Source organism: Pan troglodytes, chromosome 2, assembly GCF_028858775.2.
Source record: "Pan troglodytes isolate AG18354 chromosome 2, NHGRI_mPanTro3-v2.0_pri, whole genome shotgun sequence".
NCBI lineage: Eukaryota > Metazoa > Chordata > Mammalia > Primates > Hominidae > Pan > Pan troglodytes.
This window is the reverse complement of record NC_086015.1, coordinates 48335072-48479250: the sequence shown is the minus strand read 5'-3', so window position 1 is coordinate 48479250 and position 144179 is coordinate 48335072. Positions and strand designations below refer to the sequence as shown.

General features: G+C 43.1%; 2 protein-coding genes and 3 long non-coding RNA genes across 19 annotated transcripts in view; 2 read left to right on the top strand and 3 right to left on the bottom strand.

Annotated features, from left to right (window-relative positions):
- The window catches only part of LOC104005537 (uncharacterized), a 5211-nt gene extending 1675 nt beyond the window's left edge, over positions 1-3536 (bottom strand). The window contains exons 1-2 of the long non-coding RNA XR_678917.5: positions 3032-3536; positions 2572-2659 (exon numbers count right to left, since the gene is read on the bottom strand). This is a non-coding gene — a long non-coding RNA (uncharacterized LOC104005537). The remainder of the gene's footprint in view (positions 1-2571; positions 2660-3031) is intronic.
- Positions 3537-3550: 14 nt separating this feature from the next.
- On the top strand, positions 3551-39620 carry ZNF445 (zinc finger protein 445). Of its 8 annotated transcripts, XM_063806731.1 has the most exons (9): positions 3551-3650; positions 16162-16313; positions 22858-22978; positions 25535-26110; positions 29761-29929; positions 30281-30375; positions 30670-30796; positions 31620-31730; positions 32504-39620. In XM_063806731.1, the coding sequence occupies exons 4-9, from the start codon at positions 25682-25684 to the stop codon at positions 34666-34668; spliced, it is 3096 nt and encodes a 1031-aa protein (XP_063662801.1). In that variant the 5' UTR covers positions 3551-3650; positions 16162-16313; positions 22858-22978; positions 25535-25681; the 3' UTR covers positions 34669-39620. The 8 variants fall into 8 exon arrangements, with proteins under 8 accessions (XP_063662801.1, XP_063662806.1, XP_063662803.1 ...); XM_063806736.1 differs by lacking the exon at positions 29761-29929; XM_063806733.1 differs by lacking the exon at positions 16162-16313 and having other exon boundaries at positions 3554-3650; positions 30281-30339.
- Positions 39621-51791: 12171 nt separating this feature from the next.
- Positions 51792-53404, bottom strand: LOC134809558 (uncharacterized). Its single transcript, XR_010155572.1, has 4 exons — positions 53168-53404; positions 52702-52771; positions 52385-52479; positions 51792-52260 (listed from the first exon to the last, which is right to left on the bottom strand). It is a non-coding gene; the product is annotated as an uncharacterized LOC134809558 (long non-coding RNA).
- A 3893-nt stretch (positions 53405-57297) lies between these two features.
- LOC134809559 (uncharacterized) lies at positions 57298-60226 on the top strand. Its single transcript, XR_010155573.1, has 2 exons — positions 57298-57396; positions 59539-60226. It is a non-coding gene; the product is annotated as an uncharacterized LOC134809559 (long non-coding RNA).
- An 11575-nt stretch (positions 60227-71801) lies between these two features.
- On the bottom strand, positions 71802-143664 carry TCAIM (T cell activation inhibitor, mitochondrial). Of its 8 annotated transcripts, none has more exons than XM_516398.7 (11): positions 143445-143664; positions 126607-126679; positions 123532-123667; positions 119887-120040; positions 113683-113935; positions 88344-88466; positions 84833-84930; positions 84496-84587; positions 80746-80978; positions 79999-80130; positions 71802-73889 (listed from the first exon to the last, which is right to left on the bottom strand). In XM_516398.7, the coding sequence occupies exons 2-11, from the start codon at positions 126633-126635 to the stop codon at positions 73649-73651; spliced, it is 1491 nt and encodes a 496-aa protein (XP_516398.3). In that variant the 5' UTR covers positions 126636-126679; positions 143445-143664; the 3' UTR covers positions 71802-73648. The 8 variants fall into 8 exon arrangements, with proteins under 8 accessions (XP_516398.3, XP_063662797.1, XP_003309799.1 ...); XM_063806727.1 differs by having other exon boundaries at positions 113683-113859; positions 143445-143662; XM_003309751.5 differs by lacking the exon at positions 143445-143664 and adding an exon at positions 142930-143316.
- Between the last annotated feature and the right edge of the window lie 515 nt (positions 143665-144179).

Sequence of the window (144179 nt, the reverse complement as noted above, 5' to 3'; positions counted from 1 at the left end):
AGTGAGCTGAGATCGTGCCACTGCACTCTAGCCTGGTGACAGAGCGAGACTCCGTCTCAAAAATAAATAAATAAACAAATAACTAATAAAGACCAAATTAGGTTTTGTTAGTGATTCTAGATTCGGGCAACATCTCATTCTATAAAATAGAACGGGTATTCTGATAAGCTGAACAGAGGAGATTGGCTTTATAAGCAGAAAAAGGCCAAAGAAAGCAAAAATAGGGAACCAAAAGCAGACTGGTTGGCATTAGTTATTTCAGATTACTTTCCTTGTAAGGATTAAAGCAGAGGGGCCTTCGTTATCATGCCAGCTAAATCTGGCCTGTTTGAGGATTTGGCTATTATCACAATAGAAACCTCCTAAGGGCCTGGGTTAGACATAGAGAAGATTGATTAGTCAACAAATGTTTATTGAGTACATACTATGTAGTCAGTGCTGTTCTAAGTACTTGAGGTATAGCAATGCATAAAAACAAAGATTCCATAGTTTTTCTTCCTCATGGCTATGGCCTGACTCAAAGATTCTTTCACCCCCTCCATTACCAATAAAGTTTAAATTCGTGTATATTCTCTCCTGGCTTCCTGATCCTCTCTCTTTCTCTACTTTTATGTTCAGATGCAAGGAATATCCTCTGCAGAAAAAGATGGAGGGTGGAGGAGGGAGTTAAGTTCAATTTTTCATTTTAAGTCCTTCATTAGTACTAAATGCATCAGTATTTCTTTGATATAAATGATAATTTTAAAATTCATTTAAAGTTGGATCACCTTCTAAAATCTCATTAAAATGTATTTTTCAATATCTTAGAATTAGAGGCAGAAGGGGGAATTCAGAGAAGATTAATTATATGATATAATATGTAATATATTTCAAATGGCCACAATTACACATAATTTAACTGCTTAAACATTTGTTTTATGTTTTTCTTATAGAAGAGTACACTATTCCAATGGATCACAGTAATCACCATCCTCAGATACATTGCTCTATTTTATTTTCATCCTAATATTTCAACCTGCCTCCTTCAAACTACAGAGAAGGGGCTGAGTTTGAGGCCAGAAAAGGAGTGAAAATCCTACCAGGCCAATTTGTTTGCCCACAACTGATTCTTAGTTTTAACATCTTATCTCTTTTCTCAAGTCACATTCCAGATCCCCATCTCAACACCCCAATTTTTTCTTCCCCATTTCAAAATAAGAAGAAAAAAATTAAGGAGGAAATTTCCCCCTTCTGTTTGAAAGGCAGAATCCTGATGCACTTTAAATTCCAAAACAAAGAAGCAAATGAACATGCAATCCTTTAGCATGTGGTTTTTACATGTAGCAAGGAATCAGGGTAAAAGGATAATTATCTACTTCCAGGTTCTCAAATGTTGGAATCATCTAGGGATTTTAAAATCTAGGCTTGTCAGTGTCTCACCCACAAAGATTTGGATTGAATTGATATGAGGTATGGACTTTTTAAAAGCTCTGAGGAGGATTCTAATCTGCAGCAAAGTTAAGAACCACTGATTTACATGCACAGTTCTTTGCTTCTCCAAGTGTGGTCCAAGAACTGCAACATGGGTACACCTGGAAGTTTGTTAAAAATATTCGTTGGTCCCTCCCCAGACCTCCTGAATTTGAATCTACAGTTTAACCAGATCCCAAGTGATTTGTATTCATATGCACATGAGAATTTGAGAATCTTACCTAGGGCTTTTACTAAGCAAACTGCCCCGATCTGAAAGAGTACAGTGCTCAGGAAGTACAGCTAGCAAGAATATGCCTCCTACCAGAAAAGTGAAGAAACCTCATGGTTATAGGCTCGAGTGCTGTGGCACTCGGAGAAATCAGGTATTAGCAGAACTTCGAGATTCAAAAAGCTGTATAGGTCTTAAAATCAGAGCTGCACTCCCAGTGGCTGCTTCCCGAACTTTGCAAGTGCTGGTGAAGCCAATCTGGTTGATCTGTTTGATCACACTAAATGTGGGTGCTATCCATGCTAACCACCTATCACGTTGAAAAACATCCAGTAAGTACATCCCAAACACAGAGAACCTGCTCAAACTCTTCTATGATGGGAAAATTTTGTTCTCAAACAAAACTTGAAAACTCTTCTCACCACTATGGGTGGTTCTGAGTCACTCAAGAACATTATATCGAGTGGAAATTAATGGACAAATTAGGCATTGACAAGCAGTTTCTATTTTCCTTTTTGTATGTGTTGGATATTTTCCAATTGCCCCTCCATATTCAGTCTCAGTCCTCAGCCCTGCTGTGACACTTGGGAGACTGAGTTTCCTGGATTGCCCTCTGGCTTCCAGTTGAGTTGGGCCAATGGGAAGCCCTGGCAGGAGATCAGAAGAAAGCTGGGTTCAGGTTATTTATTACCTCAGCTTCCTTTGTGCTGGACTATGGCTTGGATGTAGCCCTCAACTGAAAGCCACAGTTTCTCTCAGATGGCCTGCTCCTAGGGGTGAGAATAGCTTCTAAATGTTGCTAGCCATGGGATTCTGCACCACTCCGTGTTGCATTTCCTTAACCCTGTCCACTTTGTGTAAATCGCCCCTTGTGAACTCTCCCCACTTACCTTGTTTGAATGTGCCATCTGTTTCTCTATCACCTCGTCACCGTCTTCCTGGTGTTCAAGATCTATTCTCTGTTTCCATCTTTGGTGACTGGGGCATTAAAAAGGGGTGGATCAGATGAGTAAAGCAAAGCCTCAGGGCACAAATGGGCATCATCAATGCCCATCTGAAAGATCAATCGTCAACATGTTGCAGCCTGCCACTAGGAAGCACAAACCAGAGGACTACCAGGACAGCAGCTTGTAGCATGCCCTCCAATGGCAGCAGATGGCCTTATGGCTTTGGCTGTGCACCCTCAAGGTTCTCTGGCACTGGCAATAGATGACATTTGCTCCTACAGGGGGTGGGCAACCTCTCCAGGTTGCTTCACCTCCTCTTCAAGCAGCCCCTCCACCCCCTACCCCCAACCTACTCCTCCCAGATTCCACATATTATTGGGCAATGGCATCATTGTTCACTCACCAGGCGAGCCTAGTTAGAATTCACCCACAGGAGAAAACGAGTGAAGGCCGTGGGAAGCTAAAGTATGGTGCACCTCTGAGCTGGCTATGAACAAGTATTCCTGGGTATGGTGATGATGGGGATGAGCTCGTCTTGGAAAGGCAGGAGTTCTGGCACCTAGCTTCCCGTAGGATCTGGTTCCCCTCTTTGAAGTGTACCCAGGCGAAGAATGAGTGGCTTCCTTAACCCCTTCTCCTGGCCAGGACCAGTCTGCTAGATACTGCTGGCCCTATTTTCACCCCTAGCTTTGGATCCCTTTCTTCCCTGGAGGGAAAGAGGCCTTCAGGGCAGCCCCGCAGACACGACAGGAAGGATGCAAGAAAACAGGCGCGGCTGGGCATCCGAGCGTGGAAGGGAAGTGTCCAACTGAGGGAGGTGAGGGATGTTGGACAAGCCCCGCCGCCCGCCGCATTGGAGCCGGAGAGAAGCAGAGACGTTGGGCCTCCCAGTTTCCTAGAGAGGCCGCGGAGGGCCCCGGGCGCCGACGCGCGTGCGCGACTGGAGCCGCCGGGAGGTAGGCGCGGGACGGGCGGCTGCGGTGGCGGCGGGTGGACCGATTGTCGCTCGGCGGCGGGAGTCGGTGAGAGGCCTGGCGGGGCGCGGGGGTGGGGGTGGCGGCATTGCGGGCGCGGGGCTCCCCGAAGTCCGCGGCATTCTCGGGCCTGCCCGGGCGGCGGACGGGGCCCGGCCTGGAGGCTGCGCCCGTGGCGGGGGTCTGGCGGTGGATCCCGCCCCCGCCACGCTGAGGGCGTATCTAGAACCTCTTTGCCTCCCAGGCGTCCGGGGTAGAGAATCTGGAGCCCGGGTTTCTCCGGGCTTTCTCGTTTCATCCAATTCTGCATATAAAGCGTATTTATCAGAGACAATTAGATAACACGGGAAAGTAAAAGAAAAGTAAAAGTAGCCGCAATCCTGAAATCTGTCTCCAGGCCTCCTGACATTTAAAATATCTGTGCATAATTCTGCACACTGACATCCATAAATATATATTACGAAATGAGAGCGTGCTCTTGCTTTTTAAAAAACCTGTTAGTATTATTGTGAGGAAACACTATTGTGCCAAAATACACATAACATTTACCATACAATACATAAACGTTTACCATTTAACCATTTGGAAGTGTGTAATTCAGTGACATTAAGTATATCCATACTACTGCTTTTTAAAAATTATAATCTCCTGAATTTGTAGAATGCATTTGTTCTTATTTTGGCTAAAATTAGTGCTGGCATTATGACACCACTAAAACATTTTTTTTTTTTTTGCGAGGATAATTAAGAAATCGTGTTTGCAGTTTATTTTCTGTAGGAGACACATTTGCATGAAGCTCTAAATGGTGAAGTGACATTTGTGCAGAAAAATAGCAAAATCTTGTTTGTCAGGGTGGTTATCTTTCACAATGAAGTAACTAGTATATAAAATGCAGTTTTTAAACAAAGGCAGAGCTCTAACCTGCAGCGATTGTAGCACACTCTGACTTGCACAGGCCTAAGAGATCAGAGTATTGTCTCCTTCCGAATTTAAAAGTGGTGGACAGGAAAGAATGTTATTCTGTTTCAAACGGCTTGTAGTGCAAAACTAAAAACTCAGTATTAGGTTGGTTGTTTTGCAAGGAAGTGCCAGGGAGTGGTTTGAGCAGTAATTTGATTAAGCAGTTTCAGAGAGCCTCCATGTGTTGTGTGTGTGTCTGCGTGTGTGTGTGTGCATGCATGTGTGTGCATATTCAGGGACCAAAGAATTAGGCTGCTCTTTTATGTTATCTTAATGAAAGGCAGACACATTTTGGTTAGAAAAAAAAAAAGTCTTACTGTAAGCCGAAAAGATGAGAATGTTTTGAAGATAAACCTCAGTATGCACTTAAAAAGGAAACTGACAAAAAGCATGAAAAATGGCAAGTATTCCACCGGTAGGTTTTCTGTGGCTTCTGGTATCCAGGAAGAATTAGTGCATAAGCAGTCTACGATGTCAGAGAGTAAACTATAGTAAAACATAACACTGTATTTTGCAATTTTCAAGATTTTGTATTAGAAACAATGTGAAAGAGTACATTTCTGTGACTCTCAGGCGAATTGTTAGGTGTTCTGTAAGATTGAATTTATGAATTTCTTTTTTTCCTTCCTATTCTTAAATTTATTTTCTTTTTCCTTGTTTATTTTATTTATTTTATTTTTGAGACAGAGTTTCACTCTTGTTGCCCAGGCTGGAGTGCAGTGGTGCAAACTCGGCTCACTGCAGCCTCCGCCTCCCGGGTTCAAGTGATTCTCCTGCCTCAGCCTCCCAAGTAGCTGGGATTACAGGCGTGTGCCACCACGCCCAGCTAATTTTTGTATTTTAAGTAAAGACGGGGTTTCACCGTATTGGTCAGGCTGGTCTCGAACTCCCGACCTCGGGTGATCTGCCTGCCTCAGCCTCCCAAAGTGCTGGGATTACAGGCGTGAGCCACGGTGCCCGCCTCTTGTTTTATATTACTATGTAGCAGCTGTCACTGTTTAGCATACCACGAATCTGTCTCCTCATAGACGCCTCAAGGCAGTACTGGAACATACAGTAGGTTCTCAATAAATATATGACAAATTAATGAAAGAAGGAATCCAAATTGGTAGATAAAAATTGACAGTATTAAATGTCCTCGATTTTTAAGAGCCACTTACCAAGTTAATCTTTAATACCTGGCTGAGCATGGTGGCTCATGCCTGTAATCCCAGCACTTTGGGAGGCTGAGGTGGGTGGGTCACCTGAGGTCAGGAGTTCAAGACCAGCCTGGCCAACATGGTGAAACCCCATCTCTACTAAAAATACAAAAAATTAGCTGGGCATGGTGGCGGGCACCTGTAATCCCAGCTACTTGGGAGGCTGAGGCAGGAGAATCGCTTGAACCCAGGAGGCGGAGGTTGCAGTGAACGGAGGTCACGCCATCGTACTCCAGCCTGGGCAACAAGAGTGAAACTCCGTCTCAAAAAAACAAAACAAAACCTGTAATACCTAAAATGGAAATAAATCAGATAAAAATGATGATGACTGAATGACTGGAACTTCTCAATGTAAGATAAGACAAACCTTTTTTTTGAGACAGAGTTAACGCTCTTTCACCCAGGCTGGAGTGAAGTGGCATGATCTCAGCTCACTGCAACCTCTGCCCCGCCCCATCCCCTTTGAACAATTATCCCTCCTTAGCCTCCTGAGTAGCTGGGATTACAGGCATGCGCCACCACGCCCAGCTAATTTTCATATTTTTAGTCTCGAACTCCTGACCTCAGGTGATCCACCTGCCTCGGCCTTCCAAAGTACTAGGATTACAGGGGTGAGCCACCACGCCTGGCCAGCAAACTTTTTATTTGGAATAATTGTAGACTTTCAGAGTTCTCTTACACCTTTTACCTAGTTTGTCTCAAGTTGCTATCTTGGATTACCATAGTTCGTTCATCAAAATTAAAAAATTTACGTTGGTACAGTACTATTAATTAAACTGCAGACTTTTAAAAGTTTATTTAAACATTCTTTTTCTGTTGTAGGATCCAATCTAGAATTCCTCATTACATTTAGTTGTCATGTCTACTTGGTCTGCTTCAATCTGTGACAGTTACTTAGTCTTTCAAAACACTTCTGAAGAAGTGTTTTATATTTGTTTTTTTGTTTGTTCTGTTTTTTGTTTGTTTGAGACGGAATTTTGCTCTTGTTGCCCTGGCTGGAGTGCAATGGCGTGATCTCGGCTCACCGCAACCTCCGCCTCCCAGGTTCAAGTGATTCTCCTGCCTCAGCCTCTCGAGTAGCTGGGATTACAGGCATGTGCCACCAGGCCTGGCTAATTTTGTATTTTTAGTAGAGGCAGGGTTTCACCATGTTGGTCAGGCTAGTCTCAAACTCCCGACCTCAGGTGATCTGCCCACCTTGGCCTCCCAGAGTGCTAGGATTACAGGCATGAGCCACAGTGCCGGCCTTATATTTGTATTTTTATAAAGTCCCTCAATTTGGTTGCATCTCAAGTTTTCTGTCAAGTTTTACCACTGGAACCTTACTGTCTTTCTCCTAGTCATCAGTAATTATTTGGGGGAAGATAGTTTACTACTTCGCATATGAGATGCTGTTTCTCTTTGAACTTTGGTCTAAGTAGCATTCATTGATTGATCTTGCCTGCAGCAATGACTACTGTGATGTTGGGATTTGACTTTCTCTTTCCTTCATTCCTTCTAGGCATTCGTTGGATACTTACATACAATTCTCATTAATTCAAAGTATTCATTGGAATCTTTGTGAGGAAGAGTTGTGCCTTCTCCCCTGTTATTTATTTATTCAATCAGTTATATTATTGTGTGCTTTGGATACTTATTTTATTCTTTGCACTAGAATGCAGTACTGTTGTTATTTTATTGCTGAAATTATTGTAGCTCTTTGACTATTGGGAGCTGTGTCTGTTTGCCCCGATTTTTAATTTTTTTTTAGTCCTTCCTTAGTTTTTGTTTTCTGGCACCCAAAACCCTTATATTTTTCCCTCCCCAGCCTGGCATCAGTCACTTCTCCAAGGATCCCTGTTTGTTGTTGTTGTTGTTGTTTGTTTTAATTGGAGAATAGTATAGTATTTAGAAATCAAATTTTGGGCACTCCCATTATTAGTTTATTTCTTAATTGGTAAATGAATATAAATATTATTTTAAGGCTTTAAATATATACTGAAAGCATTTGTGTGTGTGTGTGTGTGTGTGTGTGTGTGTGTGTGTGTGTGTGTGTGAAGTGGAGTTTCACTCTCGTTGCCCAGGCTGGAGTGCAGTGGCATGATCTCGGCTCACTGCAACCTCCGCCTCCTGGGTTCAAGCGATTCTCCTGCCTCAGCCTCCCAAGTAGCTGGGATTACGGGCATGCAGCACCATGCCGGCTAATTTTTGTATTTTTAGTAGAGACGGGGTTTCTCCATGTTGGTCAGGCTGGTCTTGAACTCCCAACCTCAGGTGATCTCGCCTCAGCCTCCCAAAGTGCTGGGATTACAGGTGTGAGCCACTGCGCCCGGCCTGCATTTTTTCTTAAGTGGTGATTATCTTAGAAACCTGTTTGCTTAATATCAGTTTATATACCTTCTATACACTTACACTGGTAGGAAAACACAAAAATAAGAGACTAGCTCATGGGGACATTAAAAGGAAAACAAAGAAATTACATTGGCCATGAGGTGAAGAAACAATGTAACAGAAGAAAATCTCCTTGAAAAATATCAAGATCTTGGTTGGAAGTTTCCCTGTTCTTTTCAAAGCCATTTTCTTTGCGGGAATGAAACTGGGTTAAGGTATAAAGCTCTCGGGGGAGAGTCCTGAGAATAAGATCCAGCTCATGTTCCTTCCCAGTTCTGAGTGTAATTGTGATATAATCTCAGCAAGAAGATAAATGAAGCTTTTCTTCTATGCTTAAAAGCTAGTTGGGACTTGGGAGAAGCCTGTGGCATTAAGATACCTGAATTTCATTGGCGGGCTCAGCTGTCTGCTGGGGTAGCTGTATGTTCACTATGCTCTGGGTCTTTCATTCAGAGTTTGAGAGGCCCGTGAGGTCTTTATTCATGTTCATGATTGCAGAGGCTGAGCTAACCTTTCTTTGACTCAAGGACTGGAATCCTCACTATATTCACAGGCATTCGCCCTGAATTTTCTGTCAGTCTTCTCATCACCTCTTTACAAATACATTACTGCCAGGCAAGGTGGCATGCGCCTGTAATCCCAGCTACTCAGAAGGCTGAGGCAGAAGAATTGTGTGAGCCCAGGAGTTCAAGACCAGCATGGGCAATATAGTGAAACCCTTGTTCCCCCGTCCTCCTCCAAAAATCTGGAAGTTAGCTGTTGTAGGGGGGAAAAAAAAAGTCACTGACCCTTTTGGACATTTGTGCAGCAGCTGCTTCAGAACAGTCCTGCTTGGAGACTTATTTTTGGAGCTAATTTGACTGTGGGTGTCAATTTCCTGAGATTGGTCAGTGCCATTTATATTTTTCACTCGGTACATTTCTTAGAAGTGTTTCTGTCTGGCCTCAATTTCTTTCTCTTTAACTTAATTGCCAGATTTAGCTTCGTCTTTAGCAGCATTTTGGTTCTTTTCATACTTTGGTTTTCTTTCTCTTCTGTCTGTTCTGCAAGCTTGGCCATGAAAGTCTCTCTTCTTTTTCTGTTTTTCAGCTTTCTCCTGATCAGGTGTTTCTCCTTCCCTTTTGTGCTGCTGGCACGCACCGAGGCTGGAGCCTGCTCCTCTTGGTCCTGAAGCTCCCACTGCTTCTCAGTCTTCGAGTCTCCTTTTATAGGCCTTCATTTATTTACTTTATTTCTTCTTTCATTTTCCCTTTTTTTTTCCTTTGAATACTTATTCTTACTCCACTCCCCTTTTTCACAGCAAGGCTTCAGTTCTCTGCCAGAACTGTAGCAGCTTCCTCAGCATGTGTGATCCCTAATGTAGCTCTTTTCTTGCCTCTTCTTGGCCCATAGAGTAGGGCTGTAGTTTCTTTTTTATCCCTGGATGATTGCATGCCTTCTAGTGTGAGTCTTCTTTACATCTTAGTTTACTGTCATTTCTTTTGACAGTATTAGCAGCACTTGCTGAGAGCAGAGGACATTGGATAGGTATTAGTTTAGAGCAAAAGTAGAAGGTGGTGGCTCTGTTTTAATTTCATAAGTGTCACTCCTTTTACATTTGCTTCACAGTGGTGGGAGATGGAAGGGGTCAGCATTTTCAGGGGATATGACCTTCATCTGTGACTTTGTGCACAGGGTAGTGGGGCCACTTTGCAACAAGTTCTGAGACCTGTTGTCCATCTCACACTTTCTGTGGACACTCCAGTTCTTCTCTCATGAGTCTTTAGTTTGTCAGTTCAGTGGCTATTTATGGGCATATTTGGATCCTGGAGTAGATTGATGGCTGTTACTGATGGATCTTTTCCACCAATAATGTCTGGGTACTTTTACTTCTAGATAAAGAAGCTTTTAGGGACAAGAAGATACTGATGAGATTGCTCTCTAGACTGGACCAAGAGTCATATTAGAGAAATTCTGGATGCAGGTGATCTGTACAGAGTCAGCTGATCCTGTGTCTGTGGAACATTAATGGCAGCACTGCTTGTATTTCTCTTTTTCTTCAACTTTTATTTTTTTTCTTCCATTGTTGCTGGCTACTCCTTTTCTTTGTTTCTGTTTTCTTTCTGGATAGGTTTTTTTGTTTTTGTTTTGTATGTTGTGTTTTGGTAGCATTTTGCTCTTCTTGTTCTCTACCTCACTTGCCTGTTTTTTTCCCTCCTTACATCTGTTCAACTGGAGAACATCCTTTTGTAGTTGCTTGAGCTGAAGCCATGGTTTGTACTCAAGTCTCCCCTCAAGAATGTGCTGTCCCTTCTACTGTGCATCTGCCATCTTCAATCCTACGAGTTGCTACTCAATTGCTTTGCTTCTTAAGAGAATTATTGATCACTTTGCTGTTTATAAATGTAATGGGTAACAATTTAGGCAACATAGGCAAATAAGGAAGGAGAGCCCTTTCATCCCACCTCCCAGAGGAAATCATGGCTAAAAATACTTTGGTAGTGAGGCTTAGGAGCTTTTATGTGCATATGTAAACTGCTTTACTTTTCATTTGCTTTAAAACATAAATGACAGTATAACTATGCTTTCTAATAATTGCTTTTCAATTTTCTTTTCTTTTAGGAAATAGAAGACAAAAAAATATAAAGTTGCTTTTAAATGCAATTCTCTATCTTCCTACCCCCACCACCAGTAAGAGTTTTTGTGAATCCTTCCAGGCTTTTAAAATTTCTTTGAGTAGTTATAGGTACATTCACATACATGCGTATACAGTCACACACACACACGGTTGTACGTTTTTTTTTCACAATTCGTATTTAGGATGTGCTTTCAAACTTAGCACATATTTTTGTTATTGTTGGGAAAAGCAGTCATGCACAGTTTCTCTCTCCTTACTTGGCTGTGTAGGAGTGTCCTTGGACGCCAGGCATTGTGGCTCATGCCTGTAATCCCAGTGCTTTGGGAGGCCAAGTCAGGAGGCTCTCTTGAAGCCAGGAGTTTGAGACTGGCCTGGGCAACATAGTGAGACCCTATCTGTTGAAAAAAGTCAGGCAGAGTGAGGGTGGCACATGTCTGTAGTCTCAGCTCTTCAGGAGGTTGAGGTGGGAGGATCACTTGAACCCAGGAGTTTGAGGCTGCAGTGAGCTGTGATCGTGCTGCTGCACTCCAGCCTGGATGACAGAGTGAGAAAAAAGAGTGGCCTCGGGCCTGAGACATTTCCTTACAAGGGCGAAAGAGTCCTCACAACCTTTGCTGGGTTTAACATCTTGTGAGGGACTATCTTGTTTTTCTGTACTTGATGTACTCCTTTGTTTTGTTTTGTTTTTTGTTTTGTTTTGTTTTGTTTTTGTTTTTGAGATGGAGTTTTGCTTTGTCACCCAGGCTGGAGTGCAGTGGCACGATCTTGGCTCACTGCAACCTCTGCCTCCTGGGTTCAAGTGGTTCTCCTGCCTCAGCCTCCTGAGTAGCTGGGATTACAGCTGTACGTCTCCACGCCTGGCTAATTTTTGTATTTTTAATAGAGATGGGGTTTCGCCATGTTTGCCAGGCTGTTCTCAAACTCCTGACCTCAGGTAATGCGCCAGCCTTAGCCTCCCAAAGTGCTGGGATTACAGGTGCAAGCCACCATGCCAGGCCTCCTTTGTTCTGTTTCTGAGTGCATGAATCAGCAGCCGTCATTCATGTTCCTATCTTTCTTCATTTCAGACCCCACAGAGGAGGGGTTAAGGTCTTTCTACTGCAATATGAAGCATGTATACACACACCACCTGTGTAGACTGTGGAGTGGTTCTGCTGGCCACGAGGGACCAACACATTGCAAGTGGCTGGATCTTGTGAACCCTCCGTCTCCATAAGTAAACATTGTACCTCTTGAGCTTGGTGGGGGTGGTGTCTTTTCTCAGTGATCTCAAGTCATACACTGTCTCTTCCTTGGGTGACACCTAGTTGCCTTGTAACTTTGGCTACAGAGCCTTATCACCTGGCGTACAGTAAAGCAGTTATGTTGATGTATAACAATTCTAGTACATTCCTTTTAGGTGTGTGAGTATTTCATCCTATAAAATGCTTTTTTTTTTTTTTTTGAGACAGACTCTCACTATCCTCCCAAAATACTGGAATTACAGGCATGAGTCACTGCACCTGGCCAAATGCTACACTTTTATAACCTCCCAAGAGGTTCACCTTGCCTGCTGCCTAGACAGAGCTGATTCATCAAGACGGGAATTGCAATAGAGAAAGAGTAATTCACGCAGAGCCGGCTGTGTGGGAGACTGGGGTTTTATTATTACTCAAAGCAGTCTCCCCCAGCATTTGCGGAGCAAAGTTTTTAAGGATAACTTGGTGGGTTGGGGGAAGCCAGTGAGCCAGGAGTGCTGATTGGTCAGAGATGAAATCATAGCGAGTCACAGCTGTCGTCTTGTGCTGAGTCAGCTCCTCGGGGGGAGGGGGTGGGGGGGTGGGGGCGGGCCACAAGATCAGATGAGCCAGTTTATTGATCTGGGTTGTGCCAGCTAATCCATCAAGTGCAGGGGCTGCAAAATATCTCAAGCACTGATCTCAGGAGCAGTTTAGGGAGGGTCAGAATCTTGTAACCTCCAGCTGCATGACTCCTAAACCATAATTTCTAATCTTGTGGCTAATGTTAGTCCCGCAAAGGCAATCTAGTCTCCAGGCAAGAAGGAGGTCTGCTTTGGGAAAGATCTGTTACTGTCTTTATTTAAACTATAAACTGTAAGTTTCTCCCAAAGTTAGTTCAGCCTGTGCCCCGGAATGAACAAGGACAGCTTGGAGGTTAGAAGCAAGATGGAGTTAGTTAAGTTAGATCTCTTTCACTGTCTCAGTCATAATTTTGCAATGACAGTTTCAGTCCCTCCCTTTGGATTTTATAACACCTTAATAAGGTGTAGGTTATGAAGGTGGGAAAAGGCTGTTGATTGCTCTGGCTTCTTCCTGCTGACAGGGGACATAGTGGGAATGGGAGTGAACCCCAGCGTGAGAAGAGTGGAACTGCTTTGCAACTGTCTGAGTGTACTCACGCAGGCTTGGCCAGGCGTTCATGGCTTGCATGGCTAGAACATTAGTATTTTCATCTGTAATTTTACTGCAGTATTTAAGTGAAACAGCCTACTATAAGGTAAATAATGAGTTCTAGGATGAGGAGTACAATTCCCAATTTTAAAAGCAAAGATTTGAAAGTATTAGTTTGGGGACTTCTAACCCACAAAGAATTTAGAATTTTGTTTAAACTGCAGAAAAAAACCCTCAAGAACAGCTACAATATTGTACTATAGTTTTTCTTTCGAAGCATAATTTTCTCTCTCCAGTCCCCATTTTTATTAAAAACAAATCATGATAGGACTGATTTGTTTACAAAATAAACTTTAGTCTTACTGTGCTTGGCCTGATTATTTGCATAAAGTGCAGCAAGAATAATTATTTTTCACTTAGGCTTTTTAAGTTGGCTTTGATAGAACTCTGTTCCATGAAGAATCTCAGATAAGACTTTTTAAAAGCCGAGCCCAGCTGTGGATTTGTACTCTCAAATACCTATGAGTTGGGCAAATTTCTCTCCTCTTGAGGTCCCAAGATAACTTGGGGTTCCTGGGCCTGTTAGCAAGTGACATTCTTTACTTACCACGGGTTGTCAGGAAGCTTGTACAGAGACTCTGTGTGGACAAGGTATGAGGCCAGATTCCCCAACAGGCTTTAATTGGCTCTATAAGTCAACTTTGATTCTTTAAAGGAAGCATGATTTCTCCAGCTGTGTCCTGTTACAAAAGAAAACAGATTCTTATTGCACTAAAGCAATGAACTATACTGCCATAAATTGAGAATATTCACATATAGTTTCCAAATTCTGGATAAATCAGGTAGAAAGGAACAAATATGCTCCAAATTTTGTTCACAGGATTATATTTTACTTGTTAAAAGTTGCAAATAGCTCTAAAGAAACAAGTTATCTTAACTCTGAAAACAAAACGTTTAGCAATGTTTAACACATTAGCTTTCCATGAGAGTCCTAGAAGCTTGTTTTATTCTCTATTCCAATAGCACAATTTTAAAAGTTATCTGAGACTGGCACTTAGAGTCCTATATCTGATTATAAACTGCCTTTTGAAAAGGACCAAAGCAAGACAAAATACCTGTGGATGACAAAAGTGTATAGCCACTATGAAAGCTACAATTGACTAGGAATTTTGGTTACTTCTGTGGCATACAGCAATTTTACATAACAATTATAATAATGTACACTAAATTATGTCAACATTATAGAAGTTTCCCATAATTTTGGAACACATACTGATAACATATTTAAACAAATACAGTCCAAAGTAAACCAAACACCATTCATCTATTTGAAAGTGTTTATTCTAATGTTACAATCTCCAGAGTTAATCAGAATCCTGCATTTAAGAGCACCTGTTAAATTTTATACCTGATTATAAAACCATCTTTTAAAGAGGACCAAAATGAGACAATTGTCCGTGGATGACAAAAGCATTTTAGGGCAGCCACAGTTAAAGACACGATTGACAAGGAAATTTGCCACCTCCATGGCATACAGTGTGTTAACATAATTATAATTATTACTGATAACATATACTGAGTCATATTAGAATTATAAGCGTTTTACATAATTTCAGAACATATACTAATAACACACTTACACAAATGTAGACCAAAGAAAGCCAAACACCATTTCATATTTGACAATGCTTCCTGTATGATTTTTGCACCAAATAAGCCAAATGTCATTTTTGGACTTTAGAGGACCTAATGTCTAAAATATTAGGTTAGAAAGAGACACAATTTATAATTTGATTTTGGAAAGTTTGTCAAGTAGCAAAGGTTTAAAACACTGGATATCACAAAATAGAATCCCAGGTCACCATAAATCATTCTTTGGCCAAAATGATAACTCCAAAAAAGAAATTTTTTTTAAGAAGAAAAACCTTTACTCTGATAGAGGAGACTTAGCTTTCCAAAGAAGACCCAGTGAAGATAGCTTGAGGCCAACTGAATCTCTCTTCTCTCCATTTTTTCCCTGCCATTTACCCAAAGGAGAAAACAAGACCCTTTTATTATCTTTTAACATTACTTAAAAATCATCTTCAAAAGAGAAAACCAAATTTCATGTTTGCATTAATGCATCTTTAATGTTAAAGCTAGTTTGTTTGTTTGTTTTGTTTTTTGGGTTTTTTTGAGACGAAGTCTTACTCTGTAGCCCAGTCTGGAGTGGCATGGCATGATCTCGACTCACTGCAACCTCCGCCTCCCAGGTTCAAGCGATTTGCTTGCCTCAGCCTCCAGAGTAGTTGGGATTACAGGCGCGCGCCATTGCACCCGGCTAATTTTTTGTATTTTTAGTAGAGATGGGGTTTCACCATGTTGGCCAGGCTGGCCTTGAACTACCAACCTCAGGTAATCCTCCTGCCTCGGCCTCCCAAAGTGCTAGGATTACAGGTGTGAGCCACCACGCCCAGCCTAAAGCTAGTTTTTTAAATAAAAGTTTATATCTCTATCCAGTTTTAGTTAGTTTGACCATAAGGTAAGATTTTCATAAACTTTTTAGACCCCTTTACAATTTTCCATCAAACAGCAGATCAATTTTCTAAGAAAACCCTGTTATTCGGACACTTGGGCCCAGATTTTGGCCCCACATCAGTATCATTTTAATTTTTTAACCTGTGGAAAACTAAATAATTTCTTTTAAATCTTAGCCAACTTGTTTATACCCACATAATTTTTACAAGATCAACCCTTTACAAACCCTTTTGACTTTGCTTAAACCTTCAGTTTTGTTCCATTCCTCTTTTAGGTTAAGACAATCCTTAAAACCTTCTGAAATAGACAAAATTACATTCTTTAACAAAAGCCATATTCCCATGCCTTCTTATAATCTTTTACCAAAAACACATTTCCTACACACCTTGTATGTAAAACTATTTCTCCAGTGGTCTCAATTAAATGTTACAATGTTAACTCTTAGCAAATTTTATTTTTAGTGAAAAACCTGATAAGTAAGCGATTTTTTTTTTTTTTTTTTTTAGGCGGAGTCTCACTCTGTCGCCCAGCCTGGAATGCAGTGGTGTGATCTCGGCTCACTGCAACCTCCGCCTGCCGGGTTCAAGCAATTCTGCTGCCTCAGCCTCCCGAGTAGCTGGGACTACAGGCGCATGCCACCATGCTCAGCTAATTTTTAGTAAGAGACGGGGTTTCACCATGCTGGCCAGGCTGGTCTAGAACTCCTGACATCGTGATCTGCCCACCTCGGCCTCCCAAAGTGCTGGTATTACAGCCGTGAGCCACTGTGCCCAGCTTGGGGTGGAGCCTAGGATATCAGACAGAAATGATGATAAGGTCTGACTCTTTTTAGCGTAGCCAACGGGCATGGCTCTCCATATGTCCCAAGGCCTTATCTGTAATCTAATGCTCCAAAATAGGTAAATTGAACAATTCTCAGAAGTCAAAGAAACAATTTGACCTTAAAGCATTTGGCAAATCTGATAATCTTAATTTAGACCAAATGTTTCCATTTTCAAGACATTTTATTTTATCAGTCTTTAAAACTGTCTTCTAAAAGAATACTAAAGCCACATGAACAAAAAGGCATTAAAAGTTTCTATTTTTCTGACAAAATATTTGATTTAAGCGTTTACTTTCCTAAGCCAATCAGAGCTCTTTTGTATATAAACATACAACATATAGAAATACACAGAAGATTCAGCCCTTGTAAGATTTTTCATTTGCCAGTTTCTTTATTGGATTACTGGCTTCAGAATTGAGCCCTTGGAGGAACAGGGCCAGGAAAGCATGTATTTCTAGGGCCACATAAACAGCAAATAAGCAGCTGAAGGCAAAGACAGATCCCCAAAATTAAGGGTGCCTTTTTATACTGGATCCTGGATCCCCAAAAGAAGGGAAATACTACAGGAGAAGACAGTGCAGTGCTGCTGCTGCTGTTTTTTTTGTTTGTTTGTTTTTTGAGATGGAGTCTCACTGCGATGTCCAAGCTGCAGTGCAATGGTACGATGTCAGCTCACTGCAACCTCCACTTCCCAGGTTCAAGCGATTCTCCTGCCTAAGCCTCCCAAGTAGCTGCGACTACAGGCACGCACCACTACGCCTGGCTAATTTCTGCATTTTAGTAGAGACGAGGTTTCACCGTATTGGCCAGGCTGGTCTTGAACTCCTGACCTCAAGTGATCCGCCCACCTCAGCCTCCCAAAGTGCTGGGATTACAGGCATGAGCTACCATGACCAGTCGACAGTGCAGTGCTTCTACGCTGCATTTCATTGCAAGGCAACCCAAACCCAATTATCCCATTTTGTAATCAGCCCATCTCTTGTGGGAGTCTCATCTCCCAGTTCTGGGTGGGGATGTTTCCTTATCTTCCAGGTGGCCAAGAGCATGCTTTTCTGATCCAAGTGTGCAGAGTCAAGTATCCCTCCATAACTACTCTTAGCCATCCCTTAAAGTATATTTCCTACCTAGTTATTACACACCAAAGCTCTCTCATAATGCGAAGTAATTTCTGATACCCCAAAACTCAAAACCATCAGATAACACAACGCAAAACAGAACAGAGCCTTTGATTTTGAAAGGGATCTATCAGTTTTTAATTCCTGTGGTTTCATGAGGAAAACAGAGGTGGTTTGTTTGTTTGTTTCCCCCAAAACGGGGTCTGTGGTGCCTCCTCTGTTTTTCCCAACGAGTCCCAGGCTACTAGAAGTTATCTTAGGGCCTCTCATCTATGCATTAAGAGTGGCAAGACAGGCTGGGCTCAGTGGCTCACACCTGTAATCCCAGCACTTTGGGAGGCTGAGTCAGGCAGATCACCTGAGATCAGGAGTTCAAGACCAACCTAGCAACATGGTGAAACCCCATCTCTACTAAAAATACAAAAATTAGCTGGGTGTGGTGGCAGATGCCTGTAATTCCAGCTACTTGGGAGGCTGAGGCAGAAGAATCTCTTGAGCCTGGGAGGCAAAGGTTGCAGTGAACTGAGACCGTGCCATTGTACACCAGCCTGGGAAACAGATTGAGACTCTGTCTCACACACACACAAAAAAAAAAAAAAAAAAAAGAAAAAAATAATTCAGTCGACTGAGAAGAAAAAATCTTTTTCCAGAAAAACAAGTTCCAAGAAGAAGAAAAAAAAGGCCTTTTAAATATACCTACAGCTTGTTTATCCACTTTTAATTAAGCTTTTAACCATAGCACTCTTAAAAAAAATTCTTTAAAATTTTTTTATTACCCAACTTTAGCCATACTAAGTGGCCAATATTTTTGGCTTTTGAATTTTACCACAGGTAACTTCCCACATGAAATTAATCAGTTTTCACTAAGGTTGTAACTTAGCCATGGACACACAGGTGTCTCAAAGAGATGGTAAGCAGTTTCTTTTCTTTTTTTTTTTTCTTTTTTTTTCAAGATTTAGAATCTCCCCCAGGGTAGTTTAGAGAAAGGAAAATTCAAGATAGGAAATCAGAAACTATCCATGGGTGGGTGGGGAACCTCAATAAATGGCAAAGTTACATAAATAAAAAACCAGACAGGAATCATTCTGGAAGCCAAGAATAGAATCCAGGCTGCCATTGTCGAAAAGCAAAGCCTTAGCTACTGAGTTAGAGCAATGAGCGGTTTCTACTGTTCTTCCCAGAAGGAGGCTGGAGAAGCCAATTTCAAGCTTGCAAAGGCTTTTAACTACTCAAGATAATTTTTAGGGCTACCTATGACATGAGCCTCAAAATTCCTGTCCTCTGGATGGCGGAAACCAAGAGAAAGTATCCCTACATTGTCACAAGGTTAAACTCTTGAGGACAGAAAACAAGACAAAGAAATTTCATACAGTATTGGTTTCGGAGACCCGTAGTAAAGTAACTGTCCAGCCTGCTAGGCTGGCTTGAAAAGTGGACTTATAGGGGTCCTAAACCCACGTTCTATCTGTGATAGTCCTTTCTCCATTACAGAACACAGACAAATTTTTAGCACAAAAGTACACCAGGTTTGCTACCGCCAAAGACTAGTTTCTATTAAACCCTTGCAGAGAGACAAATAGTGACATTTACCATTTACCCAGAGAGAGAGAGAGAGAGACCAGAAACTTGGCTGGTAAGCATTTCTTACCCTTTTTTGCCGGTATACCAGGTTTCTGGGCTCCCTTTCTCTGCATCTTCCAGAAGAATGGAGCAGGTTCTGATGACCCTGCTCACTGCACCATAGCTGTGGGGTTCAAGCCACTTTACAAGAGAAAGTCACTCTTTCCTGTTTTATGAAACCATAGGCAATATTCTTAATTTGCCCAACAGGCTGCATGGGGAACCGAATTAACATTTTCTATCCCAGCAAAACACACATAACAAAACAAACATTAGTCACCTTGTTCAGCACCCAAAGTCAACCTGACGAAGCTCAAACTTTTTCCCATTGGTCCCTGTTGTCTTTGATCCATACCAGGTGGGAAAGGACAACCTATGAATGGTAATTCACAATGGGGTCTCTGGGCAAGGGGAAGAGCAGATAGTCACCCCAAGAGACAGACCTGTTGAGCGTTGAGTCTTCTTTAGAGCTCATCGAATGTCACCAGACAAATAAGGAAGGTTCTTTGAGTTAGGCCTGCTGGACTTCCATCAGCAACCCTCTGAGATCCCTTCCACATAAACACATGCAAAGATGAGACAGACAGAAAGCCTTCTAAATCAGATCCCTAACCAAGCTATCCTCCTATTCTCGGTCTGAGAAACCTCCTTGAAATCTTCTTGATTGAGTAGAAGTCTTCCAAACCAGGACTCTTCCTAGTGGTTAGAAGGAGCACTTCAGGAGCCGAACAGACACCCAGCAGTGGTGCTACAGACACAGACACCCCATGGTGGAGCTACAAACAGACACCCCGTAATGGGGCTACAGACCCCACACCATAGGGGTACAGAAGCTGCTGGGAGAAGGAAGGAGGCATTGGCAGCATCTAGGATACTCACCAATGCAGACACTCTGCAGTGGGGCTACAGACAGACACCCTGTGGTAGGGCTACAGTTAAGGGATCCCCCCAGGACTATTTCTCCATTGCTATTAAATCTGTGCACATGGGGTCAGCAGTGCCCCGCCAGTAGAGAGAGTACCAGAATCAGCCCCCAGTTCCAAAAGAACTAGGTGGCTGCTTGGGCTGGCTTCTGGATCCATCGCTGGAGTTGGGCCACTGAACCACGGGCAGGTAGCTACAAGGGCAGTCCTGGACAAGCCCCCAAATTTGTAACCGCCCAAGGAGTAAACTTTGCCTGCTGCTTAGACAGAGCTGATTCATCAAGACGGGAATTGCAATAGAGAAAGTAATTCACACAGTACTGGCTGTGCGGGAGACCAGAGTTTTATTACTCAAATCAGTCTCCCCAAGCATTCAGGGAGCAGAGTTTTTAAGGATAACTTGGTGGATGGGGGGAAGCCAGTGAGCCAGGAGTGCTGATTGGTCAGAGATGAAATCATAGGGAGTTGCAGCTGTCTTCTTGTGCTAAGTCAGTTCCTGGGTTGGGGGCCACAAGATCAGATGAGCCAGTTTATTGATCTGGGTTGTGCCAGCTAATCCATCAAGTGCAGGGTCTGCAAAATATCTCAGGCATTGATCTTAGGAGCAGTTAGGGAGGGTCAGAATCTTGTAGCTTCCAGCTACATGACTCCTAAACCATAATTTCTAATCTTATGGCTAATGTTAGTCCTACAAAGGCAATCTAGTCCCCAGGCAAGAAGGAGATCTGCTTTGGGAAAGGGTTGTTACTCTCTATGTTTAAACTATTAGTTTCTCCCAAAGTTAGTTCCACCCGTACCCAGGAATGAACAAAGACAGCTTGGAGGCTAGAAGCAAGATGGAGTCAGTTAAGTTAGATCTCTTTCACTGTCTAAGTCATAATTTTGCAAAGGCGGTTTCACTTTTCTTTAGGCCTGTTGTTGGGCAAGTAGGTTGTTTTCAATGTTATGTTACAGAGTGCTCTAGTGTACACTCATGTAAATGTCTATATACCGTGCATCTATTTTTCCAGGGTAGATTCTTACTTTATTTCATTTTTCGATAGAAACGGAGTCTTGCTGTGTTGCCCAAGCTGGTCTTGAATTCCTGGGCTCAAGTGATCCTCCCATATTGGCCTCCTAAAGTGCTAGAATTACAGGTGTGAGCCACCACACCTAGCTCTCACAGTAGATTCTTAGAAGGAAAGTTCCTGGGGCATGAAGAATGTGCCTTTTTATTGTAAATCTTTAACTAGAATTCATTTTTTTGGTGTGTGGTTTTATTTGTTATTTAAATTTGGCTAGCCAGTTGTCCCAATGCAATTCATTGAATAGTCTAATCTTTCCCACTGATTTCTAATGCTGCCTCTATCATAGACCAAATATATATGTATGCATAAGCCCATGTCAGGATTCTGTATGTACTGTTTCTTCTATCTACTATTTGCGTATTCCTTCAGTAATACTCAGTGTTTTCATTAATGTAGCTTTGTAGTAAGCCTTAATATCAGGTAGAACAAATATTTTCACCTCTAAAAAGTTATCTTGGCTATTCTTGGCCTTTTAGTCATTTGCTTGAATTTTAGAATATGCTTATCAAGCCCTAAGAAGAGATGGTGGAATTTGGTTGGGATTTTATTAACCACACATTACCTTAGGAAGAATTGGCATCATGAAAAGATTTGTCTTTCCATACTTAAGATTTATTCAGGTCTATTATGTCTTTTGTTTATCTTTTAAGATCCTGTACATTTTTTATTAGCTTTATTTCTGGGTGTTTTATTTTGTTGTTGTGTTGATTAATTTTCTGATTGTGTTGCTCAATTTATTTGGCAGAGCAGCTCACAAAACTCAGGGAAACACATTTATCAATTTATTATAAAGGATATTTTAAAGGATACAATAAACAACTAGATGAAGAGATACATAGGGGGAGGTCTGGCAGTGTTCTGGGTGCAGGAGCTTTTGTTCCTTTGGAGATGGAATGTGCCACTATCCTGGCACATAGATGAGTTCTTGTTCACTTTCCTGCAAGCCTCCGCAAGTGCAGTTGTCCATAGCTCTCTGTACCCCATCCTCTTGGACCTTTTATGGAGACTTCATTGGATAAGCATGATTGAAGCATGGACAACCATGTAAAACGTGACTGGACAAAAAGAGTTTGATCTCATATTAATAGACTGAGTGGGGACATTCAGGCTGTCAGTTCAAATTCTTCTTGGCCTCTCTGCAGCATTTCTACTTACTGAGTATGAGGCAGGACTCCTGAAATGGGTATCTTATGACCTACAATCCGATACAATAGGTCAGAGAATTTACGGCCAGCAGAAAGACAGAAAAGGGGGAAGATGACTGTATATTTTTAGTTTCTGTGGCCTGCCTTGGGGAGAAAAAGGAGCAGGTGAAAGGAGGGGAAGAAAAGGTCAGAGAGAGGTGTTCTATTTTCTGAGCCCTGCTTCTGAGGCCTAAAACGCACCAATATTATAACAAAAGGCTGTCTTACCTTTATCACTCTGAAGTTCCAAAGCTGCTTTGGGAATCAAGGACAAAGGCCAAATAATTTAACAAAAGATATGCTTATTATTTTAGTCACTTGGGAAATAAGGGCTATGGGAGTTAGGAGCCATGAACCATGGATAAAAACCAATGTGTATATATATATCATAATATCACAGGTATCAGGCGTAAGAACTATTTGCCTCATCCTAGATCCTAAAGGTTTTCTCCTATGTTCTTTTTTTTGAGGTGGAGTCTCGCTCTTTCGCAAGGCTGGAGTGCAATGGCATGATCTCGGCTCACTGCAGCCTCCGCCTCCTGGGTTCAGGTGATTCTTCTGCCTCAGCCTCCCGAGTAGCTGGGACTACAGGTGCGTGCCACCATGCCCAGCTAAGTTTTGTATTTTTAGTGGAGATGGGGTTTCATCATGTTGACCAGGATGGTCTCGATCTCTTGACCTCGTGATCCGCCTGCCTTGGCCTCCCAAAGTGCTGGAATTACAGGTGTGAACCACTGCGCCCAGCCTCCTGGATTGTTTTCTAAAAGTTGTATAGTTTTATGGCTTACGTTTAAGTCTGATCCTTTTTTTTTTTTTTTTTTTTTTGAGACGGAGTCTTATTCTGTCGCCCAGGCTGGAGTGCAGTAGTGTGATCTTGGCTCACTGTAACCTCTACCACCCAGCTTCAAGCAATTCTCCTGCCTCAGCCTCCTGAGTAGCTGGGATTACAGGCGCATGCCATCACGCCCAGCTAATTTTTTTTGTATTTTTTGTATTTTTAGTAGAGATGGCGTTTCACTGTGTTGGTCAGGCTGGTCCCAAACTTCTGACCTCCTGATCCACACGCCTAGGCCTCCCAAAGTGCTAGGATTACAGGTGTAAGCCACCACACCCGGCCAAGTCTGATCTATTTTGAATTCAAGTGTACAGGAGGTGAGGTTTTGGTCAGTTTTCCTTATTTTGCTTTTAGATGTCCAATTGCTCCAGCAACATTTGGTGAGAAGACTACCCTTCCTCTTTTGAACTGCTTTTGCATCTTTATCAAAAATCGATTGGAGATCAGGCTTAGTGGCTCATGCCTGTAATCCCAGCTACTTAGGAGGCCGATGTGGGAGGATTGATCACTTGAGGCCAGGAGTTTGAGGTAACATAGGCCTCATCTCTAAAAATAATTTTTAAATTATCTGAGTGTGGTGTCACATGCCTGTAGTCTCACCTCCTCTGGAGGCTGAAGCAAGAGGATCGCTTGAGCCCAGGAGTTTGAGTCTGCAGTCAGCCATGATCACACCACTGCACTCCAGCCTGGGCAGCAGAAAGAGACCCTGTCTTTAAAAAAAAGAAAAAAAAAAAATCAGTTGGGTGTATCACAGGTGTGGACTCCTCTACATAGTGATGTGATTCGTATAGCACAAGCTCCTTCCCCAGTTATGAAGAAACAAACATTCCTTCAGAGCCCGAAATATACTCCAGATAGTCCCTTTTTTGAGATGGAGTCTCGTTCTGTTACCCAGGCTGGAGTGTAGAGTGCAGTGCCACGATCTTGTCTCACTGCAAACCTCTGCTTCCCAGGCTCAAGCAATTCTTGTGCCTCAGCCTCCCGAGTAGCTGGGATTATAGGCACATGCCACCATGCCCAGCTAATTTTTTGTATTTTTTGTAGACCTGGAGTTTTGCCATGTTGGCCAGGCTGTTCTCAAACTCCTGACCTCAAGCAGTCCGCCCACTTCGGCCTCCCAAAGTACTACCTCCTGAAAGCGACTTGAACCCTTGGATACCACATTTTATGATGAATTATAAAAAGAAATACAAGAGTTGAGTGGGAAGCTGGATTAGTAGTTTTCAAATTATAATTTGTAACCCATTGTTGGGTCATAAAATCAACTAGGGGATTGGATTCTCAGGATTTTTTTGTTTTTGTTTTTGAATTGCTCATTTGAGATATTTTAAAATATTATAATAGCAAAATCACATTTGATATTTAAAAAGTCAGTTGGGCATTCTTGTGTGGTTCTGTTTCTGGTTTTTCTATTTTATTCCATTGACCTATGTGTCTCTTCCTCCACCAGTACTACACAGAATTGATTAATGTAGCTATAAGTCTTGAAATCAGGTAGACTGTTTTCAGACTGATCCCTCCCAATTTATTCTTCCTTGTCATAATTGTTTTTTGGTTTTGTTTGTTTGTTTGCTTGCTTGCTTGCTTGTTTTGAGACAGACTCTTGCTCTGTTGCCCAGGCTGGAGTGCAGTGGCACGATCTTGGTTCACTGCAACCTCTGCCTCCCGGGTTCAAGTGATTGTTGTGCCTCAGCTTCCCGAGTAGCTGGGATTACAGGCACGCACCACCATGCCTGGCTCATTTTTTGTACTTTTAGTAGAGACGGGGTTTCGCCATGTTGCCCAGGCTGGTCTCGAACTCCTGAGCTCAGGCAGTCCTCCCACCTCCGCTTTCCAAAGTGCTAGGATTACAGGTGTGAGCCACCATGCCTGACCTGTCATAATTTTAGCTATTCTAATTCCATTGCCTTTCCACATAAATTTATCTATGTCTACAAAAAATCTTGTTGAGATTTTGGTAGGATTTGCATTAGACCTGTAGATCAATTTGGAGAGAATTTACATCTTTACTGTGTCACATCTTCCAGTACATGCATATGGTATGTCTGTTCATTTATTTAGATCTTCTCTGACTTTTTTCATCATCCCTTTGTGTTTTTTACAAAGTTTTAATGTATAAGTTCAGTATATGTTTTATTGTGGGGTATTTTCTTAGCTTACTCCAATAGGGGACAGCCTAGCTCTGGTCTGCTTGATACTGGCATATACCTCTGTGCAAACGCTCTTCTTATATATACAAAGATGATCCCAACCAGCAGAATCCAACTGCACCATGTATAATGGACATTATTCTCTCATCCCCTCCTGCACAGAAATGCTGGTAATTTCAGTCACTTGCTGATGACTTCTGATGTCCCAGCAAATGTTGGCATTGTTGACTGCTGAGAAGATACTTCTGAGGACCCACGTCTAAGGTGGACTTGGCTCGCACTCTTCTGGTTAGTCCCTGAACAGGAGTGATGCCTCCAGGCAGGTGGCATGCTGCCTATCCAGCTCAGTCCCAGTCTTCGAGGGAGCGAGGGCGGCTTCAGACAGTAAAGAAGGAAGAAGAGGATGAAAGCTATACTCCAGTGCAGGCTGCCAGGCCACAGACTCTCAACCGCCCTGGCCAGGAGCTGTTCCGCCAGCTCTTCAGACAGCTTCGCTACCATGAGTCTTCAGGGCCCCTAGAAACTCTGAGCCGGCTCCGGGAACTCTGTCGCTGGTGGCTGAGGCCTGACGTTCTCTCCAAGGCACAGATCCTAGAGCTGCTGGTGCTGGAACAGTTCCTGAGCATCCTGCCTGGGGAGCTCCGGGTTTGGGTGCAGCTTCATAACCCTGAGAGTGGCGAGGAGGCTGTGGCCTTGCTGGAGGAGCTGCAGCGGGACCTTGATGGGACATCCTGGAGGGTGAGTGTGAGCAAGTGTGTGGTGCCCAGGGAACTCTGCCTGCTAGTGAGCCAGCTTGTCTGGGGATGGGGGTGGCCCTCTAAACTGTCAATATAGAGGAGTGCAGGGGAAGCCTTCCTTTCTTCCCATGGTACCTGAGCAGCTGAGAACGGGACCCTGAGCCATGGACCCTTTAGCAGGTATCCTTTCCTACCTTCCCAGAGGAATATCAGCTCCAGATAGGGTCAGCAAGTCTCCATAAATAACAGTAACTTCTGGGCACAGTGGCTCACACATGTAATCCCAGCACTTTAGGAGGCTGAGGTGGGAGGATTGCTTGAGGCCAGGAGTTCAAGCCAGCCTGGACAACATAGGGGGACCCCCCCACACTGTCTCTATACATAATTTAAAAATTAGGCCAGGCAGAGTGGCTCACACCTGTAATCTAAGCACTTTAGAGTCCAAGGTGGGCGGATTGCTTGAGTGCAGGAATTCGTGACCAGCCTGGGCAACATGGCAAAACCCTGTTTGTACAAAAATTAGCTGAACGTGGTAGCATGTGACTGTAGTCCCAGCTACTTGGGGGACTGAGGTGGGAGGATCACTTGAACCCAGGTAGGTCAAGGCTGCAGTGAGCCGTGATTGCACCACTGCACTCCAGCCTGGGTGACACAGCAAGACCCTATCTCTAAACAAAAAAGCCCAGTAACTAGTCTTTGGACACAGTGGCTTACAGTATACAAAGTCCATCTCCACATATTATCTAATTTGACTTGAGACTAACCATAGCCCTGTAAAGTGGTGGGTGTTGGGACAGCATTTAGGGTTAGGGCTCTTGGCTTCTCAGTGGGAGAGTACATGTTAAAACTCAGAAGAGCGCTCTGCAGGCACCATGTAGCTTCCTTCTCAGTAAGCTTTTTTTTTTTCTTTTCTTTTTTTTTTTGAGGCGTACCCCACCACTCCCAGCTAATTTTGTTTGTATTTTTAGTAGAGATGAGGTTTTACCATTTTGGCCAGGCTGGTCTCAAACTCCTGACCTCAGGTGATCCATCCGCCTTGGCCTCCCAAAATGCTGGGATTACAGGTATGAACCACTATGCCCAGCCCTTCTCACTAAGCTTTTGAGGACCTTTTCTATGTGTGTGAGATGGGAGGCAGGGAAGATGGTCATGAGTGCTGAGGGGCAGTGCTGGGCTGAGAAATAGGAAGACCTCGATTTTAGACTTCATTCCACAACCTCAACATCTGTGGCCACATAGTTGTACCTTTCAGAGCCTCTGTTCATTGAGAAGAAAATGCAGAAATGGTTTAATCGTGAGAATTTGTTCGGTAAATATTCAAGTGCTTATCATGTGCCTGGCCCTGGCAGAGTTGGCAGTCCCAGGCCTGGCAGGAGAGCGGCATCTGGTCAGTTCAAGTGCGTTCGTTCTTCCTGCCCTTCTCCTGCACACAGGGGAGCTGATGCTTCCTGTATTGTTACAGTTTTTTTAAAAAGCATTTATCACTTTTTTAAGGCTTCTTTAAAATTTTATTTATATAAAAATACATGATTCTGGCCAGGCGTGGTGGCTCACTCCTGTAGTGCTAGCACTTTGGGAGGCCAAGGCGGGCGGATCACTTGAGGTCAGGAGTTCGAGACTAGCCTGGCCAACATGGTGAAACTCCATTTCTACTAAAAGGGCAGAAATTAGCCGGGTGTGGTGGTGTGCACCTGTAGACCCAGCTACTCAGGAGGCTGAGGCAGGAGAATTGCTTGAACCTGGAAGGTGGAGGCTGCAGTGAGCTGAGATTGCACCAGTACAGTCTAGACTGGGCAACAGAACAAGACGCTGTCTAAAAAAAATTAAAAAAAAAAAAACAACATATATATAGACATACACTTTCATACATATACATATATATATGATTCTGCACACATAATTCATGTATAAATGAAAGTTGTGGCTTGGCGCGGTGGCTCACGCCTGTAATCCCAGCATTTTGGGAGGCCGAGGTGGCAGATCACAAGGTCAAGAGATCGAGACCATCCAGGCCAACATGATGAAAACCCATCTCTACTAAAAATACAAAAATTAGCTGGGCGTGGTGGTGTTCGCCTGTAGTCTCAGCTACTTGGGAGGCTGAGGCAGGAGAATTGCTTGAACCCAGGAGGTGGAGGTTGCAGTGAGCCGAGATCACGCCACTGCACACCAGCCTGGTGAAAGAGCAAAACTATGTCCGAAAAAAAAAAAAAAAAGATTTCTGAAACAAATTTGACATACTTGTCCCTAAAACTTTATTATAAAAATTAAATCAAGTAAGACATCAGGACATGGTCTACCAGCAGTAAATGGTAATAAATAGACACAGGGTATAACTATTAGAAAATATTTTTGCACAACATGGGGTACTATTTTTAAAAATTTAAAAGAGCATTTGTTAGTTTTACCAAAACAATGAAATGTTCAAAAGGACCTGATAATAATTTATAAAAGGAAATGAGGTACACAGTAGTTACAAAATCATGGCTTGGTTATATTCAGCTCATTTACAGCTAGATGTAATTTTAAAAATCCATGAAAACATTGCCACATGAGCAGAAAGGGCCTACCTGGTTGAAAGCTACTTAAAAGACAGTGGGGGCTGGGAGAAGCCCCCCAAATTTGCAAAATGAAGAGAAATGCTTTAAGATATATGTAAAGTCACAGAATCGTTCTACGGTTCAGCAAAATTATCACAGTGTGAAAAACCAGGGCCCGAGAAAGTTTGTCCTTAAACTTGTTTTGCTGTGCTTCCATATTCTTTTTTTTTTTTTTTAATTCTTCCTTTATTAGAAGAATAAAAAATGGGAGATAAATTATTGTGGTCAGTTCATCATCTTTAGTGTGTATCTCTGTATCAGATGATTAATGGCCTCAGGCTGAGATTTGTCCGTATTGGTATAGAGACTGTCTCGGCCACAGGACCAGAAAATCTCAAATTGTAGTTTCCTGTACTCATCTCTATATGAGGGACAGCCTTGCCTCAGAGACCAGAGTTATTTGAAGTCTTAGGGCAAATGCTTCCTCTTTGTTGGTCTCTACTTAGATGGACACTGCCATTTTTTACACTGGAGACTTTCTTCTATGGTTCCATGGCTGACTCTAATGATTAGCATTGCCCCTCTATCAGTGTTATTATTAAAAACAAGTTTACAATTTGGGAGCTAGCCTGCCTCTTTGAGTTCACTTTGTACATCAGTGCCTAGAGCAGCACTTGACAGTAGATATTACTTGACTGTATCTCCACTGTGAACCATTATGAGTTTAATTCTCAGGAACTAGTTCTTTCTCTCTCATTTCTAAGTTATAGGCCTGGGGTGGGAGCTGAGGGGTAGTGGGAAGGTGGCACTGTGTCATCTGAGGCCTGACAAGAGTGCTGTACTGAGTTACCATGTGCTTCCTTGTGTTGAGCTGGAGTCTGTCTCTACCTGGACTCTCCCATGACTCTCATTAGAGCCCAAGGAGGCTGAGGTGGTTGGAGGTACCTCCCTGGGCGTTCTTCTTGCCCTTTCCTCCTGCCTGGAAGTAATAAAGGACCTGGCTTACCTATCCCTCGGCCTTTGTCCTTTAGAGATTGGTCATGTGGTCTCTTCTCTGAGTTTGCTTTCTGATTCCCAGAAAGATCCTCTCACAACATTTTCTTCTTGCCAGGACCCGGGCCCTGCCCAGAGCCCAGATGTGCATTGGATGGGTACAGGAGCCCTGCGATCTGCACAGATATGGTCCCTTGCTTCACCTCTCAGGAGCAGCTCTGCTCTGGGGGACCACCTGGAGCCTCCCTATGAAATAGAAGCACGTGACTTCCTGGCTGGGCAATCCGGTACTTGCTGCCTGGCCTTAAGACCCCAGCCTTATGCCACACTTCTTGCATTTCCTGTAGTGTTGTCTTTCCACATCTCTCCTCTCATGAGAATCTCCTTCTGTCCTGGCCCTTAGCTCTCTGTCCTCTCCATCCATTCTATAACCTATATGTGGCTTGCTCCTCCCCCATTACACCCCCCATCCCACTACCCCTTTCCTGGCCCCAGTAGACTGAGGACATGTGAGATGGGTATTTAACAACATTCTGTACCTGCTCATGGGTCCAGGAGTCCTCTACTGGGGGGAAGAGTGGGCTTCTCACTGGGCTGTCCAGAGCTGAGCCGCTCTCTCATGGCTTTTTCTCCTTCAGATACTCCTGCTGCCCAGATGCCTGCCCTTTTCCCGAGAGAGGGGTGCCCGGGAGACCAGGTAACACCAACCAGGTCCCTGACAGCCCAGCTCCAGGTGAGCCACAGAACATTTGGTCCTTCCTGATGTCCCCACGTCGCTGCCTAATGGGATAGTGCAGCTTCCCCATCCTGGGTTTCTCTGTCTAGTAATCTCACATCCAAAGACCCGTGTTCCAGAGACCAGATTATCCCCCTCAAGCCCAGAGGTCTTCTGCTGGGTGATGGTCTTCCCTTTCACCTTTGCCAGGTCCATCCTGCACTCACACAGAGCCAGTTTATTCCCCTTCTCTCCCTTTCCACCTCAAAGCTGGGAGCTGTGGACCAGCTCTAGGGCACAGTGTTTTTTCAGGAGACCATGACTTTCAAGGATGTGGAGGTGACCTTCTCCCAGGACGAGTGGGGGTGGCTGGACTCTGCTCAGAGGAACCTGTACAGGGATGTGATGCTGGAGAATTATAGGAACATGGCTTCCCTGGGTAAGTAATCGATATCCTCATGCTTCTATCCGTCTTTATTTCTGCCTTCTTGGGTTGTTCTGTGCTGCATAGAAAGGTACCTGACCTGGTTTTAGATCCTGGCTCTGTAACTGCTGACCAGATCACTTAATCTAGCATCTTGGTAGCCTCTTTTGAAAAATGGGGAGAATAATGCCTGCCATTCTGGATTATTGTAAAGATTAAAGGTGGCTGGGTGTGGTAGCTCACACCTGTAATCCCACCACTTCGGGAGGCCCAGGTGGGAAGATTGCTTGAGCTCAGGAGTTTGAGACCAGTCTGGGCAACATAGTGAAACCCCATCTCTACAAAAAATACAAAAATACAAGCATGTGGTACGCACGCCTGTAATCCCAGCTACTTGGGAAGCCGAGGCTGGAGAATTGCTTTAGCCCAGGAGGATGAGGCTGCAGTGAGCCAAGATCGCGCCACTGCACTCCAGCTTGGGTAACAGAGTGAGACCCTGTTTCAAAACAGACAAATAAAAACAACGGATTAAAGGTAATATGTTTTAAGTTCCTAGTCTGTTTAGACATTCAAAAAATGTTGGCTGATGTAACCAATTAAGTAGACGTGTGGTTCTCACCTCTGGAAAATTCTGGTAATCCTTTTGTGGGCAACTTCTATCAGTCTCTCTTATCTCTGCTCAGGGCTATTTGAAATGACTGGGCCTCCTTCGCTAGCTTCTGCTGCCTGCCTTCCTGGTCTTTCCCACCTTCCCACCAGGACTTCAGGCCCAGAGGTCCTGAAGAGTAGTTCTGTATCATCCATCTCCTTTCTCATGCCATTCTCTTCTCTTCTGCAGTGGGACCATTCACCAAACCTGCTCTGATCTCCTGGTTGGAAGCAAGGGAGCCATGGGGCCTGAACATCCAGGCAGCTCAGCCTAAGGGGAATCCAGTTGCTGCCCCTACAGGTGAGTTCCAGAGAACCTGCCAGGTCCTGCTCCTCCTGCTTTTACTTTTCTCTTTCTTAAGGTCAGTTACATCACTGGGAATTTACTCCATTGTTTGCTGGAAGGAAGATCTTTAACAGTGTTGGTAAGGGTGCTTGGGCCACTGGGTCTCTTCCATCCTGGCTGGCCTCCGAGAGGTCATTCATTTCCGGCCATGTCTATTCTCCTGTCCCCTTCTCACAGCAGCCCTCTCAATAATAGTTCTTGCCTGCTGGAGGGCTTCACTGTTCCTGTCTTTCACTCACTGATGCTCCTCCTCACTCCTGGCCTGCACTTCTGCTGAACTCCTGTACTCACCCCTTTCTGCTCTTAGGAGCCCTCATCCCACTCCTGTTCTTTCTTTTCTTGGTCCTTCTTTTTGTAATAGGCTGATCTCCAGCCCTTTCAGCCAAGTGCTCCTTGGAGCCCCACCCCTTGGCTTTTGGGTACCTTTCTATAATGCCATGATTTTTCTCCCACTCTGGCTGTTTAACACTTTCTTCTTAATCCTTTTTATTTCCCTGCTGGATGTGACGTCTGCATATCTCTAGCTGCCCTGCCCATCTTGCTTTTCTCCTCCCTTCCCTGTAATCTGGGATAATCTTCCATGTTTTGCCTTATGTTTGACTATTTTATAAAGGTATTGGCCGTCAGGCAAAAGCCTCACCACCCAGACATTTTATTGCCCTTTGGTGCTTTCTGCAGTTCCAAGTATGGGAAAAGAGTACATTCTCTTGTGTTATATTTTTTGTCAGGAGATGACCTCCAGAGTAAAACAAACAAATTCATCTTAAATCAGGAACCTTTGGAAGAAGCAGAAACCTTAGCTGTGTCATCAGGATGTCCTGCGACAAGTGTTTCTGAGGGAATTGGGCTCAGAGAATCTTTTCAACAGAAGAGCAGGCAGAAGGATCAATGTGAAAATCCCATACAAGTAAGAGTTAAGAAAGAAGAGACCAATTTCAGTCACAGGACAGGAAAAGACTCTGAAGTATCAGGAAGTAATAGTCTTGACTTAAAACATGTTACATATTTGAGAGTTTCTGGAAGAAAGGAATCCCTTAAACATGGCTGTGGCAAACACTTCAGAATGAGTTCACACCACTATGACTACAAGAAATATGGGAAGGGGCTCAGACACATGATTGGGGGCTTCAGCCTACATCAGAGAATTCATAGTGGACTGAAAGGGAACAAAAAGGACGTGTGTGGAAAAGACTTCAGCCTTAGCTCTCATCACCAACGTGGGCAGAGTCTTCACACAGTGGGGGTGTCATTTAAGTGCAGTGACTGTGGAAGGACTTTCAGTCATAGCTCCCATCTTGCGTATCATCAGAGACTTCACACTCAAGAGAAAGCATTTAAATGTAGGGTGTGTGGGAAAGCCTTCCGGTGGAGTTCCAACTGCGCGCGGCATGAGAAAATTCACACTGGAGTGAAGCCTTATAAATGCGATTTATGTGAGAAAGCTTTCCGACGACTGTCAGCCTACCGTCTGCACCGAGAAACCCATGCTAAGAAGAAATTTCTTGAATTGAATCAGTATAGGGCAGCTCTCACCTACAGCTCAGGGTTTGATCATCATTTGGGAGACCAAAGTGGGGAGAAACTCTTTGACTGCAGCCAGTGCAGGAAATCCTTCCACTGTAAGTCATATGTTCTTGAACATCAAAGGATTCACACCCAGGAGAAGCCCTATAAATGTACCAAATGTAGGAAAACCTTTAGATGGAGATCAAACTTTACTCGTCATATGAGGTTGCATGAGGAGGAAAAATTCTACAAACAAGATGAATGTCGTGAAGGCTTCAGGCAATCTCCTGACTGCAGTCAGCCCCAGGGTGCTCCTGCTGTGGAGAAAACATTTCTGTGTCAGCAGTGTGGGAAAACTTTTACTAGAAAGAAAACTCTCGTTGACCACCAGAGAATTCACACAGGTGAGAAACCTTACCAGTGTAGCGATTGTGGGAAGGACTTTGCCTATAGGTCAGCCTTTATTGTTCATAAGAAGAAGCATGCCATGAAAAGAAAACCTGAGGGCGGGCCATCTTTTAGTCAGGACACAGTGTTCCAGGTTCCTCAGAGCAGTCACTCCAAAGAGGAGCCCTACAAATGCAGCCAGTGTGGCAAGGCCTTCCGCAATCACTCATTCCTCCTCATCCATCAGAGAGTTCACACTGGAGAGAAGCCATATAAGTGCAGGGAGTGTGGGAAAGCCTTCAGATGGAGTTCCAATCTCTACCGACATCAGAGGATTCACTCTCTTCAAAAACAGTATGATTGCCATGAAAGTGAAAAGACTCCAAATGTGGAGCCAAAAATCCTCACTGGTGAGAAACGTTTTTGGTGTCAAGAATGTGGGAAAACCTTTACACGTAAAAGAACCCTTTTAGATCATAAGGGAATACACAGTGGAGAGAAGCGCTATAAATGTAATCTATGTGGGAAATCTTATGATAGAAACTATCGCCTTGTTAACCATCAGAGGATCCACTCTACAGAGAGACCTTTCAAATGTCAGTGGTGTGGGAAAGAGTTCATTGGGAGACATACCCTTTCCAGTCACCAGAGGAAACACACCAGAGCAGCACAGGCTGAACGTAGCCCGCCTGCACGGTCTTCCTCTCAGGACACAAAGTTGAGATTACAGAAGCTAAAACCAAGTGAAGAGATGCCCCTCGAAGACTGCAAAGAAGCTTGCAGCCAGAGCTCCAGGCTCACTGGACTCCAGGACATAAGCATTGGGAAAAAGTGCCACAAATGCAGCATATGTGGGAAAACTTTTAACAAGAGTTCACAACTCATTAGCCACAAGAGATTTCATACTCGAGAGAGGCCCTTCAAATGCAGCAAGTGTGGAAAGACCTTCAGGTGGTCTTCGAACCTGGCTCGGCATATGAAAAACCATATTAGAGATTAGCCTGGGACCTGACAGTGACAGTGGGGGTGGGTTCTCAGTCCCCTGCTAGAGAACCCTTAATTATAGGCATTGTGGAGTAACTTTGATAAAGGGCCCAGCCCTTTCTGTTTTGGAAGCTAGTGACAGAATCCCAAGGATTTGAAAGCTCGGGGAGTCCCCAGCCTGCCTGCTAGGATGTGACGCTGGGGAAGTGCAGCACCATGTTCTTTGGAGCCCTTCTGGAGACTCCGGCCCCTAGGAGTGGCCTCTGCACCATAGCCTGCGGCTCCCCTATTCAGGTCTCCTTCCACAACTCTGAAGAGAGAGACCACTGCCCTTTGTGGTTGGACAGAATATCTGTGGCATCATGGGCTATGGCTGCTGGAAAGGGGCCAGTGGGATCCTAGATTTATCTTCAAGTTTGGCCTGTGGCCATGCCTATTCTGTTGACTTTAAAAGCAGCAGCATCAAGAACTCCTAGCCTTCCCAAATGCCCCCTGGGGAGTTCTGGCTGGGGCTTCAGCCTTCCTGGCTGGCTTTTGGATATCTGCTAGGGGGTTAGAGTGGTCTCAGCGGCAGGTGGAGGAGAGCAGGATGCTGGGCTCAAGCGCTTGGTGTGTGGATCTCTACCAGTACCCTGTTGCCATCCCCATCCCACAGGCCTGCATAGGCAGCAGCGGTCCATCTGTTTAACAGAAATGCGCTGAGCACTCCCATACACCAGGCGCTGGTGTGTTTGCCAGAGACCCAGCAGGGACCAGAACAGATGAAAATCCTGCCATCTTGGATCTTTACAGATGACAAACAAATGGGATACGCAGTATTCTGGATGGTGATGTGTGTAGTGGACAAAGTGAATCAGAGAAGAGTCAGAGGGAGTGCTGGATTGGGAGATCAATCGTGATTTTAGATAGTCTGGTCAGGGAGGGCCTCAACTGAGAAGGTGAAATGTGAGCAAAGACCTGAAGGAAGCCAGGGAGGTAGCAGGTAGCTCTCTAGGGAGAGTTGCAGGCAGAGGAGATTGGGTCTTGACTGGTGTCCTCAGGAAGGAAGCCCCTGGGATGGAGTGCAGGGAGCCAGCTGGAAGGGAAGGAGAGGGGCCAGGGAGGCCACAGGCCCGGCCATATGAGCATCATGGGTCATTACGGGGGCTTGAGCTGGCTCAGAGGGAGGCAGGGAGCTTTTGGACAATTTTGAGTTGAGGAGTGATGTGGTTTGAATCTGAATTATATTTTATAAGGGTTAACCACAGATCCAAGGACTCAGTAAAATGGGACGGGTGAAAGCCTTCTCATGCAGTTACCCTTGCTGCCAGTTCCCATAAATCAGACTCCTCCCCACTCCATTTCTGAATTTTCTATAGGATCCTCGGCCTCAGCAGATATAAACGCTTACCATTGTTGTGTTCATGTCTCTAGCCCCTGCACACTGCAGGCCCCTCTCAGCTTCACATACACCTCTCCATGTATGAGATCTGGTGCTAGCAATCAGATTCAACCCGAAGGAACATGTGCATGTGCCTGCTGCTCTCAGGAGAAAAGGCGGCCTGTTCTGGGAGGAGCTCCCTCACTGGCCCACCCACTTGTGTTGAAGCAAAAAGCAAGAATCAATTACTTAAAGGCAAAGGAGTGATATTGCTAAAGCATGTGAGTAATCATTGCTTCTGATTATTGAGGAGGTCAGATTATAAATGAAAGGATAAAATGTTTTAATAGTAGAGCAGTGTCCTGACTATAGGGGCCCGTTCATGGAGCTGGTCATTTCTTGAAATGAGAAGAAACCAACCTGGAAGATGTCTTTTTCAGTAGAGTATGGGATAATCTTACCTGCTCTGGATTGCCATGAGCAGGTGAAAATGAAGGCTCTGATATTGTGTGGTGGTGTCACGGGATGGTGGGGGCGGGGCAGAAGTCTCCTGTTGGTGTTCTGATGCCTGTTCAGCTTTGTCCTCAGGAAGGTTTGGTCATCTTGGTTCTGCCATCCTCTTGCCTTCCTACGGCAGCAGCTGTTCATGGCACTGAAGATGTCCCTTCACTGTCCCAAAACTGGCACTAGAAGTGGCTGGGCAGGGGGGCCAGAGTCATAGGAAGGGTCTTGGAGTCATCAGATCTGGGTTCCAGGCATGGTGTGCCTTTTCTTGGCAGGATTGATCTTGAGCAAGTCAATGAACCTCTGCATCAATTTCCTTATGTGTGAAGTTAGAGTGCTTGGCTGTGCTACCTGATTCCTGAGATTGGTGAAAGAGGGCTTGGTTTACCAAGGCTCTCCATCAGGTGGTTGACCTCTAGGACCAGGGCCCTCTCAGAGGTGCAGCTTCCATGTCAGTTGGTGTTATAACCATGGAAATGTCCCTTTCCAATCAAACTTTTAGCACCCCTTTCCCCCCATCTCTAGTCCCTTTGCCACAGGATACCTTGTAAAGTTCCTGCCCCAGTATAGGGATATTTTTACTGTCTTTTTTATTTTTTGAGACAGGGTTGCCCAGGGTGGAGTGCAGTGGCAGGATCACAGCTCACTGCAGCCTTGACCTCCCAGGCTCAGGTCCCATCTGAGCGTCCCGAGTAGCTGGGGCTACAGGTGTGTGCCACCCTGCCAGCTAATTTTTTATATTTTTTTGTAGAGACAAAAGTTTTATTTTTTTTTCCCATGTTGCTCACGCTGGTCTCAAACTCCTGGGCTCAAGCAATCCACCCACCTCTGCCTCCCAAAGTGCTGGGATTACAGGCGTGAGCCACTGTGCCTGACCTGTCATTTTTATAGAATGAAATGTGCTTATTTCTAAACATTCTAATCAAATTTTAAAATGTGCAAAGAATGAAGTGAAAAACGGAATTTTTTTTTTTTTTTTTTTTTTTTTTGATACGGAGTCTCACTCTGTCACCCAGGCTAGAGTGCAGTGGCACGATCTCCGCTCACTGCAAGCTCTGCCTCCCGGGTTCACACCATTCTCCTGCCTCAGCCTCCTCAGTAGCTGGGACTACAAGTGCCTGCCACCACGCCCGGGTTATTTTTTATATTTTTAGTAGAGACGGGGTTTCACTGTGTTAGCCAGGATGGTCTCGATCTCCAGGATGGTCTCGATCTCCAGGATGGTCTCGATCTCCTGACGTCGTGATCCACCCGCCTCGGCCTTCCAAAATGCTGGGATTACAGGTGTGAGCCACTGTGCCCGGCCAAAAGAACAGAAATTATTTTATCCTGAAGTAAGCTGTTTATATTTGGGATTATACTGAACCTACTTGTCCAATAACCTGAGTTTTCAAATAATTTTAGTTCTATAAGTACTATAATTATATAAATATTAATGAATTCAGATTAGCTGAAAGGAAAAAAGTAGAAGCCTGACTACTTGGTGCTAACTACTAAAGATTTTGGCAGAATCAATGTTGGATTTGGCTTTCCTGTCCCTTCCCCATGCCAGCCCCCCAGAGTGTTCTGCCTTGTGCTGCCTCCCTTCACCTGGAGTGCCACACCCCTCTCTCTGCCATTTCAGCTCTTCATTCTTCAAGGCCTGACCTTGTCTGACCCTTGTGCCTCTAAACCCGTGGCCCCACCTCTCTTGGTTCCTATGTCAGGTGATGTTTGTGTTTTTGGTTATGCCCATCTCCATAGCCAGACCAAGCACTCTGGAAGCCAGGGTTGGGTGCTTATTTATCTGTTTGCCATGCAGAAAAGATCTTGCACAAAATTACCTCTGTTAAGGAATCTGAAGCTGAATTTAGTTTGGCTGAGTCAGGGTTGGGGTTTTTTTAAGGGGCTGTGGGGTGAAATGTTGACTGGAAGCCACCCACAAACACACACCTGCTGGTTAGGAACCCGGCTGTGGGTGGTTCTGAGCTGTTTGGCTTCAGTTGACAGTTTCTGATTGCCCTGAGCACCAGGTCTCATCTTGCATCTCATCCTGGCCTGGAGAACATTCAGGTTCCTTCCCACCCTTCCCACCTTTCCCCCACTCCCTTGGAGGAACTGAAGTTGGGGTTGAGGAGAGCCAGATGGCTGGAGTGGGTATTTGAAGGTCTTTCTGTCACCTGTTCAGTGTGGTCTGCCCCACCCCTGCTGACCAAGACTGACTGAAATGTAAAATAATACAGACCATCTCACACTCAGAAAGCTGGCACATTTTTGAAAGCCCAAGTGTGGGTAAGTGCGTGGAACAACGATAATTCACACTGCTTTATGAGTAGAAATTGTGAGAAATATTGTACCAGGCAATTTGCAAAATCTTGGAAGGTTGTGTGCACTTAACCACCCAGCAACTACTCCTGGATGCATCCTAGAGAAGTGCCATGTGAACAGAGAATGATTTTAAGACTTCACTGAAGTATTGTTTAGGTAGCAAGATTGGGAAAAGCCTGCATTTCATCAGCAGAAGAATGGATAAATAAATGGGTTGTTTTTGGTCCTTGGAAAGTGAATATGAAAGAGTTATGTCTCAACACAGATAGATGAAAAATTATGCTGAGAAAGTTGGTGAAGCTACATACAAGGTACCCTTAGTGTAAAGTTAAGCATACTGTGTACCTGTGGGCACGTTACTTCAACTTGTTTTTCACTTTTTCTCTAAAATGGGATAGTAGTGGCAATCTCACAGGGTGATTGTGGGTGGGGGGGGGTGGTCAATGAAGTAATGCATGTAAAATGCTTAGAATAGTGTCTAGCATGTAAGCATTGTGGACATATAGAAAGTGTTATTGTTTTGCACAGTAATCTATTTTCTGTGGATTCAAATAATATGAAATGAGTATAAAATCATGTATTGGAACGATGTGTGCAAGTCACCATTCTGCCTTCCTAAGGCAGGAGACCTGATGGATTTGGGGAGGGTACATGGGGGCTTCAGTTGTGTTTTCTTTGTTTTTTTCTAAAAATTGATGCAGAGGCATCACAATGTTAAGATTTAACAGGGTAGTGTGGTGGGTACTTTTTAACTGTTTGCTTAAAGTGTTTCAAAGTAAAAATATTTCTTAAGCATAGTCTCTGACATCTTATGACTTTATAGAAATCCCTGCCAGGTACATGATGTTACTTAGAGTGAGCCACCTAATCTTTCAAGGCTTCCATTTCCTCACCTGCAAAAATTGGGAGTGTCAGAGGCGGTTGAACCAGAGTGACTCCATCTTGAATAGGGAACTGGGTAAAATAAGGCTGAGACCTACTGGGCTGCATTCCCAGGAGGTTAGGCATTCCAAGTCATGGGGTGAGATAGGAGGTCAGCACAAGATACAGTCATAAAGACCTTGCCAATAAAACAGCATGTGGTAAAGAAGCCGGTCAAAACCAAGATGGTAATGAAAGTGACCTCTGGTTGTCCTCACTGCTGTAATTATACTGTAATTATAATGCATTAGCATGCTAACAGACACTCCCACCAGTGCCATGACAGTTTACAAACGCCATGGCAGGCCTGGCACGATGGCTCATGCCTGTAATCCCAGCACTTTGGGAGGCCAAGGCGGGCGGATTATGAGGTCAGGAGATCGAGACCAGCCTGGCCAACATGGTGAAACCCTGTCTCTACTAAAAAATACAAAAATTAGCTGGGCATGGTGGCACGTGCCTGTAATCCCAGCTACTTGAGAGGCTGAGGCAGGAGAATCTCTAGAACCCGGGAGTTGGAGGTTGCAGTGAGCCAAGATGGTGCCACTGCACTCCAGCCTGGGTGACAGAGCAAGACTCTGTCTCAAAAAAAAAAAATGCCATGGCAACATCAGGAAGTAACACTATATGGTCTAAAAAGGAGAGGAACCCTCAGTTCTGGTAATTGCTCACACCTTTCCCGGGAAACTTATGAATAATCTACCCCTTGTTTAGCATATAATCAATAAATAACCATAAAAATAGGCAACCAGCACCCCTTGGGGCTACTCTTCCTATGGAGTAGCCATTCTTTATTTCTTTACTTTCTTAATATTAACTACTTTCACTTTGTGGACTCACCTGAATTCTTTTCTTGAGCAAGGTCCAAGAACTCTCTCTTGGGGACTGGATCACGACCGCTTTCTGGTAACAGGAGCAATACAAATGGCTATTAGTAAACGAATGCTTAAGTAACTCTAGTACATCTATGATGAAATACTAGGCCACAGTTTTTTTAAAAATGAGGATGTTCTCTATATACTGACGCACAATCACCAAGACATGCACTTTATAGGAAATTATAAGCTCCTCCTTGCCTAAATCTCCTTAATTTTGCTTAATAAATAACAAGTGAAGCCAGAAGCTGTAAACTCATAATTTTAATGAAGAAATGGGATCCAGAAGATGGAGATGTTTTTCATTCTTTATTAGATGAGGAAAAGGAGAGTAAATACTTGTATGCCAGCTACCACCCCTTTTAAAGTTAATGTTAACCCTGCTAAGAACAGCAAGGAGATTTTATATCAGCCAGGTTTTAGTTGCCAGAAACCACACCAGTTATTTTAGCAAAGACCTTATAAAGAAGTGTACTATATTTAAGTAGCTAAAAAGGCAAAAAGAAAATGCCAAGGTGTCTTGGAGGTAGCAACTGCTAAGCAGCTGCCACCCCAGGACTGGGGGAGCTAGAATAGAGTCTCCCCATGTTTGATGTTTGTCTGCTAATAGCATTCAAGCTCTCCCCCTCAGTTTGCCCGGATCTGGACAAGCTGATAAGAAAGCCCAGCCATTTCCTCTTTGCGTCAGAGGGGAAGTTCAAACTGTGCAAACCCTGACTGTCACAAATGCACTGAGCTGTCATAACCACAACAAAAACCAGAGCCACTTGTCCGTCCTTTCACTGAAGCCCAACAGACTGGCGTGGGTGCCCGCTTTGCTTTCCCTAGAAGGCCTCATGTGAGTAGTAAACTTTTTCGTAACCTCTTGGTGTCTGCAGTGTCATCAGTTTCAACATCCGAACCAGTTTTGAGTGATGGTAGTTTATTGATCCCACCTCATATGGAGCAAAGTGCAAAGCAGGAACAAAGAGACGTGGCTAGAATTGTTGAAAGGTGGGAGATTGGAAGAGGGACCTTGTGGAGCTGAACTCAGACCTATGGTGGAGGAGTGGACTGCTGGGCTGACATAGTGTCTGTGCTCACGGAGGGGCCCTGTGGCCTTTGGATCTGTGCTTCTGTGGAGAGGTCCCAGCTACTAATGCTGGGGCAGGGAGCAGAAGAGAGGGTCACAATGAGACTTTGAGTGTTAGTTAACCACCTTTTGCCTGAAGAACATGTAATGGCCTTCCCTGAGGTATATGTCTTCCAAAAGTCCGCTGACGTTGCTCATGACCTATGGCCACCACTGCTTTTTGCGTTTTGCCTTTTTTTTTTTTTTTTTTTTTTTGAGACAAGGTCTCACCCTGTCACCCAGGCTGGAGTGCAGTGGCACGATCTCAGCTCACTGCAACCTCCACTTTCCCAGGCTCAAGCGATTCTCCAGCCTCAGCCTCCTGACTAGCTGGGACTACAAGCGTGCACCACCACACCCAGCTAATTTTTGTATTTTTGTAGAGACAAGGTTTGGCCATGTTGCCCAAGCTGGTCTTGAACTCCTGACCTCAAGTGACCCACCTGCCTCAGCTTCCCAAAGTGCTGGGATTACAGGTGTGAGCCACCATGCCTGGAGTCCTTTTTTTTTTTTTTTTATACTTTAAGTTTTAGGGTACATGTGCACAATGTGCAGGTTAGTTACATATGTATACATGTGACATGCTGGTGTGCTGCACCCACTAACTCGTCATCTAGCATTAGGTATATCTCCCAATGCTATCCCTCCCCCCTCCCCCCACCACACAACAGTCCCCAGAGTGTGATGTTCCCCTTCGTGTGTCCATGTGTTCTCATTGTTCAATTCCCACCTATGAGTGAGAATATGCGGTGTTTGGTTTTTTGTTCTTGTGATAGTTTACTGAGAATGATTATTTCCAACTTCATCCATGTCCATACAAAGGACATGAACTCATCATTTTTTATGGCTGCATAGTATTCCATGGTGTATGTGTGCCACATTTTCTTAATCCAGTCTATCATTGCCTGGAGTCCTTTTAAAAAAATTATTTTTTGGCCAGGCGTGGTGCCTCACACCTGTAATCCCAGCACTTTGGGAGGCTGAGGCGGGCAGATCACGAGGTCAAGAGATCGAGACCATGCTGGCTAACGCGGTGAAACCCCGTCTCTAGTAAAAATACAAAAAATTAACCGGGCGTGGCAGCGGGCGCCTGTAGTCCCAGCTACTCGGGAGGCTGAGGCGGGCAGATCACGAGGTCAGGAGATTGAGACCAGCCAGCCTGGCCAATATGGTGAAACCCCATCTCTATTAAAAATACAAAAATTAGCCGGGTGTGGTGGTGTGTGCCTGTAATCCTAGCTACTGGGGAGGCTGAGGCAGGAGAATCACTTGAACCCAGGAGGTGGAAGTTGCAGGGAGCCGAGATCGCATAACTGCACTCCAGCCTGGGCGACAGAGTGAAACTTTGTCTCAATTAAAAAAAAAAAAAGTGAAGTGCAAAATGTGACTGAGGAGATACAGTACTCTCCAAATTGCATAATTTTGCCAATTTTTATAGAAACCTGGGGAATCTGTAGAGATAGCGTCAGAAGCATTGGAACGAGAGCAACTCCATGTTGAATAGGGGCTGGGTAAAAGTGTCAGAGGTGTTTGAACCACAGCGACTCCATTTTGATTGAGGGCTGGGAAAATGAGGCTGAGACTTACTGGCCTGCATTCTCAGAAAGTTAGGCATTCCTACCCTCTAGGATTGAATTGGGACCCCTTTCCTGTAACATATTTCTAGTGACCACAGAAGGGGCTATAGTGCAGAAACGTTGACCCAACGGCTACCTTTGCGTAAGTGTTGGGGTCCTGTAACATATTTCTGGCAAACCACAGAAAGGATGATACTGAAGAAATCCCCCCAACCCCAAAGAAATAGACTGCAGCACTGATTGGACGACTTTGGGTAAGTGATGGGGTACCCGAGTAACAAATGGGATTGGGTTAGAGGCCCAACTTAGGGGAGTTGGAGTTTCTCCTAAGACAGAGTGAGTTAGAGGCCCCTCTTAATAAAAGGCAAGGACACTTGACTGACCTCAGGTTAGAGGTTACTCCATCCTACTCTGTCTATGGAGTAGCTGTCCTTTCACCACTTTACTTTCTTAATAAACTTGTTTTTGCTTTGCACTGCGGACTTGCCCTGAATCCTTTCTTGCACGAGATCCAAGAACTCTCTTAAGAGTCTGGATCGGGACCCCTTTCCTGTAACAAAATGAGGCTGAGACCTACTGGGCTGCATTCCCAGAAGGTTAAGGCATTCTAAGTCAGGGGATGAGATAGGAGATTGGCACAAGATCCAGGCCACAAAGACCTTGCTGATAAAACAGGTTGCAGTAAAGAAGCCAGCTAAAACCCACCAAAACCAAGACGGTGGTGAGAATGACCTCTGGTCATCCTCACTGCTACCCTCCCACCAGTGCCATGACAGTTTACAGTTGCCATGGCAACATCAGGAAGTTACCCTATATGGCCTGGAGAGGGGAGGCATGAATAATCCACCGCTTGTTTAGCATGTCATCAAGAAACCATAAAATGGACAACCAGCAGCCCTCGGGGCTGCTCTGTCTATGGAGTAGCCATTCTTTTATTCCTTACTTAATAAACTTGCTTTCTCTTTACGGACTCGCCCTGAATTCTTTCTTGTGCGAGATCCAAGAACCCTCTCTTGGGGTCTGGATTGGGAACCTTTTTCGGTAACAAGGGTGCAGGATCATCGTGGAAGGAATATAAAGTCAGATCAAGCTGAATTCTTCGATATGGGATAATTAAGCAGATATTTGTGGTTCATTGTTTTAACTTGAGAAGCTGAGAATGGCTGTCTTCATTTGCTTGTGAGTTGTTGAGATATGGACTCACTGTAATCCCAGCTTGGGAGGCTGAGGTGGGAGGATTGCTTGAGGCCAGGAGTTTGAGACTGGCTTGGGCAATATAGTGAGAACTCATCTCCAAAAGAAGAAAAAAAAAAACGAATCCAAACATAACCTGCACTGAATGAGTTGAAATGTGAGAACTTCGTTGGTATACTGTAGAGGAAGATATGTAAATGCTTAAGGAGATAAAAATGCTTGAGTATTTATGTAAATACCTGCTCACCCACCCAGGGAGGGTCCAGAGGACACTCTTCATTAAGACTATGAGAAATAAATTCATGTAGAGAGTGCCAGATATTCTATACAGGCCACATTACAGTGGGAAATGCTCCCTGAAGTGCAGTGGGGCTGATGGAATCCTGAGGAGGCAGGGACCATGTGGTAACACTTAGTCACCAAAAACACAATTGGTGTGGTGACTGCCATGGACAGTGCAGCCAAAGCAGGATCCTGAATGGTCTGACCCACAGAGATCTGTGATGTCTGCCTGCTGATCATAGTGTCCTGAGAACTGAAATGGATGGGCTGCCTACTAAAGTTTTACTTGATCCGAGTAAGTAGGAAAGCTCCAGATCTGGTGAATAAAGTCTGACCTAAATTACCAACACAGAGTTACAATCACTCAGTCAATTCCAAGTCTTGATCTAGTTCACAAACCCACAGCTTCTTGAATAAAGGATAGGCCAGGTCCCTTTGAAGTAGGACCCTGCTGCACTGACAATAATTTATACTTTTTATCTTCCTAGGCCTCCCCAAAGGCACCCAAGGCCATTTATCAGAGTGATTGTGCATTGGGAAGGGCAAATAATTAGACTTTTCTGGGATAACCAGCCTCTAGTTCTGAACTAGCAGTAATTACAGGAGACTCAAAATGCCACCATGGTTCCTCAGAGTAAGAGTGTATGGAGGTCAGGTGATCAATGGGCTTTTTGGCTCAGATTCATCTCACAGTAGATCTAGTAGATTCCTGAACCCATCCTATGGTTATTTCCCTGGTTCTAGAATGCGTAATTAGAATAGACATAGTCAACAATGGGCAGAATCCCACACTAGTTCCCTGATCCATACAGTAAAATTCTGGTAGAAAAGGCCAAGTAGAAGCCACTAGAGCTGCCTCATTCACAAAAATATTAAAGCAAACTAATACCACATTCCTGGAGAGATTGTTGAGATTAGTGCCACCATCAAAGACGGGAACACATCCCCACTTAGCTCACCTACTCAGCCTGTGCAGAAGACAGATGGATCTTGGAGAATGACAAGTGGATTAATTGTAAACTTAATTAACTAGTGACTCCAAGTGCAGGTGCTGTTTCCACATGTGGTTTCAGTGCTGAGCAAACGATACGTCTGACAACTGGTTTGCAGTTGTTACTGAGCCAGGCCCAGGTTTGTTCTGTTCTCACACAGTAAATCAATCACTGTGACATGGGTTTTGCAAAAGAGAGAAGAATTATTCACAAGGCTGTCCAGTGAGGAGATGGGAGAATGGCTCTCAAATTCACCTCCCCAAAGATGAGGCTTAGAGAGATTTATAGGTTAGAGAAGTAGGGTGGTCTGAGGCATGGGGAAAGGTGATTGGCAGTGGGGAAAAATGCAGTCATAATTGGGGTTCATATGACATATGTGCAGAAAATGGTGGCATTAATATCTGAGGGTGGAGTTTTTGGCCCTCTGATGTCAAAAGGCCACCTCTTGGGCATGTGTACAGGCCCAGTTGAAGGGTTGGCAGTCTCAACTGGTTTGAACTGGACAGGATCTGCCCCAAGTTCCTGAAAAATAAGTGATTGTTATGGTGACTTATAAATGTTATCTATAAGGTAGCACGTTAAAGTTGAGTTACAGTGTTCAATAGCATAGCCTTCAGCTATCGTGGCCTTCAGCTTCATGGGGGAAAAAAATAACAAAGAGCAAGCAACCAAAAGCAAGCGGGGTAGGCGAAGTGTGGCACACCCGATCCGATTATCCCCTTGGCTGCCCAGTTACCCATCTGGTGAATGTTTCTCTATACCTGTGAGTAAAGACCATCAGGAACAGTTTGCTTTCAGCTAGATACACCTTCACCACCCTATCTCAAGGCTACCTCAACTCTGCAGCCCAGCTCATGATGTAGTTCCCAGGTCCTTTGAGAACCTTTTCACCCTCAGGATGACACACTGGTCCATTATACTGATGACATTATAGTCACTGGACCTGGTGTACAGGGAGTAGCAACTGCTCCAGACATGTTGGGAGACACATAATATGACTCAGTGTAGGAAATAAACCCACAACATGGCTAAGGGCAAATAATGTTTCCAAAACTACTTTCTCTCTTTTTTTTTTCTTTTTTGAGACAGAGTCTCACTCTGTAGCCCGAGCTGGAGTAGAGGCAATCTTGGCTCACTGCAACCTCCACCTCCTGGGTACAAGTGAAGCTGCTTCCTCAGCCTCTTGGGACTACAGGTGTGTGCCACCACGCCCAGCTAATTTTTTTTTTTTTTTTTTTTGTAAAGGCAGGGTTTCACCATGTTAGCCAGCTTGGTCTTGAACTCTTGACCTCAAGTGATCTGCCCACCTCAGCCTCCCAAAGTGCTGGGATTACAGAAGTGAGCCACCAAGCCAGGCCCTTTTTCTCTCTCTTTCCAATAGTTACATTCTATATGTTTAAAAGGGACACGAGACAATTTTGTATGTGATTTTCTGGATCACATAATTCCACATTTAACATTTTGGGGAAATGCCAAACTGTTTTCCAAAGGGGCTGCCTGGGAGTCTCAGCTCTAGTTCTCAGTCCTCAGCAGCCATTCCTTTCCTCAGTGGGGCGTCAGTGCTGCCTTCCAAAGTCCAGGGCTGCCTTGAGACCTGATCAGGACTGGCTATTTTGCCAGGTGCAGTGCATGATGTTCAAGACCATTCAGAATTTCAAGACCCTGACAGCAGAGCAAGATAGCAGGCGGAGGCCATTCTAAGTGTGGGGCCCCGCAGGGCTGCCCAGGCTGCCTGCCTGTGAAGCCAGTCCTGCCTGATGGAGATGCTTTTGCCATGGCGAGAGGGAAAGTGAGCTGATGGTCCTGCCTGTGAAGCCAGTCCTGCCTGATGGAGATGCTTTTGCCATGGCGAGAGGGAAAGTGAGCTGATGGTTCTCCACTTTCCCACTCTCTCTCTGCAGGTCCGGCTCCTCTAAGGGCAGAAGCCAGAACTTGTTCCCTGAACCTTCTCCAGTCTCCCTCCCTGGGCATTTCTCTCATAACCCCATCAGACCCCCCAGTAATGGCCTGACATGGGTTCTGGAAATAGAACATGGGTTCTTAGAATGGCTCTCTGAGACTTCATTGAGTTGTCTGTCCTATTTCTTTCCTCAACAAAATGTCCACATCCTCAATCTCCTCTTCTGTCTCAGCAGGAAAGATGAAAAGAACAGTGAGGCTTAGGCCAGGCACGGTGGCTCACACCTGTAATCCCAACACTTTGGGAGGCTGAGGTGGGCAGATCACCTGAGAACGGGAGTTCGAGACCAGTCTGAACTCCCTGTCTCTACTAAAAATACAAAAGTAGCCAGGCATGGTAGCGGGCACCTGTAAATCCCAGCTACTGGGGAGGCTGAGACAGGAGAATCGTTTGAACCTGGGAGGCGGACGTTGTGGTGAGCCGAGATAGTGCCACTGCACTCCAGCCTGGACAACAGAGCGGGGGAAAAAAAAAAAAAAAAAAGAACGATGACCCTTAGCATCCCAGGAAGCTTTGGGTGGTGAGAGATGGAGAGTATCTCCTTCCTGTGGTACTTCAGTTTCCCGTCTCCTTGTTAGGATGTTGCAAAGCTGGACTGCTGAGGTCTTCTGTGATCTCCTGTGCTTCCTACACTTCCACCTGAAAATGAACCTACTGCAGGGATGAATCCATGAGCAGAATTTTAATGAAAAGGAAGACACAAAGGAATCCATGGGGTGTAACTCCACCGACTTAAAATGAAAAACACAGGCAACAAAGAACAGGCACGATGCTGCTTCGCCAGCTGTTTCCTTGTTGGGTTCTGCCATTCAGGGATGTAAGAGGGAAGCTGGGATGTTGGAGGACTGGAGTGTGAGGGTAAATTTTAGGTGTCAACTTGACTGAGCCACAAGGTCCCCAGGTATTTGGTCAAACGTTATGCTGGGTGTTTCTGTGAGGTTGCTTTGGATGAGATTAACGTTTAAATTTGTGGACTTTGAGGAAAGCAGATTGCCCTCTATCATGTGGGTGGGCTTCATCCAATCACCTGAAGACCTGAGGAGAACGTAAAGTCTGGCTGCCCCAGACTCTCTCTCAGGCAAGAGAGAATTCTTCCGCAGACTGCTTTCAGAGTTCATGCACACCATCTACTAATCCTGCTCCACAGCAGGTGCCACTGGGCTCTCACTGGAATATGTATTCTCCTGGATCTCCAGCCTGCTCATCCACCCTGAAGATTTGGGACTTGCCAGCCTCCTTAATTCTATAAGCCAATTCCTTATCATAAATTCATAAATCCCTCTCTCTCTGTCTCCGTCCATACACACACACACACACACACACACAGACACACACACAGACACACACACACAAATGAGTGTAGATGTGTTCCAATAAAACTTCATTTAGAGACATTGAAATTTAAATTTCAAGGGCTGGGCATGGTGGCTCAATGCCTGTAATCTCAGCACTTTGGGAGGCTGAGGCAGGTGGATCACTTGAGGTCAGGAGTTCGAGACCAGCCTGGCCAACATGGTGAAACCCCGTCTCTACTAAAAATACAAAACATGTAGCCACGTGCAGTGGCTCATGCCTGTAATCCCAGCTGGGAGGCTAAGATGGGAGAATAGCTTGAACACAGGAGGCAGAGGTTGCTGTGAGCTGAAATGGTGCCCAGAAGACAGAGCGACCCTCTCTCAAAAAAATAATAAAAAATAAATTTCATATAATCTTCAGATATATTCATTCATTTACATATTGTCTGTGGTTGTTTTCACCCTTCAGGTCAGAAGTAGCCGACAACCTTTACACAGTATTTACCACTGTTATAGACATCTTTAAATATGGTTTACTTTTGCCTGTTTTTGTACTTTATAGAAATGAAGTAATAAAGTATTGTCTGTCTTGCATTTTTTGCTCAAAATTACGTTTGTCAGTTTTATGTATGTCATTGCATGTGATGATGCTGTATTTTCATTATATCATGGTATTCTGTGTATGATGATACCACTGTGGAGCTCTAGCCCACTCTTTTTTTTTTTCTTTCTTTTTTTTTTTTTTGAGATGGAGTCTCACTCTGTCACCCAAGCTGGAGTATAGTGGTAGTATCTCGGCTCACTGCAACCTCCGCCTCGCAGGTTCAAGTGATTCTCCTGCCTCAGCCTTCCAAATAGCTGGGATTACAGGCATGCGCCACCATACCCGGCTAATTTTTGTATTTTTAGTAGAGATGGGGTTTCACCATGTTGGCCGGACTGGTCACGAACTGCTGACCTCAGGTGATCCACCCGCCTCAGCCTCCCAAAGTGCTGGGATTACAAGCATGAGCCACCGTGCTCAGCCATCCAGCCCACACTTTATGGACATTGGGCTCTGCCTAGTTTTTGTCCTGGCTCACTGGGGATGGCCTATGTCCAGCTCTATGAAATTTGTAGCAGGCCTTTGAGTTCCTTTTAGCAACGCTTGATTGTGCCAGATCTCTCCATGTTCACTAATATCATAGGCTTGCTATGAAAAGCAACACCCAAAATCTTGTCTTTGCTAGCAGCACCAGGGCTATCTCCTACAAAGACTGCCTCTTCAGAGCCACAGCTCACAACTGCCTTGGCTGGGGTGTATGAGTGGCTGATTTTTTCAAACTTGCAAGGCACCAAATTATTCAACTGTTTGTGTGTGGCAGGCCAGTCAGGGGTTACCTACATTAACAACACTCTGGGTCCTTCTAGCTCTCCTTGCACACTGGCAAGCTCCAGCCAGAGACCACTTTTCTCACAGGACTTTGTTAAAAGCAGCCAAGGAGGAGCCAACAAAACCAGCTTTCTGGAATCTTGCCGTTTTCCTAATGCCACAGATTTGGTCAAATTATGATCCACCCTCCAAGGTAACACAGGCTGCAACCTGGCCAAACATTTTACATGAGGTGCCAGCCTCCCCATCTCGAGGACAGGGATACTGCTAAACATTCTACACTGCCCAGTGCTGTCCCAACAACAAGGAATTATCCAGTCCCAAATGTCAAGAGTGCCAAGATTAAGGAACACTGCTTTATTTTATTTTATTTTTTTTTTGAGACAGAGTGTTGCTCTGTTGCCCTGGCTGAAATGCAGTGGTGCTATCCTAACTCACTGCAGCCTCAAACTCCTAGCCTCAAGTGATCCTCCCACCTTAGCCTCCTGAATAGCTAGGGCTACAGGTGCGTAACACCACACCCAGCTAATTTTTAAAAAACTTTTATGTAGAGATGGGGGTCTTGCTAGGCTGGTTTGAACTCCTGGCCTCAAGTGTTGCTTCTGTCTCGGCCTCCCAAAATGCTGGAATTACAGGCATGAGCCACAGTGCCCAGACCAAAACCGTTCTTTAGCAAGACATTCCTGTAGTCCAGGTCTGCTCATGGTAAACTTTTTATCTTGAAAGTCTTCATAGTTCCCTAATTGTTGAATAATTAGCTGAACGTACGAATCTGAGATGTCTGATTTTTTTCAGTATGTTAATGATACTATTTCATTAAACTTTATCATTTTTAATTTCAATTCATCAGATATTTTCCCTAGCAGCTTTCAAGGTTTATCTTCAGTGTTTCATGCTTTTGCTACAATGTAACTAAGTGTGGATGTTTTCAATTATCCTCTGTGGGATTCAGTGGCATCCCTCACTCTGAGAATTCCTGTTTTCCATCAATTTTGGGAAATTCTCAGCTTTATCTCTTGGATGTAGCCTCCCCTTTCCCTGTGTGATCTCCTAGAGCCTGTCTGTGCTCTGTTGGAACTTTTCCTTCAAATGTCCTGTCACCCATCTCTGGACTCCTTAAGGAAGATTGCACTTCAGATCTTGTTTGAGTTCACTTGGCCCCTCTGCTACCTGCATCTTATCTTTTTTGTGCGTGGGTGATGGAGTTTTGCTCTGTCGCCCAGGCTGGAGTGGCGCGATCTCAGCTCACTGCAACCTTTACTGCGCACGGCCTGCTAACTGCATCTTATCTGATGTTTAATCTGTCCATTGAGTTTTTATTTCTAATGATATTTTTCATCTCCAAAATGGGAAAAGCACATGTTAGCACAAATAATGAGACACTGGATATTGTTTTCTAAGGAATTTATTTGAAAGAATTATATCTATGGAAAATAAATATTCCAAAAAAGCTCTGAATTTTAGATGTTGAGGTATTTCAAAGGTCAAACCAGGCCACGATTTGTGCTGGGTTGAAGGCCTGTGAGGACCCCATGCGGGACCCCCTGTGTGATGATCACAGCCTGGAGGATGACCTTCTGGGGGCTGAAGGGCATCACATTTTTGGACAAATCATAAATGTAGGAAAGCTCTGGGGCTGGTGGGAGTGGCTTGGGGGATGGGAAATGTGGGGCTCAGTGGCATAGGGAGTGGTACCTGTGGCCCACGTTTTCGGGGAGGGCCTGGGAGGGGGAAGCGAAGGATGCTTGTGTCAGGCAGTAGCAGAGGGCTCCTGGCATCAGCAGGCACCGGGCCAGTGCTTCTTGGGCCACTTTCTCTTAGGTGAGGCAGCAGCAGGGGGTGTCCCTGGACTCTGTGCCTGTGTGGGAACACGAGATGGGCCTCTGGGACAGGGAGGAGCCACCTCCCCAGCACCACATCCAGACAGGGGTCCACATTGCAGGATCCACAGAGAAGCAGGAAATGGTGCAGGAGGATCTAACCTGGATGCAGGGTAGGTTATTTGTTCTGTGACTTCATTTGCCCACATGCATGTGAGTAGAGGCTTGTTCCTTGACCCCAATTGACTTCTAGACATCTGAAGGAGAGAAAAGACAGCCTAAGTGAGTTCTCCATCAGTGGGCAATAGAGGAACTCACCCTCATGCTGCACACCTCCAAAGAAACTGTGTGGTCTGTGGACTTCAACAAACTAACCCATGCTCCAGGGGTACAGACTTTGTCAGACAATTTAAAAGCTTTCCCAAGAATAGGAGAGGGCTCATAAGCTGTCCCAAGTGAATTTCTAGGTTTGAACAAACCTTCAGTAAGAAACACGGTGGACACCTCCAAGTCATCCTCTCCTGACACACGTTTGCCAAGGTCCATTTCCTGTGAATTTATAGGTTCTATTAGTTTTTATTTATTTATTTTTTTTTTGAGACAGAGTTTCACTCTTGCTGCCCAGGCTGGAGTGCAATGATGAGGTCTTGGCTCACTGCAACCTCCGCCTCCCTGGTTCAAGTGATTCTCCTGCCTCAGCCTCCCAAGTAGCTAGGACTACAGGCGTGTGCCACCATGACTGGCTAATTTTTTGTATTTTTAGTAGAGAGGGGGTTTCACCATGTTGGCCAGGCTGGTCTCAAACTCCTGATCTCAGGTGATCCATCTGCCTTGGCCTCCCAAAGTGCTGGGATTACAGGCATGAGCCACTGTGCCCGACCGGTTCTGTTACTTTTATAAGGTATGAAGGGATAATCCTTCCTGGTGAAATCTGAAAGTCCTTACCTTCTAGGTTACTGAGGTTTCGAGGTCTGGGCAGCCGATTGGCTGTCTGATGTGAGGTGGAGAAGATGGGCCTGGTCAAAGGGGCAGCCTTTGGATTGGAACTGGATGCCCAGTCTGTCTGGGAGAAGGAAGGCAGTGAAGGGAAGGACCACAAAAAGGAGTGGCAGAAGACTGGCAGTCCCTTCACCCCACAGCCCTCTGCTTCATTCTCTGGCAGCTGTCCCTGACCTTTGTGACATCGAGGTCCCAGCCAATCACAGCACTCACTCCTGCTCTCCCAACAGCCTCCAAGGCAAATCCCTGGAGACTCCACCCACTGAGCTCCTCCCCTGGGGTTCTCTAAGCACACTGAATTTGTGGACAAAAGCCCCTTTACTACCAGCATAACTACATACTTCACTTTCACAAGTTGGCATGCCTGGGTGAGGGCAATTATTTTAGTCATATGAGCTTCGATTTCTGGGAGAGTCAAGTCAATTCAGTTTTTGAGAGTGCTCTATATTTCAAGGGTGAATTTATATCTGTTATTTTACTTTATTTATTTATTTTTGAGAAAGGGTCTCGCTCTGTCATCCAGGCTGGAGTGCAATGGCATGATCTCGGCTCACTGAAGCCTCCGCCTCCTGGGTTCAAGCGATTCTTGTGCCTCAGCCTCCCGAGTAGCTGGAACTACAGGCGTGTGCCACCACGCCCAGCTAAGTTTTGTATTTTTGGTGTAGAGATGGGGTTTCACTATGTCGGCCAGGCTGGTCTCTAACTCCTGGCCTGAAGTGATCCACCTGCTTTGGCCTCCCAAAGTGCTGGGATTACAGATGTGAGCCACCATACCCGGTCAAAATTTTTTATTTTAAATAAGTTATGGAAATGATGAAAACATTTCATTTACAAAATAAATGTGGGCTGGGCGCTGTGGCTCATGCCTGTAATACCAGCATTTTGGGAGGCCGAGGCGGGTGGATCACCTGAGGTCGAGAGTTTGAGACTAGCCTGGCCAACATAGTGAAAACCCATCTCTACTAAAAATACAAAAAATTAGCTGGGCATGGTGGCACACACCTGTAATCCCAGCTACTCGGGAGGCTGAGACAGGAGAATCGCTTGAACCTGAGAGGTGGAGGTTGCTGTGAGCCGAGATTGTGCCACTGCACTCCAGCCTGGGGACAGAGTGAGGCTCCATCTCAAAAATAAATAAATAAATAAAATTAATGTAGGAAATTTAGGAAGTTTGAATTATAAGAAATCTAATTTTGGTCTGGAATAAGCCAAAATGTTGTACTAACATTTTTTTAAAAAATAAACTAATAATTAAAGAGTGAATCATGCTAACATTTTCCTTTATTTTGAAGTTGGTGTCTTTTCTTTTGAAGTTGGCTAGTTTAAAATGTTATCAGGGAAATACATTTTCTAGTGTCCATAAAAAATAGTTCAATAACTTTTTTCTTTAGACAATTTAGACTTTACCTGAACTAAAAATTCCTAGAATATATGCATAATGGCTGAATGTAATTTTTGTTAAGTCTTTCATTTTGTTAAGTTTTCAAAAGAGGGAAAAGGAGAGGAAATGGGATAGAAAAAAATGAGAGGGAGCTGGCTTTAGACAAAAACTAATCATTTTTCTCTGTAAGAAGAGGGATAAAAGTTTAGACATATATACAATACACACTCGAGAGTGTCCTATATCTGGTTTTGACATAATTTCAGTTCGTGACAATTCTATCAAGCCATACAATTTTTTAAAAGCCAGAATGTATTAATCTCCAACTTATGGAAAGGAAGGAAGTGATGCCTCCCTATGAAACAAAATGATCTGTCATTTAGGCAAACAAGACAAAGATTTTCCTCATGAGGGGTCTTTTATTCTTGATATCCAGAGTCTCCTTAGAATGTTTAGCCAAGGCCAGGTGCAGTGGCTCATGCCTGTAATCCCAGCACTTTGGGAGGCCAAGGCCGGTGGATTATGAGGTCAGAAGATCGAGACCATCCTGGGTAACATGGTAAAGCCCCGTCTTAGCTAAAAATTCAAAAAAAATTAGCCGGGCATGGTGGTGGGCACATGTAACCCCAGCTACTTGGGAGGCTGAGGCAGGAGAATGGTGTGAACCCGGGAGGCGGAGCTTGCAGTGAGCTGAGATCACGCCACTGCACTCCAGCCTGGGTGACAGAGCGAGACTCCACCTCAAAAAAAAAAAAATGTTTAGCCAAATATTGATGTTTATGCAATAGAGTGATTTGCCAGCCAACATTTTTGTTTACCCAACATAGTGACAGTTTTGGACCTGAAGCCTTTCACAAAATGTGGCAAGGGCATTGGAAATGTCAACATTTTAAAGATGCTTGGTCGGGCATGGTGGCTCATGCCTGTAATCCTAGCACTTTGGGAGGCTGAGGTGGGTGGATCACTTGAGGTCAGAAGTTTGAGACCAGCCTGGCCAACATCATGAAACTCCATCTCTACTAAAAATACAAAAATTAGTTGGGCGTGGTAGCACATGCCTGTAATCCCAGCTACTCAGGAGGCTGAGGCGGGAGAATCACTTGAACCTGGGAGGAGGAGTTTGCAGTGAGCTGAGATGGTGCCATTGCACTCCAGCCTGGGCAACAGAGTGAGACTCCATCTCAAAAAAAAAAAAAAAAAAGAAAAGAAAAAAGAAAAAAAAGATGCACATGAGGGAAAAGATGCTCCAATTTCATATTAGTTATAGCTAAAGAATATCTTAGAGAAGCATTTTTTGAGTCCAAATTGTGTTTAGGAGCCTCCTCATACCAATTAAAGACAGCAGACCTTTGGATATTCAGAATTTTGCTTTGTTTTTGTTTTGTATATATCAGAGTTTCCCCAAAGTGATCACTATAATTCTAAATTATCTTTGGGGAAATTGTACCAGTTAGAAAGCGATGCACATGAAGGGAGCCGGTGTTTGGCCTGAAAGAGGCCGAGTTTTCGATAGAAAAGACTCCATGGGAACTTCAGCGTGTCCACAGGGTGGTACTTGTGTGACACTGCGTCTTGGAGCCAGCCAAAGACTAACCAGCATTCAGGGTTGTCCAAGGCTTGGAAGACAAAGCCCTCAAAGCACACTGATCAAGAGCTGGACGCCATGGTGGGGGCAATAAGCTCTTAAGCTTGCCAATATTCACAGCAAGGGGGTTTCCAAGATCAGCTGGGGGAAGGTAATGGAATGAGTTAGAGTTTCCTAGGGAAACTGCCCCTGTATGGACCGAGGTGGAGAGGCCCTGGGGAGGAAGGGAGGAAGCAGAGGCCCTGGGGAGGAAGGGAGGAAGCACACCTGGCCTCACCAAGCACACTGCCAGAGCAGGTGAGCTGAGCCAGGGAGGGAAGAGGGGACAGAGGCTTCTCCTTCACCTTAGCAATGGCCTCATGCTACGGACAGGCCTGCAGCAGTCTCTGGGAAGGCCCAAGGCTACTAGCACCAATGGGGAAAGGCTGCTGGGCAAGCCCCTGGGGGCTGGGAAGGGATTCATTTCTCACTAAGCTCCAGCAGCCCTATGGACTGCCCCACATCGGGTGGGCACCATCAGGCAGGTGAGGAGAGGAGAAAAGCCTGCTTGGGTGACCTGGGGCCAGCCCAGGAGGACGACTGTTCCATCTTCTGCCAGCACCATGGGCTGGCTCCATGAGACACACAGCAGCCGCTGGGTCCATAGAGTGGGGAACGTGGTGAGGATTCAAGGTGGACCTGGGCTGGGCAGTCCCAGTAAGCAGCTGGTGACATGGGGAGCTGCATCTAATTCTCAGGGAGACCAGGGTGTGAAGAGGGCGTGAGGCCCAGCAAGCCAGACCCAGGGGAGTAGGGAGGGGATCACAAGATGTTCCTGATCCAGGTAGCCCTGGCTACCATTATACTGAGCACAAACCAACCTTGTCAGAGGACATTGCCCCTTGTTTATAAATTTGGGTTCTAGAAAAAAACCCTGATGCTGTTTTTGGAGCCATGTGATGGGACTGCTGGAAACCAGGCAGGGAAAGGCAATGGCAGGCACACTTCCAGTTTGGGGGCATCAGGCACTGTGACAGCGAGGATGGCGCAGGGGTGAGTGGGGAGCTGCCCTGCAGGGGTCTGAGATCACCAGGCAGAAGCTAGGCTGGGATAGGGCGGGAAACGCATTACACAACAAAGATTAGATTGCAGGGGCCCCAGCCTTCTAATGCCCCTCCTGCTCTCTGAAGCTCCCTCCACAGACTCCTCCACCCCAGAACCTTCTGACAGGTAAGCTTCAAACCCTTCATACCTATCCAGTTCCCTAGCTCCTGGCCAGCCTCTAACTGTTCAGCCCCCGAACCCCCTGTTTCCACCCACCCTGAACCAGGGGATCCCTGCAGGTTGTGCTGACTCCCTCATGGCCTTGTGGCCACCAGGGGATGCTGGGGAAATCCTCTCCACCTGAGCAAATCAGAACTTCCTGTAGGACACAGGTGTCAGGATCAGCTTCTGGTTGAGCTGGTTGATATTCTAGGTAGCACACCTTGAAGTTTCTCAGGATAGACAGTCATTGTGTCTGTTCTAAAGAAGGTGAAGGAATTTGACGGAAAGAAAGTAGGAAGAGTCGCCCAGACTTGCAGGCTGCCTCCTGTACTGATTCTGAGAACGTGTTCACATGGCATAGGCGTTTCCTTTTGTGGCCATTTGTAAGAATGGGAAATGAATGACTTTTTTTTTTTTTTTTGAGACGGAGTCTCACTCTGTCACCCAGGCTGGAGTGCAGTGGCGTGATCTCGCCTCACCGCCAGCTCCGCCTCCCAGGTTCACGCCATTCTGCTGCCTCAGCCTCCCAAGTAACTGGGACTACAGGCCCCCGCCACCAAGCCCGGCTAATTTTTTTGTTTTTTTTTAGTAGAGACAGGTTTCACCGTGTTAGTCAGGATGGTCTCAATCTCCTGACCTCATGATCCACCCGCCTTGGCCTCCCAAAGTGCTGGGATTACAGGTGTGAGCCACTGCGCCTGACCAGGAAATGACTTATTCTTACAATGACCACAGGTGTGGCTGCTTGATACAACACCCATTTATTTATTATTTATTTATTAATTTATTTAGAGACGAGGTCTCCCTCTGACATCCAGGCTGGATGGAGCGTAGTGGTACAATCTCAGCTCACTGCAGCCTTGACCACCCTGGGCTCAAGAGATTCTCCCACCTCAGCCTCCTGAGTAGCTAGGACCACAGGTGGATGCCACCACACCTAGCTAATTTATTTGTATTCTTCTTCTTCTTATTATTATTATTTGTAGAGATGAGTTCTCCCTGTGTTGCCCAAGCTGGTCTGGAACTCCTGGGCTCAAGCAATCCTCCCACCTCCCAGTGTTGAGATTATAGGTATGAACCATCAAACCAGCCACAACACCCATTTATTATCTCATACCACTGAAGTCCCTAAGTCAGCAAGTGTGGCTCTGCTTAGGGTCTCACAAGATTAACATCAAGGTTTTGTCTACCTCCAGCTTTTATTGGGAGCTCTGGGGAACATCCACTTCCAAGCTCATTTTGTTGACACAGTTTCCAGTAAGCCCTTTCCATTGTCAAGCCAGCAACAGTGGGTTGAGTCCTTCTCATGCTTAGAATCTCTCTCACTTCTCCTTCTGCTGCATCTCTGTGATGCCAGTCAGAGAAAGCTCTCTGCTTTTTAGGGCTCGAGTGATTAGATTGGGCCACTTGCATAATCCAGGATAATATTCCTAGTTCAAGGTCCATAATTTTAATTACATCTGCAAAGTCCCTTTTGCCATATAATGAAACACAGTTGTGGGTTCCAAGGATTAGGGCAGGGCCATCTTTGGGGGACCATTCTGCTGACCACACATGGTCATGTTTGTGTAAAATTTGCAAGAGTGATTTTTTTGGTCTTCTTTTGTATCAGATTCTCCATCCTTCTCTTAATTGAAGATTGTGTTTTTCAAGCTATGGTTCATCATTGCTGCTTTCCTTACAAAATGAATTCGAATGGCAATCAGCATTTTCTTAAGGAATATAGTAGATTTAATTACATAAAAAGAATTGAAAATATCAGAGACTATTGTACGTAACTATTTACATTCCATGAAATTGTTAGTATACACACACATCCCTGAACTAGGTCAGGACGTAAAGTATACTTAGTATACTTGGTTAAGATGAAAATATTTTGAAAAGACCATTTAAGAAGAAAATGACCCTAGAATTCATCTGGAGCCTCCAGTTAGGAGGCTAGAGCTTCCTGTTCCAGGAAGGCTTGGTGCTCCGGGAGAGAGTGAGTCCCCTGGTGAGAGGTTCAGGCTGAGGGAAGCCCAGGCCCTGGCAGTTCCCCCTGACCCTCCACCCGACATATGGAGGCTGGAAGGCCCACCTGTGTTGTCTCACTTTTCTCCCTTTTAGGTATGTCTAGAGGTCAGTTTGGACAGGGACAGGAACCGCTAGACATGTTTTTCTGGGTGAACGAGATAAGCGGAGAAATCACCTACCCCCCGCAGAAGGCAGATGCACCTGCTGTTTCTCCTGAGAGCCCACAAAAGAAGCCCCCATCTCAGCCCAGGAGTGTGCAGGAGGCTCCTTGCAGTCCCCAGGGCCCGCCTGCACAGAGGCCTGCCCTTGCACCTCCATCTAAGCCTTCTCTGAAAGACTCAGGCTCAAGAAACCCCTGCCCATCTGCACCCACCTGGGGCCAGGCCAAAGCCGGAGGAGCGAGGAGCCCCCACTGTTCTCAGCAATCCCTGTCACCATCTCATCACCAGGAGTGACTCCGCCCATACTCGGGCCCCTGGGACCAGCCCTTCAGCCACCGGTCTCGACCTCTCCTCTCAGCCCTTCTGCACCCTGGGCCTTCACCTGCAAGCTGAACAATGTCCTTACTGGGAATAACTGGTTTTCCTTTTGAATCTTAAGAAAATTTGTCTGGCTACACTCTTTAAGCACCTTCCTGAGCCACCCGTGGCCAGGCTCTGCTGGCCGCATCTGCCTGGCCCCATCTACCTTCCCTGGAAGCACAGGACTCACCCCAGGGGTCTCACAGGAACATGCCCAGTGCTTTCAAACCCAGTAAAATTTTACTTAGATTTTGACATAACGTTTCCTAGAGCTTCCCTTACCTTCCTTTAAAATACCAAGCCATCTTGGTATTTTACTCTTAATTCTTTGGGCTTCTGACATGGGTGTCAAAGCAATATGTTTAGTTTCCAGCCAGAGCCAGGAGACCTCCTTGGGTGGGAATGAGAACAAGCCAGGATGACGGACCTGCAGGCCCAGTGTCCCTGGGGCACAGTCTGGGGCCTCCTGGGCTTGAGGACAGCACTCAGGGCAGGGAGGGGCTGGGGCCCTGCATGGAGCTCCCTTTTGAGACAGCCTGAGGCTGGAGGAAGCTAGCAGTGGACACCACACTTTTAGGTAGGGTCACCCCCATCCCCAGCTCTGTGCTTTCTCTGGGTACTGCCTTTCAGCCCTCCAGGCATGGAGTGACTCAGGCAGTGTGGGAAGCAGCCCCATCACAGACCTGGCCCTCCTTGATCAGGCTGGCTGAGGGCTGGAGGAAGCCTCGGGGGTACAGGAGTGCATCCTGGGGGAAGGACACAGACCTGGCCTGGGCACACAGAGTGACCTGGTTTGAGGAGGAGCTGCTGGAGAAGCCCCACTAGTGTCCCTGAACAGGTGCTAGGTGGCTCCAAGTTGTACCGGAGCAGCTCCAGGTGAAATGTGTCATCAGGATGGACTTCAAGTACATCAGGAACACTAGAGAGGAGTGGGGCATGCAGAGCAACGGCAGGTAGGTGTGGCCAGAATCGGACGTGCAGCCTGGCCGGCATTGCAGTGCATCCTCGGCTTTGCCAGTGGAGCACTGTGCCCTGCCACGAGGAGCTTGAGTTGCTGGGTACCAAGGAAGTGGACTTCTGAGGGCAAGGAAGAACAGAGCTACCTAAAAGAGGAGACCCTGGTGCTCCCGGCTCATGGGTTCCTAACCACAGAGTCCTGGTGGAGAAACACCCTCCCCTGCCCCTCAGCAGGCTGCACCAGCCCAGCCCTGGAATCATCACACCCAGGCGGCTCCCAGGTCTCATCTGATTCTTGGCCGGACCCAGGCCTCCAGAGGCTTTCATCCTAGGTGGGGCGGGTCAGAGGTCAAAGGTTAGGGTGTGGCTCCGTGTCTCTTTCCAACTAGGGCTTCTATGTTATTCCAGGAAATGGACCCACGGTGGACCCTGACCCTTCTGAGAGTTCTCTGAGCTGGGGGCATGGGCCTGGGATCCAACCTCAAATCTGCGGCCACTACGTCCTGTGATATCGGCAGGATTCTGCCTACCTTGGCCTCAGTTTCCCTCCCTGCACAATATGGGAGTGAGCAAGCCAGTCTGTCAAGCCTGCTCAACCTACAGGCTATGACAAACACTGGGAACAAGAGGTAGCATGGAAGTCAGCCCCAGGCTGGGGTCAGCTGATCCTGAGGGCCTGGCTGCTTCTGAGGGTGGGAGAGGGCAGGGCCCATCAGCTCCACAGGGTGGGCAGGAGGACTGGTGTGCACTCCCTGTGCCCCTTGCAGGGTGGCCTTGATGAAGTCCTTGGTGTCACTGCTGGTGGGCACTCATGAGGTGCTCCAGGACATCCACTTGTGCATGGCAACACGGCCAGCAAACAACGGAGAGCAGGCCAGGCTGGAGGGCAGAGGGAGGGCCGGAGCCTGCAAGGTCATCTGGGCCCTGGGCCTTGGAGGGAAAGGTTGCCAGGGCAGGGGCTGTGGGTCTCTCGGGCAGAATGACTGGGACCAGGGCCTCCAATCCTAACCCAGCATGGGCTCTTAAGCCTCATGCTCCTCCAACCCACAAGAGCCCCAGCCAGTGTCATAGAGATGCCCAGAGAGCTACAAGCCCAGCCTGCAGCAGGAATCTGAGTTCACGCTGGGGTGGGGATCAGGGCTCAGTGTACACCAGCAGAGTCTCCAGGGCAACAAATCCCCTGGACGAGCCACCGTGCTCTGCCCTGTGGCCTGGCAGGGCCACTTCTGCTGACAGTGGATGTATGAAAAAACCTGGGCAGCAGTTTCCTATCAAAGTTGGCCTTGTTGCCCATTTCCAAGACAGTTATCACTTTGAGCTCTCAGAGTCTCTAATCCAGAAAGGCAACCGACAGTGGGTGTGGGCCCTCTCACGTGGGCTTGGTGCCCTGTGTTGGATGACGGGGGCCTTGCAGTTAATAAAATCAGCAACTTCACCCCAGGCCAGGATATGTTTGTGTGTGTGGTAGGGAAAGGGTAGGGGGGATGGAAGTGGGATGAGTAGGGATCTGTGGGTGATCTCATTCTTCCACTCCCTGAAAGATGAGGAGATGGAGGGTCAGAGGTGGAGAGACTCTAGCCACACAACTGTGAGGAGAGGGGCTATTTGGTCATGGAATTCACATTCTGCCCCCAGCGGCAGGAGTGGGAATTGGGGGGATCTTGGGAGTCGAGTGTCCTTGAGGATCACAGACCATAGAGACAAAAGCTGTCAGGCCTGGGCAGGGAGGGTGCCCAGGCCATGCATTCAGCTGACTTGCTCCTGGGGGTTTGTTCTGAGATCCCACTCAGGTGAGCTGAACTTGCTGCACTGTGGCTCTGATAGGGTGATGTTCTGAGTAAAGCCCAAATCTCAGGTTTTCATGTCTTCCACGCAGAATTTGTGTCAAGGGGTGGTGGCCTGTTTGGGGCAGAGATGAGGGAAGGGTGAGGGGGTTCCAGGTCTGTATTAGTCTGTTTTCACACTGCTGATAAAGACATACCCAAGACTGGGTAATTTAAAAGATGTTTAATGGACTCACAGTTCCACGTGACTGGGGAGGCCTCACAATCATGGGGGAAGGGGAAAGGCACACCTTACATGGCGGCAGGCAAAGAGAGAATGAGAGCCAAATGAAAAGGGAAACCCCTTATAAAACCATCAGATCTTGTGAGACTTATTCACTACAATATGGGGAAACCACTCCCGTGAGGCAATTATCTCCCACCAGGTCCCTCCCACAACACATAGGGATTATGGGAGCGACAATTCAAGATGAGATTTGGGTGAGGACACAGCCAAACCATATCAAGGTCATCTGAGGGTTGTGCACCAAGGAGGTGATTCCTGGAGAAGAGCTGAGTGTCCTGAGACTGCCAGGTCTGGAGGAGGAGACACAGGGTCTAGCAGGGGCTATCCCGCAGGGACCGTGGGGTCAGTGGGGAGCTCAGTGGGGAGCCCCAGGGGCAGATTTCAGTTCCATTCGGAAGAAGTTTTGCTTGTTCAGAGCTGCACCCCACCTTGTGAGCTGCCTGGTAAGTGAGTGAGCTATCCATCACTGCAGGCATGCAAGCAGAGTCTGGGCAAGCCCTGCTAGGGCCTCCCAGGCTGCAGATGGCTACAGGGTCCTACTGACCACACACTCCTACCAGGACTGGGAGTGGCCTGAGCCAAGCACCCTCCTGTCCAGGGGCATCCAGGCGCTGTCCTCCCCTTCCTCCCCCAGCTGCTGGGTATGTGTCTTCAGGTGTGGCTAAAGGACGGGGCATTCAGGGAGAGACCCAGTCCTCTGCCCCCAGCCACCTTATCTGCTCCCTCACCATCTCTAGTGCCTTCTGACTCAAGGCCTGCTCTCACATCTTCTCTTTCCCAGCTCTGTGCCTCTCCCCCAGCCACTCAAGTGGCTTCTCCCATGTGAAATGCTCCCTCTTGCTTTCCTTTGCAGGCCTGGAGTCAAGGACAAGTCCCCCTGGGTCAGAGCTCCGTGCAATGCAGTTGCAGAGTTTGTGTGCCTGGCTCTGAGGGCCGAGGTGGGGCACAGGAGGAGCCACTGGGTCCTGAGGCATGGGGAGGGCATCCTGGAGGGCAGGAACAGCTTGAGCAAAGCTATGGAGGCTGGAAGCTGAAACGGAGCAGGTCATGGCGCTGGCTGGCCCAGCAGGTCCAGCCGCAGATATGGGCAGGACGAGGTGAGGTGGGAGTGGGAGGCTTTTAAGAGACCCATTGAGGAGCTGCGACTGTTTCTTCCGTCCTGGGGAGCCACAGAAGGTGTTTGAGCAGGGAGTGCAGTTCTGAAAGTGTGAAGGGTGGGCAGGGGAGCGCTCAAGGGCTGAGATGGTGTAGATATCTGCAGGGACAGGCCATCTGCGCAGGTAGATGGAGTGGGGGAGAGAGGGCGGGAAGCTGGGACAGAGTTGACATGGAGGCCTGGAGTGATGGGCAGGGAGCAGGATGGAGAGGGGTGGTGACAGTCTCCTTGGCTTCTGTCACTACACTCTTCTTGAACAGGCCCTCCAGCAGCTCCTTTGACATTGGGGCTCTGGTGGAGGAAAATATTGGTGCGGCCGGAACCTGATCTGGTCCCTGTCCTCCAAACACTTGTGGCCTATGGTGGGCAGGCCTCGGAGTGGTCTTTGCTGTGGGTGGGGGCTTTGCTGGGAAGCTAGTGTTCAGGTGCCTGGTGGTGGCCAGGGAGGGGCACCAGGACAGTGGGCCAGGAACCCCTAAGGGGCTAACCCTAAGGACTATCAGCACCCTCAGCTTGGAACTGGGTCTTGCCCCCTGAAAATGAACTCAGCAGGGCAGGGAAACTTACTTCCGGGTTCTCCGCTAGAAATTGAAGGTACCCGTGACCCTCCCATGAACCTTCCCCAGTGAGGTTTCCAATGTCTGCTGGACCAAGCCAAGAGAAGACATTCAGAGAGTCCTCAACAAAGGATGTTAAGGCCCTCCAGAGGGCATGACTCCCTTTGACCCGCAGGGCCCCTATTCCTACCCTGTACCAGGTCCCTGTGGGCTGGAGTTTGCTTTAGTGATGGCCTGATGCTGAGCCATGCTCCCTGGACCTGCATGTCCCCATCGGTGACCTACATGGATGGAGGTCCAGGAGTAGGGGGAGGGGAACCCATGAACTTGGGTCACTTGGATACTAACCTCACGGACAAGGGCAAGTGGCCTTCTGGAGCCTGTCACAGCCCTCAGGCACACTGATCATATGAACCTGTCTCACATGTTTACTGAGAACCTACTACATGCTGGAAAAATAAGGCCAGAGACATCCTCATGTGCCCCGCTGGGTGGCTGTCGAGGCCCTGAGATGCTCTATGGTGACTTATTTGCCTCCCGAGTGATGGGATTACCATATTCTGACTCTGATGAGGCCTCTGGTAGCCAGAAAGTTCTTTCTGTCTTACCACTGCCTTGTCTACTTTGGCTTAAGCCAATATTAGGGCAGCTGGTCAACCATTCAGGATGAAGGACATTCTAACCTCAGGCTGTTGGGGGAAGATGGCTTCATGGACATCCAAGTTCTCTGCTGTCCCACTGCTGAGCTCGCCTTTCCCCAAGGAAGTGGTTCTGGTCAGAACAGAGAGTTCCAGCCATCCCGGGTGATGGCCTGGGGCAGAGGTCCCTAGTGAGCCCCAGGCCTGGATGGGCTGGCCCTACAGATCAGGCAGTGGGGAGGGCCCTGGGTTGGGACACACCAGATGGCCCTGGCTGGCTCCTCTTGCAGTGATCCCTGGCCCTGGGTTTGAGGGATGTGGGAAGTGCACACAACCCTGGCTTGGCCCGGTCCCTGTCATACGTGCGACGTCGCCTTGCCAGTCTGGTACACAGGGCCCTCTGCGTGGTTTCCTTGAACATGTGGCCTCCATCCTGTGGTGACCTCCCTGCCTGGGGCCGTGCTGGGTGTACAGACGTTAATGAGCAGAGCATTGAGTTCTGGAGCCAGTAGGCCTTGATTTGGGGCCTGGCTTCTTCACTTCCTGGCAAGCTAAGCTGAAGATGGGGATAGGTCGGTGGTCCCCGCTCTGTGCCCACCCTGGAGGCTGCAGCAAAGACTCCATGGAATGAGGTGTACATAAGGGGAGCCCAGCCCTGGCTCAGGAGGGAAACAGATTCCTAAGGCTGGGGGCTTGCTGTATGCAGCCCTGTGGTGCTGAGACCACCTGCCCAAGAGAGCCATTGCTTCTCTCTCCCTCTGCTGCTGAGAGTCTCTGTGGGCTCAGCATGGGGAGGCAAGCTGTCTGGAGCCCAGCCCTCAAAGCCCCCCTGCCTGGCCCTCTGGCTAAGAGCCATCTGGAGAGAGTGAGTGGGTCTTTCCCTGACCCTCATAAATGGGGGGCTACCTGCTGCTCTGACCTAAGGAGACCACTCGGTGGGGGCAGCTCCTCCCTGTGCCCAGTGCCTGTGCCATCTCCTGTTCCAGGCCCACATGGGGGAGGGGCTAGGACACCTCCCTGGACTCACTTTGGACTTTGGCTGGTGAGAGACAAGGGGGCCTGGTGAGGCAGTCTTGGGATGGGACATGGGCCCTGCCCTGAGGTTGCACAATGGGAGATGAGGGGGTAGCCAGATAAGCTGTGCCTCGAATCATGTGGAGCCAGACATTACCGTGGGCTGGAGAATGTGACTGTGCATTGCTTCTGACTGAGAAGGGACTGGGAGACACACTCAGAGCAGAGCACACGAGGGTCACTCCAGGGACAGTGGGCCACTTGGGTGAGAATGGCAGGGCCCAGTTCCTAACGGCCGCTGGCTCCATTCCACATGTATGCCCATCACCTCCTTCGACTTCACAGCAGAGCTCACACACCACAGACACCCTCCTTTCAGCAGCCAGGCCACAAGTGTTCCCCACCTGCCAGTTTATAGCTGGGTTGGACACACAGTGAGGCCCCAGCCATCCAGAGCACAAGACTGTAGCAACTCTTCCCTCTGGAACACATCGGGGTTACCCCGACTGGGGAGAAATGTCAGCTGCAGAGCCCATGCACCTTACTTTGAGGAACAGGTGGGTTGCTAAGGCCAAGGTCATGAGGAGCAAGGCTGCCATCTCTCAGCACAGAGGATGACAGCAGTCACTACATTTTGCATTTTAAATGAATGAGCAACATGCGAGCAGGAATTCAAAGGCTGAGGGCACATAGGCCTCTAGCTGAGGAGTGCCTAGGAAGGAGCCAAGCCTGGCCTCCCACTCATGGCAGGGGGCATTGCTGAATCATTGTTATCAGTCTGGGTCCAATCAGAAAACAGAAACACACAGTGATTTATTTTTATTTATTTATTTATTTTTTAGGGGGACAGAGTTTCGCTCTCGTTGCCCAGGCTGGAGTGCAGTGGTGTGATCTCGGCTCACCACAGCCTCCGTCTCCCAGGTTCAAGAGATTCTCCTGCCTCAGCCTCCTGAGTAGCTGGGATTACAGGCATGTGCCACTACGCCCGACTAATTTTTGTATTTTTAGTAGAGACAGGGTTTCTCCATGTTGCTCAGGCTGATCTCGAACTCCTGACCTCAGGTGATCTGCCCGCCTCGGCCGCCCAAAGTGCTGGGATTACAGGCGTGAGCCACCACGCCCGGCCAACACACAGTGATTTCAACAGAAGTTTAAGGCCGGGCATGGTGGCTTATGCCGGTAATCCCAACACTTTGGGAGGCTGAGGTGTGTGGATCGCTTGATTCCAGGAGTTTGAGACCAGCCTGGGCAACATGGTGAAACCCCATCTCTACAAAAAATACAAAATTAGCTGGGCGTAGTGGCATGCACCTGTAGTCCCAGCTACTTGGGAGGCTGAGGAGAAAGGATGGCTTGAGGCCAGGAGGTCAAGGCCGCAGTGAGTCGTGATGGTGCGTGCCACTGCACTCCTGCTTGGGTGACAGAGCCAGACCCTGTCTCAAAAAAATTAAAAAAATATAAACATGAGAAGTTTAATATAAATATTGTTAAATTATGTTAAAGAATTGTTAAAGGATGTAAACAATCTCAATATTGAACACAGGGCTGCAGGAGACCCCCCAGGAAAGGAAGGTTAGGACAGGCGCATGGCTCACGCCTGTAATCCCAGCACTTTGGGAGGCCGAGGCAGGCGGATTACCTGAGGTCAGGAGTTCGAAACCAGCCTGGCCAACACGGTGAAACCCCGTCTCTACTAAACATACAAAAATTAGCCAGGCGTGGTGGCGTGTGCCTGTAATTCCAGCTACTTGGGAGGCTGAGGCAGGAGAATCGCTTGAACCTGGGAGGTGGAGCTTGCAGTGAACCGAGATCATGCCATTGCACTCCAGCCTGGGCGACACAGCAAGACTCCATCTCAAAAAAAAAAAAAAAAAGGAAGGTTAGAAGGGAGGCCCCCTCTCCAGGGCTGGTGTTGAGGCCAAGCCACCAAGTGTAGAGGGTGGAGAGTGGTGGCCCTCAAAATCATCCATTCATTTGCTAAACCTCAGAACCTTGATATCACCTCATGTGGCAAAGTATATGATCCAGTTAAGGCTCTTGGGAGTTAAGCTCCAGTGAAGCTTGTCATGGGTGATCTGGTGGGTCACATGCAGCCACACGTTCTCATAAGAGACCAGCAGAGACACGGGGAGGACACTGGGAAGAGGAGGTGGCTGTCACCAGAGACAGAGCCAGGGGAAATGTAGCTGCAAGTGAGGGAGTGCCGACAGCCACCAGGAACTGAGGGCAAGAAGCAAAGGAAGGGATCCCACCCAGAGCCCGAGGAGGGCCAGCAGCCCTGCTGACACCTTGATGTCAGATGTGTGGCTCCCAGAGCTGTGAGGGAATCAATTTCTATTGTGTTAAACCACCGAGTTGATAACTTAGTTCAGTCACAGGAAACCAGTGCACTGAGGGAAGCCTGCACGACAGTCAGCGTCTGCGGCGTCAGCTCCTCAAGGGCAGCGTGTTTGTCCTTGCTGTGTCCTCAGTGCCCTGGACAGGGCCTGCATACAGGAGGTGCTCCCTCAGTGTTTATTGGATGACTGACAAGAAAGGAAAAGACCGAGAATTTTACCCCAAGGCTTAAAAATCCTGCACTTCAGGGGCCGGGCACACGGACTCTCACCTCTAATCCCAGCATTTTAGGAGGCTGAGGCGGGTGGATTGCTTGAGCCCAGGAGTTTGAGGCCAGCCTGGCCAACAGTGACCCTGACCCTACTAAAAATACAAAAATTAGCTGTCTGTGGTGGCATATACCTGTAGTATGAGCTACTCAGGAGGCTGAGGTGGGAGGATTGCTTGAGCCCAGGAGGCAGAGGTTGCAGTGAGGTGAGATCGTGCCATTGCACCCCATTCTGGGTGACAAGAGGGAGACCTTGTCTCAAAAAAAAAAAAAAAAAAAAAAACCAAAATAAAAAAAAACATCCTGCACTTCTGGGTGGGGATAAAAGTGAGGCACCAGGGCTGGCACTTACACAGATTATCCCTGCCTCCCAATCACACAGCCCCTCCTGAGGCATCTCTGCTGTCCTGCTGACCTAGAAGTCTCTGGCTAATGCAGGCGGCCAACAGGTCTAGGCCAGTGCCTGTGGTAGTGACAAATGAGAAAATGAAAAAGAAAAACCGACTGCCTCCCACTCCTGAAGATTGTGAGGGTGAAAATCTGATGGCCCTTTCAGTTTGGGCAGCACACTCTGCTGAGCCACTTTCCCCCGAATGAGTGGCGTGGTGGGGACTTTTTGAGACAGGGTCTCACTCTGTCGCCCAGGCTGGAGTGCAGTGGTGCAATCATAGCTCACTGCAGCCTAGACCTCCTGGGCTCAAGTGATCCTCCTGCCTCAGCCTCCCTAGTAGCTGGGATTACAGGCATGTGCCACCATGCCTAGCTAATTTTTCTTATTTTTAATAGAGAAGGGGTCTCACTATGTTGCTCAGGCTGGTGGTGGGCACTTTGGGGCAGAGGTGTGCAAACGTCCCTCCGAGCATGACATTCCTAGGGACCTTTGTGGTCCCAGGGCGCCCCGTCCCCTGGCTGGAGCAGAGGGAGAATGGGGCTCCCTGAGCAGCTTGGCTGGTGGGAGGTGTGAGGGGCGAGGCCTGCCGGGATTCCCATGGGAGCAGTGGGGAGCAGAGCTGCAAGGTGCCGCCCTGACCCAATCTGCACAGCAGTTCTGTAGAAGCAAGTTAGGCCCTCTCAGCTGCTGGCTCATTCATTCCTACCATCGTGCCAGGACTGACACACCCGGCCACCCAGGGAACATCTAGGGTCCCTGTGTGTCTTTCTCTGCTGTGATCCTATCCTCCTCCCAGATGGAGCAGTGCTGCTCTGAGGTCCCACGTGGTGACCCTAGACCTGGTGCTGACCTCATGGTGGGCTTGCCCAGAGCTGGGGGTGCTTCTGCCTGCTCAGATCCGTCCAGCCCCTGGGACACCTGGATTCTAATCTCACCTCTCCTGCCTGCAGCAGGCAGAAGGGTCTTGGACAATTCTCTTCCCTAGTCTGGGCCTCAGTCCCCTGATATGTAATATCTGTCAGCTTAGGGGAAAAAAATTCCCTAAAAAAACTCCATAACAGTTCCCCATGAGGGAAAGGGTTTTTTTTTGTTTTGTTTTTGAGACTGAGTCTTGCTGTCACCCAGGCTGGAGTGCAATGGTGCAATATTGGCTCACTGCAGCCTCTGCCTCCTGGGTTCAAGTGATTCTCCTGTCTCAGCCTCCCAAGTAGTTGGGATCACAGGTGTGAGCCACTGCACCCGGCCTGAGGGAAGGGTTTTGAGCAGTCAAGAGAACCAGGTTGTAGTAGCCGAGACTTGGGGGAAGAAGGGTCCCACAGCACCGATGCAGGTCTCATCTGTCTGGGGCACTAGCTGCTCCATTTCTCTCTTCTCGTTCTTGCCCAACTGCTATGGAATAAGGGGTACTTAGGCTGGCCAAGGACCACCTATGGGAGCAGTCTGGCTTCCTGGGACAGATTTTCTCAGGGTGGCAAGAACCTCTAAGAACATGTCTTGGTGCCTCCTTTTATAGGTGGGGAGACTGAGGACAAGTGAGGGGTGGGTCTTGCACCCAGGGCCACTTAACATCTGCGGCCACTGGGACTCCATATCGGGGTCGATTTTCACCCATGGGATGGGACCTGTTGTGACCTTGCCATGTCAGAGGCCCTGTGGTTGGGGTCTTTGGCCAGGTGGCACAGGTAGGAGTGTGGTCTTGGAACAGTGTGGGCACTTCATGGTTAGCCAGTTGCCAGGCCTCACTGGATGCCTCTGTGGCTCCTATACCTTGGCCTGTGGGTGGGAGGTTGCCAGGACCATGGTCCCCTACAGAGGAGCCTGCCGCCTTGGGGCCCATCAGTCTCCATGGAACTGATTTGATCTGCTTGGTTTGCTCCAGGGAAGCCTGGGCAGAATTCTCCAGGGAAGCTGGGGGTGGGGCGGCAGACTCCATGAAAGAGGTCAAGTTAGTATGGGGGACACAGGGGCATCAGGTTGCTGGGACAGTGACCTGAGCTGGAGGGGGTTAACTCCAGGGACCTCTATCTGGGATATACACTTACTCCCAAGAGATGCCAAAGGTGAGCTGGCCCTTGAGACAGCCCTGGTCCCTTTTGTCCCACCTGGCCACTTCTGAAAGCCCACTACCCTCTCATTAGCTCAGGAAGGCCACCTGGAGGTGCAGTCCTTTAAGAGAAAGGAGGAAGGAGGGCCTGGTAAGAACCTGTCCTAGGGAAACACACATGCCTTCCTGCCAGGACAGCCTGGGCAGGGGAGTGCAGGCCTGTTTCTCCCTTGGGACAGGCCTAGCCCTGAGCTGGAGCTCAGGTCCCTTTGGAGACCACTTCTCACCTGAGACTTTGTAGAAACAGTGAGGGGGGCCTGCTCCTGTGCCAGCTTTCAGTGGTGGGACAGAATTTTCTCTTTCATGTTAGAGTGGGAAAGGAAGTCAAACAGGCATATACAAGTACCAATTTCTTCTCATTTCCTATTATACTGCAATAGTTCCAAAACTAATAACAGTTGGGTAACAAGAAAAAAACAGTTATCTGGTTGATGTATTATTTATTATGTAACAGTTCTGAGAAAAAATCCAATTCAAAACATATTACTGAGGATTCTGTATTAGTATATTTTAGAAATCGTATAATCCAAACCTGATTTTCTAATATATTTTCTTATATAACACTTAAGGAATTTTTCACTCCCATTATTTGGCTCTAGAAAATCTTATGGGAAACATTTGTTACACTAGAAAACAAAATTTAAGTATAGTTGTTAGGCACGGTTAAAAGGGATGATACACACAAACTATAATAATTACAAATCAGTACTTCTTTTGAATACACATTTGAATGTAAACTTTTAAAATCAGTGTTTTAGATAAATATAAAACATACTTCAAGAACTTATTTTAACATCTCCTTTACTTTCTAATGCTCTTCAGAAAAAATTCCTTTCTGATTCATTCAGCAGCAAGAGCCCAAAAATGGTGTTCCAAGCCAAGATTCACCTTGTCCTCTTCAGAAATGACCTGAAGAGCTTTTGGGTTGGTTAAAAATATTGCCCGAAGGTATCTTAGGGTAAACTCGAAGAGCTAAAAGCACTGAATCCAGAGATCAGGTCTCTCGGCTGTGCTGGGGACACCATCAACCACTTGGGGTTGAATTCTATTGCTATGAATGAGAGGTGACTCTGAGGGGCTTTAACCAGGCCGGGGCTAATGACAGGGTTTCAAACATCAGTAATAACAGGAAGATCGGGGTTGAGAAGAGTGACAAGAAATCCTGAATGGTCTGAACCATTTTACACTTGATTCTATTTCTTAGAGCTCTTTGGGAAACAGGCAAGCAAGGCTTTTCCTGGATAGTGTTTGCCCATGAAACAAATGAATCACCTCACTAAATGATTAAAAAACATTTCCTGTTGGTTTCATACTACTAACAATTATAATATTTTAATGGATAGGAGAAATTATGGGTTTAAAATTAAATTCTCTGTTAATGCACACGTTTCAATAAACTGGTTATCAGACTGCTTATGACAATGTCAGTACCATACATTCAACTGCTTTTAGTCCTTCTAGTCTTTCTCTTGGGCAAAATTGGTGGTTATCTAATTTCTGTTACCTATCAATCACCTGTTTTGGACATTAACTGTCAATTACTGGCTGCAAAATATGTCTGTGTATATTTACATGAGATGTAACTATACAGATGCATGTTGAATTGTAGACATGAGTTCCATTATTTCAGAGCTATACTCTGAATGTGAGACCTTTATATTTACACACACATACCTCTCCAGCCCAACCCAACATTCATTCATATAAAAATATATGACTATTGTAGAATCCTTCATTTACATATCACTAAAAATATGTTCTTTCATTCTAACATCTTTTTATCTAGCCTTGCCAACCAACATCATAAGACTGGGATATAAAATCTTTTTATTAGTTATTTATTTTAAATTATCATTATTATTTTTTGAGACAAGGTCTTGTTCTGTTGCTCAGGCTGGAGGGCAATGGTGCAATCTGGGCCCACTGCAACCTTGGCCTCCTGGGCTCAAGTGATCCTCCTATCTTAGCCTCCCTAAGTAGCTGGGACCGCAGGCATGAGCCACCACGCCTGGCCTATAAAACCTCTCCTAGCAGAAATTAATTTTTTAAAAAAAGTCTACTTTTAAAGCAGCAGTTAGAAACTTTGTTCTTATGATATGTAAATAATACTGTTATATCAAATTGTGGATTTAAATATTTTTAATTTAAGTTCCTTTCTTATCTCTTAAAAAAATAAAACAGATTTTTGTGTTACTTAATGGCTTCTCCATTCTTCCAATTCCAAGGAATACAAAGGTCTCCATCTTGCATAACAGAGTAAAAATGTGAAATGCAGAGGTGCATCCCATGTAGGTAAGGCAGTGATTGTTCTAGAAGTCTCTTACAACAATCCACCATTTGTATACTAGAAATGCTGGGCTCTTTATATAACTTCTCCAAAGAAAATTTCTTTGTTGATGCCTGTATCAATTCATTTTCAATAACCTTTAACCTATTATATAGAAAATAAAAATATTGTCATAAGAACAAATATTGTCATAACCAAACAAAAGAACACACAATATAAATATATTCTTACATATTGGGGCCCTAACTGTGCACTCATAACACTGAAAATGCCACCCACAAAGGCCAAATTATACGTTTGGAAGACACACCAATAGCCATCATTGTTAAATCTTTTGAGTTACTGTCACATGGATCTCTAAAAGTATTTGTTAATGTTTTTAGCAGTAAAGGGCTAAAAATAACATAAAATTAAAAAAGCTCTTATATTGCCTTACCTAGCAGCTGTTAGTGACTGAAGGAAGGAGAAAATGAAGAATATAAAACCCCTAGTTTTAGGACCCACCTAAAGTTTAACCCTTGGGAAGTAATGCTGTCTAAAGATTTCCCAGATAAAAGCAGGCTCACAGAAAACCAGGATCCTGAGGAGGACAGGTTCTCTTCACTCTTACTCTCCTACCTCACCAGCCCCCTGTCTGTTCCCTCCCCTCTGCCTGAGGTTACAACTCTCTTATTCCATCAGGGGCTTCAGTTCAGGTCTACAAAGTATACAACTCTAGGCAGAACTCAGTGTCTCAAATACTTTCTCCCACAGGTGGCAAGTGCTTAGGGATACAGTATTTTGATAAGTGGATTCAATGTGCTACATCTAGACCAACACATGAGTTACTCAGCAAGCCCATTTAACAACGTGAATAAAGCAAAACTGCCATGGTCGTGTCCCTGAACCAGTCTATTTAAAATACTTCATTGGTTTAAAATGTCCAAATATCTTACATTTAATCACCCTTAAACACTGCATAGAAAAGTAGGTACTATAAAATTTCCATAAACTAGACAGTAAAAAACAGAAATGGTCATAGCAGTTAGTTATCATGGCCTATAATACTGATCACTTTCTTAAGTGCTGTTTGCTTTTTCTGTAAGATTATTCCCCTACACAGTGCTGCTTAGAGATTCAAGCAGACAGACAGCAGTCAGGGCTGATGGTTCTGCAAATGTTTCACAGCTGGGCCTGCTTCTAATCTCTCCAGGATTAGACAGAAAGAACCCTTAAACTTCTATCAATAGCAGGGGATGAGTAACTTTTTCTGTAAAGGGATTTTTCACTTGTCAAGAAAAGATATTAACAACCATGCTTGGAAGTGAAAAGCCTTGTAGTGTGACCATGTTGCTGCATAGTTCTCCAACAATATATCTTTAAAATCTGGGCAAGACTCTCATTTTCATTCCTTTTAGGAGAAGCCTACAGTCTCATCTCCAGGTTTCCCAGACCCATGGGTCACAAGCTTTATATCAGGAGAACCCATCAGTTCTTCTGAGGTACAATCTTAGAGAAGCATTGAGAAGGCAGCCCTTGTTAAGGTTGCCCAGGGTTGTCCCCTCAACAGGAAAATAACGTGTACCAGCCTTTCCTCATCCTTGGGTGCCTCTGCAGTCAGCATGAGATTAATTTTTTTTTTTTTTTTTTTTGAGATGGAGTCTTGCTCTGTCGCCCAGGCTGGAGTGCAGTGGCGTGATCTTGGCTCACTGTAACCTCTGCCTCCCAGGTTCAAGCGATTCTCCTGCCTCAGCCTCCCAAGTAGCTGGGATTGCATGCATGTACCACCACGCCCGGCTATTTTTTCTATAGTAGAGGCAGGGTTTTGCCATGTTGGCCAGGCTGGTCTTCAACTACTGACCTTAGGTGATCCGCCTGCCTCAGCCTCCCAAAGTGCTGGGATTACAGGTGTCAGCCACTGTGCCTGGCCTTGAGATAGGGTCTTGCTGTTGCCCAGGCTGGAGTATCACTGTCGTGACCATGGTTCACTGCAGCCTTGACCATCCAGGCTTAGGCAAACCTCCTGCCTCAGCTTCCCAAGTAGCTGAGACTACAGGTGCAAACCACCACACCCAGCTAATTTTTAAATTTTTTGTAGAGACGAGGTCTCACCATGTAGCCCAGACTGGTCTTGAACTCCAGGGCTCAAGTGATCCTCCTGCCTTAGCCTCCCAAAGTGCTGGGATTATAACTGTGAGCCACCATGCCCACCCTTTAGTCACTGTTTCTACTACATGCAAGTATCAGAACTACTTAAACACTCTTCTATTACTGTACATTTTGATTGTTTCCAACTTATCTAAGTGATTTTAAAATTTGAAATATATGATATAGAGTAAAAGGAAACATCTGAGTGGGTTACTATAAAAACATAAAGTGAGGAATGCCCCTGCTAGGGAGAGCTGGTTGATTCTCAGGTGCAGGTTACTCTGGGTTATTACCACCCTACAGAAGAACTGTGAACTAGGTTATCACCAGCCTCCAAAGGACTGGGGGTTCCGCAGGCAGCAAATACTGTCTATATGCCAGCCAGGCAATGCCAAGAGACAGGAGCTACAAGTCACACAGTTTTGGGATGGTCATGTGGGTTGTACATACTAGCTTAGAATAGTGTGGGCTTTTTCCCTTTTTCTAACTATTCAGCAAGCTGAGAGTCCAGCAGAGCTGCTACTGTGAGGACCCTGTGAGCATGGGTGGCCTCTGGCTCCTTTTCTTTTGAACTAGAACAGCTGAGAGCTTTAATCTTTTTTATTAGGTTGGTGCAAAAGTAATTGCAGTTTTTTGCCATAAAAAAAAAAAATGGCAAAAACTGCAATTACTTTTGCACCAACCTAATAAAAATAAACTATGTTTCCACTTAAGAATCCACCTTATAAGTGAAAAAGTATCTGAAAACCACTCTCTAGGAACATGCTTCACTGAAGGAAAGAAGTTAGTCTTCATCACTGCTCTGCGAATATAATGAAGGTGTCTTACTAGGGCAGGGACAGCAGAGCAAAGGAAGGAAAGACAGCAAAGGCAAGGAGAGGCTCCTGGGCCCAGAGTCAGGGGCATGAGGATGATGACTGAGCAGGAAGGAAGGTTGGGACCAACAGCAAGTGCTTTCTCTTCTTGGGGGCTAAGTATAGGGATGAGGACTCTGGGGCCCAGAGCCAGAAAAAGGCTAAGGAAGCAGGTGAAAGGTCAATCGGTATTTCCTGAAGGCTCCCTGTGTGCCAGGCACCCATCCCAGTTGGCACCGGAGGGAACAAAATAGACTGAAGTCTTCCCTCAGTGGGCTTACCTTCTGTTGGGAAGGAGAGAGAGACAATACATTAATAAGGAAACAGCAAATTTGCTGAGGTGGATGGAGAAAGGCAGGCCAGCTGAGGTGGAGAGGGGAGTGCAGCAGAGGGTGGGGACTCCATGCTTCGAGTTGTGTGGCCAGAGAAGGTGGAATGTGAGCAGGGCCTGAGGAAGCTGAGATTTCTGAGGAAGGAGTGCCTCAGGCTGGGGGAAAGCACACAGGCCCAGGAGTGGATAACATGTCAAGAGTGCCCGAGGACTATAAAAAGGCTGGAGCAGAACGAGTGAGAGGAGAGTCCCAGGAGCTGAGCTGAGAGAAGCAAGGGAGTGGGCAGAGGGTCTGTGGGCACTGGGCAGAGGAGTGACAGCTCTGACTAGGTTCCCACTGCTGCTCTGACGAGAGTCCACTGTGGGTTGGGGAGATGCTGAGTGTGGAAGCCTGAAGACCAGACAAGAGGCCATCACAAAATGATGGAGGCTCAGACCAGGTGCAGCAGGAAAGGAAAGGAGAAGAGGTGAGTTTCTTTCCATGTCTGCTCTGAAGGTGGACTGGGGTAGGGAGTGAGACAGGGGAGAGGAATCAAGATGATTCATGGGTTTTTATTCACCTGAGCAACTGGTAGGACGGAACATTCACAAATTGACCTATTTGAATTTTTTTATTTTTACTTTCCTTTCTCACAATCTAATAAGCATTACTCCAAAGCTATATAATGGCCATAGAGAAAAAGAGAAAAAGCAGCCGATAGGTTATAGCAAACAAAATAATCAGTCCTAATGATGAACAGTTGGCTAGAATTGCTCTTGAGGGTTAAAGCAGACGTAAAATTTAGAAAAGAAATAGCATGAACAAATACTTAACAACCAATCAAGAGGTAGGGTGTGATAGGATCTGGCCTACCGAGTTGTCATCAATTCCATAAGGAAAACAGGAAAACAAAAGAGATGCTGCTCCTTCATTTACTTTATATATAAAATGATCTCACTGTCTCTTGCTAAAAGAATGGCTTCCATCATTAGTTGCCATCCCTTCTCTCTATTTATTTATTTTTCTGAGACGGAGTCTCGCTCTGTTGCCCAGGCTGGAGTGCAATGGCATGATCTCGGCTCACTGCAAGCTCCACCTCCCAGGTTCAAGTGATTCTCCTGTCTCAGCCTCCTGAGTAGCTGGGATTACAGGTGCATGCCACCATGCCCAGCTAATTTTTATATTTTTAGTAGAGATGGGGTTTCACCATGTTGGCCAGGCTGGTCTCAAACTCCTGACCTCAAGTGATCCGCCCACCTCGGCCTCCCAAAGTGCTGAGATTAAAGGTGTGAGCCACCATATCTAGCCTCTCTCTATATTTAAGATTCCTGGCTTTTTAAATGAGTACTTTGTGGAAACTGAGCCTCAAATGAACGGTAAGGCGGGAGAACTGCTTCCACTGGCACCCTGCTAAACAACCAGGTTCCATCACCCTGTCCTCTTCTCTTCTCCTTGAAACTTCCCTCCAGGGACATGTGGAATGGCATTCTCTCCAGCTTCCATCCTGTTCCCTGCTGTTGCCTTCCCTTGTCCCCTATGCTACCAGGGTGTCAGCTTTGGCTCTTCCCACTTGACTGTGCTCCAGCTACCACTGGCAAATTTACAGCACTCACATCTCCTACTAGAAACAATTCCAGGAGGCAGAGATCATGTCTGAGTCTTTCTATCAATGGCATTGATCTCAGCTTTGGGCACATAACAGTCACAGTAAATGCTGGCTAAGTAAATGACTTCATTTCTTCACAAGTGATACATAAAACATTATCAAGCAATATCTTACCACCTACAAACACGAAACTGTTGGCTATAATAGGACTCCTTCAAAGATACAAACAACATAAAAACAATACTGCTTAGGAACTAAAATGATACATATATTTTTTTGAGAAAGGATTTCATTATGTCACCCAGGCTGGAGTACAGAGGTGTGATCACAGCTCACTGCAGCCTTGACCACCCAGGCTCAATCAATCCTCCCACCTCAGCCTCCTGAGTAGCTGGGATACAGGCATGTGCCACCATGCCTGGCTAATTTTTTTTTTTTTTCCCCACCATATTGCCCAGGGTTTCACCATGTTGCCTAGACTGGTCTTGAACTCCTGGGCTCAAGTGATCTCCTTGCCTTGGCCTCCTAAAGTGCTGGGATTACAGGCTTGAGCCACTGTGCATGGCCTAAAATGATTTTTTGCTTTAAGGTTTCTTCTCAAGTTAATTAAAATGCAGATAAAGTTTTATTTATATCAATAGTTAAAAGGTTTATTTTTTTTCTTTTTCTCACTCTTTCATCCAGGCTGGAGTGCAGTGGCATGATCTCGGCTCACTGCAACCTCTGTCTCCTGGGTTCAACCCATTTTCCTGCCTCAGTCTCCTGAGTAGCTGGGACTAGAGGTGACCGCCATAACACCTGGATAACTTTTGTATTTTTAGTAAAGATGGGGTTTCACCATGTTGGCCAAGCTGGTCTCAAACTCCTGACCTCACAAGTGATCTGCCTGCCTCGGCCTCCCCAAGTGCTGGGATTACAGGCATGAGCCACCGTGCCGGGCCTAAGATGATTTTTGTACTTTAAGTTTTCTTCTCAACTTAATCAAGATACAGATAAAGTTCTTTTTATATCAACAGTTTGAAAATTTTAAAACAATAAAGATTCCTGTTAATCAAGAAATAACCAATATTTTTCCTTGTTGTCAGTCTTTTCCATCTGGAAAATTCCTTGCTGATATTCTTATTTTTCATTCTGTTTCTGAATTGACTTTTATATTAAGAAGCTGTACTTCTCAAACTGAGGTCCGTGGTGGTAATATAATTTAGGTAGGGAAGAAATAAATATGGAATATCTAATAATTAGTCAATTTCCTAAGCTTCATACTGTTTCCAGGTCCCATATTTATGAGTTCCAAATATCTGAAGTTTTCAGTTAGACTGAATGATCTGACTTTACAGAAGACTGGCAGTACTTACTCTTCCTTTCTTTTCATGTTCTCTCTTGCCTGCTGAGCTTTGGTGAGAATAAACCACTGGAGATTTGCTGGATCACAGAGTGTTGGAATATTAAAATGCCCGAGTTCATGCAAGCTTGGAGCATATCTGTCACTGCAATAAAATATACATTAAAGGAAAAACCACTGACCCTCTCCTCTCCCCCACCAGAGAAAATATTTTATTAGTCTTCAGGAAAATAAAAAAAAATCATCAAGAAAAGCCACCTCAAAAGTACAGCAACATTGACTTAAAGCTTTGCTGCCCCCAAAGACACACTTCTTCAGAAGATCACGACCTACTTGCAAGCCCTCTGACCTTCCTTATCTGTCACATGCCAGGGGTGACCTGCTGCACAGTGAGGTTGTGAGAGCTAAAGACAGAATGCATATAAGTACCCAGCACAGTGCTCGGCAAACAGTGTATACACCACAAATGTTGGCTACTGATTTACTATTAGTTTAATCTTATAATGTTTTCCATTGGATTGACTTTGCCCAGTAAATCTGCTCAGCAATATATTCAAAGAATGTTCTAGACATTAAATCCTTCAATCCTTCCATGCTGGCTTTTCTAGTGTGTAGAAGAGGGTTGCTAATACAAGTAGTGGCATTTTTTTCTTTAATTCCTAAGAACTACCCATTGAAATACAAAACAATTTAATGCATTTACACACACAACCCACCTAGACGAAGGAATAAAAGTAATCCTTCTATCTTAGATATTTACCTGTTAAGGATCATTTGTAAACCACGCAAACTTCGAGGGTGAAATAGTATCCTACTTTTCAACAGTCTATTATAAAACACATCAAGAAGAGAGTAATATTCTTCAAGTGTCAATACTGGCTGTAATTCTTCAATATAAACAACTTGTATGCCACCTAAAAGATAGCTTATTTGGTCTTCTAAAATCATCAGCCTCCTCCGAAGGTCAAAATAACTTGGCAATCTTTCAAAAAGCTACAGTGTTAACAAAGGGAAAGAAATAATTAGTTTTATGTTACTATAATAATTTAATTTTAGAATTCCAATAAATGGCATTAAGACATTTTTAACAAGAAAATGATTTTCATTGAAGGAAAGTTCAAGTAAGAGATAAAAAAACTTAATGTAATGCTGGAAATATTAATATTCAAAACAAGCCACTGTAAATCTTTGGGATTTTTAGATGGGAATTTGTGAGGTTCCAAAAAAAAATATGTTCCAAATAAAAGTAAGTCCTAATCCTAAGCACTAATATTTAAATATTTAGGTAAGAATCTTAAATTAGTTTAGAATTATTAAATGGCATAAAGAAAAGTTTTAGAAATAAAGTGTATGTATTTCAACTCAGTCTATTCCTTCAAAATTTACTTTAAAGCAACTAAATACAATTAAGTGCAATAAATATGATTGTGCACCTACCATATACGTAAGCACTGAGCTGGACACTTCAAGTGTACAGATTATAAGAGTTTGTCCCTGTTTGGCTGGGACTCACAGTTGGGGTACAAGGAAACAAAAATCCGAATTTAGCATGCTAAATGCCAAATCAGGCTGAGTGGATACAGAGGAGGTTCAGGCAAAGGTTTCTAAGGGAGTCTAATTTAATCAATCTTAAACATTAAGTAAGATTTAGAAATGGCACATGAATGTAAGGGATGTTTTGGGGGAAGGAAAAAGAGCATGTGCAAATATGGAACCATGAAAAGGAACAGCATGTTTGGAAACAATAAGGAGTTTGGTATGGCTGGCATGTGACCTGCTGCGATTGAGTGGAAAGAGAAGGGCTGAAGGGGGATGTAGGGGCTGGGTCAGGGAAGGACCACTAAGGACTTAAGATTTTCTATTAAAAGCCAGGGCCTTTTAGAAGAGTTGGAAGGCATTAAAAACTCTGCTATAATAAAAGCAATAGCTATGTAAAAATTCTACAAATTATTTATAATCTACTTTTAACATCTTGTGGAAAATAATTTTACTCCCTATTTTTCAATTTTTCCATGGGTTACTCATGTATATATGGTAACTACATTTTAAAAGCTTTTTATTTTGAGATAATTGTAGATTCATATACCTTTCACTTAATAGTACATCTTATACAATTATTGCCATAATATCACAACCAGGAAATTGACATTGATACAATTCATTAATCTTACTCAGAGTTCATCAGTTTTACTTGCATGCATTTGTGTATTTTTCACACGTGTATTCATTTTATTATATGTGTACAGAGCCGTGTGACACTGCCACAGTCAAAACACACAAGAGTTCCATCACAGGGATCCCGTTTATAGCACTGACACCTCTGCTCCCCTCTCTCTACTTCCTGGCAACCACTAATCTTTCCTTCCTTTCTATCATTTTATTATTTCAAGGGTGTTATGTAAATAGAATCATACAGTTTGTAACCTTTTGAGACTGACTTTTTCACTCAGCACAATGCCCTTAAGATCCATCCAGTTGCTGCATGTATCAATAGCTCATTCCTTTTCATTGCTGAGTAGAATCCTATGGTATGGATGTACCAGTTTGTTTAGCTATTCACACACTGAAGAAAATTCATTTTTTCCTAGTTTTTGGCTATTATAAACATTCATGTACAGGTGTTTGTGTGAACATAATTTTTCATTTCTCTGCTGTAAATACCCAAGGGTGACTGCTGGGTCATGTTTAGTTTCGTAAGAAACCACTATAATCTTTTTCCAGAATGCCTGTACCACTTTACATTCCCATCAGCAATGCATGAATGACCTATTTTTTCTGCATTCTTATCAGCATGTAACTATTTTTCATTTTAGCCGTCCTGGTGTGTAGTGATAATGCACTATGGTTTTTATCTATCTATCTATCTATCTATCTATCTATCTATCTATCTATCTATCTAATCTTTGTATCTATTTGAGACACAGTCTCGCTGTGTTGCCCAGGCTGGAATGCAGTGGCGCAATCTCGGCTCACTGCAACTTCCGCCTCCCGGGTTCAAATGATTCTCCTGCCTCAGCCTCCCAAATAGCTGGGACTATAGGCGCCTGCCACCATGCCCGGCTTTTTATTTTTTTTTAATTTTTAGTAGAGACGGCGTTTCACTGTGTTTGCCAGGCTGGTCTCAAACTCCTGACCTTGTGATCCACCTGCCTTGGCCTCCAAAAGTACTGGGATTACAGGTGTGAGCCACAGTGCCCGGCCAATAAACATGTTTTTATGTGCTTACATGTCATCTGTACATTCTCTTTGGCAACATGTCATTTCATGTCACCGTTTTTGGTTGGATTGGTTTTTTTAGTAGCCCTTTTTAGTTGTTTTTTTTTTTCTGCTGAATTTTGAGAGTTTTAGATTGCCCTTTTTTAGTTGGATTGGTTTTTTCTCTTCCTGCTGAAATTTGAGAGTTTTAAAATATATTCTAGATACAATGTCTTTGTCAGATATACAGTTTGCAAATATTTCTACCAAATAAATATTTGATTTGAACAGACGCTTCACTAAAGAAGATATGTGGATGACAAATAAGCACATGAAAAGATGCTCACCATTATTTATTATTAGAGAAATGCAAATTAAACATTGAATGAGATTGTACTACAGAGCTATTAGACTGACTAAAATTAAAAAGATGACCATAGTTAAGTGTTGGCAGTTTTTTAAAAAGTTAAAATGCTCTACCATATGATCCAGCCATTCTATTCTAGGTATTTACCCAAGAGAAAGGAAATATATGTCCATATATTTGTGCACAAATGTTCATAGCAGCTTTATTTGTAATAGTCACAAAGTGATATGACCCTATGTTCATCAACAGGTGAATGAATAAACAAACTGTGGTATATTTATACCATGAAATAGTACATAGTAATAAAAAGGAATAAACTCCCAATACATGCAACCATATGGATGAATCTCAAAATGAGACAGTGAAAGAAACCAGACACAAAAGTTTGCAAGCCCTATGATTCCACTTATGAAAAACTCCAAAACTAATCTATAGTAACAGAAAGCAGACCAGTGGTTGCTTGGAGAGGGGGTGGTGGGATGGGAGGGAGTGTTTACAAAGGGCCATATGCTCACATATATGCCCAGTTGTTGGATACGTTTGCTATCTTGACTGTGATAATGGCTTCATGGGCATACATAATATGTCAAAACTTACCAAATAACACACAAGAAACATGTGCAGTTTATTAAATGTCAGTTATACCTCAATAAATCTGTTAAGAACAAGTAAAACAAAACAGAATATAGGCTTTCAGGCTGTGCTTCAGAAAAGAATGCAATATTACCAGATAAAAACTGCCTTAAAAATCAGTCTTTCCTCTTAAGTATTTTAAGTACATGGTATTTAAGCATCTGATCTGAAAACAGCTGATACTGTGATTAAAAACATTAAAAAACAAAAACAAAAACACAACAAACCTTTTTTTAGTCCCTTAACATTACAGCATTGTTGGAAATGAAAGTTTATGAATGACAAGGAGTTTTTAATTTTAAGGCTCTTTCTTACTTTTGTCCAGTGGTGATGGACATCCATTGTTCCTAGCATCACATGGCCCACTGCACTCATGCCAGAACGGTCTGTAAATATGATTGTACACCCTGATGACAAAACACAAAACCTTTGGTCATGGTCGAGGTGCTTCATTCTTTCAGCATTGTGCAAATAGTGTATAAACCCAGGATTAAATTCAGTAGAAGCTTAAAGGCTAATTTTATGCCACTGCTTTATTCAAAGAACAGATTTAAAAGTTCAGCTGTGATAAAGTTATTTGGTTTTTCCATTAAAATTTATAGACGTACATAGCAGCTAAGTGATTTTTTAAAAGAAAATGGAAAATGTTTACCTTTTGCTTTTTTAAGTGTTTCCAAATTCTGCTGTGCTAAGCGGCTTAAACTATGCAGCTGGCTACAGCGGTGGGCGATGCCCCAGCTCCTCTGCCACCTAGGCCAACAGAGCACACACGCATGTTAACAAGTGGCACCCTGAAGACGGAGCGAGCACCCACCACAACTACTGGAGTCCTTGGAAAGCCGATGAGTCTCTTTTTGAAGCAGACACAAAACATGTTTTGATTGATCATATGTTTCTAAGCTAGCTAATTTTTAAAAAAGCAACCAAATGGAAAATGAATTGTTTACCAGAGGGCAGAAATATTACTACTATGTTCAGGTATCCAAAGATTTAAAATAAGCAAATATAAGATGTTTCTATTTAAAAATAAGATGATGAAATGGGAAAACTTTGAAAAAAGTGTTTTTCTTTTTCACATTGTTACAATGACAATGGTTTTGTTTTAGATTCAAGTTCCAACTAGGAATTCCAGTTAGGTTTATCAGGTTCTCTTTTTTGTTTTTGAGACAGAGTCTCACTCTGTCGCCCAGGCGAGAGTGCAGTGGTGTAATCACGGCTCACTGCAGCCTTGACCTCCTCTGCTCAAGAGATCCTCCTACCTCAGCCTCACGAGTAGCTGGGACTAAAGGCATGTGCCACCATGGCCGGCTACTTAAATAAATTTTTTTGTAGAGACAGGGTTTCACCATGTTGCTCAGGCTGGTCTTCAACACCTGGGCTCAAGTGATCCACCCGCCTTGGCCTCCCAGAGTGTTGGGATTACAGGCATGAGCCACCGTACCTGACCTCAGGTTCTTTTTATCTCATTCTAGAGAAAGTGATTTTGATGAAATCATGTAATCTGCTCATTTTATAAATTAATATTAAACCTCAGTGACACATGGAACCTGACACTGACACGATGTCAGAGGCCCTGCTGTGTAACTGAAGAGCACCGGTCTCGAGTGCTGTCAGAAAACCCACCTTGGAATTCTAATTCTGTGGTTTACTAGCTCTGTGACCTTGAACAAGCTGCTTTTAGCCTTCCTAAGGTTTTCACTTTCATGCTTGCAAAGTGAGGATGTTTCCTGCTACACAGATAGTAGACATCAAATGAGGTAATGTGTGTGAAGAGTCAGGCATTCAAAACAGGCGCTCAAGAAACGTAGGTTCTTCTTTTATCCTAATACTAATTCTGATGAATGTCATTTCTGATAAAATGAAAACTTGTTTAAAAAATTGTTTTTTTCTTTAAACTACAATTTAAAAAGTAAAATATAATTTCAAAGAATATTAATTTTTGATTATTTGAAATTAAAAAATTTAAGTGACAAAGGTAGTAAATGCTGTTTTTGTTAAAAATGGTGTTTTATATAGGCTGTTTAGAATGAAAAACAATGTCATTAGTTAATGTTTCTGTTTGCTGGAGTTTTGGCTAATTTTTTAGCAAGTAAAGAAGCCCTCATGCCCATGGTCCTCAAATGTTATGGTCTCAGGGACCCTTTTATACTCTTAAAAATTGAAAACTAGAGTTTATGTGGGATATATACATATATACATATATATATATATATATATTTTTTTTTTTTTTTTTTTTTTGAGACAGTCTCGCTCTGTTGCCCAGGCCGGAGTGCAGTGGCGTGATCTCGGCTCACTGCAACCTCTGTCTCCTGAGTTCAAGCAATTCTCCTGCCTCAGCCTCCTGAGTAGCTGGGATTACAGGCACGTGCCACCAGGCCTGGCTAATTTTTGTATTTTTAGTAGAGACGGGGTTTCACCATGTTGGTCAGGCTGGTCTCAAACTCCTGACCTCGTGATCTGCCCGCCTTGGCCTCCCAAAGTGCTGGGATTACAGGTGTGAGCCACCATACCCGGCCGGGTTATATCTATTGACATTTACCATAATATAAATTAAAGCTGAGAAATTTCTCCATGATACTGTAAAATAATGTTTATTTCTTTTTTTGTTTAAGAAATCCTTTCATTTTCCTAACCCCAGTCTGCTTTGACAGATCTTTTAAAATTTCTATTAGAAAAAGTTATTTGCATGCACCTTAATTTGTTTATCTTATAAACTTTTAAAAATGATCTTACTATTTTTAGTTAGAAAAGTTTATGCTAATAGACTATGGAATGGGAAGAAACCCCTATAATAAAGTTTAATCTGAAAATGATTAGTGTGATGATACAATAATGGATATATGCATACATTCAAACATTCCACACATGGAAGTCTAAAAGAATGCTTTGAAATTCTGAATTATCTTATGATGATTTGATTATACAAGAACAGAACATGTAAATACTATCTGTACTCTGTAAACACAGGAAAAAAAGGTGTTTTTATGGTACCCAAGTCATTTGTTTTAATATAAGAAAAAAAAGTCCTAATAATGAGAATTGAAAACAACAAAACAGGCTATAGCAAATAGTAACAAAGATGTTTAAACATGAAGACTGGATGACGATTTTTCTGAGTTCTAGTGATGGGAAGTCCAGTGACTGAATGACCTGACTCCTCCTTTTCCCTTCCTTACAGTTTTAAGAACTGTTAAATCTATTCCACAATAAATTTCAGCATGGATCTTTATATAACTGCAATTTCCAAGTTTATGAAAACTTACTTAAAAAGTCCTGCTATATAATATAAAACCAAGAATACAACATCCATTTTCTCTCTCCCCTCCTCTTTTTAAACTCAAATACTAATCTTTTAAAACACTTATTATTATTATTATTTAGAGATGAGGTCTCGCTATGTTGCCCAGGCTGGTCTCAAACTCCTGGCCTCAAGTGATCCTCCTGCCTTGGCCTCCCAAAGTGGTAGAATTACAGGTATGAGTCACTGTGTCTGGCCTTAAATATCTTACAAGATGGGGGCATAATTATTTTTTATATATTATGTGTATATGGAAGAGGGTATTTTTCTTACAAACTTATTATGTAAAAAAGTTTATTACGCCAAAAATGTCAGTCAGTACTTAAACAAACCTTACTTCTTTATCTATATATAGAAGAAAGAAGTAACGTATATATAAATTGAGATGAAGTCTTGCTCTATCACCCAGGCTGCAGTGCAGTGATGCAATTATAGCTCACTGCAGCCTCAAGCTCCTGGGCTTAAGTGATCCTCTTGCCTCACCCTTCCAAGTAGCTGAGACTACAGGTGCAGGCCATAGTGCCTAGCTATTTTTTTTTTAAGTTTTTGTAGAGATGGGGTCTCTATATGTTGCCCAGGCTAGTCTTGAACTCCTGGGCTCAAGCGATCCTCCCACCTTGGCCTCCCAAAGTGCTGGGATTACAGGCAAGAGCCACTGTGCACAGCCTTATTTCAGTATTTAAAATAAGAAATTAATAAGAGTTTTCTTACACAGATGAACATTTCATGATGTTCATAAAGATAATTGAAGAGTACTCAGTTATCAGAGCAATTAAAGATGCAAATATTTAGCTGCTGAAAAGCTTATCAGTTGGTAATTAATATTCATTTCAATTTCTAAATTAGGTTCTCTCTTCTTTCTTACCTGATATCTGAGAGTTGCAATTGATGAGACAGTTCATCTTTTAAACGATCTAGTTCTTTTCTAAGTGGCAAACTGTTCTTTAGCTTTTTAACAGCACTTTTCCCATTGTTATCTAACCAGGATCTAGAAAGAGAGAGAGAGATACATACTTTACAATACTAACTATAATATACATATTTTTACTATTAAAAGACACATGCATGCACTTGCGTATTCACAATAGCAAAGACTTGGAATCAACCTAAATGCCAATCAATGACAGATTGGGTAAAGAAAATGTGGTACATATATACCATAGAATACTATGCAGCCATAAAAAAGAATGAGTTCATGTATTTCATGGGAACATGGATGAAGCTGGAGGCTATTATCCTTAGCAAACTAACACAGGAACAGAAAACCACATACTGCATGTTCTCACTTATAAACGGGAGCTAAATGATGAGACCACATGGACACAAAGAGGGGAGCAACAGACACTGGGACCCACTTGAAGGCAGAGGATGGAGGGAGAGGATCAGTAAAAACAACTATTGGGTACTAGGCTTAGTACCTAGGTAACAAAATAAACTGTACAACAAACCCCTATGATGAGAGTTTATTTATATAACAAACCTACACATGTACCCCGAACCTAAAAGTTAAAAAAAAATTGTACTCAGAAAAAAAGGACACATACATTACCTTAAAGCAGCCCCAGTGTTAAACTGAGTTTTCAATCAAACCTTTACTTCTACCTATTCTTTTTCAGAGATACCTACTTTTAAAATAAGTTGCTTGGAGAACTGCCAACACCTGTCAAATCATATTCTAGTTATGACAACTTCCTCTGCATATTAAAAAATTAAAATTTAATTATATCAAACCTGTCACTAGATTCCTAGAGATAGAATATTTTTTAAAATTAAAAATACTTCAAAGTGTGTTTATTACAACCTTCGGTAAGCTATACTGGATCTTCACTGATGTCAGTCATACACATATGGGAGGGTAGAACTAATACTAATTATGGAGCAAGTGAGCAAATATTATAATAGAGCTAAAAAGGTGTAAAAGTCAAACTCAACAGACATATCTGATGGGACTAGTGACAATTAAGAGGCAATGGGTCCTGATGAAGGAATAGGAAAAGATTACTTTGTGGATTCTGGCTGGGTGGATTCCAGTTTCTCCCTTTATTTTGGTCTTGGATATTACTACCCTGAGCTCCCAATGCTTATTCCCTCATCCCTGTAACCTAGTCCCTCCGACTGGTCAGACCTTACCAATCTAGTCATTTTGCCACACCCTCCTTCCAGGAGGGCCTCTTCACTACCCTGGTGCTCAGTGACACCTCCATTCCTTTCCACCCAACCAAATGTCCAGTTTCAGTTTCATCTCAACTATATCAACTCTATAATAAGCTCAGCAGAAAGATGTTCTCTAAACCTGTATTTCTTAGAATGTTTACCTCAATAGTCTTACAAGAAGAACTAAATATCAAAAATGCTTTGGCCGGGTGTGGTGGCTCAAGCCTGTGATCCCAGCACTTTGGGAGGCTGAGGTGGGTGGATCATGAGGTCAGGAGTTCGAGACCAGCCTGACCAACGTGGTGAAACCCCATCTCTACTAAAAAATACAAAAAAATTAGCCAGGCGTGTTCGCGCGCACCTGTAATCCCAGCTACTTAGGAGACTGAGGCAGAAGAATCGCTTGAACCCGGGAGGCGGAGGTTGCAGTGAGCTGAGATCATGCCACTGCACTCCAGAGTTTGGGTGACAGAGCGAGACTCCATCTAAAAATTACAAAAAAAAAAAAAGTCTTTAAGGATTAGAAGGGATAGCTTTCAGAAAAGAGCTGAAAGCCTGTGTGGCCTTCTAGAGAGCAGCACTGCCTCTGTAGAAACTCTCACTTGGTGCTATAATCATGACATAAGGGTGCTTGTTAGTGCTCAGGGTCACTGGCTACCCAAGGGAAGTCCAGAGAAATGAGTGACCTGGATGGAGTCCTGGGAGGCTGAAGAGCTGCTGCAGGAGTGGGTGGTGACGGGGAGGGGACAGAATGGTAAAGTGACTCTGGGCTGAGGGGAACATTTCAGATTCCAAAGCAAAGTGGTTGGGGGTGGGCCCCAGGCATTACTATGCAAGAGAAAACTCCAGGAAAACGAGAGGTTCCCTTTCTTCTTCTTATTTTTTTGTAGAGACTAGGTCTCACTTTGGTGCCCAGGCTGGCTCCAAACTTCTGGGCTCAAGTGATCCTCCTGCCTCGACCTGCCAAAATGCTAGGATTATAGGCATGAGCCACCATGCCTGGCCATTTTTTCTTAAAAAATTTTTTTTTTAATTGGCTATGCTAATCTTCTCTGTATTGTTCCAATTTTTTTGAGATGGGGTCTACCTATGTTGCCCAGGCTGGAATAGGTTGGTGTGATCATGGCTCACTGCAGCCTCGACCTCCTGGGCTCAAGTGATCCTCCAGACTTAGCCTCTCTAGTAGCTGGGACTACAAGCATGTACTACCATGCCCACCTAATTTTTTAAAGTTATTATTTGTAGAGATGAGGTCTTGCTATGTGGCCCAAACTGGTCTTGAACTCCTGGGCTCAAATGATCCTCCCGCGTTGGCATCCCAAAGTGCTGGCATTAAAGGCGTGAGCCACTGTACCTGGCCTCATTCCATTTTTAGTATATGTACTGCTGAAGCGAGTGCTAGGTTCCTTAATATTCACTTTAAATGTTTTAGATGTTGTGATCTAAAGCATTTAAAAATTATCAGGTTTAGAATATTGAAACTGACAAATCATTATGCATCTATTAAACACTTATATTGAATGCCTGACATTGTGTTGTGTTGGGATTACAAGGAAGATAAAGTCCCTGTTTTAAAGGAAGACACATTTAATAAGGAATATAGAGATAAGCAATTAGAATATAATATAAGAACTATTACGAGAAAAGAAGAAGTAATTCTTCCTGGAAGATTCTGTAGAACAGGTAGTATATGATCTGGAACCTGAAAGATGTATCAGATCTTTCCAGGTAGGTGAGACAGAATGGCATGTCAATCATATTAGTGCATAAAGACCTATGAGATGTACCAATATGCACAGATGACAGGATGCTTAGAGGGAGAGAAGGGCATAAGAGACTGGAGAGGGACTGGGGGTGAAGTGGGGTCAGACTATGAAGGGTCTTACACGCTGAGAAAGGGAACTGGAAGCTTATCCTCTAGGTGAAAGTGTTCGATGTTTTTTTTTTTAATTCAATGACTTTGCATAGCAATTAATAATCCTTCCTATACCCTCTTTAAGAATACTCATAAACATTTTGTCACTTCTGCATGGTGTGTGATTAAGCAGGCAAAAATATCTTAATTTACATCACTACTATTGGATATGGCATTACAATTTTCCAACTTTTCCACACTTATTAAGTAATACATGTTGTTCAACTTACTTTAAATTATGTAAGAGAAAGCATGATTTATTGACATATGAATTATCAAATGACACATCATGTTTGGTTTGGGGCCCAAATGTTTTGCAACATAGATTCAAATATGATCTTATAGATTTGTGAATTGATTTTTGGAATTCTTACATTTAATGTATAAAAATCAACTGGTCTAGCTTAACAATATTTGTGTTTTGTTTCTGAAAACTGAAGTAAAAACAAAGACTCTCAACATGGTTTCTGTTTTATTTTATTATTGTTATTTTTTGAGATGGAGTCTCACTGTGTCACCCAGGCTGGAGTGCAGTGGCACGATCTCGGCTCGCTGCAACCTCCGCCTCCCGGGTTTGAGTGATTCTTCTGCCTCAGCCTCCTGAGTAGCTGGGACTACAGGTGGGCACCACCACGCCTGGCTAATTTTTGTATTATTAGTAGAGATGGGGCTTCACCATATTGGCCAGGCTGGTCTCGAACTCCTGACCTCGTGATCCACCCCCCTCGGCCTCCCAAAGTGCCGGGATTACAGGCGTAAGCCACCGGCCGGGCTTTTAATATATACAGATATAAAGATACATGTTTCCTGGCTCTGGCCACTGAGAGGATTAGTAGTAACTGAGCGCATGTAGCACTGAGATGTTGGGTGTCTACAAACCAGTCCCTACTAGAAAGAGCCAGAGCTTCCTGGCAAAACTGCTGAATCAAACTTTGGAGCAGGAACAGTCCAGATGAACCTGGAACAACTTGGTGAACCAGAAAGTAAGGGAGTACTCAAGGAAAGATGGGGACATGGGCACTTCACATAGTCCCCATATGAAGAGATGATGAAATGAGGAAATCAACATGTGGCAACCAGCAGAGTAAAATGTGATTCAAGCAAGAATCATCAATGAATATTAGAGCAAGTGAGGAAGTAAAAATCTAATGAGTAAAAGGATATTTATATAGCCCTAAATATCTCCTTAACAGAAGCTAATTAAAGGACAAAAAATCATAACTTCCTGGAAGAAATTAGTATCATTAGTAATGGGTTACATAAACATCACATGCCTCCTATATAATACACTGAAAACAACACAACGTCACTTCTGGGGTAGGCCTGCAAAAAACTCTGACTGCAATTATGAGCAAACATCAGATAAACAAATGGAAAGACATTCTACAAAATAACTGGCTTGTATTCATCAAGGTAATGAAAGACAAGAAAACACTGAGGAACTGTTCCAGATTAAAGAAGACTAAAGAGATTTGACAACCAAATGTGGCTCATGATTTGGGATTTTCTTTTCCTAATAAAGGGCAGCGATCAGAAAATGAGTGACATTTGAATAATATCTCTGGGTTAGCTAATAGTATTGTCATAAGTGTTAACTTTTTAATTTTTAGTATTTTCTTATATAATGTTTCTATATTTTAAAAAAGTACAACCTAGGTATTTAGGGGTAAAGGGACATTGTGGCTGCAACTTACTCAAATGGTTCAGGGAAAAAATGTGTATAAATATACATATATAATTTCAATATTTAAATATATATATATAGAGAGAATGATAAAGCAAATGTGGTACAAAGTTAACATTTGAGGAATCTGGGTGGAGGTTACATGGGACTTCTTTATATTATTTCTGCAAATTTTCTTTCTTTTTTTATTTTAGTCTATAACTTTTTTTATTTTAGAGACAGGGACTTTCTCTGTTGCCCAGGCTGGAGTGCAACAGCACAATCATAGTGTCACAGGATCCTTGGGGTGTTGCTTTTCCAGCTGGAAACCTCTGTGGTTGGTAGTGTCTTTGCCTGAGTTTGGCTCGGGCCCACTGGGCTCATTCTGCCCACTTGGCCTGGCAGGCTGCACTCAGCTCACACTACCGGCCCAGATCCCACATCTGCCAAGGGCCAGCCAGGCACAGAGTGGCAAGGGGTGTGTGAGTGAGCGCAGGGTCCAGCCACTGTGCACAGCCAGGCGTGCTGACTGCAGTGGAGAGCGGGCAAACCCATGCACCAGCACAGGCACTGGCTCCATGCAAGGCTGCAGCTGACCAGGTGTACCACTGTGGGAACTGAGGAACGTGGTGGTTCCTGGAAGCTTGGAAACACCAGGAACCGTGGGGTCCCAAAGAGGGTGTCACAGCCCTGGTTTGGGGAGCCCAGACCTAGGCTCCCCAAGGAGTCCTAGGTCTGGGCTCCCCAAAGGGCTGCAGCTTTTCTCTCCTTGTCACTCGTAATGTGGCGAGCAGGGGGTGTGTTTCAGCCCTGTTTGTGTTACAGCTCTTTAAGTCCCACCATTAGGTGTTCACAAGTTCTTGTCCCATGTCCAGGAAGAATGAAGTATGTGGACAACTGGAGGGTGAGCAAGTCGGAGAGGAGCTTCACTGAGTGATAGAACAGCTCTCAGGAGACCTGGAGTAGCTCCTTTCTGCCAGCAGGTTGTCCCCACGAGTGTCCAGCCTTCAGCAGAGAGGAGACACACAGTGGATAGCTCCTTTTCACAGGCAGGCTGTGTCAACATTGAGGAGACCTGAAGTGGGTAACTCCTTCCCGCAGCTGGTAGTCCCAATGTCAGCATGAGTCTGGCTGAGTTTGGGGTTTTTATGTGCTCAGAAAGGAGGATTTTCCTGGTGGGCCTGGAAAAAGCACCATCCAATTGGCTGAACGGTTATCAGTGAAGTCTTCACTCTGGGCCATGGACTTCACCTGGAACCGGCAGCCCAGTCCCCACGCTTCAGGCTGTTCCTGGCTTGAAGGTGGGGTTCCATCAGGGACCTGGCCCTTTCTGCCCGGGAACCTATCTACCTCCTGCCATCAACATGCCGTCCATGGTACCCAGGCTGTTTGTGCTGAGGGGCTCCTGCAGGCCTGGGCCAAGCTGCCCTCAGCCACCCTCACCATGCCTCCCTCCCATGCTCGTCAGCGCCCAAAGTCCGGAGGGACAGAGACAGCAGGGGGCTGGTGTGTCAGCGCCACGCTGGCCAGGTCGTGACAGTGCCCAGGCTCTGCCACAAATTTGCTCTGCACTTGAGCGGGCACTGGGAGTGGAGAGAGGCCAGGGAGTGGGAGCAGGTGCTTCTGAGCTGACAGGGGTGGGGGTTCCCAGGCCCCTGAGAGCCCAGAGATGTCCGAGTCCAGAGTGGGTGGCTGGGCAGCTGCAGCTGCACCAGGGAGCATGGGGCTCCCACCCTACCAATTCAGTAGGAGGTGGGGCTCCTGCCTGTTCCCAGCCCACACCAGCTCTATAAAGCATGCAGCCCTGGACATGTCTCTCCTGCTGCAGCTGGTGTCTTAGCAGTGGCTGCTCCAGATGGGCTGCTGCTGCCATCAATAGCTCACTGTAACTTTGAACTCCTGGGCTCAAGCAATCCTCCCACTCGGCCTCAGGAGTAGAAAGAACTATAGGTGTGGCTAATTTTAAAGTGTTTTTTTTTTTTTTTTTTTTTTTTTTTTTTTTTTTGGAGCTTCTGGCTCTGTTGCCCAGGCTGAGGTGCAGTGGTGCAATCTCAGCTCACTGCAACCTTCGCCTCCTGGGCTCAAGTGATTCTCCTGTCTCAGCCTCTTGAGTAGCTGGGATTATAGGTGCGAGCCACTCTGCCTGGCCCTATTCCTGCAAATTTTCTGTGGGTCTGAAATTATGTCAAAATTAAAATTAAAAAACAGGTTAAAAAAAAAGAAAGTATAAGTTGCTGGCTACTGTTTGTAAGCATTTCTCTAGAGAAAAAAAATAATTGTAGAGAATGTCTTTATTCTTGAATATGTGAAAAACAAAACTGAAAATAAAGTCAACAAAAGCATTTTCTTTTTAGTTTTGGTGCTTATGTACAAGAGACACCATCGTGTGTTTCTGAATTTTGATCAAATCAATGCAACTAACAGGTCAGGTGAAGGTAATAAGAGACAAATTTTCAGATTTTTTTTGTTTTTGAGAAGGAGTCTCACTTTGTTGCCCAGGCTGGAGTGCAGTGGCACAATCTTGGCTCACTGCAACCTCCGCCTCCTGGGTTCAAACAATTCTCCTGCCTCAGCCTCCCAAGTAGCTGGGACTACAGGCGTGCGCCACCACTCCTGGCTAATTTTTTTTGTATTTTTAGTAGAGACGGTGTTTCACCACGTTAGCCAGGACGGTCTTGATCTCCTGACCTTGTGATCTGCCCACCTCGGCCTCCCAAAGTGCTGGGATTACAGGCATGAGCCACCATGCCCGGCCTTTCAGAATTATTTTTTATGCTCATTGACTTTTTCAGGATCAGCAGTCCCTGTATTTTTCTTTAAGACAATTTAAATAAGTATATGGATCTATTTTTTAGGGTAAAACACTCTGTACAAAAGCAGTAAAGTGAGAGTCTCTCTTCTCAGCTCATACCCATCAGGACATTTTCTCAACCATGTCCTCCAATCTTCTGTAAACATGACAAGAGACTTCATATCCTTGTAATTTATTTTCTACTTACATTAGGCCTGGTTTCTTTTGCTGGCAATCAAAAACTCTTGACTAATAAAATTCCCTTTGATTTTCTTAGTGACAATCATAAGTAATCCAAGTGTATCTCTGCCTTTCCAATATTTGCATATCCCATTTCTGTTTCTTATTATACATTGGCTGGGCTCTCCAGGACAAATACATTGCAGAGGTGATAGCAGGCATTCTGGCTGACTTGTTTCTCCACAGTTCTGAGCTCATCTGCTTTCTATCTTTCAAAAATTCCTAAAAATGTCCCTATTAGTATTTTCTCATTTATCAAGCTCCATGAAATTTAATAAATGCCTGTATTTGCAGGCTACCAACTGGGATCTCCTCTAAACAATGCATGAGCTATTAAGGGGAATGACGTGACCAAAGCCTTTGGTAAAGTTGGGAATATAGAAGGAATGTAGAACCCAAGTTGCAGGGAAGAGAAACTGGTGGTAGAAAGATCCTTAGGAAGTTATTCCAACAGTCTAGAGAAAAATGAATGTGGCAATGAAGATTCCCATTAAACAACTTCGAATGATCTGTTCCCACATCAAGCAAAAACTATGAAAACTGGAAGTAAGCCAAGAGCTAGATTTACTTGAAAATCTTTCTGAGCTCCCTAATGTATGTCCTGTGATTGGCTGTAATACTTGTTCAGTATTCTTTTTGGGACCAATCACAGCCTGTTTGTATAATAATTTATCTCTACATGTCTTAAGTCCCCCATTATCCTATTACCCCCATGAGGGAAAGATGAGTCTTTTATTATCTAATGTGTACTTAATCTGAATGTCATCACAGTGAGATCATTAGACAGCATGAAATTTGACTATAAATTAAACCATAAGGCAAAGAGAAAAGAATACCTTCCTGATCAATGTGGAAACACACGGTTACCTTGTCTAACCAGACTCTAGGTCAGAAATAAAGTTCTAAATTACTCTCTAAATGAGAATACTTTATTGGATTTTAAAAGGATCATTACTGCCTGAATTTGCCACATAAATCATTTTAATTCTTAGCTTAATTTTATAATCACAGAGATTTAAAAATTCAGAGCCTTTGTTTCAAGGGTGAGAAGTCCAATTAATTACTATTGAGATAAAAGAAATAGAGAAATCTCATATTTATTCTATAGTAAAATACCAAGTAAGCCAGACTATTTAACCTCTACTAAGCAAGAAGTTTTTTAAAAATGCTGATTTTATAAGAAATGAAATTACCTATAAACAAGTAAATACTAATTAGTAATCACTAACATATTTTTCCTAACCTTATTTTTTTTTCTTTTTTTAAAGACAGGGTCTTACTCTGTTACCCAGGTCAGAGTGCAGTGGTGTGATTATGCCTGGCTAATTAGCTTGGCTAATTTAAATTTTTTTTTTTTTTTTTTGTAGAGACAGGGTCTTGCCATGTTGCCCATGCTGATCTTGAACTCTTAAGCTCAAGTGATCCTCCTGCCTCAGCCTCCCAAAGTGCTGGGATTACAGGCATAAGCCACTGCACCCAGCCCCTTAACCATTTTTAAGTGTACAGTTCAGTGGTATTAAGTACATTAACATTGTTGTGCAACTATCACCACCATCAATTTTCAGAACTCTTTTCATCTTGCCCAACTCAAACTCTGTACACATTAAACACTAATGCCCCCTTCCCCTCCCTCCAGCCCCTGGCAACCGCTGTTCTATTTTCTGTCTCTATGAATTTGACTACTCCTTGTACTTCACATAAGTAGAATCATCCACCATCTGTCTTTTTGTGACTGGTTTATTTCATGTAGCATGATGTCCTCAAGGTTCATGTGTTGTAGCCTGTGTCAGAATTCCTTCCTTTTTAAGGCTAACATTCCACTGTATGAGTATATCAAATTTTGCTTATCCATTCATCCACTGATGGACACTTGGGTTGCTTCCACCTTTTGGCTATTGTGAATGCTGCTATGAACATGGGTATACAAATATCTATTTGAGACACTGCTCTCAATTTTACGGTAAATCTATATTTAAGTTTTTGAGGAATCACCATATCATTTTCCATAGCAGCTGCACTATTTCACATTTCCACCAACAGTGCATAAGGGTTCCAGTTTCTCCAAACCCTCATCAACTCTTGTTATTTTGTTTTTTGGATAGTAGCCATTCTAGTGGGTGTGATTAGGTACCTCACACCCATTAGTTTTAATTTGCATTTCTCTAGTGATTAATGATGTTGAGTATCTTTTCATGTGCTTATTGGCCATTTATATACCTTCTTTGGAGAAATGTCTATTCAAGTCCTTTGCCCATTTTTGAAATGGGTTGTTTGCTGGTTGAGTTTTAGGAGTTCTCTATTTATTCTGGATATCAATTCCTTTATCATATATATGAGTTGCAAACATTTTCTCTCATTTTGTGGGTTGCCATTTTACTCTGTTGATAGTGTCTTTTAGTGCACAAACTTTAAAAATGTTCATGAAATCCAATTTGTCTATTTTTCCTTTGTTGCCTGTGTTTTAGGTGTTATATCCAAGAAATCACTGGCAAATCCAATGTCATGAATCTTCTGCCCTATGTTTTCTTCTAAGAGTTTTATAGTTTAGGTCTTACATTTCAGTCAAAGATCCATTTTGAGTTAATTTTAGTATAAGTCAGTGTTCAACTTCATTCCTTTGCATGTGGCCAGTTTTCCCAGTACCATTTGTTGAAAAGATTATCTTTTCCCCATTCAGTGGTCTTGGCATTCTTGTTGAAAATCAGTTGACCATATATGCAAGTATTTACTGCTGTATTCTCTATTCTATTCCATTAGTCTATATGTTTGTGTATTTCTCTTTTTATAGAGATTGGGGTCTCACTATGGTGCCTGGGCTGGTTGGACTCAACTAATCCTTCTGCTTCAGCCTCCCAAAGTGCTGGGATTACAGAAGTGAGCCACTACACCTGGCCTATATGTCTGTTTTTATGCCAGTATCACAATGCTTTGTTTACTATAGCTTTGCAGTAAGTTTTGAAATGAGGAAATGTGAGTTCTCCAGCTTTGCTCTTCTTTTTCAGGATTGTTTTGGCTATTTGAGGTCCCCTGAAATTCTAATTTTAGGATGGGTTTTTCTATTTGTGCAAAAAATGTCATCAGGCTTTTGATAGGGATTGCATTAAATCTGTACTTGCTTTGGGTATTGACATCTTAGTAATATTATCTTCTGATCCTTGATCATAGAATGCCTTTCCATTTATTTATATCTTCTCTAATTTCTTTCAGAAATGTTTTTATAGTTTTCATTGTACTACAAGTCTTTCTTCTCTTCAGCCAATTCCTAAGCATTTTATCTTTTCTGATGCTATTGTAAATGGAATTGTTTTTGTAATTCCCTTTTTGGATTCACTGCTAGTATACAGAAATGCAATTAATTTTTGTGTATAGAGTTTGTATCCTGCTAACTTGCTGAATTTGCTAATTAGGTCTAATAGATTCTTCAGTGGAATCTTCAGAGTTTTCTATGTATAAGACCATTATCATCTGTGAACAGATAATTTTACCTCTTCCTTTCCAAGTAGATGACTTTAATTTCTTTTTCTTGCCTAATTGCTCTGGCTAAGACTTCCAGTAGTATGATGAATAGAAGTGGTGAAAGTAGGCATCCTTGCCTACTTCCTTATGTTACATGAAAAACTTCAGTCTTTTACTACTGAGAATGATGTTTGCTGTGGGTTTTCATATATAGCTTTTATTATGTTGATGTAGTTTCCTTTATTTCTAGAGTGTTTTTAGTATGAAAGTATGTTGAATTTTGTCAAATACTTTTTGCATTTGATCATTCTAGATCATGCATCACGATCATTCTAGATGATTTAAATGATCACGTGGGGTTTCTCCTTCATTCTGTTAGTGTGTATCACACTGATTGATTTTGTATGTGGAACCATCCTTGTACTCTAGGAATATATCCCACTTGGTCATGGTATTGAATCCTTTTAATATGCTGCTAAATTAATTTTTCTAGGATTTTTTGAAGCTTTTTGTATTAATGTTCATAAAGCACACTGATTTGTGGTTTTCTTTTCTTGTAGTGTCTTTGTCTGCCTTTGGTATCAGGGTAATGCTCTCACAGAATGAGTTAGGGAGTGTTCCTTCTTCAGTTTCTTTTTGAAAAGTTTGAGAAGTATCGCTGTTAAATGTTTGGTAGAATTTGCCAGTGAAGCCATCCAGTTCAGGGCTTTTCTTTGTTGGGAAATTTAAAATTACTGACTCAGTCTCATTTTCTATTTCTTTGTGCTTTAGTCTTGGTAGATTTTGTGTTTCTAGAAATATGTCCATTTTATTTAGGTTATCCAACTTGTTGGTGTACAATTGCCCGTGGTACTCTCTTATAATCTTTATTTCTGTGGAATTGGTAGTAATGTTCCTGCTTTCATTTCTGATTTTAGTAATTTGAGTCTCCTTTCTTAGTCCATCTAGCTAAAGGTCAATTTTGTTGATCTTTTCAAAGAACCAAGTTTTGGTTTTGTTGATTTTCTCTATCATTTTTCTATTCTCCATTTTGTTTATCTAATATCTATTTTGGTTATCTGCTCTAATCTTTATTATTTCCCTCCTTCTACTAGTTTTGGGTTTAGTTTATTCTTTTTTCTCTAATCCCATAAGGTGTACAGTTAGATTGTTGATTTGAGATCTTTCTTGGTTTTTAAATGTGTTTATAGCTATAAATTTCCCCCTTAGCATTGCTTCACTGAATTTGCTGGGTCCCATAAATTTTGGTACATTGTGTTTTTGTTTTCATTCATCTATATTTTTTTTTGCTCAAAATTGTTAATCATACATTTTTTTTAAATTTTTCAGGGTACATTCAGTAATGTAATATTCATATAATTTGTAAAAATCAAATCAGTGTAATTGGTATATCCATCACCTTAAATATTTCTTTTATTGTAGAAACATTCCAATTATTCTCTTCTAGCTATTCTGAAATACACGATTGATGATTGTAAACTATAGTCACCTTACTGATCTATCAGACAGATCTTATTTTTTTCTATCAAACTGTATATCTGGACCCATTAATCAACCTCTCTTCATATCCCCCTGAAAATTTTCCCCTCCTTTTTCTCCTAAAAGTCTTACTACTTTACATTTTACATTTAAGTCTATGATCTATTTTGAGTTAAAATTCTTAATTTTTTTTTAAATTTTAGGTCTGGGGCTCATGTGCAGGTTAACAAAGGCAAACTCATGTCACGGAGGTCTTGTGTACAGACCATTTCTTCACCCAGGTACTAAGCACAGTACCTGATAGTTATTGTTCCTGATCCTCTCCCTCCTCCCACTCTCCTCCCTAGATATAATTTTAACTTTTATTTTAGATTTGGGAGTACATGTGCAGGTTTGTTAAATGGGTGTAATGTAACGTGCTGGGGTTTGGGGTATGATTGATCCTGTCACCCAGGTATTGAGTGTAGCACCTGATAGTTAGAAACACCCTTCCCCTCTCTCTCCCTCCCCGCTCTAGTTATCCCCAGTGTCTGTTGTTCTCTGTGTTGTGCCCATTGGTTCTCATTATTTTGTTCCCACTTATAAGTGAGAACATGTGGTATTTGGTTTTCTGTTCCCGCATTAGTTTGCTAAGGATAATGGCCTCCAGCTCCATCCATGTTCCTGCAAAGGACATGATCTCATTCTTTTTTACGGCCACATAGTATTCCATTAGGTATATGTACCACATTTCCCTTAACCAGTCCCAGTCCATTGATGGGCATTGAGGTTGATTCCATGTTTTTGCTATTGTGAACAGTGCTGCAATGAAGATATGTCAGCATGTGTGTTTACAGTAGAATGATTTATATTCCTTTGGGTATAAACCCCATAGTGAGATTACTGGGTTGAATGTTAGTTGTTTTAAGTTCTTTGAGGAATTGCCACACTACTTTCCACAATGGTTTAACTAATACACACTCTTACCAACACTAAATAAGCATTCCCTTTTCTCCACAACCTGACCACAGCATCTGTTATTTATTTATTAATTAATTTTTTTTTTTGAGACAGGGCCTTGCTCTGTCACCCAGGCTGGAGTGCAACGGCACAATCTTGGCTCACTGCAATCTCTGCATGCACCCCACCCCACCCTCCCCACCGAGGCCCAGGCTCAAGTGATCCTCCTGCCTCAGCCTCCCCAACAGCTGGAACTATAGGCACATGGCATGAAGCCTGGCTATTTTTTTGTATTTTTGGTAGAGAAGGGGTCTTGTCATGTTGCCCAGGGTGGTCTTAAACTCCTGAGTTCAAGCAATCTCCCCACTTTGGCCTCCCAAAGTGCTGGGATTACAGGTGTGAGCAACTGTGCCTGGCCTGGCTTTTTAATGCTAGCCATTCTAACTGGTATGAGATGGTATCTCACTGTGGTTTTAATTTGCATTTTTTTTTTTTTTTTTTGAGACAGAGTCTCGCTCTGTTGCTGTGGAGTGATCTCGGCTCACTGCAACCTCTACATCCCAGGTTCAAGCAATTCTCCTGCCTCAGCCTCCCGAATAGCTGAGATTACAGGCACCTGCCACCATGCCTGGCTAATTTTTTGTATTTTTAGGAGCATGGGGTTTCACCATGTTGGCCAGGCTGTTCTTGAACAGCCTTTGATTCGCCTGCCTTAGCCTCCCAAAGCACTGGGATTACAGGCGTGAGCCACCACGCCCAGCTGCATTTTTCTTATGATTAGTAATATTGAGCATTTTTTCATACGCCTGTTGGCTGCATGTACATCTTCTTTTGAAAAGTGTCTGTTCATGTCTTTGCCTGCTTTTTAATGGGGCTGTTTTTTGCTTGTAAAATTTTTTTTTTGGGGGGGTAGGGTTGGGGACAGAGTCTCACTCTGTCGCCCAGGCTGGAGTGCAGTGGCACGATCTCAGCTCATTGCAACCTCCACCTCCTTGGTTCAAGTGATTCTTGTGCCTCAGCCTCCCGAGAGCTGGGATTACAGGCATGTGCCACCATGCCCAACTAATTTTTGTATTTTTAGTAGAGATGGGGTTTCACCATGTTGGCCAGGCTGGTCTCAAACTCTGGACCTCAGATGATCCACCCACCTCAGCCTCCCAAAGTGCTGGGATTACAGGTGTGAGCCACCGCACCCAGCAGTTTGTAAGTCTTAAGTTCCTGATAGATTCTGGATATTAGACCTTTGTCAGATGTATAGTTTGAAAGTACTTTCTCCCATTCTGTAGGTTGTCTGTTTACTCTGTTGATATATCGTTTCTTTTGCTGTGCAAAAGCTCTAGTTTAATTATGTAACATTTGTCAATTTTTGCTTTTGTTGGAATTGCTTTTGGCATCTTCATCATGAAATCTTTGCCAGCCCCTATGTCCAGAATGGTATTTTCTATTTTCCCTTAGGATTTCTTTTTATTTTTAATTTTCATGGGTACATAGTAAGTATATTTATTTGGTACATGGTATCTTCTTTGATCTGCTGGTTAAGAGTGCTTTAATTTCCACAATTTTGTGAAATTTCCAGTTTTACTTCTGTTGTTGATTTCTAACTTCATCCCATTTTGGTCAGAGAAGATACTCTGTATATTTATCTTTTGAAATCTATTGAGACTTAATTTGTGGCCGAAAATATGGTCCATCCTAGAAAACGTTCCATGTGGACTCGAGAAGAATGTGTATGCTGTTGTTGTTAGGTACAGTGTCTTGTATATGTCTGTTAGATCCAGCTCCTTAATTGTGCTATGCAAGTCCTCTGTTTCCTTACTTATTTCTTGTTTGGTTCTTCTATACACTATTGAGAGTGGAGTATTGAAGTGTCCAGCCATTATTGTAGAACTTTCTATTTCTCTCTTCAATTCAGTCCACTTTTGCTTCATATATTTTGATGATCAGGTATTAGGTAGATAAATATTTATAGCTGCTATCTCTTGTTGTTGTGGAGCCTTTTATTAATATATAATAATCTTCTTTTCTCTTGTAATCTTTTTAAATTTAATGTCTATTTTGTCTCATATTAGTATAACTCTCTTTTGGTTACTATTGCATGGAATACTATCTTTTTCCACCCTTTCACTTTCAACTCCGGATCTAAAGTGACTCTTCTGTAGATAGCATATAGTTGAATCATGTTTTTTATTATTAATTTATTTATTTATTTTTGAGACGGAGTCTCACTCTGTTGCCCAGGCTGGAGTGCAGTGGCACGATCACGGCTCACTGCAAACTCCGCCTCCCAGGTTCAAGCGATTCTCCTGCCTCAGCCTCCCGAGTAGCTGGGGCTACAGGTGCCCGCCACCATGCCCAGCTAATTTTTTTGTATTTTTTAGTAGAGATGGGGTTTCACCATGTTAGCCAGGATGGTCTCAATCTCCTGACCTCGTGATCCACCTGCCTTAGTCTCCCAAAGTGCTGGGATTACAGGCGTGAGCCACCTCGCCCAGCCAAATCATGTTTTTTAAATTCACTCTGCCAGTATTTGTCTTTTGGAAAGTTTAATCCATTTACATTTAAAGTAATTACTTATAAGATACAACTTAATTCTGTCATGTTGCTATTTATTTTCCATGTGTCTTACCGCTTTTTTGTCCCTTATTTCTTGCATTACTATCTTCTTTTGTGTTTAATTGATTTTATTTTTTTTGTGGCAAAACATTTAAATTCCTTTCTCGTTTCCTTTTGTGTATATTCTTTAGGTATTTTCTTATGGTTACTGGGGGGATTACATTTAACATCCTAAAGTTATAACACCCTAATTTGAATTTATACTAGCTTAACTTCAATAACAAAAACTCTGCTCCTTTACTAGCTCTCCCCAACTCTTTCAGTTGTTACCACAAAATTATCTTTATACATTGTCCAAAAACATAAACTAATAATACTTTTAATAAATATATTTTTTAGGAAGAGTAGTGATAGTTCTTTTTAAAAATGGCTTTGTTGGAATACAATTCATATACCATATAACTCACCCATTCATCCATTTTTAGTATGTTCACAGAAGTGTACAACCACCACCACAGTCAATTTTAGTATACTTTCATCACTTGAATAAGAAATCACATACCCATTAATAGTCCTGCTCTCCAGCCCTACCAACCACTAATCTACTTTCTGTTTCTCTAGATTTGCCTATTGTAGGTATTTTACATAAAATGGAATCACACAGTATGTGGTTGACTGCAATCAGCTTCTTTGACTTAGCATGTTTTCAAGGTTCATCCATGTCGTAGTAAGTATCAGTACTTCATTCCTTTTTCTGGTTAAATAATATTCCATTATATGGATATGCCACTTTTTAAAAATCCATTTATCAGTTGGTAGACATTAGGTTATTTCCACTTTTGGCTATTATAAATAATGTTGCTATAAGCATATTTTTGTGTGAATGTCTGTTTTCATTTCTCTTGAGTGTATACCTAGGAGTGGAATTCTTGGGTCACATAACTCTGTTTAATATTTTGTAGTATTGCCAAACTGTGTTCTACAGCAGCTGCACCATTTTATATGGAGGAGAGTTCCAATTTCCCTACCTGCTCACCAACACTTGTTATTCTCTTTTAGAATATAGCCATCATAGGGTATGAAGTGGTAACTGGTTGTGGTTGTCTATTTGACCTTGGCCTGTGCTACAGTTTAGATATTTGTCCCCTCCAAATCTCACGTTGAAATTTAATCCCCAATGTTGGAGGCAGGGCCTGGTGGGAGGTTTTGGGTCATGGAGGCAGAACTCTCATTAATGGCTTCATGTCATCCTCATGATAATGAGTGACTTCTCACTATTAGTTTCCATAAGATCTGATTGCTAAAAATAGCCTGGCGCCTCCTCCTCTCTTTTTTTCCTCCTTTCTTGCCACATGATGCTTGTTCTTCTTTCCCTTCTACCACGAGGGGAAGCTTTCTGAAGTCCCTACCAGAAGCAGATGCTGATGCCACACTTCTTGTACAGCCTGCAGAACCATGAGCCAAACAAACCTCTTTTCTTTATAAATTACCCAGCCTCTAGTATTCCTTTATATTATAGCAATGCAAAATGGACTAAAACAGCTTGATTAAAAATGATTTCATTATAATTGCAGCAATATGTAATACATATATTACATGTATTGTTATAAGATCCAAATAAAAAGAAAAAAACTGATAATAAAATGAAGCCAAAAGAACATTAAAAGGTATATAAAAATGAATGCCAGAATACCATGTACAAGGACTAATGCTGGACTGTGAAATCATTTGGTTCAGTTCCTAGGGTCATGATGCTTTTGAAATAAAAATAGTAACTCAAGCGAAGCTCAGTTTTCCACGGATTTAAGAGATGAAAAAAGAAAGCCATGATCCAAATTACAATAAAGTTAAAATTGCATAAATTTTACATTCCTAGGCTTCAAACTGTATAAAACAAAGGAGTTTAGACCAATAACAGCCTTTATTTTATTTTCACTGCCTGAAGTTCATAAAGCAATAGTTTTTTTATTTTTATATTTTTTTTGGAGAGACAGGGTCTCACTCTGTCACCCAGGCTTGGGTACAGTGGTGTGATCATGGATCACTGCAGCCTAGACCTCCTGGGCTCAGGTGATCCTCCTGCCTCAGCCTCCTGAGTAGCTGGGAGTACAGGCACATGCCATCACACCTGGCTAATTTTTTAATTTTTATTTTTCTACAGACAAGGTCTTACTAGATTGCCCAAGTTGGTCTTAAACTCCTGGCCTCAAGCAATCCTCCCGCCTTGGCCTCCCAAAGTGCTGGGATTATAGTTAGAAGCCACTGCACCTGGCACCAAAAGCTTTTTATACTTCTCTGATGACAACACATGTTAAGAAATATTTCACATAGTGAACCAGCATATACACACACACCTGTATTTATGTGTATGTAACTAAACGAAGTATTTTGAGAAATAATACTTAAACTTACTACTAGAAATGCATTCACAATATATAGTTAAAATTAAAAAAAAGAAAGCAAAGCAAAACAACTTTGCTAGTCCTGAGTCACTAAATTGTGCATTATCACTTGTAATTTTAAAAACAGTGACTTAGCCTATAAACAAAGGGAAGAGTAAATAAACGCACGATATGAGTTAAATCATGACTATCAAATCCCAAACATTTTATAGAATAGTTCCAATGTTGTAGGTGTCCAATATGGTATTTCATGAACACAAAAATTGATTCAAAGTTTAGACACTGAAAGTGAAATGTAAATATATTTGAGCTAAGGTCAAATAGAAAAAAAGGAACTCTGACATTCACTGTTATCTTAGTAGCTGTAAGAATAGTATTTCAATGGTCTTTTTCTAGTTCAATGACATGTTTGTTCAGTGGGATAGACATTTCATATGGAATTGTTTTGCTTATATAAAATGGATCTGGTTAGCTCCTCTCAAATACAAGCTATATAATTAAAGTACATTTTTGTTTTAACATAATTTGATAATCAAAGAATATACCCAAAATATAGAAATACAAAAATTGACAACACGGAACAGCATTTCCTAATTTTTTTTAGACTGGAACATTCCTTTTATAATTTTATATAATTTTCAAAAACTACTTAGGTATTAAAATTTTCTTTTCTTTTCTCTTTTTTTCAGACAGAGTCTCACTCTGTCACCCAGGCTAGAGTGCAGTGGCACGATCTTGGTTCACTGCAATCTCTGCCTCCCGGGTTCAAGCAGTTCTCCTGCCTCAGTCACCCAAGTAGCTGGGACTACAGGCATGCATCATCACGCCTGGCTAATTTTTTTTTTAATGGAGATGGGGTTTCACCATGTTGGCCACCATCTTGACATCAAGTGATCTGCCCACCTCAGCTTCCCAAAGTGCTGAGATTATAGGCGTGACCCACCACACCTGGCCTAAAGCTTTCATTTTATCATTTTTATAGGTATATAACAAAGGAGTGTTGAAGTAAGATAAAACACAATCTGAGAAATTCAAAATTACAAACCATGCCCTAAAATATACATTAAAATGTAATTAATGGATATAATATAAAAGTGGGTTAAATAGAGTTTTTATGATCTGATAAATCTCCCATTTTGTGTTTTTAAAAAACTCCTCCAGTCTAGGCAAGCAAACAAGACCCTGTCTCAAAAAATATTAAAAAATAAAAATAAAAAAACTCAACTGATTTATTTTTATGATTTCTTATTTTAATTTAAAAATGCCAGGACACAATTTTACCCTGCACTTCTCAGCAAAACCAAAAACAGATAAAATTATTTTGAAAGTTAAAGTCTATACTAAATAACACTGTAATTATATTTTCTCGTTTAACATAGTGCTCAGAAACATTAAAACCATCTTAACTTGCTTTCAAGATTTAATTGAAAATTTTGGGCCGGGTGCAGTGGCTCACACCTGTAATCCCAGTGCTTTGGGAGGCCAAGACGGGTGGATCATGAGGTCAGGAGATCAAGACCATCCTGGCTAACACGGCGAAACCCCATCTCTACTAAAAATACAAAAAAATTAGCTGGGTGTGGTGGCAGGCGCCTGTAGTCTCAGCTACTCGGGAGGCTGAGGCAGGAGAATGGTGTGAACCCGGGAGGCGGAGCTTGCAGTGAGCCAAGATAGCGCCACTGCACTCCAGCCTGGGCGACTGAGCAAGACTCTGTCTTAAAAAAAGAAAAAAAAAAAAAAAGAAAATTTTGATCCAATGAATTTGTAAATCAAGAGATCAGATTGATATAAATGGGCAGAATTACCATTTTTATGCTACTTCTGAACTATATAATTCAGCATGTGTTCCTTATGATTCCTCTCTATAATCTATACATGTAATGAAGATGAATTAAACAATACATGAATAAAAATTTAAACTGCATACGGCCAAAATGACCATGATGGCTAATAGGTTTTAGTAGACTTATAGGCACTATGAATCTCCCTACTAGGCAGTCACTTGATTCACATGATTTGAAAGCTCTGAAATGGTTCAACAGTTTTACAATTATTTGTAAAATAATTACAGATATAAAAAAATCAGTACAGTTTTCTCTTGCTATACGTGAGGCATTAGTTCCAAGCCCACCCACGGGTACCAAAATCTGTGCATACTCAGGTCCTGCAGTTGGCCCCGCCAAACATGCATATACCAACAGTCGGCCTTCCCTATACATAGGTTTCACATCTTGCTAATACTGTATCTTCCTTCCTTCCTTCCTTCCTTCCTTCCTTCCTTCCTTCCTTCCTTCCTTCCTTCTCTCTTTCTCTCTCTCTCTCTCTCTATTACTATTTCAATAGTTTTTGGGGAGCGAATATGGTATTTTCAATCTGCTTTTGGTTGAAAAAAAATCCGTGTAAGAGTGGATCTGCACAGTTCAAACACACATTCTTCAAGGGTCAACTGTAATTGAAATGAGAAATTGATAGAGATACCATTCCAGCTTTAAGCTCCTGGAACCCTTACTAGGAAAAACTACCATATATTAAAACATTGAACAAACCCTCAGCAGAGGTTCCTTCAAACTGGGCAATGCTCATGCTTGGGGAAAGGTCAAGGGGCTCTGGACCTATGTGAACATGCTAGAATTGGGAAACCAGGTTATGTTAGGGAGATAAGAGATATGAAACCTTTCAGATGAGTACAGGTATTATAATGCTACATCAGCACGGTAAGACATGCTGGTAAAGGGATTTAGCCTACCCTGCATTTCACTCTAACAGCCCAATGAGCAGTATTCCTTGTCTTGTCTTGGTTCAGTGTAGTGCTGTCCTCTCTCTCCTACCCAACCTGGAATTTTTGCTCTAAAATTACACATTCTTAAGCTAAACTCAAACTCCATGAGTTGTGATGATCTGGTTCAGGTAAATCAATAGGATGTCAATGCTTAAGAAATATAATCTAGCCGGGCATGGTGGCTCATGTCTGTAATCCCAGCAATCTGGGAAGCTGAGGCAGGGGGATCGCTTGAGCTCAGGAGTTTGAGACTAGCCTGCACAACATAGTGAGACCTTGTCTCTACTAAAAATTAAAAAATTAACCGGGTATGGGCCAGGCACGGTGGCTCATGCCTGTAATCCCAGCATTTTGGGAGGTCGAGGTTGGTGGATCACCTGAGGTCAAGAGTTCGAGACCAGTCTAGCCAACATGGTGAAACCCTGTCTCTACTAAAAATACAAAAATTAGCCAGGGGTGTGACGGTGTGTGCCTGTAATTCCAGCAACTCGGGAGGCTGAGGCAGGAGAATGCTTAATCCGGGAGGCAGAGGTTGCAGTGAGCCGGAGGTTGCAGTGAGCCGAGATAGGGCCATTGCACTCCAGCCTGGGCAACAGAGTGAGACTCCATCTTTAAAAAAAAAAAAAAAATTAGCCAGGTATGGTGGCACATGCCTGTAGTCCCAGCTACTCCAAAGGCTGAGGCGGGAGGATCACTTGAGCGCAGGAGTTTGAGGCTGCAGTGAGCTATGATCATGCCACTGCACTCCAGCCTGACAGAGTAAGACCCTGTCTCAAAAAAAAAAAAAAAAGAAAGAAAGAAAGAAAGAAATTAAAAAAGAAATACAATCTAAGGCCCTTCAATATAAGCATAAAAAAACTAAAAAAAAAAAAAAAAACAAAAAACCTATCTACTGTAATGCTATGCCACTATTAATTTCACTTTATGAAGCTAAAAAAAGAAAGGCTCTAACTGCTTAATAATGGGTTTACTTTAATTTCTGTAAAGATAAAATAGCTGTTGACAAGATGGATAATAATAATCAGTGATTTAGAAAGCTAAATTTCCACTGACTTCAATTTCTAAAACAGTGGCTTTTTCTTTTTTTGAGACAGAGTCAAACTCTGTTGCCCAGGCTGGAGTGCAGTGGCGTGATGTTGGCTCACTGCAATCTCCACCTCCCTGGTTCAAACGATTCTCCTGCCTCAGCTTCTTGAGTAGCTGGGACTACAGGTGCCCACCACCATGCTAATTTTTTGTATTTTTAGTAGAGACGGGGTTTCACCGTGTTAGCCAGGATGGTCTTGATCTCCTGACCTTGTGATCCGCCTGCCTCGGCCTCCCAAGGCATTTTTTATGTTGCTATCCTCTTAAAGGGTAGACAACAAGTCAGAGGGACTTGTTTTTTGAGCTTGTCCTCATAACTGTCAAAATAAAAGCTTGAATTTAAAATAAAGCTGACTTTTGAGGAAATCAAGAATTCACAGCAACATAACTTATCTATGCATAGAAATTTTCCTTAAGACAATGTATCTTTCACTAAAAATAGCAGATTTTTTAAGTTAACATTAATGAAATTAACAGAAGCACTTTAAGAAAAAATGGCCCTCTACATTCATTGCTAAGTGACTTCTATTGCTACGCTATGTATGTTACTTTGCATTCACATATTAAAGCCCGAGTTCTTCAAACTGAGCCTCTAGCACATCACATTTAGTTATTCAACAATTCTTTAGTTCAGTTCAATGAAAATACTGGATGGATTCTATGAATCTATGAAGTAGATTAGTAGACACAGAGATTATCAAAACATATTCCCTACTCTTAAGAACTCATATAGTCTAATGTAATATAAGAAAGTCTCCTTTTACTAAAGACTAAGGAATTTTATTGGATAAATGACATACAAATAAAAAAATTATAAATACTGAGCTTAGATAAGGAACCCAGTTGAATACACTTATCTTGTTGAGTTGGCTTTCTATAGTTTCAATGTATTTTCACTACTTTGCCGGGTGTCTAAGTCCAGTTCTAGGTCCTTGGGGGCACTCTTTTCATGATGGCTGCACATCCAGCTCCAAATAAAAACTGTGTTCTACGAAATACTCAACTGAACCACAGACCAATTGCTTCTCTGAAATCCTTTAATACATTATTCTTAGGCCCTTTTAACTTGAGTGAAGTCCAAAAACTGTTACTTTTGCTGTTTTGGCTTGATGTATTCAATCTCACTGTTTTCTATACTCTTTAGGCCAGTAATCCCCAACTTTTTGTTCATCTAGACACAGCGCAAGATAAGTACAACAATATTCTCCCGCGGGTGTAAGCAGAAGTTGTATGTGCCGTGTCCCACATAAAACCTGAAGGCAAGGCTGAGAACTTCTCTTCCAGTTTGTGCTCAGAGAAATCTACTTCAATTCCCACTGTAGCCTCTGTGTGCAATTAACCTTAAATTATCTCTTCTGTTTTTCTATACCAAAATTTTCAATTCAGCAACCTCTATGCCACCATGACTCTACTTTTTATTTATTTATTATTTTTTGGAGACAGGGTCTCACTTTGTCACCCAGGCTGGAGTGCAGTGGCACGATCATAGTTCACCGCAGCCTCAAACTCCTGTGCTCAAGGGATCTTCCTGCCTTAGCCTTCCAAGTAGCTAGAACTACAAATGTGTACCACCATGCCTGGCTAAATTTTTGTATTTTTTGTAGAGATGGGTCTCACTATGTTGCTAAGGCTGGTTTTGAACTCCTGACCTCAGGAAATCCTCCCACCTAGGCCTCCCCAAATGCTGGGATTATCGGCATAAGCCACAGTGCCAGGCTCTTCATTTTTTACCTGACTTCTTACTGTGTCATTACTTCTGGTCCATCGTTAAATTGTTATTCCCAAACCCACATTTCCATCTCAGAAGAGAATCTGAACAATTAAAGTCATCATATTTAGGGAAGTGATTTATCCATCAGTTATGCATATAGACAAATATCATAGACTATCACACGTAGGTACATACATACATGTCTTCAGACACATACTTCTATACTTTTCTGTACTAGACTCTGCTACCTTCCTACCTTTTCAGCCTTATTTAGAATCTAGCTAGGTAGCAAGGAGGAATCCCTTAGTATAGATAATCCACAAAGCAGATATTATGCCAGTGGATAATGAAGGATCATTTACTATGCCATAATGAGAGAATCCTCTGATAAGCCACTGGACTTTTTAGATACAATCATAAGAAGAGAATGTGATGGTTCTTTATGAAATCCAAAAATGACTTAAAAAACATTAAGGTGACTTTACAAATAAGGCATGCCAAATAATAGAAAACATTTTATATACGATTTTTATAATTTAAAAAGTAACTCTTTAAAGCAGCTATTCTAGATGATATTTAATAATTTTGTCACCATGTATTTTTCTTATGTATGGATTATTACACTAAAGTACATCACTACTGAACTATCCGTTAGAAATGCCTAACACATGAAGAAGAGTAAAAAATATTTGTATAGTCTTAGGTATAGCCTTTCTCCATGTACCGGGGGTAACTTGAATAGAATTTTTAAAAGTTAAACAAAACAATCTCCTGCATGTGTTTGGTATCAAAAGACCACAACTTTAAATACAGTTGGAAGTATTTTGGCAGCTTTAAGTAAGAAACATGAAATATATTTTTCATGATTACTGGATTAACTAGACTGATAGTATTACTTTTCCTGGAAAATTAGGTTTTAATTTTAAATGTGAACTACACTGTTTATTTATAAAAAAATGTTTTTGCCATCCCAATAAATCAGTGTCATAAACACAAACTACAAATACAGTTTAGTTAGATAAAAACTTTTACATACGTGAGAGTTGTTTCCACTCTCGAGACTTGTTCAAGGTCTTCATCAGGGTCCTTGAATCCAGTAAAGGAGTAATAAGACTTGTCCCATTTGATGGGCCTGTCAGGCATCCTTTTAGCTTCTTTGAGAGGCTGGGTATGCACATTAGTATTCAAGCTTTGGATATGTTCAACAGATAAACTGCAGGAGTTGAGAATATATAACACTGTGCTTAGCAGATCTCTGGTGTGCAAAGTAAATTTGACTGCTCGAAATCCTAGAGAATATAATTCCCCCAAACAATTAATACAGATGATTATTTGCTTTATTTCAACATATATAAAATCAAAATCTTTTAAAACACTCTATTACTGATTTAAATTCGTCCTATTAGCAAATCACCTGTAAATGGAAAATGACTTCCCTTCTCTAAAACTACACCACACTATTTTTACCTTCATGAATTACTTCAATCATCAGCTCCATTTTCTAGTTTGGCTCCAGTGAATTACTTCAATCATCAGCTCCATTTTCTAGTTTGGCTCCAGTGACCAAACCCATCCCAGCCCAACAAGGGGATTTAGAATATTCTCAATTCTGTCGATAAATCTGGTCTCTTAAGAGAGAGAAAAGCTCTCCTATAAGCAGGTGTCCACCAAAGATAGTTTCTAGTGTACACTGTGACAGCAGTTCAGGTAAGAGGGGCCATATAATCTAGTCTCAGTGGTCACAGAACCCCATCTTGAATTTTCTCTATGATTGAAGGAGATGGTCCTCATACTTGCTCACTCCACTAGGTAGTAACCCAATATTTTCAGGAGTGATTTAAAATTCTCTAGTTGTTTAAAAGTTACTCTTGTAATCCCAGCACTTTGGGAGGCCAAGGTGGGTGGATTATGAACTCAGGAGTTTGAGACCAGCCTGACCAAGACGGTGAAACCCCGTCTCTACTAAAAATACAAAAATTAGGCCGGGCGCGGTGGCTCATGCCTGTAATCCCAGCACTTTGGGAGGCCGAGGCGGGCGGATCACAAGGTCAGGAGATCGAGACCATCCTGGCTAAAACAGTGAAACCCCGTCTCTACTAAAAATACAAAAAAAAAAATTAGCCGGGCGTGGTGGCGGGCGCCTGTAGTCCCAGCTGGAGGCTGAGGCAGGAGAATGGCGGGAACCTGGGAGGCGGAGCTTGCAGTGAGCCGAGATCGTGCCACTGCACTCCAACCTGGGTGACAGAGCGAGACTCTGTCCCAAAAAAAAAAAAAAAAAAAAAATTAGCCAGGCGCAGTGGTGGGCGCCTGTAATCCCAAGTACTCGGGAGGCTGAGGCAGGAGAATTGCTTGAACCTGGGAGGCGGAGGTTGCAGTGAGCCGAGATTGTACCACTGCACTCTAGCCTGGGTGACAGAGCAAGACTCTGTCTCAAAAAAAAAAAAAAAAAGTTATTGATTTTGATGTTGGGTAATCATTGGGCTAAGGTAAGTAATCTAAATTGTTAAGTCATCAATAAAAAATCCACTGGTTTGCTTTTTTTCTTTTCTGGGTGTTAGGCATGGTTCCAGCTTAATTTACATATCTTTTCAATCAACACTACCACCAACTATGCCATTATCATTTCTCTTGTCAAATGTGAAGGAACATAGATTAAGAATGAAGCCAGGGCTTAAATCTGAGTTGACACCAAGCCAAATATTTTCTCCACTACAACATGCTGACTCTTCGCTTTTTTAAAAAACTATTCTTAATTAGTTTTGAAAATTAAAAGCAAAATTCTCCTGTTAGCAGGCATACAACTTTACCATCTTTACTTGAGGTAATCACTATTAACAGGTACATATTCTTCCAGACCTGCTCTACCCAAGATGGTAGCTACTAGCACATGTGGCAATTAAAAATTAAATTGATTGAAATGAAATAAAAATTTAAAATTAAGTTCTTTGGCCACATTGGCCACATTTCAAGTGCTCAATAAGCATGCGGGGCTAGGGCCCACCATATTAGATGATGCAGATATGGAACATTTCCCTCATCACAGAAAGTTCTCTTGGGCAGCACTGTTCTTTGACCTTTTCCGTCTATGTGCTTGTATGTGTGTATCACGTATGAGGCCGGGGCAGTGGTTCATGCCTGTAATCCCACCACTTTGGAAGGCTGAGGCAGGTGGATCACTTGAGGCCAGGAGTTCGAGACCAGCCTGGCCAACAAGGTGAAACTCCGTCTCTACTAAAAATACAAAAATTAGCGGGTGTGGTGGTGCACTCCTGTAATCCCAGCTACTCGGGAGGCTGAGGCAGGAGAATCACTTGAACCCAGGAGGCAGAGATTGCAGTGAGCCGAGATTGTGCCACTGCACTTAAGCCTGGCAGCAGAGCAAGACTCTGCCTCAAAAAAAAAAAAAAAAAAAGCATTTGCAACTGATGACAGACACCACAATTTAAATCATTGTCAGAGATACACATTCTACTTGCCACACCAACTTATGAGATCCAGAACATGCCAACTAAGAAATACTTTTTTTTAGTTCAATAATTTGGGTAAACTTAGAACTACTGGCAAGGGAATTATTCTAGTCAGTAAAGGAGGAAAGGAAAACCCAAATTGCTGCACTGGAGGTTAAGAAAAAATAGCTCATCCTCAGAAGTGCAAAGTCAAGGAGTAAATCTGTTTCTATCTCAATTTATCAGCTCATTATTTAATCCAACATAAGAGCTGCTATATAGTGAGGACTGCTTGTACCACACTGCAAATATCCTTTACTGGTTCCTCAGGATACATTCCAAGAAGAATTTTGTGGCTTTGGGGAGAGAATTCCAAGCTGCAGAGTTTGTAGTTTGCACTAATTTATATACCCATCAATAATGTGGGAAAATGTATTTTTACCATTTATGGGTATTACCAGCAAAAAAAGAAAAAAATTAATGGGCAAAAAATACTACCTAATTATTTCAGTTTGCGTTCGAATACTGAGGCTAAAGATTTTTTTTTTTTTTTTTTTTTTTTTTTTTTTTTTTGAGACAGGGTCTCACTCTGTCACCCATGCTGGAGTGCAGTGGTGCCTGCCATCTTGCCTCACTGCAACCTCTGCCCCCTGGGCTCAGGTGATTCTCCTACCTTAGGCTCTCGAGTAGCTGGGACTACAGGCACATGCCACCACGCCTGGTTAATTTTTTGTATTTTTAGTAGAGACGGGGTTTTGCTATGTTGCCCAGGCTGGTCTGGAACTCCTGGACTCAAGCAATTTGCCTGCCTTGGCCTCTCAAGAGTGTTGGGATTACAGGCGTGAGCCACCACACATGGCCTAAAGATTTTTATATACTTAACTGACATTTATATGTGTTATTTCTTGAACTGTCTATTTATTGTCTTTCTCCATTTTTGGAATGGAACTACTCTGGTTTATTTTTAATTTGTAAAAACTCTTTATGTATTAGCATCATCTTTTTGTCATATATGCTATATCTTTTCTCCCATTTCTAGTTTAATTTTTTCTGTAACCTTTTACATTTTTTTTTTTTTTTTTAAATGACAGTCTCGGCCAGGTGCGGTGGCTCATGCCTGTAACACCAGCACTTTGGGAGGCTGAGGTGGGCGGATCACGGGGTTAAGAGATCAAGACCATCATGGCCAACATGGTGAAACCCCGTCTCTACTAAAAATACAAAAATTAGCTGGGCATTGTGGCGCTTGCCTGTAGTCCCAGCTACTCAGGAGGCTGAGGCAGAAGAATCGCTTGAACCTGGGAGGCAGAGGTTGCAGTGAGCCAAGATTGCACCACTGCACTCCAGCCTGGCGACAGAGTGAGACTCCGTCTGAAAAAAAAAAAAAAAAAAGACAGTCTTGCTGTGTTGTCCAGTTGTCCAGGCTAGCCTCAAACTCCTGGGCTCAAGTGATTCTCCCACCTCAGTCTTCTGAGTGGCTGGGAGTACAGGCTTGTGTCACCATGCCCAGCTATAAGCTATTTTTGTTTAAGAAATCATTCAAAGTTAACCATTAACTGAAAGTAAAGGATTCTGTTTTTACTCAGCCAGAGCTGGCTACAGCTATTTGTCTTAGCATTGATTCACAGAAAGCTCTTAGCAAATCTTTAACTTATTTTAAAATTTATTCTAATAACAACATTTACTTCCTCATGAACCACCAAAAAGATACGGAGCTGAAGAAATAATTTCAGCCTTTAAGGATTTCAATGTATTAATAATGCTAAAGGCTCATAACATTTCAGTAATGAAAATCACTAATAAACATTTTACCTTATCACCATCTTAATTATTCAAAGCTGATTAATGATTTCTAGTGTTCTAGAAATAAAAATTTTTTAAAAATCTACTTGATTTTAATTTTATAATCAGGTAAAAATGTTACAGAAGTAAAAATGTTTTAAATCTTTGTCAGAGGGCCAATCTTTGTTATAAAGGCAAAAGGAAAAATGATTAATTACAATATTTTAAAAGAAGAATTAATAGATAATGTGGTATACAAATCAAAACACTGGACTAGGAATAAGGAGACATTAGTTCTAGTACCAGCTCTGTCCCTAATTTGCTGTGTGAAACTTCCTAAGTTTTCCACTAAGCTTTTAAATTCAGTTTACTCTTTAACTCCATGTATATTCAATATTGAAGACAAATCCAGCTGAGAGTGGTAGCAGAAGCACTAGTGGTAGCTGTAGGAACGAGCTCGACTCTTTCAACCACATACAAATAAAAACAGATTGATGATAATATTTTTATTTTAACAACTATAAAGGATATAATCTGCCTCTAAAAATTCCATCTGTCTTCCTGGAGAAATAATGAAACCTAAGTAGACCACTACATATATGTAAGATGTTATTTACTTCCTAGCCTAATCTTGACCCTGACTAACAGGAGCATATATCTATTAAAAATATTTATGAATATTTGGTTTTACACTAGTAACAATCTATCTCAGTTGCTTATGAGACTCTCATGCCTAGGAACAGCACATTCATGTATTTAAACTTTCAAACAGAATTGTGTCACTTAGAGTGATCAACATGCTTATTATTCATTATTTACAGCATTCTTCAGTATACCTGTTCCTTCACAAAAGGGCTATGAATTGACTTTCTATCTTTAAATATTGAAGAATAGGGCTATTTTTAATAAAACTCTAAGTCAGAGGTAGATGGAGAAACTGCCAAGAAAAGGAATTTGTGACTCCTGATCTCCCATATTCAATTATGAGAAAATAAAAGGTAAGAGATCATATACTATCAAATACTAGTCCCTGGAGAGACTGGGTGAGGAGTTGTCTTCAACATACTTCAGCATTCTTCAGATCAAGCTCTTCCTCCTTCCATTTGAAGTCCTGAGAGCCGTGGGAGGGTGAGGTGTAAATTAGGGATCTTCCATGTGAGTGGCCTCTACACAGTTCTCCAACTCTTTCATTTTAATAAATGAACACCCAAAAGTTAAAGGTCACACAGCTAGGTCACTGGCAGAGCTAGAAACAGATTTTAGATCTCAAAGACCTATCAAATTCTGAGTTTTATAACAGTTTGTTTAAAAAAAAAATTACAGTGTATCCTGTTTTAGCCTTAACTCACAGAAAGCACTCAGTGAATCCTTAAATTGTCTTAAGTTCATTCTAAAAATATAGTTATTTCTTCAAGGATCATTAAAAGCATGTATAATTAGAGAAATGATAGGCCTTTAGTGATCTTTACCCTAAATATTTGTCCTTAATTTTAAATATGGATAAGCAGTGACAAAAGGTAGTGAAAAGGTGGCTGTCTGCTAAGATCAATTGGATTTTAGAAGCAGCATAAGGTTGGAGTTAAAAGACCTGGGTTCAAGACTCATATTCTTTCTCTCTGGTCTTGGGAAAGGCACTGAACATCACTAAGTTACAATTGGGTAAGTACTACCAGCCTCAGAGTATTCAGAGGACTAAATAAGAGAATGCAAGCTGTAGTTTTTAGAAATACATATTGTTTGGACATGTTTAACACTTAAAATAACACTGAACTGGTAAGGGAACAAATAGGAACACTTTAGTTTTAGAAACAAAAACGTTTAAACACGCAAAAAATCACTTGTTCGAACATATGCAGGTAGGAATAGAATCTAATTCTAGGAAAACAATCAATTAAATGCTATTATTTTTCTATCACCAAAGTTTTGATCCAAAGGTATTCTGGCAATGTCAAAATTAATGAACACATTTAACATTAAGCTTGCAAGGGACACACCAGAAATAAAAAACGTACCGGAAGTACTAAAAGGTTCCTGGCCATCGGAGGAACTCTGCTCTGTTTCTCTTACATAAAATGTAAGCTGAGTAGGTTTCAAAGACTTGAAGCCTGGTTTCTGGAGGTTTTCTAGGTAGACACTTAACCTTTTAAGAGAATTTTCATTGATTTCCTGGAAAAAAACATTAAGGGCATTTACATACAAAATAGAACAAGGAAATATCAGAAATGATATCTATCTAACCTTTTAAACACATTGAGAGTATTAAATAATTTAGTATTTAAAAATGTTGGGATTTCATAGCTCTTTGGTAAAAGATAAAATTGGATCTACATCTCACAACATGTAACAGAATGAACTCCATATGGGTAAGATGTAAAAAGATGTAACCATATAAGTAATAGAAGAAAACATGGTTGAATTCCTTTATAACCTAAATGTAGAAAATGCCAATGACTAAATATCCCAAAGTAATAAATGACTGTTTGTTTAATTTATTCTAATATGATGTTCTTAGCCATATGAGTCCTGTAGGCAAGTGTGGGATAATTATTGCCAGTGTAAGACTAAATCTTCATCATTATTTTTTGATAAATATTTCTGTTTTTGCTGAAAAGCAACACAAGAAGGCTGGACATGGTGGCTCATGTCTATAATCCCAGCACTTTTTGGGAGGCTGAGGTAGGCAGATTGCCTGAACTCAGGAGTTCGAGAACAGCCCAGGCAACATGGTGAAACCTCGACTCTACAAAAAATACAAAAATTAGTTGGGCACGGTGGTACATGCTTGTGGTCCCAGCTACTCAGGAGGCTGAGGTAGGAGGATCACTTAAGCCCAGGAGTTCGAGGCTGCAGTGAGCCCCTTGATGGTGCCACCACACTCCCCGCCTGGGTGACAGAGCAAGACTCTGTCTCCAAAAAAATTAAAAAAAAAAAAGATTATATATAGGAAGTGAATAGGAATTGGGTAAACGAAACAGGAATATAGGAATGAGACTTCTCATTAAACTTTGTATGTAGTTTTGATTTTTTTTTTAAACCCACAATGTTTTGCAAATTTTTAAATTAAATTAAAGAGGATTTTTTAAAAAACCCAAAAATCCTGTGCATCACTGTGAAACCCTGGACTTTGAGTTCGATGCTATGAATAGATGGGACTTTAAGCCAGTCTTCCTAAGAAAAGGGGCAAGGGTGTTCTCTAATAGTAGGAAGAAGACTGAACTGAACATGTGGTGGCAAGAAGAGTGACAAGAAGAGTGAACAGTCTTCATGGAGCTTGCATTTTAGTGAGGGGAGAAAAATAAACAACAAACCTCACAAATAAGGAAATAGGGTACATGGAAAGGAAAAAAAAACAAGTACTGCAGGGTAAAGAGGGGACGGAATGCTAGGAAGGAAAGCAGAGATGGCAATTTAAAATAGGGTAGTTTTAAAAACAAAACAAAACAAAACAAACACAAGTAATAGTGTAGTCTGGGAGAGCCTCACTGAAAGGTGAGAAAGTAAAGGACAAGCCATATCTGGGATATCTGGGAAAAGGATGCTCTAAACAGAGGCAGCAGCTAGGGCAAGGGCTTGACACAAAGGAGGAGTCAATAAATACAAGTTTAAAGATAACATGAAAATGTAAACTTATCAGAACCATTAAACTCTAGGCACATTGTGTCAGGGGTCCCCAAGACCACTCTCAGGTTCAACGATTTACTAGAAGGATTCACAGAACTCAGACAAGCTGTTTTATTCACCATTATGGTTTATTACAACAAAAGAATGGAGATTAAAATCAGCAAAGGGAAAAGGTGAATAGAGCAGAATCAGGAGAGACCACGTGCAAGTTTCCAGTTGTCATTTCACAGTGGAGTTTTACAGACCGTGCTTAATCCCCCCAGCAATGGTGTGTGACAATACGTAAAAGTGTTGCCAACCAAGGAAGCTCATCCAAGTCTGGATGTCCACAGTTTTACTGGGGGTCAGTCAGGTAAGCATTTAGTGCTTATGTGACTCACTTCAGCTACTCAGTCTCAGTTCCCCAAATACCCAAGGTCAAATTAATACAGTGCAGCCCAGGGTCTTAGACACAGGAAAACAGGTATTCACTATAAATCACATTGTTAGCATAAACTATCTGGCATGGTCAAAGGCCTCAGGCAAACAGAAACATTCCTATCCAGGGGCTCAGAGCTCATTTCCCAGTAGCCAGTCAAAGGTCAGCACTGGGGTCAGACCTTTCTTTGGAATGTGCAAGGTTTAAGCAACCCAAGCTTGCTGAGTTAACCCTTTACCACACGTAGAAGTTTTTGTTGTTTGTTTTTTAAATTTAGGAGATGAGGACTCACTATGTTGCCCAGGCTTGAATTCCTGGGCTCAAGTAATCCTCCTGCCTCAGCCTCCCTAGTAGCTGGGACTACAGGTGTGCCACCATGCCCTGCTGCATACAGAAGTCTTAATTAAAAAAAATACATTGGTAGAATAATATTAAAGTATTACTAAGCTTGATTTTTCTATACATTTTGAATTTAAAAACTTTATTAATGCATCCCCGAGGTAATGAATATTTTTCTGTTGATTCAATATACTGATTACTTTGAAAAGTTCTGACTTTGAGTAGCCAACATATGTATCACATATCATAATCAGAATATTTTCCTAGAAGCAAAAAAGCAAAATAGATTTTCCATTGCAAGTAGAAAAAAATAACAATGTTCTAATTTTCAAGATTTCAAGTTCCTTTTCATATTAAACTAGATATCAGTGTTAATGAAAATAGAAGGAATCACTGAAGTAATTCTAAAGCATGTGGCTTTGTAATACATAGCACTCCCTTGGTATCCACAGGGGATTGGTTCCAGGACCTCCTGTGGATACCGAAATCTGCGGATGCTCAAGTCTCTCATATAAAATAGTGTAGTATTTGCAAATAACCTATGTGTATCCTCCCATATACTTTAAGTCATTTCTAGATTACTTATAATATCTAATATAATGTAAGTGCTATGTAAGTAGTTGTTATCCTGTATTGTTCAGGGAATAATGACAAGAAAGAGAAGTTTGTTCATGTGTAGTACAGATGTATTTTTTTCCCCTAATATTTTCAGTCTGAGGTTGGTTGAATCCATGGATGTAAAACCCATGGATATGAAGGACTGACTGTATTTTCTAATGTTAAAATATATTGACTGTCTTAACTACATCTACCATAAGTCATTTTTCATATCAGTTTGTATTCCTGGAGCACACATTAACTGATGTTGTAGGGGGGTGGTCCAGCAGCATGCATCATAAGGAAAAATCACTAGGGCATTGAAAACTCTTCCATGTATCATCCTTAAAAAAAAAAAAAGAGAGAGAGATTGATCATGATAATAGAGGTCTCAAGTTTTCTTTCAAACCCTCAACTGTACTTCAAAAATTGGTACCAAAAACATGATTACTAGTACTCTAAAGAGTTTAAATGACAGCTTTATTGCCTGCACAAAACAATGACAGCTTTCATAAAAAAAGCTCTATTTTCAATTTTCAGTATCTACATTTCAAATTAGTTCAAAGCATTGATTATATCACAACAGAATAATCCACATTTATAGAACTCTATGTATTATATTGTATCAAAGGTAAATAAGCAGAAATGTACACTAATGGTTTAAAAATAAATAAATGTTTACCCTTTCTACGGGGTGCTGTCCAAAGAAATCTGGATGTACTGCAAAATAGAAAGGCCTCAAGGCATTGACTGCTTCAGCTCCCGATAAAGCTCTTGAAAAGGGAAACCAGTGTGGAAATATCTTCTCTAGACATAACCTTTTAAAAAGATGTGGACTGGTTATTCATTGAGGCACTCACACACACACAAATCCTCAATGTATAAAGTGACAATAAAACTAAACATACTATGCACAGCAGAAACAAGATAGATACTTTGTGGTTTTCTGAAATCTATTAGTTTTACAAGCAGTGAGTACCACATGGTTTCTAAAACAGTGGTTATAAATTTTTCTGGTGCAAAATGAGAAATATTAAATAATATAATAATTTCCCCTCAATACTCCACTTTGAAATTCAGCTGACTTCACTGCAAATGATAACAATTTTCTTTATAAGTTTCTTATTCAGATCAAAAAATCTTAATATCCAATAGTGTAATTCTCTCTCTTTCTATATATATCTGTCTATATCTATCTCTTTCTCTCTTTTTTTCTTTCAGACAGAGTCTTGCTTTGTTGCCCAGGCTGGAGTGCAGCGGTGTGATCTCCGGGGGTCAAGTGATCCTCCCACCTTACCCTCCCAAGTAGCTGGAACTACAGGCACGTGCCACCACACCCAACTAATTCTTTTGCTGATCTCAAACTGCTGGCCTCAAGTAATACTCCTGCCTTACCCTCTCAAAGCAATGGGATTACAGTCATGAGCCACCATGCCTGGCTCAATTTTTTCTTTATAGTAGCAAACATTTTGATAATTATTATACTTAAAAAGAGATACAGATGTCTTTTAGTTCATTCCCTCATTATTAGCATGCTAAAATTATACTAGTTGGATAACTTGATATTCTCATTCTTTTTTTTTGAGACGGAGTCTTGCTCTGTTGCCCAGGCTGGAGTGCAGTGGCATGATCTTGGCTCACTGCATGCAATCTTCTGCCTCTCAGGTTCAAGTGACTCTCCTGCCTCAGCCTCCCGAGTAGCTGGGACTACAGGCGTGTGCCACTACCGCTGACTGTTTTTTTTTTTTTTTTTTTTTGTATTTTTAGTAGAGACAGGGTCTCACCATGTTGGTCAGGCTGGTCTCAAACTCCTGACCTCAGGTAATCCACCCGCCTCAGCCTCCCAAAGTACTGGGATTGCAGGCATGAGCCACCATACCCGGCCGTGATATTCTCATTCTTAAGTTTTGTAACCCACCTGGGAGTGTTTTTTAAAAGTACGGTGTTTAAATCCAAATGAAATTATTTGCGGTTTTTTGAAAGCACTTCCACGACACCTATTTTTAAATGTTATAATTTACCTTTTCCATCCTAAGCTTTTTTTTTTGAGACAGAGTCTCACTCTGTTGCCCAGGCTGGAGTGCAGTGGCATGATCTTGGCTCAACCTCTGTACCCTGGGTTCAAGCAATTCTCCTGCCTCAGCCTTGCAAGTAGCTGGGATTACAGGTGCACGCCACCGTGCCCAGTTAATTTTTGCATTTTTAGTAGAGACGGTGTTTCGCCATGTTGGCCCAGCTGGTCTTGAACTCCTGACCTCAAAGGATCTGCCCGCCTCGGCCTCCCAAAGTGCTGGGATTACAGGCGTGAGCCACTGTGCCTGGCCCAACCTAAGCTTTTTATAATGAAGTCTCTAAACATTGCACATGCTTTTGTTCTCATACATTAGGTGTGCCAAGTCTTTAGAAAAGTTTTATGTTTTTAAAATGGTAGAGATTGTGGAATCATTTCTGGTGATTTTTAAACAATCTGGAGACCACCAACCTATTTGCAGATTATCTTTTGTTTCTCCTATATATTTGAACCTTTTATAAAGTCAATATATGGATTTGTACATCAAAGATTAGAACAGGAGTTTAAAGTAAAGGAAAGAATCGGCCAGGATTAAATATGAGCTAGTCTAAGTAAACCACAGTGGCAACTCCACTTATCCCTCTGAGCTTCCGTTCTCATTTCCCAACGTCTGACATACACTTAGCTCTCCTGCCAGCTGCTCAAATTTTACATATCTAAAAAAGGAGTATGAGTCATTATTATCTTTCTAAATTCAGCCTGGTTACAGAAGGCCAGGGAGCAGTTAGCAACTCAATCCAGGATTATCTTCCTTATTTTTGTTATTGTGGTACCACCTTTCTCAATGTTGCAAAGCACAAAACCCAAATTAGTTCACTACCCCCATTCACTATCAGTTAGTAAAGTCTTCTCACTTTACAATGTTCAATGAAATCACTCCTTCTTTCCACTTTCTCTGCTATCAATTATCATCACTACAAAACTGGACTGTACATAATTAGTCTACTCTGCTGTCCTTTTCTCCAACCATATTGGGTATCACCAACAGATTAACTTTCTTAAAATTCCACCATCACTGTATTCCTTACTCAAACAGCTTTGGTGGTGCCCTAATTCCTGCAGAATACATCCACTCCTTAGTCTGGTATTTGAAACCCTCTTTCATGGTTTCCCCATCTATCTTTCCAACTTGATCTCCAATCACTCCTTATACAAACCCTCAGTTCCAGCTCCCAAGAATCTTCCTCATTCTCCCCTTTCTGTCCTACATACTTTCTAAGCCCTAATGCATCCTCCCTGACCTGCATTTTTACCTATCCAAATTGAACAATTACTGCACACCTGCCATGCGCCAGGAGGCATTGTATCTATTCCCCCAGAACCTTCCCTTTTGTATTCTCATTAGTCTCTCCCTCTTTTAAACTCTAAAGAAAAGAAACTGTGTGCCCTAGATGCTTGAAACATAATACCATAAAGTGAATTGTGTTAAGAGGAAACTTGATCTGTTTTTCCTTTTAAGCTTTTCACACCTAACTCTTCTGAAGGACAGTATTCTTTTCACCTTCTACTCTGAATGTACTCTTGGAGGACCTGTCTTCTCATATAAATTTTGTTTCTTTTTGTTCCAGCTTTCCACCATAATATAACTTCAGAATTGGAAAAATAATAACAAACTGAAATAAACCAAATGCATAACAGACCTCCCCCCGCCACAATACTAATTACAGATTGGACCATGATGCTTACCTCCTCATAGGTCTCAGGTGGCAAAACATTTCTGAATATATATGTACGTCAACTTCCAGGCATCCATTAATTGCTTAAAAGTTAAGCAGATATCACAAATGAACAAGTAGAATTTTAAATGTAAAACACATTGCGATTTATATTATCACCCCAAAATATGAAATACTTAGTTATTAATCTGATAAAATATGTATAAGATCTAGATAAGGAAAACTACAAACTCAGATGAAGGAAACAGGAAGACTAAATAAATGGAGAGATACTCCATGTTCATGGATAGCAAGACTCAATATTGTCAAGATGTCATTCTTCCCAACTTGATCTATAGATTCAATGAAATTCCAATCAAAATCCCAGCAAGTTAGTTTGTGGATACTGACAAATGGATTCTAAAGTTTATAAAGAGAGACAAAAGACCCAGAGAGTAGCCAACTCAATAAGGAAGGAGAACAAAGGTGGAAAAGTGATACTACTTTATTTCAAGACTTACTCTAAAGCTACAGTAGTCAAGACAGCGCGGTGTTGGTGAAAGAATGAATAGATCCATGAAACAGAATAGAGAGCCCAGAAATAGATTCATACAAATAAAGTCAACTAATCTTTGGCAAAGGAACAAAGGCAATCCAGTGGAGCAAAGACAGCTTGTTCAACAAATGACACTAAAACAATCGTACATCCACATGCGAAAAAATTAACCTGGACACAGACCTTACATTTTTCACAAAAATTAACTCAAAATGGGTCACAGACCTAAATATAAAATGCTATAAAACTCCTAGAAGATAACAAAAGAGAAAATCTAGATGACCTTGGGGATAGAAATGACTATTTAGTTATAACAACAAAGGCACTATCCAGCTTAACTGGTAAGCTGGACTTCAGTAAAACTGAAAAATTCTGCTCTGTGAAAGACAAAGTCAAGAGAATGAGAAGAAAAGCCACACACCTGGAGAAAACATTTGCAAAAGACACATCTGATAACAAACTATTATCCAAAATATACAAAGAACTCCTAAAGCTTAACAATGAGAAAACAAGCAACCCAATCAAAAATGGGCAAAAAACCTTAACAGACACCTCACCAAGAAGACATACAGATGGCAAATAAGCATATGAAATGCAGTTCAACATCATGTGTTGTCAGACAATTGCAAATTAAAATAAGTGAGATGCCACTGCAAATCTATTAGAATGGCCAAAATCCAAAACATTGACAACACCTGCTGATAAGGATGTGTGGCAACAGCAACTCTCATTCACTGCTAGTGGGAAGGGAGAATGCAAACAGGTGCAGCCACTTTGGAAGACAGTATGGCAATTTCTTACAAAACTAAACATACTCTTACCATACTATACAGCAATAGTAGTCCTTGGTAATTTACAAAACAAACTGAAAACTATGTCCACACAACAACTAGCGCACAGGTGTTTATAGAGGCTTTATTTATAACTGCTAAAACTTGGAAGCAACCACGATGTCCTTCAGTAAGTAAATGGATAAACTGTGGTATATTCAGACAATTGAATATTATTCAGGCTAAAAAAAAGTCAGGGAGGAAACTTAACTGGATACTACTAAGTTAAAGAAGTTGGCCAGGCGCGGTGGCTCATGCCTGTAATCCCAGCACTTTGGGAGGCTGAGGCAGGCGGATCACCTGAGGTCAGGAGTTAGAGACCAGCCTGACCAACACGGTGAAACCCTGTCTCTACTAAAAAATACAAAAATTAGCCAGGTGTGGTGGGCGCCTGTAATCCCAGCTACTTGTGAGGCTGAGGCAGGAGAATTGCTTGAACCCAGGAATCAGAGGGTTGCAGTGAGCCGAGATCACGTCTTTGCACTCCAGTATGGGCAATACGAGCAAAAACTGTCTCAAAAAAAAAAAAAAAAAAAAAAAAAAGAAGTCAATCTGAAAAGGCTGTATACTGTATGATTCCAAGCATATGAATTCCAAGCAGTCTGGGAAAGGCAAAAAGTCTGAAGACAGTATAAAAAGATCTGTGGTTAATTGATAGGGAGGGATGAACAGGCAGAGCTCAGAGGATTTTTAGGGCAGTGAAACTATTCTGTATGAATGATACTACAATGGTGGAAGCAACATTTGTCAACGTTTGTCAAAATCCTTAGAATGGACAACACCAAGTGAACCCTAAGGTAGAGCATGGACTTTGGGTGATAAGGATGTGTCAATGTAGATTGACTGTAATAAATATACCATTTTGGTGTGGATGCTGATAGTGAGGGAGGTTATGCGTGAGTAGGGATGTGAGTATATGAAACTCTCTTTACTTTCTGCTAAATTTTGCTGTGAACCTAAAATTGCTCTGAAAATTAAAGTCTATTTTTAAAACAAGCTATGGAGATAAAAGTGGGGGAAAGGATTTGAATCACATGAACTTTTCCAATAATGTAGCTCTTTAGCAAGATATTCGAATATATCAATATTCGGTCTCCATATCAACTGACCAAATGATTTTTAAAATCCTATGAGCAGTACCTTATTAAAGTCTTGCAAGGCCCTATTATTTGCATAATAACCATCAGATAAAAAATTCTTTTCTCCCCCATGTAATTGAGCTCTGAGCTTTTTCTGTTTTCCATTATTCCATTCTTGTGGAGAGCTGCTGAGTAGCACGTTCTCTCAAAACAATCACCACATGGCTAAAGTCCTATTCTGTCACATCTTAAGTACCAAAATGTTTTATATATATAATATATATATATACACACACACATATATATGACTTTATATATAATACATATATAACTAACATATAATATATACATAACATATATATTAGTGGTCAATATATGTGAAGAAATCTAATGAAGCATAACTGTTATTAATAGAATGATAGAAAATTTTAAATGAAAAATCAGGAATTATCTTTTTTAAAAGTACATTCTTAAACAAAAATGGATACTTCAATTTATTTCCAGGTTGACTGATGTGGCAAGAGTTTCTAGGAGACAGAATGCATTTATAGGTATCCATTTAAATATTAAAAAGGTGGGTTGGGCACGGTGGCTCACGCCTGTAATCCCAGCACTTTGGGAGGCTGAGGTGGGAGGATCACCTGAGGTCAGGAGTTCGAGACCAGCCTGGCCAACATGGCAAAACCCCATCTCTACAAAAAATACAAAAATTAGCCAGGTGTGGTAGCGGGACCCTGTAATCCCAGCTACTTGGGAGGCTGAGGCAGCAGAATCACTTGAACCCGGGAGGCAGAGGTTGGAGTGAGCCGAGATCACGCCACTGCACTCCAGCCTGGGCAACAGAGTGAGACTCTGTCTCAAAAATAAATAAATAAATAAAACAAAATAAAATAAAATAAAACAAATTTTAAAAGGCGATTTTTTAAAACCATGCACATTGATATTTTGAGACAAATACAAAGATACAGAAAATACTTCTACCACTTCAAAGATTTCTGAGATCAAACGGAGATACAATGAGGAAAAAAAAAAAAAACATTTGGGGCTAGATGCAGAGGCTCATGCCTCATGCATGTCCTCCTGCTCTTTGCTCCGTAAGAAAGATCCACCTATGACCTTGGGTCCCCAGCACTTTGGGAGGCCGAGGCAGGTGGATCAACTGAGGTCAGGAGTTCGAGACCAGCCTGGCCAACATGGAGAAACCCTGTCTCTGCCCAAAGCACAAAAATTAGCCGGCCATGGTGGTGCATGTCTGTAGTCCCAGCTACAGGCAGAATCACTTGAACCTGGGAGGCAGATGTTGCAGTGAGCCGAGATCGCACCATTGCACTGCCTGGGCAAGAGAGTGAGACTCCATCTCAAAAACAACAACAACAATAAAAAATACAAAAAAAATTTGGACTATTTGAAGGTTCAATGTTACCTGTGAGGGACTAAATTCTCACCCAAACTTCATCATAAGATGAACAAAATAACCTAGATTTAGTTAAGACAGCACAAGTACCAGACCCCAAGCTTGCAAAGAAAAAAAGACTAGAAAAATATGCAATCTGTAACAACAGCTATCTCTAGGTGGTAGGATATTAAATGTTTTCATTTTGCTTCTTATTTTCTATATTATTTACAACAAACGTGAAATATGTTCTTAAAAAAATCATCTGCCTATAATGGTTCCCACTTGTAATCCCAGGAATTCGGGAGGCTGCAGCAGGAGTATTGCTTCAGGCCAGGAGTTCAAGACCAGCCTCTGGGCAACGTAGTGAGACTCTGTCTCTAAAAAACAAAAAAGTAGCTGGGTAGTGTTGTTTGTCTGTTGCCTCAGCTACTCAGAAAGCTAAGGTAAGGATGGCTTGACTCTGGGAAGTGCAGACTACAGTGAGCTGCAATCGTGCTGCTGTACTCCAGCCTGGGAGACAGAGCAAGACCCCTGTCTCAAAAAAAAAAAAAAAAAAAAGAAAGAAAATGAAAAAGAAGGAAGTGGGGCCTTTGGGAGGTAATTGTCAGGCCTCTGAGCCCAAGCCTGCACATACACATCCAGATGGCCTGAAGTAACTGAAGAATCACAAAAGAAGTGAAAATGAGTGGTTCTTGCCTTAACTGATGACATTACCTCGTGAAACTTCTTCTCCTGGCTCAGAAGCTCCCCCACTGAGCACCTTGTGACCCTCGCCCCTGCCCTCAAGAGAACAACCCCGTTTGACTGTAATGTTTCACTACCTACCCAAATCCTATAAAACTGCCCCACCCCTAACTCCCTTTGCTGACTCTCTTTTCGGACTCAGCTTGCTTGCACCCAGGTGATTAAAAAGCTTTATTGCCCACACAAAGCCTGTTTGGTGGTCTCTTCACACAGATGAACATGACATTTGGTGCTATGACTCGGATCGGGGGATCTCCCTTGGGAGATCAATCCCCTGTCCTCCTGCTCTTTGCTCCGCAAGAAAGATCCACCTACGACCTCGGGTCCTCAGACCAACCAGCCCAAGGAACATCTCACCAATTTTAAATCGGGTAAGCGGCCTCTTTTTACTCTCTTCTCCAACCTCTCTCACTATCCCTCAACTTCTTTCTCCTTTCAATTTTGGTGCCACCCTTCAATCTCTCCCTTCCCTTAATTTCAGTTCCTTTCCCTTTCTGGTAGGGACAGAGGAGACGTGTTTTATCCGTGAACCCAAAACTCCAGCACCAGTCACAGACCCGGGAAGACAGTCTTCCCTTGGTGTTTAATCACTGTGGGGACGCCTGCCTGATTATTCACCCACATTTCAGAGGTGTGTTATCACCACGGGGACACCTGCCTTGATCCTTCACCTTGGTGGCAAGCATAACCTCCCCTGGGGGGTAAGTATCCCCGTCTCTCCATGTCTCTACCCTCTCTTTTCTCTAGGCTTGCCTCCTTCACTATGGGCAACCTTCTACCCTCCATTCCTCCTTCTTCTCCCTTAGCCTGTGTTCTCAAGAACTTAAAACCTCTTCAACTCACACCTAACCTAAAACCTAAACGCCTTATTTTCTTCTGCAATACCGCTTGACAATAGTTCCAAGTAGCCAGAAAACGGCACTTTCAATTTATCCATCCTACAAGATCTAGATAATTCTTGTAGTAAAATGGGCAAATGGTCTGAGATGCCTGATGTCCAGGCATTCTTTTACACGTCGGTCCCTTCCTAATCTCTGCTTCCAATGTGACTCATCCCAAATCTTTCTTCTTTCTCTCTTGTCTGTTCCTTCAGTCTCCACCCCAAACTCTGAGTTCTTTAAATCCTCCTTTTCTGTGGACCCATCTGACCTCTCCCCTCCTCCCCAGGCTGCTCCTTGCCAGGCCAAGCCAGGTCCCAATTCTTCCTTAGCCTCCGCTCCCCAACCCTATAATCCTTCTATCACCTCTCCTCCTCATCCCTGGTCCAGCTTACAGTTTCGTTCCGCGACTAGCCCTCCCCTACCTGCCCAACAATTTCCTCTTAAAGAGGTGGCTGGAGCTAAAGGCATAGTCAAGGTTAATGCTCCTTTTTTCTCTATCAGACCTTTCCCAAATCAGTTAGCACTTAGGCTTTTTCATCAAATATAAAAACCCAGCCCAGTTCATGGCTCGTTTAGCAGCAACCTTTAGATGCTTTACTGCCCTAGACCCAGAGGGGCCAGAAGGCCATCTTATTCTCAATATGCATTTTATTACCCAATCTGTTCCCGACATTAGAAAAAGCTCCAAAAATTAAATTCCGGCCCTCAAACCCCACAACAGGACTTAATTAACCTTGCCTTCAAGGTGTACAATAATAGAGAAGAGTTGCAATTACTTGCCTCTGCTGTGAGAGAAACCCCAGCCACATCTCCAGCACACAAGAACTTCAAAACACCTAAGCCACAGTGGCCAGGCATTCCTTCAGGACCTCCTCCCCCAGGATCTTGCTTCAAGTGCTGGAAATCTGGCCACTGGGCCAAGGAATGCCTGGAGCCCAGGATTTCTCCTAGGCTGTGTCCCATCTGTGTGGGACCCCACTGGAAATCGGACTGTCCAACCTGCCTGGGAGCCGTTCCCAGAGCCCCTGGAACTCTGGCCCAAGGCCCTCTGACTGACTCCTTCCCAGATCTTCTCAGCTTAGCGGCTGAAGACTGATGCTGCCTGATGGCCTTGGAAGCCTCCTGGACCATCACAGACACTTTGGATAACTCTTACAGTGGAGGGTAAGTCCGTCCCCTTCTTAATACAGAGGCTACCCACTCCACATTACCTTCTTTTCAAGGGCCTGTTTCCCTTGCCTCCATAACTGTTGTGGGTATTGACGGCCAGGCTTCTAAACCTCTTAAAACTCCCCAACTCTGGTGCCAACTTGGACAATATTCTTTTATGCACTACTTTTTAGTTATCCCCACCTGCCCAGTTCCCTTATTAGGTTGAGGCATTTTAACTAAATTATCTGCTTTCCTGACTATTCCTAGGCTACAGCCACACCTCATTGCCGCTCTTTTCCCCAGTTCAAAGCCTCCTTCACATACTCCCCTTGTGTCTCCCCACCTTAATCCACAAGCAAAGGACACCTGTACTCCCTTCTTGGTGACCAATCATGCACCCCCTTACCATCCCATTAAAAACTAATCACTCTTACCCTGCTTAAGGCCAATATCCCATCCCACAGCATACTTTAAAAGGATTAAAGCCTGTTATCACTTGCCTGTTACAGCATGGCCTTTTAAAGCCTATAAACTCTCCTTACAATTCCATTTTACCTGTCCAAAAACTGGACAAGTCTTACAGGTTAGTTCAGGATCTGTGCCTTATCAGCCAAATTGTTTTGCCTATCCACCCTGTGGTGCCAAACCCATATACTCTCCTATCCTCAATACGTCCCTCCACCACCCATTATTCTGTTCTGGATCTCAAAACATGCTTTTTCCACTATTCCCCTGCACTCCTCCTCCCAGCCCCTCTTTGCTTTTACCTGGACTGACCCTGACATCCATCAGTCTCAGCAACTTACCTGGGCTGTACTGCCGCAAGCCTTCAGGGACAGCCCCCATTACTTCGGTCAAGCCCTTTCTCATAATTTACTCTCTTTCTGTCCATCTACTTCGCACCTTATTAAGTATTTTGATGACCTTCTACTATATAGCCCCTCCTATAAATCTTCCCAAGAGGACATCCTCCTGCTCCTCCAACATCTGTTATCAAAAGGATATCTCGTGTCATCCTCCAAAGCCCAAATTTCTTCCTCATCCGTTACCTATCTGGGCATAATTCTTCATAAAAACACACGTGCTCTCCCTGCTGATCGTGTCTGGCTAATCTCCAAAACCCCAACCCCTTCTACAAAACAACAACTCCTTTTCTTCCTAGGCATGGTTAGGTACTTCCGCCTTTGGATACCTAGTTTTACCATCCTGACTAAACCATTATATAAACTCACAAAAGGAAACCTAGCTGACACCATAAATCCTAAATCCTTTCCCTGCTCCCCTTTCCATTCCTTAAGAAACAGCCCTAAAAGCTGCTCCCATACTAGCTCTCCCTAACTCATCCCAATCCTTTTCATTACACACAGCCGAAGTACAGGGCTGTGTGGTCAGAATTCTTACACAAGAGCCAGGACTGCGCCCTGTAGCCTTTCTGTCCAAACAACTTGACCTTACTGTTTTAGCCTAGCCCTCATGTCTGCACGCGGCAGCTGCTGCTGCTCTAATACTTTTAGAGGCCCTCAAAATCACAAACTATGCTCAACTCACTCTCTACAATTCTCATAACTTCCATGTAGATTACAAGCCGCTAGCGTGCCTCTTAGAATCTCTCATTTCCTTTCCACCATGGACATCTACCCTCAAGGAAATCATTTCTCAGTGTTCCGTCTGCTATTCTACTACTCCTCAGGGATTGTTCAGGCCCCCTCCCTTCCCTACACATCAAGCTCGGGGATTTGCCCCTGCCCAGGACTGGCAAACTGACTTACTCACATGCCCTGAGTCAGGAAACTAAAATACCTCTTGGTCTGGGTAGACACTTTCACTGGATGGGTAGATGCCTTTCCCACAGGGTCTGAGAAGTCCACCGCGGTCATTTCTTCCCTTCTGTCAGACACAATTCCTTGGTTTGGCCTTCCCACCTCTATACAGTCCGATAACGGACCAGCCTTTACTAGTCAAATCACCCAAGCAGTTTCTCAGGCTCTTGGTATTCAGTAGAACCTTCCCCTTACCGTCCTCAATCTTCGGAAAAGGTAAAACGGACTAATGATCTTTTAAAAACACACCTCGCCAAGCTCAGCCTCCAACTTAAAAAGGACTGGACAATACTTTTACCACTTGCCCTTCTCAGAATTCGGGCCTGTCCTCGGGACGCCACAGGGTACAGCCCATTTGAGCTCCTATGGATGCTCCTTTTTATTAGGCCCCAGTCTCATTCCAGACACCAGCCTAACTTGGACTGTACCCCAAAAACTTGTCATCCCTACTATCTTCTGTCTAGTCATACTCCTATTCACCATTCTCAACTACTCATAAATGCCCTGCCCTTGTTTCCACTGCCGGTTTACACTTTTCCTTCAAACCATCGTAACTGATACCTTCTGGTTTTACCTCAAACCACCACCCTTAAGTCTCTCTTAAAGTGGACAGATGATCTTGCTGGCAGGGTACACTCCAATACTTTCACCTTGATGAAGTCCTATTCTTTACTTTTATACTCACTCTTATTCTTGTTCCCGTTCTTATGCCACCCTCTACCTCTCCCCAGCTATCTCCACCACACTATCAATCTCACTCACTCTCTCCTAGCTGTTTCTAATCCTTCTTTAACAAACAATTGCTGGCTTTGTATTTCTCTTTCCTCCAAAATCGTGGAGGACTCATTAGTCACTGCTAAAAAAAAAGGGGACTCTGTATATTAAACGAAGAGTGTTGTTTTTACCTAAATCAATCTGGCCTGGTATATGACAACATAAAAAACCTCAAAGATAGAGCCCAAAAACTTGCCAACCAAGCAAGTAATTATGCTGAACCCCCTTGGGCACTCTCTAGTTGGATGTCCTGGGTCCTCCCAATTCTTAAGTCCTTTAATACCTGTTTTTCTCCTTCTCTTATTTGGACCTTGCGTCTTCTGTTTAGTTTCTCAATTCATACAAAACCGTATCCAGGCCATCACCAATCATTCTGTACAACAAATGCTCCTTCTAACAACCCCACAATATCACCTCTTACCACAGAATCTTCCTTCAGCTTAATCTCTCCCACTCTAGGTTCCCACGCCGCCCCAATCCTGCTCGAAGCAGCCCTGAGAAACATCGCCCATTATCTTTCCATACCACCCCCAAAAATTTTCATGGCCCCAACACTTTACCACTACTTTATTTTTCTTATTAATGTAAGAAGACAGGAATGTCAGGCCTCTGAGCCCAAGCCTGAACGTATACATCTAGATGGCCTGAAGTAACTGAAGAATCACAAAAGAAGTGAAAATGGCCGGTTCCTGCTTTAACTGATGACAATACCTTGTGAAATTCCTTCTCCTGGCTCAGAAGCTCCCCGACTGAGCACCTTGTGACCCCCGCCCCTGCCCGCAAGAGAACAACCCCCTTTGACTGTAATTTTCCCCACTACCTACCCAAATCCTATAAAACTACCCCACCCCTAACTCCCTCTGCTCTCTTTTTGGACTCAGCCCGCCTGCACCCAGGTGAATAAAAAGCTTTATTGCTCTCTCTAAGCCTGTTTGGTGGTCTCTTCACATGGACGCGTGTGACAGTAATAAGGTCATTAGTGCCCTTATAAAAAGTCCTGTCCTGGCCGGGCGCGGTGGCTCACGCCTGTAATCCCAGCACTTTGGGAGGCCGAGGCGGGCGGATCACAAGGTCAGGAGATCGAGACCATCCTGGCTAACACGGTGAAACCCCGTCTCTACTAAAAATACAAAAAATTAGCCGGGCGTGGTAGCGGGCGCCTGTAGTCCCAGCTACTCGGGAGGCTGAGGCAGGAGAATGGCGTGAACCCGGGAGGCGGAGCTTGCAGTGAGCCGAGATCGCGCCACTGCACTCCAGCCTGGGCGACTGAGCGAGACTCCGTCTCAAAAAAAAAAAAAAAAAAAAAAAAAAAAAAAAAAGGCCTGTCCTCTGATCAAAACTATCAGAAAAAAGGAAAATTACAAAAAAGGAAAAAGAAAAAAGCCCCAGAGGGCTATCTTGCCCCCTACCATGTGAAGTTATAGCAAGACAACAAATCTGCAGACATCTTGATGTTGAATTTCCCAGACTCCAGAACCGCAAGAAATATATTTCTGTTGTTTTTAAGCTATCTGGTTTATGATAGTTTGACACAGCAGCTGAAGACTAAGATAGTATCCTTAATGACTTTTAATCATGGAGGATAAAGTATGTTGTGTGTAAGATGGAATTATGTAGCACATTTTAGAAGCATTTCAGAAGCATTTCTGAGGCTCGGTATGGTGGCTCATCCCTGTAATCATAGCACTTTGGGAGGTGAAAATGGGCAGGAGTTCAAGACCAGCCTGGCCAACATGGCAAAACCCCATTTCTGCTAAAAATACAAAAATTAGCTGAGTGTGGTGACACACGCCTGTAATTCCAGCTACTTGGGAGGCTGAGGCCTTGAGCCTGGGAGGTGGAGTTTGCAGTGAGCTGAGATTGCACCACTGCACTCCAACCGGGGTGATGGAGTGAGACTCTCTCTCTCTCTCAAAAAAAAAAAAAAGCATTTCCATCAAAAATAATCAAAGCAAAATAAAATTTGTGTAAAGTTCAAGGTCTTTAGTTATCCAGAAAAATACATTCATCCACTAATCCCTTTGTAATCATAGAGTATAACTAAACTACTACTGAGAAATGACTAATAAAGGACATTAGCGCTTAGAAATGTGACAATAGATTTTCTCAACAAAAATAAAATGTTACCAAATACAAATCTAAACATTAAATCACGGTTTCCAGATTTAGAAAGAGAGCACTAAAAAAAATGACAGGTCGAGAATTAGGTGTTTTCTATCTGCTTATTTTGTGAGCAAGCTATTTCCTAAAAAGGTTTACATTTCAGTAGAGTAATAGAATTACAATCTAGGCCTCTGCTGTCTAAAACAGTAGGCAGCCACTAGCCACATGTAGCTACTGTGCACTTGAAATGTGGTTAGTCTAAATAGAGATGTGTTAAGCTTAACATACCCACTGGATTTAAAAGATTCAGTACAAAGAATGGAAAGTATCTCAGTAATAATTTTTCATATTGGTTATGTGTTGAAATTATAATTTATTAAAATTAATTTCACTTTTACTTTTTAAAAAGTAAAACATCTAGTTTTTAGAAAATTTTAAATTATATCCAAGGCTTACATTCTATTTTTATTGGATTGTGCTGATCTAAACACTTCCAGTGAATGTGACTGTCAAAGTAGGTAGTTTGCATAATGGTTAGGAAATGGAGGCTAGGGGGCTTGAGATCTGTATTCAAATCTTGACCTCTTCAGTGACTGTGTGAGCAAGGGCAAGTTACGTTACCTTCTGGAGTCTGTTTCCTCATCTCTTAAATAACACAGATGGTTAAGAAAAGTCTGTTGTAACACCAAAACATTTCTTCTTTTTTTTTTTTTGAGACAGAGTCTCGCTCTGTCACCTGCGCTATAGTGCAGTGGCATGATCTCGGCTCACTGCGACCTCTGCCTCCCAGGTTCAAGCGATTCTCGTGCCTCAGCTTCCCGAGTAGCTGGGATTACAGTTGCCTGCCACCACGCCCAGCGAATTTTTGTATTTTTAGTAGAGATGGGGTTTCTCCATGTTGGCCAGGCTGGTCTCGAACTCCTGACCTCAGCTGATCCTCCTTCCTCGGCCTCCCAAAGTGCTGAGATTACAAGCCTGAGCCACTGTGTCCAGCCTTAAAATGTTTATTTAATGTGAATCAGCTTATATGCAATTGGTCAATAGGGGAAAGACATTATATATGCACTTTACCCCCAACATATTACTGATTTGAAGTGATCAGAGGTAGGCTTTCTACAATTAAAAAAAAAAAAAAAAGGCTTTAGTGATATGTAAAGACCTTAAGGAAAAAAAATCTCCTGGTATTTCTTTCTTTTGGTTTAAGAAGCAGATGTTTAGTGGGTTCAAGTCTGGCTACATTTTCCACTTCATCAAACCATCTGGCAATGTGCTAGGATAAACGAAAAAGCTAGAGATTTCCAAGTCTTTAAAAAAAAAATTTGATTGATAAATAAAGCTACTCCTAGATTAGAATGTTAATCTTGATGAAACTGGTCTAAACTAGATTTAATTGTACTACCATGTTTATTAGGGTTAGGGTTTTTGTTAGGGCTCTTATAAAATTTTGTTCAGTTTTGAGTGGTGTGTGCTTTTTCTCCACAAACTGTTACTTTTGCTTATTGTTTGGCAGCATGTCAGGATTTCCAGGAATGCAAGTATGGCATTACAGCAGAAACATGTGGATATATATAAACATTCTGTCCCCACTCCAAACTGCCTTTTAATTCTGAATCTTAAGTTTTCATTAACTGAGAGAATACTTTGAGCTAACACAATGCTAATCTGCTAGACAGGAGTACACTTTAGTCAATGAAATTAGTGAATATTTTATTGAATTTTGTCTTTATTTTATAAAAAAGAAAAATTACAATTCTAATACTAGTAATAAAGAATACGAAATGAAATACAAATGAGAAAACGTTATCTATATTGATATTTGGTCTGTATCTGATGCTCACTGAAGTTATCTGGACAGCACATTTAAGATAAAATGGTGGAAAGACACAGACAAAATGCTAGAAATATTCAATAAGACTTTTCTAAAAGGTGAAATCTAATTTAGAACCTAATAATGATGTTTAAGCACTCTGGATGTGGAATCCCACATGTGACTTTGTGTACGTGTTTTCAGGGGTACATCACTTATGAAAGTAGGGGCTATCTTTTTCATAGAACTTTTGTGAAGCTTAAGTAAAATATGCATAAGGGATTTAGCCACATTTAGTAAATAAAAAATTCATTACAGTTGCAACTATTATTATGTCAGAGTGTATTAAAAAAGGCATAATTTTTTTCCATCTAATGTCAGCTAACATATTGCTCAAACATGCAGTTCAATACAACATTTTATTCAAAAACAAATTTTGAAAAATTTTGTTGAAAAACTCAGAATTATCACAATAAGGAGTCAATGTCTGAAGGTCTTAAACACAAGGTAGTAGGCAATTTTGCCAAGGCTACATACAATTCAAAAAGTACAAATGAATAATTTCACAAATTTTTCTCTAGAAAAATACTTTTAATTCATCAGAATTAAAAAATAGCTAGTTGTTTACTTTTACCATTTGAAGACAAAGGTGGCACTTGCTAACCAATAAAAACACAAGTTTTGATGGAAGTAGCATTTCTCTCTTCAAAATAAAAACCTAAAGTGAATATAATAAAGTTATATTGTGCTGTGGGAATTGTCTTTTTATGAATTAATACTGACTTTTTAAAGACAGTGTTCTGGGTCATGGAGAAACAATGAGAGAGCAATAGGGGAGAAATGAGAGGGAATGTGACTTTTCCTTTTTCCAACAATTCTCCTCTCTCCCACAATGGCAGCCAATTCATATTTCTAGAGGAAAATGCCTATATATATAAAAATATATTCAGTTAATAATTCTGCTATCCATTCAACAAAATTATTGCTCTAAGATGATCACTTCCTATACAAATCATTGGAAAAAATTAAAAATATATTTTCTCGTTCTGTTTAAGAATAAGAATGAAAAACCGAGTACTATGAGTCTTTTGAGTATTTCCTATAAGCTCTTCAAAAATGGGCTCTGACGACTAAGTGACAGATGAGGATCCAGTTTTGGAAAAGAAGAAAGGGACAGGGTAGGAAGGAGAGAAAGAAAGAACTCTTAGGGCAGTGGTTTTCAAAGCAGCAACAGCATCCGTGAGAAATGCAAATTATCAGGTCCCATCCGAGTCCTGCAGAATCAGAATCTGGGTGGGATGGAGGAATCTGTTTTAACACACTGTCAGGGATTCTGATGCACACTCAGGTTTGAGAACCACTGTATTAGGGAATCCTGATTCTATCACCAAAGAGGATTCTGGGGCATCTGTTAATGTTTAAGCTTTAATTCTTTAAAAATAATTATTTAATACAAACTTGGATCTTTAGCTACCCAATTTATGCTAAAAATCAAAGGAGGATTTCAAGTTTTTGCTTGAATTAGTTCTTTGTTTCCTGTATGGTTTATGTACTTTTCAGATTAAAAAAACCAAAATTCTAAGTAGAGACAATGTCCAGCAGGTTGGCAGGCATGGCTGCCTGCCTCTTCACAACGCCCAGATCTTGGGTTAGTCTTCAACCTTGTAAGAACAGAACCCAATTTTATCACTTCAAGACAGAAATACGTGGGCCTTGGGGAAGCTAAATTAGAAGGCCTGATAACTAGAATGTCAATCTGTAAATTTACTTTGAGATTATAACTGCTAAGACAACTAGAAGATTCAGATCTAATGTTCTTCCTCTTTCAGGACTAGCTACACAGAAAATCAAATTACTATCAGCTGACTGAAGACACATTGCTTCAGAGTAGAGTTGGGTGCTCTCATTCAGACACTAGCTCCAAAAGTCTGGGACATCCACATCAACCGCAGGCTTCTCGTCTTCAGATAAATTCTTACATAGGTGGTTCCTGTCCATACTGCACTTAGCCCACTATACTTCCACTTGGAAAATGCTATAAAATAACTGAAGAGGTTGCACTGTCTTATCACACTCGGGAGGCATACTGAGTCTTTAACTCACCCATTCATCACCACTTACGGGCCAGGTCCTGCGTAAAGCATTGGGACTAGAAAAATATTAAGACAATTCTAACACTCAAAAGACTTTTAGAGGGAGGGGGGAGTGTAAAAACAGACACAAGCAGATAAGTATAAAACAACGCAGTAAATGCAATAATACAAACATGCACAGAATATGAGAAACTCCCAGACGCTACACTTGGAATGGGGCGGGGAGAGCTCAGGAAGGTCTTCTCTAAGGAAATGGTGCCTTTCCTGGAAGGGGGCAGAGGACCGGGAAGGATAAAATTTATTTACAAACCATTGTAAATGACTACTTTAATCTACTTAATAGTGATATTAGTTTCTGTTTCATAAAGTGAAAATTTCTAATTTTACCTAAAATCTGTTCTAAGTGAGGCATTAAATCTGTGCAGTTTCAAACCAAATTTGGTGGAAAGATACGTAAATCAGTGAAAAATCCAAATTATGGAAGAGTACACGAAAAACGGTTTTGTTTTGCTTACTTTCAACTAACACCGAGTGTGTGCCAAATAGAGCTCTCAGGATTGAGCTTTGACCATTTGGCACAACTTTTATTTGAAAGTAATTTATTTTAACAAAATTAATATCATGCCACTCTCATTTGAACTGTGACTTCCCTTAGTGACTATCTTGTACGGTTTCTGAAAGCAGTTTGTTATATCAAGGAGGGACAAAAGCGGTAATTTTCATGGCTTTTCAGTTGAATATGAACTTCTTAGAGTAGGGGGAAAAAGGCAAAGAAAAAGAGCAAAAGCAGGAAATGCTATTAGATAAATTAGCCTAGATTCTGTAGCTTCCTTTTCTAAATCTCTTGCTATACGAGATTTAGTACGTAACGATTTCCCGTAAATCAAAGACCTCGGAAAAATATAAGTCGGAAACAATAAAACCTAAATCGTCTTTGCGTTCTCATTTCACAGCGAGTTAAAATGTAGATGCGATGCGGATACTGCGTCCCCTGGCACTGCCTCAATTCAAAAGTTAGCACTTTGCGCTAAGGTGGCTCTGAGCACTCCCCTCCGACCCCGCTTCCCCCCTAGAGGAGCATGAATGCACCACCGGAGCCCCTCCCCTCTTGCTCCTTACAGTTCTGGCAAGGGTCCGACGCGAGGGCTTTGTCCGACTAGTTCCACCTCCCACCCAGTACACCAGAAGGGAGGACAGTCGCTCCGCCCGCAGGGCTGTTCGGACGCGCATGCGCACTGGGGCGTCAGCCGGCCAACCAGCGCGCGACGCACGGCCAGGCTCTCCCACCTGCCCTCGCCCCAGTGGGCGACAGGCTTTGACGGGCTCCTAGCCGCAGTGCCCTCTGAGCCCCCAACCCTGAATTCTCAGCTGGGCCCTCCCGGCTCCACCTGCCCCCAACACCCTCCCCGCTCCGGCGGCGGCAGGGCGCTCGAGGCAAGCCCGGGCAGGGGGACGAGCTGCAGGTGACGCCCTGGTTGGCTGGAGCGTGCCAGGCCTTCCCCCTACGGCGCCTGCGCACAGCCAGGGCGTGGATTCAACCTTCCGCGGTGCCCTGCCTCTAGCTGACGTCAGCACCCTGGTGACTGCTGCACCTTCCCCGCGCGCTTTGAGCCCCCGCCCCTCCGCCTTCTTACCGGCCGCCCTGAGGGGTCTCGGCGCGCTCGGCTGAAAGCTTTAGGAGGCGCGAGCGAGCACTCCGACTAGGCCGGAGGGACTCGGAAAATGATGGTCCGGCAGGTGGTGGGTCCTGACCCAAGGGCCTGCAAGGAACGGAGAAGGGCAACCGAGCACGCGCTGGATCTTGGGGAAGAAGGGGAAAGGGGCTGCTGGAGGACGCGCGCATGCGCCGTGCGGTCCTTCGCCCCGGGCGCCCTGGCAGGGGGCGAGGCTCTGCGGAACTCCCAGAGCTGGCGCCAGGGAACAAGTCTCAGTGGAGAGCCTCGAATTTTAAAAGTCTCATTTAAGTATTTCTTTTGGTTTTCCTTGTATAAATATAGCTAACTTTTAAACATTTCTTTTCCGGCTTGTGTTGTTTGCTTTGGCCCCTTCAGCACCTATTTTTAAACGTTAAGCATTCCCCAGTCAGCATGAAAGTTTTACTGTTAGTTTTATTTTGTTCCTATAACTTTGATTCCCCCCAGAAACTGCCACAGATGAAATCAAGCCAATAGAATTGAAAGCAAAGATCACCTGGTGGCCATGAAGCAGACCATCCTTAGGCAGAAACTCCTTACCTGAAGAATTTAGAGGTAACTAGACTTCCCTGTTACCTAAAGCCAGCATCTGGTACCAGACTTCTTCCCTCCAAATTTAAAAGTAACTAGAATTTCTATGCATCTCCGTAATGCACGCATGTCAAAACTCATTGT

Coding starts and splice junctions, on each gene's coding strand:
- ZNF445 (XM_063806731.1), top strand. CDS start 25,682: ATGCCTCCAGGCAGGTGGCATGCTGCCTATCCAGCTCAGTCCCAGTCT. Junction 26,111..29,760: donor TTGATGGGACATCCTGGAGG/GTGAGTGTGAGC, acceptor TCTTCTTGCCAG/GACCCGGGCCCTGCCCAGAG. Junction 30,797..31,619: donor TAGGAACATGGCTTCCCTGG/GTAAGTAATCGA, acceptor TCTCTTCTGCAG/TGGGACCATTCACCAAACCT.
- TCAIM (XM_516398.7), bottom strand. CDS start 126,635: ATGTTTTGCCACCTGAGACCTATGAGGAG. Junction 80,979..84,495: donor TCCATCACCACTGGACAAAA/GTAAGAAAGAGC, acceptor TTAACACTGTAG/CTTTTTGAAAGATTGCCAAG. Junction 73,890..79,998: donor AACATGAAAAGAAAGGAAGA/GTAAGTACTGCC, acceptor TCTATATAATAG/GTTAAAGGTTATTGAAAATG.